General features: G+C 42.6%; 2 protein-coding genes across 2 annotated transcripts; one reads left to right on the top strand and one right to left on the bottom strand.

Annotated features, from left to right (window-relative positions):
• Positions 1-1,502: 1,502 nt before the first annotated feature.
• cckbrb (cholecystokinin B receptor b) lies at positions 1,503-20,018 on the top strand. The gene is made up of 5 exons (XM_037489336.2): positions 1,503-1,965; positions 8,477-8,728; positions 10,793-11,054; positions 11,694-11,821; positions 17,669-20,018. Exons 1-5 carry the CDS (start codon positions 1,806-1,808, stop codon positions 18,202-18,204), a joined length of 1,338 nt encoding a protein of 445 aa, XP_037345233.2. The 5' UTR covers positions 1,503-1,805; the 3' UTR covers positions 18,205-20,018.
• A 22,384-nt stretch (positions 20,019-42,402) lies between these two features.
• On the bottom strand, positions 42,403-127,923 carry LOC119228521 (NALCN channel auxiliary factor 1). Its single transcript, XM_037488173.2, has 3 exons — positions 126,495-127,923; positions 49,431-49,602; positions 42,403-47,615 (listed from the first exon to the last, which is right to left on the bottom strand). The coding sequence occupies exons 1-3, from the start codon at positions 127,224-127,226 to the stop codon at positions 47,314-47,316; spliced, it is 1,206 nt and encodes a 401-aa protein (XP_037344070.1). The 5' UTR covers positions 127,227-127,923; the 3' UTR covers positions 42,403-47,313.
• Between the last annotated feature and the right edge of the window lie 1,217 nt (positions 127,924-129,140).

Raw genomic sequence — 129,140 nt, 5'->3', positions numbered from 1 at the left:
ATCACCGACCTGTCATCAGCACCAGCGGAATCGCAGTAATCAACACAACACGCCAGTTTGTGATTACAGCACTCAAGTACAAGTCTCTCTCCTCACCTTGATTCACATCCTCACATGGCTTGTTTATCCGGGGTAAGTGGCCCCTGCCCATGACCCCGCAGAGTCAGCTAATTAGACCAGGAGGAAGATGAAAGTTGATGACCCCTCTTCTTCTTTTCCTTCCCGGGAGTCATTGGTGAGTCCATGGGATGAGCAGCCGGTCCCTGCTCTCCACACCAATAAGAAAGCAGAATCATGTCAGGCACCCAAATGTGCAGGTGACACGGAGACAGTCCACCCTCATCTCCAGCTGAATGCTGGACTCAAACACATTATCTTTACTAAACCTTCATCAAAGTATTCACAGTGATTTATGTAAAAACAAAAACAATGATTTACATTTTTATTATAATCACATTTAAGCGGTTTAATTTTCACATACAAAACATGAAGTAAAGGGGGATCTTAGGCTAAAAAATGTAGATTTATTTTTTAGGATTATGATGCCATGGGACAAATTTAGGGGATACATCACATCACATTATTTGTTTTCTCAAGATGATGGTTTAATTGTAATTATGATAAACAAGATTTAATGATGAAGATAACCATACTGGGACCTAAGAGAAGAATGGTTCCCCTTTTCATGAATGCTCCTACAAAAGAGAGAAAAGAGTGCAACAAGGTGTCTGATCGTTCACCAAAGTGTCACAGAGTGCACTCACACGCCACATGAGGGCGGCGCTGCACATGTAAAAACACCACAGGCCCCACAGCCATACGCGCTGAAGCAGGTTACCAGGAACCAGGCTGGCACATGGAGACAGACACGTGTCCAGACGCATTCACTCGCCTAAAAAAGCAACTTGGACTAATTAAAATAACCTCCACGCAAAAGCTCTGGTGGTCATTTTTGTGTTTGTTACAGAGACATTTTCTTTGAATTCATCCAGATCTCATTCATTTCAATTGCGCCGATGCAAGGCTTTTGTAGTCATCATTTCTCACTACAATTGCAGATACAGGATGAAAGCTAAGGATGACACATGGCTAAGAGTGGTCGTTGTCACGAAAATATTGGCATTATTATTCACGGTGTGCTTCGAGCTCATTAACATTGCCAATTCCCTTTGTACATTAATTGAGGATTGGTATCCACTCTCCTTAAAATAATATTCTCCCAATTTACATTCCAACTAGGTGGCTTGTTTGACGGAGGAAACAGAATATACATGTTGTTATTTTATTAAGCCTTTATCTTATCAAAATTACAAATAAAACTTCTCCTTAGCCATCGGAAAGGCTGTTTTAAATGACTGTTAAGTGGCTTAATTTGAAATAATTCTCAAAAGTGACGTCGAGTGTCCACAAACTGATCGATGGACGTGTTTTGCTGTCCCGCCCTCACGCACGCACGCACGCACGGACGCACGCACACATGTCAGTCTCCCCCTCCACCCGGCGCTCACGCGCGCTCTCCATGCGGCTCACTTGGCGAGGGCGCAGAAGAGCGCCGCAATCTTCTTGCCTCCTGGAGCGCTCCGATCCTTTACTATAAACCAGTACAAGTGTAAGATATCTCTTAAGGAAAAATTAAACGAATGAAAAGAAAACATTTTTTTGTACAGTTTCTAAAACGAAGACTTGCCTCAAGTGTGAAAAGACTGTAGATGCAGTCTACTTAGACCACTTGAAAGAATCACACGGCGCTTTGCAAACGATCCCAATCGGACTTTTTGTAACCTTGGAGACAAAGGTTACAAAACATGGATTCTTATGTGCGAAATCAGACATTTACGTCTCCCGGGTGTCTCGGAGCGCGGACCGATCCGCTGCAGAACGGAACCGATGGCGGCAGCCTGGGAACAAACATCACGTGCGGGAACGCTTCCACAGACCTCGTACCAAAGCTTGTGAGGAACAAGGGTGAGTTTTTAAAATAACACACGTAGTGTATTTAATTGTTTGTTTCTATACAACATCCTCCAGCACATAGGAGACAAATTAAACAGTGAAATAAAATTCAGAGAGAGAGTGGGAGGGAGGGAAGGATGGAGAGAGGGAGAGAGAGAGAAAGAGAGTGACTTTGAATCTAATCCCAGCCACGATTTATTCATAAAAAAGTCACATGTCTTCTCTATCTGGCTATGGCTCATGGTCGTGCGGCTGCTTCCTGCTGTTAGAGTCATAATTTATGTTATTATTTTGCATGTACAATTGACATTTCCACAGCATGTTATTCAAACTAAGGGTATAGACACACAGTATGTCTGTGTGATGTATGTTGTAGATTTAAAACTGTATTGACTTCATATGAGCTTGTCAACAAGAAAGAAAGTGCGTCATTAATCTTGAAATTTCCTCTCAGTTTGATCTCCACCTGCTCTCTGATTAAACAGCACCTGCTTTTTTCACATGCTCAATAGTTGTTTCACAAGGCTTCCGTGTGTTGATGATGTGTGTGCGTATAAGACTGATATTATTATCAGTCTTGAAAGATCCAGTTCGCAAAAAGAGTTATACGTTTCTTAGTTGCATGATTTCGTGATAAGTTTGATTGTATCTCCACCACGTTCAGTGATTCCCTCGTATCTCCTCTCTCTCTTTCCATCACATTGACCCTGTGTGTGTGTGGAGCAGATGAATTTCACCCTGCAGACCAGCGATAGTGCAGCACATGCCGTGGACCACTATTTAGAAAATACCTTTATAAGGGAAAGTTATTTATGAAAGGTCTTTTTTTTTATATCACTAATGAAAAAAAGGTCATGGGGAAAAATCCAACACAATGTTTATCGATTTCTCTTGCAAACAGTTCAACGTTTAAACACATCATTGCTTTGTGAGATTTTCACCATGGTTACTGGCATCCATCATTGACACATGCTACAAAACAGTCGCAGGCAGAGTCTTCACCCATCGCCGGGAGGAAACATGCCGCTCAATCTCCCCTCTCAACATGTATTCACACGTGATGCAGGTCAGGAGTTAGTTTTGATCTGGAACAAGAGATTCCCTGCACATTTCATGGCATATTACCAGCTAGACATGTTTTTAAGCAAGCCTGTCGCGATATACAGATAAATTATATATTTTTGAATGAGTTATTGCAGCGCAAGTCATCATGCAACATCAGGAGGTCTTTACTTGACCGCAATTATCAGTCACTGGAATAAACAACCATTACCAACCGCTCCAGGCAAATCAGAGTATTCATCAAAAAAGGAATTTAGTAAAAAAAAGTTGATCCCTCCACTTTTAATTTCCCTCTTCACTCTCTCTACTTGTCTCCTGTGCATATTTCAGCATAACCCTAACCATCTGTCGCTCACAACCTCATCTCACGGCCTTAATTCATTCCAGCGCGACGTGCTGAGAAACCAACATGTTGTTTTGCTGTGCGACTACAATGGACAGGGGCTCAGCGGCTCGTGTGTAGTAGTAGTCCGCCAGTGGACAGTAAGTGGTTTTGTTTGGTGCCTCCATCGACCGTTCCGGGGTGCAGTTGGCTTATAGTGAAAAGGCTTAGTTGACATTCACTACGCTGGATTCGCTACAAGCTGTGACATTTACCAATATCTCCTCACAAGGGCACAGCCGGCTTTTCCCTCATTGTTAGAGTGAGACGAAGGCCAACTGGAAGGGATGCACGCTAGATACGAATTAGAAACAGAATATCTGACAAACTGAATAAGAGAAACTGATGAAAATCTAAATATTCGTGAAAGGAATAAACATCCCCATTATTAATTCATTTGCTATTTCGCTACAAATCTACCAATAGACTGCCACTGCGGTCACATTTCCACTTGAATCATTTTAACGTAAATGTCAGCAGTAAATCTGTTCACCAGCCTCTCAGATCCAACATTAGAGCCTTGACGTTGGAACGAAGAGCCGGTGCTCACAGTGCTGCTCGTCTGTAAACAGAGCAGACGGTGCGCCAGAGCCGATGGTCAGACACGATAGATGTGCATCGCACGGACACACTCGTGAAAACGGCTCCACACACCTCGAGCGCGGCAGGGCCTCCCTTCTGTCATTTTGAACTTTTTTTCTGAAAATAAAAATGCAACATGGGCAGCATTTTCTTTAATGTCTGTTTCTCTTGTTGAATTTTAGTAGTGCAGTAGCTGCAGTGTTGAGTCTGTGCATCTCGAGATGTTCCCCAGATAGCACTGGGGGTTTTCTGCCAGTTGTCACACAGGTGGTGAAACACTAAAAACTGGTGGAATATTCATAACACACCCACATCAGGAGCATCACAGGCACCACAGCTGTGCAGATCAGCGTTAATAAGAGAGTCCGAGCTACTGAGGAGAATATCTAGCTCCTTAGCGGCTACACTGTGTTACACAGCTCATAATGTGTCTGCCAATCAATCCCAGTCTCCCCCTTTTGTATGTTAACTCTGTGATTTGCTAATGCAGTTTTGAGAATCACGACTAGGCTGCTTGTTTGATGTTTGGAGGTTTTTTCGTAAAATATCCCTTTACATTAAATTACATGTAAAGCGACTTACAATAAATGCATTTTGACCGTAGAGATACAAACTCAGAAGAACAAGTAACAAGAAAGTACAATTCTCGTTGAATAAGCAGTTTGAAAACATGTTATAGATAAGTGCCATTATAAGTACAATTTAAATGCTACAATTTGTTAGTGCTATAGTTTGTTAGGTACAGTCTAAAGAGGTGTGTCTTGAGTTTTCGGCAGAAGATGTAAAGGCTCTCTGCAGTTCTGATGCCAAAAGAGAGCTCATTCCACTATTTGGGAGATAGGAGAGCAAAGAGTCGCAATCTCGCCGAGTGCTTTTCTCTCAGAGAGGGAGGAACAAGCCGCTTGGCAGATGCAGAGCGGAGTGTGCGGGTTGGGATCTAGGGTTTGACCATATCCTGGATGTAGAGTGGACCCGATCCATTCACAGCATGGTATGTGAGAACCAATGTTTTGAAGTGGGTGCGGGCAGTCACTGGTAACCAGTGAAGAGAGCGGAGAAGTGGAGTAGTGTGGGAGAATTTTGGAAGGTTGAAGACCAGTCGAGCTGCTGCATTCTAGATGAGCTGCAGAGGTCGAATGGCGGTAGCAGGGAGACCTGCCAAGAGAGAGTTAGAATAGTCAAGGTGGGAGATGACAAGAGCCTAAATCAGTACCTGCGCTGCCTTCTGAGTGAGAAGGGGTCGTATTCTCCTGATGTTGTAGAGCGTGTACCTACAGGATCATGTTGTCGCTGTGATGTTGGGAGTCAGGGAGAGTTTGCTGTCATGTGTCACACCAAGGTTCCTAGCAGTCAGAGTGGGTGTTAACACAGAGTTGCGAAAGTTAACAGTCAGGTCCTGGGTCAGAGAGTCTTTTCCGGGGAAGAGAAGTAGTTCAGTTTTGTCAGGGTTGATCAGGTGGTGAGCGGACATCCACGGAGAGATGTCAGTCAGACAGGCAGCGTGTCCGAATGAGGGAAGGAGAGAATTAGTTGGGTGTCATCAGCGTAGCTGTAGTAGGAGAAACCGAGCGAATGACAGAGCCAAGAGAGTTGGTGTAGATTGAGAAGAGGAGGGGACCCAGGTTGAAGCCCTGAGGAACTCCAGTAGTAAGAGGACAAGGTTCCGACACAGATCCTGTCCAAGTTACCCGGTGCGGCCATCAAGGTAAGATGAGAGAAGGGAGACAGCAGAGCCTGTGACACCAAGTTCCTGAAGGGAGGAGATAAGAATCTGGTGGTGCTCGCAGAGTGGCTCTCACGGGATGGGCCAGTTCAGACAACCACGGTGCTCGAAGGGATTTGCCGGCCCGTCGAGTCTCAAGAGGACAGTGAGAGTCAACGGAGGAGGATAAGGATCAGGAGGTGTCAGGAGAGTCTCTGTGGGAACGTCGGGTGTAGTGTGTGAATGGGAAAGAGTCTGTTGAGGGGAGAGCCGATTGAACAGAGGAGGATAGAGAGGAGGGAGAGAGTGAGCGAATGTTGCAGCGAACGGGTACAGAGTCAGTTGATGGGGTGGGGTCGTTAGTTGGGGAGAGCGGAAGAGAGTAGGAGATGAAGTAATCAGAGATGTAAAGTGGAGTTAAAGTGAGGTTAGTGGTAGAGCAGTTTCTAGTGAAGATGTAATCAAGGTGATTGCCAGCTTTGTGAGTAGGAGGAGAGAGATTGAGTGACAGTGCAAAGGAAGAAGTAGGAGTAAAGGTCAGATGACCTCTCTGTCGTCATGTTGAAGTCTCCTCGGAGGATGAGTTGTGGGCCATTTTCAGGATAGTTGGACAGAAGGATGTCTAGTTCTTCCAGGAAATTACCCAGAGATCCTGGTGGATGTTAGAGGACAATTGTGCCGTGTGAGTAACTGTCACAGCGTGGATTTCAAAAGACTGTGGGGTGGAGGATGAAAGAGGGTAAGGAGAAAAGATCCATTTGGGTGAGATGAGTAAACCTGTGCCACCACCCCTGCCAGAGGGTCTGGGTGTGTGGCTGAAGGAGAAGGCAGAGGAGAGAGCAGCTGGGGTGGATGTGTTCTCCGGTGTGATCCAGGTCTCAGTGAGAGCGAGGAAGTCAAGCGACTGCAGGATAGCAAAGCCGGAGATGAAGTCGGCCTTGCGAGTAGCTGACTGGCATTTCCAAAGGCCTCCTGTGATAAGGTGACATGTGTGGAGCGGGTGGGGTAAGTAAGAGAGGAGGATAGAGGAGAAGGAGTAGGACAGAGAGTAGATCTAGTCCGAGGGCAGTAGTTCCTTTCCTCCATTGAAGCAGAGTTTGCTAAACTGAGAGACGAGAGGGAGAGAGAGGTAGACGGACTGAATTCTTCCAACCAATCTGAGCCTGAATCCATCAATAAGCCTGCAAGTTAAACAAATACATTTCACAGCGGGGGGTTGGAGGAAGGAACATTAAATTACATGGCATCATGCGGCCCGCTGCCGGAGTCCAGAACCATCTTTAGATGGTTGATACATCACATCACATATATTGTACATCACGTCTTTATATTTGGGGGATCCACTTTAACCTCCCTCCAGCTTCCTTGATAATTCAGATTTTCACATCTCCCACATCATTGTGTTAATCACACACATTACAGTGTGTGAACTAGCCAAGCTGTGCACGATACATACATTTGCATATGGATGATTATAGATGAATGTGTCTGAATCAACGGAAATGTGTGTATTATGTTTTGTGATAAAAAATATGAATCACCGTGCTGCACAAGCTGAAAAGCTAAAAAGCTGGTCCTTTCTTCAAAGCATTTGACAAAACATTGGCTGGGACATGCTTTGTGTTTCTGTGGAATCCCTCTTTCTATTGAGAGCGGAATAAGAGGGAATGGACCACGAAAAAAAGGAAAGAAAGCAAAACTGAAATGTATAAAGGGTAAAAATCTAGAGGGATGCCTGAAAGATTAAACTTTGCTTTGAAAAGGTATTCAGAGAAATGGAAATCTGGTGGAAAGAAAAGAAGGAGGTACTAATACACACGTTTGGTGTTTTGCAGGGAATAGAGTCAGTCTGCTTTTTAAGGACCCTTGGGAAGTGTTTTGTTGACGGGATTAGGACTAAGTGAGTTTGGTTGCACTTCACCCTACAACTGTGTCCATCATAGTATATAGTTCATGCATGTGATAGATTGTTTTATTCTGCAGATGTGGTGCACATGCGTGCTTCTCATCCTGAGGATACAGAAGGTGACACGTTAAAAACGTGTTGTGTCCTAGCAGAGGGGGAAGATAACTGAGAAGTTGTAAACAATCCGGTGACCGAGGGAACAGACGGGTTTGCGCCGCAGACTTAATTGTTTTTTGAGTAAGAAAATATTAATGTGGTAACCAAATTTGACACACAGCATAGTGCATGGCTGAGGTGGGCGGCTTAGTACTACATGTGCATTAAAAAATGATAATTGAGCTGAATGAATAATCTTTTTCTGTTGATATTTTTTATATATTTTATATATATAATATAATATATTTTTAACACTGCCCATCAACAGTGCCGGGCCGGCCAGCACAATTATTTATGCAACAACCACTATAAAAAACAAGCTGGTGTTTGTCAAATCCATCTGGTGTTCGTAGCTGTTATCGTTATGCGTTTACGATAACAGAGAAAGACAAAGCTACGAACACCAGATGGATTCAACATTATAACTTTTCAAAAATATTTTGCCGTATTTAGCATTGAGGTATAAACATACCAAAAAAATGTAAATACCAGAGCAGGGAGTATGTACCAGTAACATAAGTAGAACTCAATCAAAAGAAAGTATTTTTTTAAGAAGTCTGAGGCATAGAAGCTGGTGTTTTAGAGAAGAAAATGAATAATCTTTTGCTCTATAGCGCCGCTGCAAAAAGTCAGACAATTAGCTTGAGGCTCTCTGGATCGATAAAGACAGCGTCACAAAGGTCTGGCAGTTCACACTTTAACGTGTCCCCCCCCATGTCTTTCTCTGTACAAGATGACGACCACACACTGAGGATCCTGCTCTACTCACTCATCTTCTTTCTGAGTGTGTTCGGCAACCTGCTGATCATCGTGGTGCTGACGGTCAATAAGCGCATGCGTACCGTGACCAACGCTTTCCTGCTGTCGCTCGCCGTCAGTGACCTTATGATGGCGGTCTTCTGCATGCCCTTCACCCTCATCCCGAACATCCTCAAGGACTTCATCTTCGGAGCCGCCATGTGCAAGATAGTGTCCTACCTCATGGGTAAGAAAAGGCGGAGTCGGGAGGCAAATATACGGATGTTCTATCTGTATATTTGCCAACCGTCTCTACATTTTAGTATCCCAATATACCTGTCTCCTAAATCACATCCCTGTTCATTTGTTTACTTTTGCTAATATGCATTTATACGTTCTGTGAGCTGTAAATGGAGATTTTGGATGACTGTTGTTGAAAAAAGTTGCACTATTATTCTTGAATGAAACATTTGCATTGACATTCACATCCATGTCATACAACCACACAAGATGGCAGCTTTACGGTTAATATATTATGGCGAGAAATATACATATACAAGAAAACGTACTTACTTATTTTAATTAGACATTTTTTTATAATTGGCATCTAGCCATTTGACGGAAATAAGACATTGTTAAGAGCCATTTCCCCCATACTGGCATTTCTTTGACTTAAATGTTAGCTTTTTCGATCAACTAATAAACAACAAAGTCAAAATTTGTCGATAAAAACATTGTTAGTTGCATATATATGGAAACTCTATTAAGTACACACAGGAGGCATTGAGTAAATGATTACCTTTTCTCCTCAAACTTATCAATTCATTTTGGTTTATTTGTCAATATTTTGAACAAAGGAACTGTAATATTCTTATGTACCAATTGCATTAACAGTTGGTCAAGATAAAACCTCCAGGTACTCTGAGATATCATGTATTTTTCACAGCTTTAGTGGCTCAAAGTGGTTCTACAATGTTTTCAATTTTAATTACAGCAGTCCCAGTAGACCCACAGCAAACGTGACCTGACCTGAATCACTGTCTACATTTTTCATTTTGTTGTGGGATCTACATGGAAAGAAAATTACATTTTAGGTTTAGGGTTAGATTATCGGGATAATCCCATATTACCTTGAGAAGCAGACTAGCATCCAAATGAAATTGAGGGGGCTATATGGTGGGTTTTCTTAGTATTAATTCTGGTTTGTCAGCTGCTTTCCTAGTTTTTCATGCTATGCTAAGCTAAGCTAACCTGCTGTGGCCTCAAATTTACCTTGCAAACAGGAGAACAGTAATGGTCTTCTAATCTTCTATTCTGAAAATAAATATATTGAAAGACTTTTCATTTGGGTAAAAGTTTTACAAGTGCTACTATTACTATACAATTATCTAAGCAGAATAATCATTCTATATAATATCTATACCTATACATTGTTGCCTTTTTACAGCTGTTTAACACAATTATTAGTTGGACTTTGGGTTTTAGTTGCCAACAGATGCAGCTTAAAAGTAACAAAGTTCAACACTTAAGTTAAAGAACTATTCATTTTTTTAAGTTCTACTTGGTTCAGTAGAGTAGTTTTGAATACTTTACAGTTCTGCTCATCATGAGTTAGTCTTTTTATTCTAAATTTAAAAAAACACACACCCACACAACCTCAAAAACTCATAACCTTCATTGCAAGATGAAGTGTGGGCGTGGACCAAGTAAAACCGAGCGCTACCTCACACCATTCAGGCAGGAACTCTACTGAGACTAATGATGTCATCCATAATGAGGTGGGTCATCTAACTATTTAGAAGTTATGCACCTCATTGTGCACCTAAAAAAAATTAAATTGAAGCATAAACACAAACATGGAGAGGAAAGCAAATAACCAAAAGAATTGATGGGGTCACAGTGAGAAAGAGTGGCAACACACAGTCCGTATTGTGTATTTTCCTGTTGAGGACATGAATAAGAGAGGTAAAGAGTAATTTCCCGTCTTGCCCTGCAAGGAGGGAGATGAAAGATTAAATCAGTGGCCCTGGCTAACAGGATTTCTTTTTCCAAGACTAATAACCATCCCGACCGGCCATCTCGAGCTACACTCATCTGCGAGCCCATCTCATTGGAGCTCCAAGTTTTGTTCTCAGTTATGATTGCAGATATTGTGTTTTTTGTTTCTTTTTATTACCGGCCCCCACTCCATTCTGAGCACGCAGCGATAATAACTTTACATTTATCAAAAGCCAAGATAACTTTTCTACTCAGAAAAAGAGAATATTTGTTTACTTTCATTTTGAAATGACCTTGTTTCGTATTTCTACAGGAATATCAGTGAGCATATCTACGTTCAGCCTGGTTGCCATAGCGATCGAGCGCTATAGCGCAATCTGTAACCCCCTAAAGTCCCGGGCGTGGCAGACCCGTTCCCATGCCTATCGGGTTATTGCTGCTACATGGATGCTGGCCTTCGTCATCATGATCCCGTACCCAATCATCAGCCACTTGGAGTCTTTTCAAGGTCCTGAAAACACAACAGCTCACAAGTGTCGCCACATGTGGCCCATCGCAACGGCAGAGCAGACCTGGTGAGTGACTGTATATATAGATATATTTTTTTTAAATCAAGGGTTAAATACACTTGATTTTCATCAACATTCTTGATTTTTTTTCAAAAGTGTGTAAAGATTGTCCTAAACCCGTATCAAGGTTTACATTGAAGGTTATTTTCACTTGTGATGTGTTCACAGCTCACTTTCTGTTTTTGTGTATTTGAATTATCTACATTTGTTTGACTGTAGACCAGCTTGTGGTTGTGTAAATCTGGGCACGCGCACCAAGTTTGTGTCTCTTGTGTATTACCGTTTGAGAAAATCTATGTTTCATTGTTGAAATACAAAACGTCAATTTTCAACATTTACAGCTGTGATTGAGTCATGGCCACATTCCTCTAATACTAACCAACTGGGTGAAATTCTGCTGATAAAAACTTTTGGTACATTTTAAGCCTTTATTAGAATGCAATAGTAGAGGAGGACTTTTTTCCTTCCAAATCATATTTCTATTGAGGACAAATTTTGCTTCATGGCGTTCTAAGAAAATAAAAACCAGGCTTAGTTGTGTGACTCAAGGTGATATATTAATACGTGAGATATACAAACAGGGTCTAGATGAATGACTTAATTCATAGACAATGGGATCCTTATCTTCTCCTATGTCTCTTTTAGGTACATTTTGCTGCTGCTGGTGCTGTTTGCAATCCCGGGGTTGGTGATGATTGTGGCATATGGATTGATCTCCAGGGAACTTTACAGAGGCATCCAGTTTGAGATGGGCCACAAAAAAGACTCTACGGGTAAGGTCTTACACATCTTGTGGAAAACATACAGAAAATACCAGTGTGAAAATGTTTTCCCCCAGTTTTCATGGTAAGTAGCAAGTCTTCTCGAGTCAAAAGGCTCGAGTCCAAGTTGTCAGAGGGTCGGGCTGGTGCAGGTCGAAGAAGGCAGGACTCAAACGCAGGATTCACGTTTACCGAAGGTGCTCTTTATTCACCAAACAAAATCAAACCGAAGCCAAAGAACGGACGTGCACAAACCAGGACTGACATGGACAATGACGCGACAGGGGACAACAGGCACACGGGGCTTAAATACACGAGGGAGGTGCAGGTGATTGGACACAGGTGGAAACACTCAGGCAATCACAGGACAAGGCAGGAAGTGAAGTTAACCCAGGACCACAAGGAACATGAAACTTCAAACTAAAACAGGAAGAGAGACCAAACCGTGACAGAACCCCCCCCTCAAGGACCGAATTCCAGACGGTCCTAAAGGGGAGCAGAACCGGAGAAAATCAGACAAGGGGAGGGAGGGTGGGGACCCGACGATCCTGGACCGCGCGAGGAACTCCGGGTGATGGCGGCCATGTCGGGTCCTTCGGGGGGGCGGCCGGAACGGCGGCCGGGCCTCAGGGTCTCGGGGGGTCTGGCGGGGCGGCGGCCGGGCCTCAGGGTCTCGGGGGGTCTGGCGGGGCGGCGGCCGGGCGTCGTGCTCTGCGGCGGCATCGTCGAGGCGGGGGGCGCCGAGCTGTGCGGCTCGTGCGTCGTCGTGGCGGGGGGCGCCGAGCTGTGCGGCTCGGGCGTCGTCGAGGCGGGGGGCGCCGAGATGTGCGGCTCGGGCGTCGTCGAGGCGGGGGGCGCCGAGCTGTGCGGCTCGGGCGTCGTCGTGGCGGGGGGCGCCGAGCTGTGCGGCTCCGGCGTCGTCGAGGCGGGGGGCGCCGAGCTGTGCGGCTCCGGCGTCGTCGAGGCGTGGGGCTCCGGCCCAACCCCTGACCCCACCCCCCCTTCAAGGACCGACTTCCAGGCGGTCCCAAGAGGGTGGGAGGGAGGGGTTATGGTCGGGCGCCGCGGGGCCGAGACCGGGGGCGTGGTTCTCAGGGCAGGAACGGGCGCTGACGGGCGTCTCGGGGACGGAACGGGCGCTGACGGGCGTCTCGGGGCCGGAACGGGCGCTGACGGGCATCTCGGGGCCGGAACGGGCGCTGACGGGCGTCTCGGGGCCGGAACGGGCGCTGACGGGCGTCTCGGGGCCGGAACGGGCGCTGACGGGCGTCTGGGGGCCGGAACGGGCGCTGACGGGCGTCTGGGGGCCGGAACTGGCGGAGACGGGGGTCCTGGGACCGGCTCGGGCGGAGACGGGGGTCCTGGGACCGGCTTGGGCGGAGACGGGGGTCCTGGGACCGGCTCGGGCGGAGACGGGGGTCCTGGGGCCGGTTCGGGCGGAGACGGGGGTCTTGGGGCCGGTTCGGGCGGAGACGGGGGTCTTGGGGCCGGTTCGGGCGGAGACGGGGGTCCTGGGGCCGGTTCGGGGGGAGACAGGGGTCCTGGGACGATGGTGTCGTACGTGGCTTGGATGTGGGCGGCCAGCTCCATCATCTGCTCCCAGCGTGCGCTGATAACTTCCCACAACGGGTCTTTAACGTTGAGCCCTGCTGAGTCCTTCGGTGGTCTCGTCATTCTGTCAGAGGGTCGGGCTGGTGCAGGTCGAAGAAGGCAGGACTCAAACGCAGGATTCACGTTTACCGAAGGTGCTCTTCATTCACCAAACAAAATCAAACCGAAGCCAAAGAACGGACGTGCACAAACCAGGACTGACATGGACAATGACGCGACAGGGGACAACAGGCACAAGGGGCTTAAATACACGAGGGAGGTGCAGGTGATTGGACACAGGTGGAAACACTCAGGCAATCACAGGACAAGGCAGGAAGTGAAGTTAACCCAGGACCACAAGGAACATGAAACTTCAAACTAAAACAGGAAGAGAGACCAAACCGTGACACAAGTGAAGTCACGAGTCATCGATGTTAAAGTCCAAGTCGAGTTGCAAGTCTTTGTACGTTTTGTCGAGTCGAGTCTGAAGTCATCAAATTCATGACTTGAGTCTGACTCGACTCCAAGTCACATGACTCGAGTCCACACCTCTGGAAAATACTAAATACTAATAAGTTAATGTCTGGCCCGACAAACAGGCAGGAGCGAGGGGGAAACTGAATTAAAAGTTACATTAGTTCACTCACATGTTCCCAAGCACCGTGACAACAAATGTGAGACAAATTACTCACAGGTCATATGAAAGACACTCTTCCTCAACAACAGTAGGACCACTAACTCAGCTAGCAACATGCTCTGCCACTGTCACGGGTCGTGGATGCGCAATGGATTTACCGTCAGATCAGAGGGGTTTGTTTGCTTAATAGTTAACTACTTACTTTAATGCTTAATTGCTTATTTCACAGGCACTAAATGACTCACATGAGATCCCATTGTGTCAGTATCTGTGTCTCGACTTGTATGTCATCCCAAAATCCAGCCCCAACCAACCAGACTCTAATGTTAACATTTCAATTTATTTTTATTCATGTGAATGATGATGAGGAATTTCAACGATATCGTTAGCGTTACAATCATTCTAATGTGTGCAGGTTAGGTGGAGCGTAACCTTTTGTGGGCATGTGAGAGTGTGTCTAAGACGATAGCAGCAGTAAGGTCATTTGCTCCACTTGAAGCTGGAATTGCTCACAGCTGCGAGCCTTAACATCAACATATGTTTGTTCTCAGAGACAATACGTTGTCCCCCCCCCAAAAAAAACAACACATTTAGAAAAAACTATTTATTTAAAAAAAGTCCAGGATTGGTTTACTACCCGTCCTATTCCTTTCCTCAAAGCTCTTTGACTTTAATTAAAAAGAATCCATAAAAGTAATAGCCCCTGATCAATTATTGCTGTGTCTCAGAAATAGTTGCTATTTACTTTTCTTTCTATCAAGCTGAGCCGCTGCTCTATAGAGAGATACCATTGACTCAAAAATAAACTAGGCAATGGGTGCACGCAGGGCTGGCGCTAGCCATTTGGGTGCCCTAAGCACAAATGCTTGATGGTGCCCCCCCAACCAACGAACCAACGAACCACCACCAAAGGAATAACAACCATTCAGAATTTCTTAGTTAGGTTCTCTTTATTCCCCAAATAACTTCTAAACATAAATAATTTACATAAACAAACATGAAAAGAAATAAATTATATAAAAGATAAAATTATAAATACCAAATACCACCACAATATAGTGTTACTAAAAACACAGATTTGGAACTGAACATTGTAAACGCAGAAAGTATTCAAGTATATAACCGTGTAAGTAATAATGTGCACATCTTCAGTAAACAATATATACATAAGTACAAATAATAATAATAAAGTGCAAACTCCACAGTAGAATTTACTTTACCATCTCTATAAAAGAGACCATTCTGCTATCCGATAGAACTATATTAAACATTTTCACTACCATCAGTTGTCAAAGGCCCTACAGAGGCACACGCCTGCATTTCCTAGCTGCAAAATCAGCTATCAGGTCATATGACAGTTTCTGAGCCACGTCCCCATTGATGCTGATGACAGCCAGACCACTTAAACGTTCCTGCCCCATTGTGTGATGTGGAGAGAGAGGACCCAAAAGCGGAATGCAGAAGAAATAATGATCTTTAATCAGAAGGTGGTACCTGAGGGGTAGCCGCGAAGGCAGGCACAAAAACGACAACTGAAAGTCTCTCGGGTTAAACGAGGCACTAGAGGTCGGTGGCTGGGAAGAGGCGTTCACTGTCCGTCATTCCCGACAAAGTCGGCTGGCCGGGGTGGCGGCTGTTCAGCTCCTCAAACTTGGCGAGGCCGGACGCTGAGTCTGGAAGGTAAAAAACTAAACGCAACAGGACACGACTGAGCATAAGAGACGCAGAAGGTGAGTGTGCCTCCTGCTTGGGTAGCGAAATAATCTGACAGAGAACAGAGGAAAAGGGGGACTAGAAATAGCAGAAATAATTAACAACATAGAGGACAGGTGTGCAACTATTAGTGTGAAAGGGGGGGAGATAATGGGATTCAGCTGATGAGTTGTGGAAGTAATGTATGAGTAACTAAAGACCAGTAGGGGAAGGAAAAGGGACAGGAAGAGCCCAAAACCATGACACATTGATGAGCGCAATTACGTTTTCATTTGTTTGAGCTTTGAAAAGCTTTGCTCAGCAGAGGCAACTGTGACAGGGAGAGTCAGTGCAATACGAAGAGCACTCCACAGATTGGGATATACCTCTTGAAGCAGATTGTTATGCAGAAATGTCATTTCCAAGGCAGATGGTGAAAGCTGAGGAAGGTTGATGATTTCCTGCATCATCTCAGGTCCATCAATTTCATTACGTTGTGAAAGTGTCACTTGTAGCTAGGCTACATTTTCACTACACAATAAGATTTTTTGAACATAATTGATAACAAACGCAAAAAAGCGTCCTGCAGTGCAAAGCAAACTAAGCTAATAGGCTAACGTTACCTGACTATATCTCTGATGGCTATTAGAAATAGCAGGCCCAATTTAAGCATAATCAGAAATACCATTGCTAGCTAGCAACCTAAGGAATGATTGCTAGTCTTATTGCTAGCGGTAACAGAAACGATAACGGTAACATCAATGATAACAAAAACGTAAATGATAACATAAAAAACAAATGATAACAAAAACGGTAACGGTAACAAACTTCGGGCGGCCCGAGGACGAGTACCGAATACGGCCCACCGGCGATCCGTGCGGACATTATGAGCGCGAGTATATGTGGCCAGCCGGCTGCCCGGTAACCACTAGTAACGGTCCTCACAAGACAAAGTTTGGGGACCCCTGATCTAAAACATTGTCTCTTTCTTTTTTCCGCCCCCGACTCTTGATGCCTTTTCAAAGCCATTTCAAAGCTGTCTGCCACATTTAAGATTTGAGGCATAATTGAACAAACCACTGGGAGGTGGGGGGTTCCCCTTTTTCTCGACTAATTTGGTCTAGGCCTATTACTTTTGTATTGCTTTTGCATATTAACATGCTTTAGACAAATTTTATTTGTTATTTATACTAGTAGCCTACTGTGATGATTTTTCACGTCCCAGATTTTTTGATGCCCCCCCCAGGCACTGCGTGATGTGCGTGTTCGGAGCGCCGGCGCTGGGTGCATGTGTTATCACTGTTCTTGTTATGGATTGTCTCTGACCCCAAGTGCACGACACCAGACACAGCTTAGGTTCAGCCGGAAAACGGCGTAGTTTATTTCACAATCAACCAAATACGAGAAACAAACCAAAAAAACGAGAACTGCCTCCTTAATTGGCAGGGGGGAGAAAAAAAAAAAAAAAAGGCAACTCCAAAAACTCTCTAGTCCGTGGGCGCTCTTAGTCCAATCAAAAAGGAAAACTCACACGATACTCACAGGAAAACAAAACTCTGCGTAGGGAATTCCGGAAGGGTCTCCAAGAGGAGCACAGGGGAAGAACAATCAACCTTCTCTGGGGAAACACAGAGCACGAACTCACGGCGAGCCACTGGCAGATCTGATTCTTAACCTCCCTGTGGGATGAGCTGACGAGCTGCAGCTGTGGCGATGAGCAGAGCGGCGTCAGGTGTGCGACTCTCTGGCTGGTCGAGCCCTAACAGTTCTGTGCTGCTTTGGCTTATTTGTTCATTTGAGATTTTCTTGGAATTAATTTGCTGAAGGAAAGCTCAAGGTATCCTTTGTTCAATGCATTTTTAATCCGGTTGGAAGTCATTTTAGAGTTTTGAAAAATATGATAATTTGTAATACTGTTTTTACTCTGCACTCCCTTACAGACGTGAAGAATGGACTCACCTCCAGCGTGTCTGCCGGCGGTGATGACGGAGATGGTTGCTACGTTCACGTTGTTCAGCGGCCACATTCTATGGAGATGTCCACCATGGCTGCATCCAGTAGGGCAACCAAGGCGGAAAGACCACGCAGCAACACGTCCGAGGCCAAGTTGGAGGCAAAGAAGCGGGTCATACGCATGCTGGTGGTCATCGTTGTCCTGTTCTTCCTCTGCTGGATGCCACTGTACGTTGCCAACACCTGGCGGGCTTTCAATGACTCTGCCAAACGGGCCCTCTCTGGGACACCCATCGCTTTCATCCATTTGTTGTGCTACACCTCTGCCTGCGTCAACCCCATTATTTACTGCTTCATGAACACGCGTTTCCGCAAAGCTCTGCTGGCCACGTTCGGGTGCTGTGCTGCCCCTTGCCGCCGCCGTCGTAGCGGGCTGCGGGAAAACGAGGAGGACGCCATGGCAACCGGAGCGTCCATGTCCAAGTTCAGTTACACTACAGTCAGCACCATGGGAAACTGCTGAGGCAATTGGATGAAGGCACAATCCAGATGAGACAGTTACTATGGCAACACAGCAACCCACGTTGTTTGTATTTGGGACAATTTGGTACTCATAGGTACAGTAATTTGGATAAGGAGAAAATGCCAGATATTGTGATAGGGTAGAGGCTTCACCCATGACTGTGAGTAAAGTTATATGTTTTATTGAAACCCAATCTTACCAACTAAGTACCTCCATTGCTATAATTGAAAAAAAGCACAGAAAACCAGATTGTACATTTATCTTGTGACACAATGGGCTGATGCAAATTGGCTGTTGAGGTGTCTGCGATGCGGCGTGTTTTTGGAGGTTGACTTCAAGCTATTTGAAGGAGGCAGTTTAATTACTTAGTAGTCATTATATAGCTTTATAAATAGGACTGTTATGTAACTTTGAAATTGTTTGTGTTAATGATAGCAATGTATTTGCCTTGTGGACTAAGTGCCTGGTTCTAGAATCAATGTAGTAATTCTCTACAGTTGATATATGACACTCATCGGCGGCGCCATTATCGAAGGAAAATTGTAAAATTAAGTTCCTGTATTGAGTTTAAAGACAAAAAACATCTTCTAAACAAACTGGAAATCCTCATGAGATAAGACGGCATTTTTTCCTGGTGGGAGCCGATAAATGAGCAGGTTGTCATTTCTCTGTGACTCCGTGGTCTGAAGTTGGAGACGAGCAGTGCCGATGCCTCGTGTTGTGGTTTTATACGGCAGTGCTGGCCACCTATGTGTTTTTGAGTTATAAAAATATTTGTACTGTCTCATTGCGGGGGACCACAGTAGCATATATGAGCAGGATGACTTGGCATTTGAATTGTTTCTTTCTCATGAATTTGGATGTGGGTTATTTTACAGATTTATATAGATATTATATAGTGTAGCAGAAGGTTCAGTATATTACTACTGTGAAAGCAAGATTACAGTTGACACAAATATGGTATATACTATATGTTAACCATATATTGCAACATGAACGGATGATTTTTATGAACACGTTTACTTCAGCCTTATACAGGGGACATGTTCACTTATTCCAGTGATTGTTCAGTGATTTGCATTCCCAGGGAAATTCACCTTCAGGGCTGCCAAAATGACCGCCAGGTGTCAGAGGTCTCTGTTGATTAGTCCCTTACTCAGCCTCCCCTAATTACTTTACACTGATTGTATTACAACCTCAACCCTGCCGAGCTGAACAGATGAGCATATTTTACTGAGTGCACTAAAGCAGCAGGCTGTCGGCAGCCTGACGTTCTGATGTGCAGCCTGATCCTCAGCGCCTCATCTAACCCTGTCCAGATACCCGCATACCCGGCTTCAACACGTTGCATGTTCATTCACACATTGACTAGTGCTAATGTTTAGTTTCAAATCAAATCTCTCCTGTTACACCAAGCTAAAGAGTGGTTTTATTTTGAATTCTCATAAGCAGGAAGCTGTTTCCATCAATTGTCCAATTTTACGTAGTCAGACTAAGTTAATAACTATTTGGTGAACATATGGAGGAATGCTGCATAAGAAACAACTGGTTGGAGGCCAAAACAGAGTTAAAAGGACAGTAAACATTAGTCTAGAATTTGTTTGGTAACTGCAAAGTTACCTTTGAATGTGTAACGTCTGCTTTATGAATAAATAGGCACCTGTTTTAGCAATAACAACAGAGGATGACAAGTCAAGCATTTTCCACTGAACCAAAGAGGTTTATAAATCATCTTCAGACGCTTAAAGGTTAGTGTTGAATTACAGCATCGGGACAAATAAAATTATCAGCAGAAAGGAAGAGATGCTGTCAAATAGAATAGAATAAAAGTAAATTTTTTGTAGTTGGGTGATAAATGACACCCTCTAAGTTCATGAAAGACAATAAGCTATTTCAATTGGTATGTACTGTATCTGGTATGCAAATACGCAAGACATTGTTAGAGTGATGAAAGTAATAAGTGATCATTGACAGGTATCCTTAATCAATCATGCTCAGTCAAGACAATAAGGTGGCCTTTACAGACTGACAAGTCCTCACAAGTCCTTACTGTGATCATAATGCTTGAGACTACACCACGCCGTTACTGGCTGTGTTGATTCTTCTTTCCCTCCGCCTCCACGGCCCTGACCCCGCTTAGCTTCCATTTACTTTGTTGATAACGACCTCTCACACCTTTGGCATTATGTGTGCCCATATCTGATATGTCGGTTGTGCTCTTTAAGGCTTTATTGTGCTCTCAGCTGAATCTGTCATGCCTGCTGGGATTCCAGAGTCCTTTCATAACTAGTTATGAGAGGGTGGACATGAAAGAGTGGACAGGGTCACTAGCTGGTGAATGATAAGGACACTGTTCACGTGTGCAGCACGGGGAGTCTCTGGGGCTCAGGTGTTGGCAGGCCTGTAATTGTTTTATGTCAGGAAAGCTGATGTTTGACTGGGCTACAAAGCCAGGTGGAGTCATGACAAAATGGTTCAGCAGTGGCAAAATGAAACAAAAAGAGACTTGTTTATTTGATTTGTAAACAAAGCTGCTTCCCAGAATGCCCTGGCAATGTACCTGAACTTTAACAGTTACTATTACAATGATTAATATACATTTCAGGTTGTAATGCCAGAGAAAGTAGATGATTACTAATTACTAATGCCTGTTAAAGTAAAGAAACATATTAGTTTTAATCTTACACTGTCCCTTTTACTGTATACGGTTAGATTAACCCGTCGTGTGGTATTTCCAACCAATGTTCTCAAAAATATTGACAACAATGCAATGTTTATCGGTTGTTTAGGTTTTATTTCCAGTGTAGCAAACTTCTTCGTTTGGGTAAAATTACTTTTAAATTTAGCTTATGGGGGGAAATGGTTTTGTTTAATACAATGTGCGCTAGTGGACATTGTCATGATTGGATGAATACACGTTGAATACACGTTGTTTTGGTGAAATTATCCGAGCTTTTCTTCTTCTTCTCAAAGTCTCAGTGCAAAAACATTCCCTGTGGGCCCCAAATGACCCCCAATTGTTATGTAATGTGTCACAAAGGTCCAATTATTATTTATTATTATATATATAATAATATTTATACTAATAATAATTATTATTACTACTTGCAGCAGGCAAGAATCAATCCTAAAGTAAAATGGCAATTTGTTAAAAAAAACTATTTCATGCGATTGATGATGTGAGTACATTATATCCTGAAATAAAACCACAATTAATGTAAATGTCTACAAGATGGCTACAATGTTACATAATAATAGTAGTTTAATTTCCTACCTTTGTTGATGCTGTACCTTTCAGGTACAAATGGACTCAAGAAATCTAAATTAATCAAGTTTTAAAAGCCACTCCACACTTATGGGACCCTAGAGGTCTGGAGCTAGAGTCGTTTACAGATTTGACTAGTAATCCAACCATGGTCTTTTAATTACTTGTACATATTTACTTATTAAATATGGAGCTAATTTCTGGCCCAACTAGGCTGTATTGTCTCTTGAGAGCACCTGAAAACTCCACAATGTAGCCAATTATAGAAGGATGACAAATCACTGTTGTAGAGTCTGTGACTGATCTCCTGCACAAATGCAGTGGATTGGCTGTGTTATGGTCAAATATAGTCTTCAGTGTTGTATCATAGTGAAGATATATCGGTCATTATAGCCAACGTATCAATATGATCCAAGCAGAGTGAGTATAGAAATAATAAAGTGTATCGTAATAAAGAGGATTGAAAATGTGTCGTCTGGGTATTGTTTCATTAGTGTTGATGTTTACCGTCTTTGAGGTGAATTTTGCATTATTGCTGCAATCTTCCTGTGGATGTCAGTGACCATACAGTATGCAAAGATACACGCCTTCTTCAATAACATGCACATATAAACTGTATCCATACCTGCTCCTGTGTATCATTATTAAGATAACTATTGTATTCTGAATTGTACTGAAATCAAGTGTTAACTATATGAAATATGAATATGACGTATTTGCTTGTATGTGTTGATGTTCTGTCCGGGACGGAGCTAATCTTGTGTTTCTGGGAACTGTAGTGTTGCTCTGTGTTTCTAAGCAGCTTGTTCCGGCCGCAGGCTGGTGGATGGGTTGAAGGGTTGCAGGGGCACATTTAGATTTACTCCAATGGTCACAGTTGCCAGGCCACCGTTGCCTTAAGTGTGTTTTGAGTGTACAATATGTGTATGTCTGTTTGTGCATGTATGTAAAAGGGAACATGTCCCTTGGGAATTTACTGTGTGTATATGTGATTCAATTTTGACTAAGGCAAAATGGGAGTTGGAGATGAAAGCCTTTGGCCGCCATGTTCCCCCACCCATGGTAAATACATGGTGCAGAGCTTTGGGTGACTGTATTGACCTTGGAGAAAAAAACACTCTGTGAAAAAGAGTCAATGGGCTTTTCTTGGCTGCTGTCCACGCTTTTATCCTAACGAGTATGTTCTTGCTGCTATGATGCTATAAGGCCTTACGTGGACTTTTCATTTCTGTTGTATGCTCACAGAAGATCTTCAACAGGTCTACCTCCCTCATGACGGGGTAGATTCATTGCTATTATGATTGTCACTGCAAACCCTATTCATTGTTCCTGACCTAGCAGAGGAGGGATGTGCTATCCGTCAGCATGAGGATCATCTGGATCACATTTTGTGTATGTTAAATATGGAAAGTGTGTGTGTGTGAGTGTGTCAGAGAAAAATCCATATTTATAAGTATAAGTGTGATCTTTAAGATTTTAGCCCAGCTGCTAAATGACAAAACAGCCTGCTGTCCTTGGTCTTTCTGTAATGTTACGTAAATAAAGTCCAATTATACCTCTCCCAGTTTTTTCTTAATCCCCCCCCTCCCGCTGTCCCCTTTTGCTTTGGGTTCTTTTCATGAATTAGAATCTTCTTCACTGACCGTTTAAGTGGAAACAGAAGCAACAACTTTATCTCTCTGTTTCAGCTCCTGTGAGCACTTAAAGCCTTTAAGGCCATGCCTGAAACTCGAGAAGGTAAAGTGCACACGCAGCGCCGCTAACTCATTCTCTTGCTTACTTAGTAGTTTCACTTGGAGTGGTCTTAATGGAATTAAAACAAATAATGTTGGCTCATAGTTACTCTTCAGATACCTCATGTATTGCCTCTCAACACACACTGTACATTCTAAACAAATCGTCATCCTTTACCACCCTAAAATAACCACTCCACACCTTAAAAGACAACACTGCTATAAGAGCATTCCATCACGTGCAGTAATGAAAGACAGCACGCATGAGAACTCAGCAGAGATGTGCTCGTTTAGCTCGACCTCCAAAACAAGATGTAATGGATAACGGCATTAGCATTAAAGGGTTACTCAATGAGAACAAAACTATTTAAAAGTCCAGAAATCAATAAGGATTTTATCGCCTGTCAGTAATGACAGAAATCCTTTCAATTCCAAAAGAATAGAATCACAGTTGTCTTGTGTGCGTCTGTCCTCCAGACACTCAGACACCACTTTTTCTTTTAAAGCAGGCTTTCTATATAGGAGCCGATTTTCTAAAGTAAAAGACATATTTGAAAAAAAACATCAAAAATGCCTTGGTTAGTTCCTGATGCGATAATTGATCTAGAGAGAGGAAATATCCGTGAGCAATTATCAACGTTGGAGATTACCTCCTGCTTCACATCCTCCAGTCATCACCTACGTGCAGTCCTGAGCCTTTTGGGGGGTTGGAGGTGTGTTTCTGTCAATGCACAAGGCCACACAAAATATTCAATTCAATTCAATCCATTTTATTTTATTTTGTATAGCCCAAAATCGCAAATTACAAATTTGCCTCAGAGGGCTTTACAGTCTGTACACATGCAACATCCTCTGTCCCGAAACCCACACATCGGCACAGGAAAAACTCCCCAAAATAGGAAAAAATAGGAAAAAAGGGAAGAAACCTTAGGGAGAACGTCAGAGGAGGGATCCCTCTCCCGGGATGGACAGACTGCAATGGATGTCATGTGTACAGAATCAACAATGTAAAAGATGTACAATGCATTCAATTTCTCTAACAGAAATGATACAAGTAATTGCAAGTAGCAGAACAGGTGTACAGCAGGACCACTGCAGGGACAACCACCATCAGGTCGAACCACCATCCACAGAGGCTTCTGTGGGCAGGGAGAGCAGTAAGATGTTGGTTTATGATGACAGTAATATGAATCATGATTTATCACAATATATATGTTTATGTTACAAGATGCAAAGTACAAGGAAAGCAGAAAGCAGTGTGCAGGGGAGATGAGTTTACGCATTTGACGACAATCACATATTATTTTGATCAGGTCATACAAACATGTTACATTACATACAGTAAATATATTTATATATATATACTGTATGTAATGTAACGTGTATATAAAGGCTATTTGTATAAATTGTCAGTTTTCAAATTGAGATGAATGAATCATATGTATTAGGTTGCAATAATGATTATCTTATTTCAATTACATAGCGTCTGTATTTGAATGAAATGAAACGTTTTGTGGAATTTTATTGGAACTTATTGGAGAATAATTCAGAGATAAAAAAAACGGTTTTGCTAATTTCATGTTCTTAAAAGAGAACTAGTGTATTCTATTTTCTTTGGTTTCATAAATAGTTTGTCTGCTGCATCCAGCTTTATATGTGAAAAATACAACTTCTAACCAACACACGCATCAAGCTGTAAAACACTTTTTCAAAACATTCAGCAATAATCAACACAATGTGCAAAAAAACAACAATGATAAGTTACATTTCTAAACAAGTGCACGCAGCAGTCTTGTCTAAAAATGATGCTTTCTAGTCACTGAGGAACAGGTAACATTGCACTGTCCATTGTTCAGGTGTTAAGCAATGATGTAACTCTCGGACTGACAGAAGTCCTCACACCCTGACCTTGCTTGCACCACGGACATATTGTCAAGTGTGAATTGAATGGGGATTGCACTTTTGCCACCCTATAAAGAGGTGAACCTGAAGTGACACAATAAACTAAATGCTTTTAGTCACCACTGTCTGTGTTCCCTGGACTAACTTTTTTGAAGTAGTTAAGAAGTTAATAATTCCAAACAGCAAACAAAATTGCTACTGTGCAAGTCCACTGTGAAGAGACAGGTCAGAAACAAATACAAGATGATGATCAAATATATGAAATGTTATAAATTATGGTATATTAGTATAATAATGACACCAAATCGGAACTTCATATTAATTCCATGAAAAAGCAGCAAAAGTGGATCCATGAACTTTAGTATTTGTGCATTCACTTTAGTGTGTGTCTAAGCAAGATGCAAGATGTTTGAGTTTTAAAGGAATAGTCGAGTGGAGATGGAGTACTAGAGTTTCAACGACGGGTCAGTTGAGGTATATATGAGACACAGGCAGGCAAGGATTCACAGGGTTCGGGCAGATGAAGGCATCATAGACGTGCTTATGAGCACGGTAAGAAATACATACACAATGATTCAAATCCCTGCAACACAGCAGCCAGCATTTAACAGATAAAGAATAAATAATACAATAGAAACACAAAAGCATTTTGAGGAGCCTTTGTTTCAGCCGAGTTGGTTTCAATTGCACATTTCATCAGTCAATTTTAGTAACTTAGCAACTAACTGTAATACATAGTGAGAGAGGAGATTGGCTGCTTGTGTCACTGGGAGACGAGTATAGAAAATTATTATGCAGCTGAGAGGTGAATTAAAATGTATTTCATTTCGATTGGATTCTGGAGCACTTCTGCTCGTGACAACAGTGTTGGTGGAGTTGGTCTGATCTGGAGAGTTTCTTTACATTTCAAACAGCACCGTACCAGTATGTGGCCCAATTTTAGGTTAAGAAATGGTACGACTAAAAGTAAGACAATTTACATTGTAAAAAGATAGAACCTAATTAGAAGACGTTGGGGCTAATATTAGACCAACCAAAAAAGGACTTCATGGCTGTAAGAGGGAAAAAAGGGGCCATTGTTTAGTGTTACTTTTGTCTCCTCTTTCCTTTGTCACATTAAAAGACAAGATGGAAAAGCTTCAGAGCTTCAGAGAGACGTGTAAATAGAGACAAGAGTGAGTTTTAATGCAACGTACAGCAATCCCATAGACCCGATGGAGCTCATTGTAGAGATTACTTCCCCATGGCTAAAAGCCTACCTAAGAGCACACCCAGCTCTCTTGTTTTCCAAACTACTACTTTGAAATCCATTACGGAGCCATTCCATTTCCTGCCTAGAATATAGAAATACTCCAAAGACATTTGCAAAATGAGTCCGTTGGAGGAATTTGACAACTTCTATTAAAAAAATCAAAGGGACTCTATCATGAGGTGTGATTGGAATCAGAGATCAAGCTCACTCTTGGATGAAGTCAGTGGTTCTCAAACCTTTTCTGTCAGGCCCCACTTTGATGATATAGAAACATCAATCCACATTCATTCATAAATACAAATTAATCAATTAAGTAGAAAGGTTAATTAACCGAAGATGCTTGTTCACATGAACTTGGTGAGTTTCCAAGTGTCCTTAGTGGGCTTTATAATGTCTGCCGCCATTAAGACAACACAATACACATGGGTATGCCTTGTTACATATAGTCTTGCTTTTCCCCTTTGTTGTGCCGTTGTTGTGGTCATGGTAATTTTCTTTCAGAATCAGAACCAGGAGCCATTTATTGTCACATATGTTGCACATAGAGGAATTTGACTTGGTGTAATATAAGAATAAAATATAAGAATGTAATAAGATATAAATATATAAGCAAGAATTAACAATATAAACAGATGAGTACATTTAAACACGTATGTATGTCCATATGTTTTTCATGCTGAGAGAAACTGTGCAAATGTTCCGGGGATGAAATATTTGGGTCAATGGAGGACACGGACTTGGTTTAGGAGACCAAATGCTGGTGGAAAAAAACTGTTTCTGCAGTACCAAATACCCAAACTATTTTTGACAAAGTGTTGTGTTTGTTGCACATGATGTCGGTGAGGATGTTTTTCTCCATTATGACATGCTTTCAATGCATTGAAGTGGATAAAACCCTTACCCGGATATCAGACGACATTTAGACTTGCTCCATAGACAGCTGCCCGAGCCTTGTTGAATCCTCTCTGTATTTAGGCGGGTTGTGCTTTCACGTTCTGGCTTTGTCCCTTTTTTCAAAATATCAGATAAAATGGATCATGTTTTAAGGATACTGGGGATGGCAAATATTTCCTTTTATGTGGAAGAGGGCTAATCAACTTTGCTTAGAGTCTTCATAGCTCAAACAATATTGGGCTGAGAAGATTCATTTGTTATTTAATTTCCTCTTTCAGTGTTAGATCACTTAGGGCAAGGTCCGGCTTCTTATTTAATAAGCCAAACTTCAATGTTGAAAGATGATAAATTCAACTTTGACTCTTCATCTAGATAATTTGATGTAGCAAAAACCAGGCAGTTAAATTGACATATGATTAATTATGGGAATTCTGAAATGGAAATTTAGAAGGGAATTCTTTGTAATTACTGATGTCACCTGTACTGAATATCTTCATAATGACTGATAGTCTGAAATAGGGAATGAAACGAAGAGAAGGAAATGAGAAAGTGCATTCCTGCTGCTGTGTTGAGGATCTTCTCTGTGTGCTGCTAAACGGCAACGACAGAGCAGCATTCTAACATGTTAATTAAAGAGTGGGACCATTTCCACCAGAGGGAAATCAGAAGTTAATTCAGTACAGAGCAACAAATGCTCTACTATAATCAAGCAAGCGCTCAGGAATGCATTTATCCAAACAGAGAACATCTGGAAAGACTCTTACATTTTTCAATACAGTACCTGGTAAAAATGATCCAAACTCAGTTACACAAAAGACATTGCAGCTCTAAATGCAACTTCATCAAAGAGTCTAAAACCTTGTCATTGCATAAATGAGTGACTCATTATGCTTCATGACCATGCCTGATAAATTAACTCTGTCATGGTATCTTGTTTGATTAAAAATGAATATGTATAAATGCTATCATCAACCTTCAATTAACCTCATCCCTCCTCTTTCCTATTGGCCCCGAGAGGTGTGGATGGCCAGGGGCTGCTTTGATAGTAAGGATGATTACTCAGGTAATCAAATATATCTGCGCTAATTGCTGACTGACTCCTCAGGGCCTCTGACTGGAAGCAGAGTCCGTGGCAGACTAAACAAAAAAGCAGCAAGGATGAGTCCCCCAGTAAGGATTAAGGAAGTGTCTGTTTCGCAACTCTTACCAGTTTGACCAATTTGTGTTTTTCTTTACTGGTTAAACATGGATGACTCGGTTGTAAAAAGATGACAATACATTTTGGGGAACCAATCTTTATTAGGTAACATTTTAATGAAAATATGATGAAAAACTAAGTCCAGCTACTTTAGCAATTAAAGTACTGCGACCTGCAAACAAAGGCAAACATCAGTGACACAGTGAACAGCTGGGCTTTAAATGCAGGAGAGGTCTGAAGATCGAACACAAGTAAGGCACAAAACTGATGGGAAACTAGACAAGAAGTCAAAAGTAACAGAAGGTCATTGGTGAATGAAAAAAGTAAAACAGGAAGTGACGTTAACAAGAGGTCATGCAAGTCAACAATCACCAAAGGAACCGTATTAAACTGCTTTATGTCCATTGTTTCCAGTCATTACTTGTTGACAATGAATCCTCTCCAATCTATTTACCTTATAGGCAATATCATTAGAAGTCCATAACATGTAGTTGTTAATTTAATGAATGAATTAATTAATGAGTCTTATCTGTTTATTAGAGGACTCGGTTGTCGTGGAATTCTTGATATTAAACTCATCCTGACTGTTTACTCATTTTGTGTTTTTATGAGGCACGTAATTTGGTCGTTATAGCTTAGCACGCGGTGTGGTGATTAGCACTGTAGCCTCATAGCGAGATAACTCTGGGGTCGAGCCTGATAGCCGGCCCCTCTGTGTGGGTGTTTGGATGTCTCCTATGCATCAGAGCAGATATTATATCATCATTGTATCATTATATTATCCAGGTTCCTTTAGACTTCCTCCCAAAGTCCTTGGACATGTTTGGTTCATTTTTAATTCTTAATTGGACGTGGGAATCTTAGCGTTAAAAGTTTGTCTGTCTGCGTCAAACATGACAGCATGCCGTCCTATTTCTTGTTCTATTTCACATCTTTACTGTATTGTTCAGTTTATTGAATATTGGTTCCACCAACAGTGGATATTTGAGCCTTGTAATTAAAATATCAATGGTTTCAGGCAATTGATCCCATTTTCCTTGTTTTCTGAGTGTCTGCTTATGCTGTATTCTTGGGAGAAATATGTGTATCTATTTCTCATTGATTGCCAACTGTATGATTGTTAGATCTATTCGGGTTACATTTTTTTTTTTTAAATGATGTTGAGTTTACAATGACACGACTATTGGGGGTTTCCCAGGTGATCTAAACATGAGACTGTAACACAACCTCTGCCTTCTGCTGACCACCCATCACACAACAATAGCCTGGCCTTGGGACCTCTCATTCTCCCTGATGGAAAACAATGATGGTAACGCTGCAGACATTGTATGATAAGCACTGGATAAGTGCTAAAGTTTCATCCTTTTGGTCTGAAAGAGCGTTGATATGGACAACGCTCGGCCTTGAGGGGTAAGCGTCCACGCACAGCAGCTTATCTGATTTGATTTCTCCTGTTGACGCACTGATCTGGACGGGCTTAACTGGTGGCTCAATATGGCAAGCAGAAGAAATAGGAACACATCCAGAAGGCTTTACCCACTGTGTCCTTTGGGGAATATTCACAATCACACACAGCAGTGTGCTCTAAAAGGAGCAGAAGGAGACTGACATGAGAGGAAGATGAAAAAGACACAAAAGATTGAGTAATGGGGAGCAAGCGAGGCAGTCAATAGTTGTGTTATAATAAAGGATAATTGAGAAGCTTAAGAGGAATTCCTCAGACAGGATTTTTGACGTTCTTTGATAAGATTCAACTCACTGGCATTAAAGCAACTGCTAGATTCTTTATGTGCTACCTTTTTGGTGCAGAATAGACAGTATCACTTCAAATAAGCACATTGATCATAATAATAATAAATAACCAGTGCAGCTGGTCCATTGAAAGCAATGGGGCCTCTAAATTATATTAAAAATACATTTTACAAATAGTCAATATGTGTCTATTTGTGTTTTTGAGACATGGAATATAATTCATATATTCCATGTTTAATTTAATATATATTATTAAATTAAGTTTAAGGCATCGTCACAATATGTTTAGTTAAGGGTAATGTGAAAATAAATGAATCGGGTAGCATAGATAAGCATTATGTGGAACAGATCCAAATATTGCATTGAAAGAAGCTTTTGATGTTAGCAAATTAGATTATTGCTAAAATATAACTTTTCTTTTCATTTTTAAATGTTCGTGTTCCTTTATTTTTGGGCCATTTTGGCCCCCTCTTTGTAATGCAGTGTAATATCACGAATATACCCATATTCAATATAATCTATTACATGATTAAGACTAGTTACATGATGCTACTTAATTATTACCTTTTTACTATGACTTTTACCTCACTATTTATGTATTATTGTAATGAAAAATTCCACCAAAACATAAAAAACACCTACTTGGGTTGATACATTTTTATTTTTAAATGTATATATTTTAATTGTTTCTTAGTGGGTGGATAAAATAGCACTTGATATAGGTAACAAATAAAAAACATAAATTTCGCAATGGCCTACAAACGGCAAAATTGATGCTACATGTGAAAAACCTTCTGCAGAGGAAAATCGTCAAGAGAATCAAAGGGATATTTAGAAGGTCTGCGGCGGGGAGCCCTGCACTCTGAGCACAGCAAGGGTCAAGCAAATACACATGTTTCTATTTTTACTCACCAAGCCTCTTAAACATATTTCATAACATCAATTCATATTGGTACATTCTAAGCAAAAATCCGTTTTATTTAGTGACTGTCCTTCGATTCAATTAAATTGGTTCTAAAGGTGAACTTCAACTATAGGTTGAAGGGTTGTGTTCTAAATATTTCTCTCTTTAAAATGTTGTCATTATGCAATTATGCAAGTCCGTGTACCCAGGCTACACAAGATTATCTGTGAACATGTTTTAATTGGACTTGTTGAGGACATACCTGGAGAAGATAATACTACAATATGCATATATACATATTTCTGTATTATAATCGGTATTGGCAAGGAACTAATGGGATCAGAACATCTATTTTTGAATGTATGTATCACTGCTTTGATAGTAAAATTCATTGATTTGTCTTTCATACATTTTTGAAAAAGCCATGTTTTGGTCATTACTTGTTGTCTCTTGATTGGCATCACAGAGTTACTAGGTTTTAAAAACCCGATGAGAGGAAATAACCTTAAACATCTTAACCTTTATTCAATCAAGAGCTGAATGACTCCCATTTATTAAAACAAAGTGCAATCAACAACAGAACAAAGAAGCAAGATGATCATGGACTTTGTGTCCATACCGACACAATACTGAAGAAGACCCTTGATCAGGTTATTTGCCATTGCAAACTCACACAGATGTTCTTACATTACATTCTGAACATTTCCATCCTTTCGGATGAAAAAACTGTAGACCTTTTCATTTGCAATTTTGTTCCTAGCAAAACCGCTTTGAGTGAAGCTTACTTCCTGTCAGCTGCATTAACAAACACTGCAACAGGAAACACAGGGAAAGGGCTCATTTAGAATGTTTATGTTGGTAAGTTTGAAAATGTTTATGTAGTAAACTGCTTCTCCATTGAACAACAGATATAAATGAAACTTGCTTTTATATTTCCAATAATGTATATTTTGCCATATTTTGGTATATTTTGTGTGTGTGTGTAGGTGTGTGTGTGTGTGCTTGTGTGTTTGTGTGTACAATGGCTACATGGGCCCGCACAGATACCTACATGATGCAAGTTCTCCACATCAGCTTTCACTGGTGCATGAGGCAATGCCAGTATTAGGATAATAGAAGGTAAACATACCCCCGACCAATGCCGCCTCCCAAGATGACGTAAAGGAATTTAAACAAAGAACCCTGTCAAGCTGATTGAACCCAACATGAGGGGTTTTGTTGATGCTCCTGAATTCAGGGCATCCTTTGCTTTCTCCCTATTAGATTTTCTTTGGATTAAGGAAACTCTAATGCTTCTTTACGATTCCACTTACACTTAGGTAAACAAGTAAAGCAGAATAACTGGGTTTACAGTATCTGTCTGTCTGTTTAATTTCATTTTTTTATGCGGCTAAGCGTCACTCTGCCATTAGTAGAATGACTTTTGGGAGATTTTGTAGTCACCATGTTGTTATTTTTGCAACCAATGAACGGGAGTTACTATAATTAAATGAACTCATGTTTACAATGTTTACTGAGGGAATACATTGATTGGATGGTAGTGTAATTTCCTAAAAACATTTCAATATGATCTGACTTATTTTTGCAACCGCAGGAGCTGCTGCTGGTCAGTAGAGATGATGAAGTTTTAAGACACTTCCACATGGGCTTCCACAAGCTGCTGTTACTATCAACCAGTGGTACGATATTACATCCTGGAATATGGATATGTTTTTTTTAAATATATCTTGGGTTGTCATTCATGACACCAGAAATCCATCATGCCCCGTGTGAGGTGTATTGGCAGGCAGGATAAATATAGGTGATCCATCATAAACTGTGCATTCTAAAGCCCAGTGAGGCCATGCCCTATGGAAGTATCTGGTATTTCTTTATTCAAAGTCCAACTTAACATTCACTTCAAACCGAGTTGTTTACATACATTGTTCCTTCATAAAAGAAAGTTAACAATTCTCCACAGACATTTTCTGCCTTAAAAATGTGACTTTTCTCATTTTGTCTTGTTTTGCTTACAGTGATCAGGGTGTGTTTCACTTTGTTTCATCTGTTCTGAAGATGGTCAATGCTATTGGCCCTGATACTGCCACAGCATCATCAGCATGATATGAACTTGAACATGGTGCATGGCATCACATATTGTGTGTATAAGTCACGCTGCCACTTTTCTCCTCACCTTTCATGACTCAATTCAAGGAGAAGGCTCAACCTAATCAGGATCATCTCCCATGTGATTGGACTGATATTCTGTGATTTTTTTAAAGGTGTTTTACGTTTACTGTATGTGTTTAGGTTGTTAGTGTAGAAGGTTATGCTGAAAGGATGTTATAGACAAATTAGAGATATTGTGAAAGTTCAGGACCGAGCAGCCATTACTTTCAGTTTGTTTGTTTTACATGATGATAACTAACACCCTTGGTGTGTTATTTACAGTGTATGATTCAATGTTTAAACCAGTTCCCCTGAGGTCAGAGTAGCTGATTACTTCTGAGCCAGACGTCCCCGATGTGTGTTGCAGGACTCTCACACATCGTACAGCCTGCACAGTATACTAAAACATCACTGAAAAGGTGTTGATGTAAAGGTAACATGTTTTTTTTCTTCTGCTTGTTTTCTTTATTTTTTATGGAGTTCAGTAAAGTCAAAAGTGCAGAGCATCAAGTCTTCTACTTATTTCTATAATGTAGTCTACTTGGACCTAGAGAAATACATACAGACTAGGATGCCAAGCTCGTTAGATGACACGGCACACAGGTTTATCATATATCATTTACTATTCTGGAGCCTTATCAGATCAACAACCATTCTTTTTTTTCCTCTCATTTAAACAATGGAAATCGCTGACTGACTTTTGCTTTAAATGTCAGGATTTTACTCAAATGATGAGCTTGTGTTTGATCAATATTTCAGGAAAGTTGAACTTTGTTGCCGGGCTACATGTGTTTGATCACACATATTTACTACAGAACCTATTAACATATTTAACATTGGGACGTTTGTCAGGGCTCAGACTTAATTGCTAGATTAATCATATGACCCTGTAATTGATAATTGATCCATTGATTTTCAATTATAATTAAGCAGTTTATTAGAATCAAACCACCGTTCATTTTATTATTAACGGCTGTGTGTTTTCTTTTGACCTGTCAACATTTCTCCAAGTACAATGGCACCTGGAAATCTAATGCCAGTGTACGGATGTACACTGGCATTAGGCCTTTAGAAAGTATTTGTCATGATCACAACCATTTGTTATTTTGTATCTTGACTTTGAACAAAAATAACTAATCTGCTTTTATGTTTTCTTCAATAGGGAAACTATTCTATGCGAGTATTGCCTAAAAGCGTCTAGCCTATTTTTTGTAGACACATTCAGTCCATCATCAGACAGCCGGCTGCCGCAGATGGCATTAGAAACAGATGCCATCAGTCAGGGTTCAGCTCCATTTGGGTCTAATAACTGATGCTCTATGTGCCCTCTGCATGCATGTGCGTGTGGTAATGTGCGCATACATGCGTGTGTGTGTCTAAGAGACAGAGACAGTTGAGTATCTGTATCAGTGAATGTGATTCCCCAGCTGCAATTAAGATGACTAAAAACGGATCACATCGGTATGGGGATGAGTGTCTGACTCTCCGCTCATGGTACGTGTACAGGATTAGATTATTATAGATGCTGTTTTACCCCATTATCCACTAACTCTTAAATCTTTTTTTCCATCCCATCTGCGTGTCATGTGACCTCATCGGCGACTGTGATACAGCGTGCACACTGCCTTAGCTGTAACAGTAATCCCAAAATTAACTGCAGCGGGAGGTCAGTGTGAAAATATCTTGATCCTTGATGAGCAATGAAAAGTAACAAATACCACATCATTTTGTTCAGGGGTCTTACTCTGGGAATTTTCACATGTTTTTCCATTTGTGACCCCATGGTCTTATTAGGGAGAAGTAATTGGTTGCCCGGCGCTCCACCTCTACTATCACACAATGACGTGCAAACCTTTGAAATGGCAGCATTAATACCATGTACATTGTTAGAAGTAATATAAGTATGACAGAAAGAGTTGCCAATGACGAGTGCAATGTATGTACTATTTGTACAGGTTGCACCAATGTTGCAAATTCTGGATATCTGCAATTCACAGGTATTCAATTGATCAGAAAGATGGGTAAGACACTAAATAAGCATATTAAACCATATGTTATATTTGTCTGACAGCAAGATTAATCATGGGATGAAAGAGCTATTAATTGATTCGTTCGATAAATCCAATTGAAAATTGAAAATATTAGCATAAACTAATTAACTGCAGGAGGAAACAGATTAAATATCAAACAGTACTTTCTTCTCCCAAATTATGTTGCAGTTATGGGGTTTATTTCATTTTTGGCTTTCCTTTACTGCATGAAAACTACTACTGCTCATATATTTATACAAAGCCAAAAACACAGAAAAGAAAAGAAACTAGTAGTAGTGTGGGAGAATTTCAGAAGGTTGAAGGACAAGTCAAGCTGCTGCATTCTGGATGAACTGCAGAGGTCGAATGGTGGTAGCAGTTAGACCTGCCAGGAGAGAGTTATAATAGTCAACGCGGGATATGACAAGAGCTTAAATCAGTACCTGAGCTGCCTTCAGAGTGAGAAGGGGTCGTATTCTCCTGATGTTGTAGAGCGTGTACCTACAGGATCGTGTCACACCAAGGTTCCTAGCAAAGGTGCGGACTCGAGTCATGTGACTTGGACTCGAGTCAGACTCGAGTCATGAATTTGATGACTTCAGACTCGACTCGACAAAACGTACAAAGACTTGCAACTCGACTTGGACTTTAACATCGATGACTCGTGACTTCACTTGGACTCGAGCCTTTTGACTCGAGAAGACTTGCTACTTCCCATGAAAACTGGGGGAAAACATTTTCACACGGCCGCGCCGCTCTGTTTATCTGCATCTGTCAAAAAAATGTGCGCCACCTGTATGCAGAGAACGCTGCCTGCACGACATCCAATCACTGCAGTCCCACCTGGTTCTGATTCGACAGCATCTAAACAGGCACATTGCAAGACAACCAATGAAGCGCAACAACGCGCCAGTTGGAAAAATGATACCGAAGATAGTTTCGTTTGGCTATAAGAATTACGAGGTAGTTGACAAAAGTTGCTATTTGCAGAACATGCGGGTCGAAGATTACAGACGGAGCTGCCACAACGTCCAACTTCGACACCTGAAGTTGCACGAAGAAAGGTAAGTTTTGAACGAATGCTGAGCACCTTATCGAAATGTACCGTAACTCACTAGCATTTTACCGTATCAACGAGACAGCCTGTTCATGCTTACAAAAATCTGGATTTTTGAACCCGGATTCAGACTCTGATGGAAATCCTCGCCAAAATTATGTCAACGTCCGTTTTAAAGTACTATAACACAGTCACAGTCGATCCACCATTACCCTTCCCTACGTAGTCTAGGTCTGTGAGGCAGCGCACCATCACCCAGGGTTCCCCGTCCCCACTATAATAAGAGGACTTGAAATGATTTGAAACTAAAATGGTAAGACTTTGGACTCGACTTGAGACTTGTTGGCTTTGACTTTTGACTCGACTTGGGACTTGTCTCATCTTTGACTCGACTTGACTCGGGACTCGAGGGCAACGTCTTGAGACTTACTTGTGACTTGCATAACAATGACTTTGTCCCACCTCTGGTTCCTAGCAGTCAGAGTGGGCGTTACCATGGAGAACGACAGAGCCGAGAGAGTTGGTGTAGATAGAGAAGAGGAGGGGACCCAGGACGGAGCCCTGAGGAACTCCAGGAGTAAAATGACAAGGTTCCAACACAGAGCCTCTCCAGGTTACCCGGTAGGTGCGACCATCAAGGTAAGATGAGAGAAGGGAGAGAGCAGAGCCTGAGACACCAAGTTTCTGAAGGGAGGAGGATCTGGTGGTTTACTGTGTCAAATGCTGCAGAAAGGTCCAGAAGGATGAGGACAGAGGAGAGAGAGGCGGCTCTAGCAGCGTGGAGTTGCTCTGAGACAGCAAGGAGATGTGGTGGAACATTTTGCACAGACAATCGTAAAGTAAGAAACAAAGGCTCTGAGTAAAATATGTCTTTCTCTGTTTATTTCCTTGCAAGGGAAGATAGGTCACAACAGTTACGTGCTCTGCAGACTGTAAAGAACCTCCTTGCCCCCTAACAGAGCGAGGCAGTTCTTATACCTGGCGTCAACAGAAACCTCAACCACCTTGTTGAGTATCTACAGCCAGGATACTGGGGACATCTAATCCATGTAAGACACGTCAGTTCTTTGACCATGGCCTCGGCCCTCCCAACACTTGAAAACAAATCTGGTTATACACATATGACCCAACTAGTTCAGTGCATAGTTCAAACTTCAAAATATTTAAACTAAGTTCACAATTCCAACTAGTTCTGTTCTTTTTTCCATATGTTGCTGCAAGCTATTATTTTTCAAAATTATTGCCACAGCCCATATAGAACCACAGACTGCAATTATCTTTATCAGTTTTAACACTGAAGCTATGCATCAGATTTAATCTTGATATCCAATTTTGAATCCTTATCCAACAAGGGTTCACTTTTGCATTGAGGGGACAGCATTTCCCCATTGATGCTTTAATGCTATGATGCTGTCCATTCACTCCACACTAGCAGCAGCTGCAGCGTTCACCCCTACAGTACATTCTCAAACACATGCTGCTTGAATGGTCTTTTTTAAATAAGGAATTATTAAAAGAAAAACAGGACAGTAATCATTAAGGTGCAAATGTTTGCAAAGAAAGGTCAGATTCCTTCCATCCTCACCGACCTTGTCAGTAACTTCATAAAACTCATTTAAATGATTATACGCTGCCTCTTTGCTACGCATGATGATGCAAGCAGCGGTGCGACACTGGTGGCTGGTGTTGCCAGATTGGGTGTTTTTCACCCGTTCAGTTCACGTTCGCCCAAAATATGAACGAGTTCATGAACTTTCGTTCAATGAACGCGTTCAGGCACAACACTGCAAGCAGGTTGTTATGGTGGAGATAGGAGGAGAGTTGGGTAAAGATAGTATGTTTAATAGTTTTGGACAGAAAGGGAAAAAGAGATACCGGTCTGTAGTTGTTTTCTTCAGAATGTTTGTGAGTGGGTTTCTTCAGGAGTGGGTTAACTCTTGCATCCTTCAGAGAGTTAGGAAAAATAGCCATATAACAGCATTGTTTATGAGACAGGTGAGGAAAGGAAGAAGGTGAGGAGTGATAGATTGTAGAACATGGAATGGATTGGGGTCGAGAGGGCAGGTGGTGGGACGGGCAGAGGTTACTACGGTAAGAACTTGGTTAGGAGACAGGGGGGTGAAAGAGGGAAGCCAGGGCAATAGAGATGAAGTCGGTAGGATACAGGTAGAAGGAGGTGGGTTAGAGAAAGAGGAGCGTATGTCAGCTATTTTTTTTGTTAAAATAGTCTCCTGGAAGAAGGGTGGAGGGGGGAGATGGACTGGGGGGTTTGAGGAGGTTAGTGAAGATAGAAAAGAGGTTTTTAGGGATAGAAAATGAGGACTCAATTCTGGATTGGTAGAAAGATCTTTTGGCAGCAGAGATAGAGGCAGAAAAAGAGGAGAGACTGAAACGCATGCAAGTAGAAAGTTAGAGTAAAAGGTCAGATGGCTTCTCTGTCCGGATGTTGAAGTCTCCTAGGAGGATAATTTGGAGGCCATTTTCAGGACAGTTGGACAGAAGGATGTCCAGTTATACCAGGTAATGACCCAAAGACCCTGGCGGACAGTAGAGGACAACAACTGTCACAGCATGGAATTCAAAGGATAGTGGGGTGGAGGATGAAAGGGTAAGGAGAAAATATCCATTTGGGTGAGATGAGTAAACCTGTGCCACCACCCCTGCCAGAGGGTCTGGCTGTGTGGCTGAAGGAGAAAGCAGAGGAGAGAGCAGCTGGGGTGGATGTGTTCTCCGGTGTGATCCAGGTCTCAGTGAGAGCGAGGAAGTCAAGTAACTGCTGGATAGCAAAGGCGCAGATGATGTCTGCCTTGGGAGTAGCTGACTGACAGTTCCAAAGGCCTCCTGTGTAAGAGAGGAGAGGTTACGATAGAGAGCAGATCTAGTCCGCGGGTGGTAGTATCTTCGGATAGAGATTCGAAAAGGTACAGGGGTGAAACACATCGTTAAGAACGAACATGAAAAGGCGCCGCACTCAGCCGCCCCGAATACTCCACAAAAGACTCCTTTGTCTTTGTCCTTCTCGTCTTGACTCCACGAAAGACTCATTTGTCTTTGTCCTTCTCGTCTTCATGCTGCGAGTCCAGTTAAATACTCGTTGATGCAAGTCGGCTACGGCTGCCCTGACCACACCCCCGTCGTTAGGAAACAACAGGTTGATTGCCCTCAGCCGAAACTCATCCAAATGAGTCCCTGCAGTGGTCCTGCCGTACACTTGTTCTGCTACTTGCAATTACTTGTATCATTTCTGTTAGAGGATTTGAATGTATTGTACATCTTTTACATTGTTGATTCTGTACACATGACATCCATTGCAGTCTGTCCATCTCGGGAGAGGGATCCCTCCTCTGACGTTCTCCCTAAGGTTTCTTCCCTTTTTTCCCCATTGAAGGGTTTTTTCATATTTTGGGGGGGTTTTCCTGTGCCGATGTGAGGGTATAGGGACAGAGGATGTTGCATGTGTACAGACTGTAAAGCCCTCTGAGGCAAATTTGTAATTTGCGATTTTGGGCTATACAAAATAAAATGAATGAAATCAATGATTGTCAAAGTAGCTTCTTAGACTAACCTGTTTGTTGATGCCCCCACAGTCAGCTGCTAGTGGTGGTCTGCTTTGGTGAATCCATGGAGACCTACAGACGATGCAGCTCATCAGTAACTGAGGAACAACAAGAAACAATTAACGTTTAATTGGGCTTATCTGGCTGTCACTGACACAATGTCACTCATGCTATCGTAAACAAGATTGACAATCCAGAGCCCAAAACTCATCTACTCAAACCGTTTAATTGTGTCTATTAAGCATTTAACAATGACCAAAAGGGATGTTGGTGGTGGGTCAGAAACAGTGTAGCACAATCAAAAGCCTCCCCCCGCATGTCAGCAATGGTGTGAATGACACCGCTGTGTCAGATTTGCATGATTTTCCACTGAGGCCAACCGTCTTCTTTAATCACCGAAGCCCTGATGTTGCTTTCCTCGCCTCCCACATCATACACACTCTGCTTCAAAAACAAGTGGAAGGAAACGGGAGGGTACGCCAGAGACTAGACTTAAAAACTGTTACGAGGACTTGTTACATAAGAACTTATGTATTATTAAAGCAGGCTCTTCTCAGCTCTTCTCACGAGCCCACCCAACAAACACATACGTTGATAACGCATCCACAAGACACAAAGTGAAACAAGTGGCAGTGAAAGATTCAGACCTCATCTGAATTGTTTATTAATTCATGTTTTTTCCTCACACTGACAAAGCACCCATCCGAACTGACAAATTGCTGTTCTGAAGGATTATGTGACAACCTATCATTACGAGGCCTGGTGGAAAGAGAGAGAAGGGGGGTCGGCTTAGTGGGTTTAGTGGTTTAGTGCTGCCACTCAGCCCGCTACCTGCCTTTAGATTTAAGGGTTGTAAAAACGCATAATAATAAGGCTTTATAATAGTTATTTTGAATGGATGTTATGTATGGTAGTATGCTGACCCCTTTTGGGAGTATATGTCAGTACATCATTGACAAACTGCGTTCAAGATATTCTGTCATAAAACCTTTTTTCACTAAATATTTCTAATAGGATCTCTTTATTCTACTGTCACTAGTCCATCAGTACTGCATGCTTTTCATTAGCGCAGTCACTCAGTGTCGTCTGAATGACAGAATATTGGATGTTGACTATTGGCGGGTTATCTGAGGATTAGTCAGATGAGCTCATCCTGAAAAACAAGCTGAAATAGAAATGAGGGCTTTAATCCGAGAAAGAAGGGCTACTGCCACAGTGTGAGGTATATATGCACTTTTGTATTGTTCCCCTGTTTTATATCACAATATTACAATAGCACTACGTTTTGAGCGCATGCATATTCAAAACTAGTGGAAAAATAAAGCTAAATCATTTAAATCTTGCAGAGTGACACAGTTAATGCAAGAAGGAACAATTTAAACAATTTGAAACAATATGATGCATTTTCAGGTCTTGTTTGGCAGGTTTTATTCAAATACCTTGATAAAAAATAGTGTGGTGTATATTTAATATAGTAACAGACGAACAGTGTATATTGTATCCTAATCTATATACACTGCTGATGTGAAGATGCACTGAGTTCAGCACTACATTTAGCCACAGAACACCCACACAGCATTCATTCATAATCCCTGTGGTTACTTGTTTCCTTTTTTCCCTTTCCATTCTATTTTTGTACTCACACGGCACACGTTCTAACAGGCGGATACTGCCATTACATGGTTTCAATGGGAACTGCAGGCTGCAATATGTGGGGAAGTTGTTAGGAATCTTATTAAAAAAATCTGATGAAGCTACTTGATTGGTGACCAAGTTTTTAACCAACACCAGAGTTACCAAATTCTCCGCCTTCACTCGTACGGTTTGATGATTCTGTCAATTCCTCTTAAAAATCTGCTGACACAGCCATTTGGGAAAAAGTCTTGCTCACACTCACACATATTTATGTTTTATTTTACTCTTTGAATCTGTTAATATGTTTTGTGCTTTCTTATGAATTAGTGGTCATGTATGGTGACTTTGTGTTTTATCTCGTTTTTTTCTTTTCTAAAACAATGCTCCTGTTTAACACTTATGTCTTAACTGGTGTATAAATACATGTTACTTACTTACTGGATCACCTTTTCTGAGCATCGTTGCCCAAACTGAGACCACAATCTTAGTATAATTTGGTCAAATGCATAAAATATCATATTTGATTAAGAGAACAAATCAAGCTCCACACTTAACATGTAGCTAACTCTTTCTAACTGAGCACTAGAGAATCTATTGCAAATGGTTCTTGTTATGCAAGCTGTTTTGTGGCTCAAGGCTGTTCCATGTATAATATATTAGTAGGATTACAAGGTCTAATCACTTTCAATGTGTTATCAAAAACACTTTGTACGTGACTTTTGTTCATCTTCATTCAAAACGTAAAATCCACGCACTTCTTACACACGGGTACACACACGTCCACACTTCTGTTATTGGTTTATGAAATCCAGTTACATGAAACTACGCAATAAGCATGTCACATATTACAAAAACACAACAGAGGAACAGATTATATGTCTGTATTTATTTTCATCAGAACACAATTGTAATCATTGTAGCATTAGTTTTCATACTTTTCGAAAAGATCATGACTTGTGAGACTGTTTTATAAATAATTTCATCAAAGTTGTTTGTAAAAAAATTAAAGAAGTTACTTGAACTAAAGAATCTATAATATTACAATATACTGGTAGTATAATAGTAATCATAATAATCATAATAGCAATGATACTTCTATATGACTTTGAACCTTTTTCATCTCTATAATCATAAATCTTTCGCTTTCACACACACAGAACCTCAAACTTTCATAATAAGGTTGTGAAGTTGAGGACGGGTCTATTGGTTAAACCTCAGCACATTCTCTTTTAACATCAAGGATTTCAGACGCTCAAAATAAAATCAAAATAATTAGGAGAAGAAGAAAGAAACAGCATGACATCAACTTAAAATACACAAGGGAACCTGGACACAAAGACATACATTGTAAGCCATACTACGGATCGTATTTACAACCAAAAAAGGAATGGGCTTCTGCATAGATCCACCGGATGGAAAACGGAACTATTGTGAAAACACAGAGAGGCTAAACGGGGGTTAAAGAGGGCAATATCTGATTAGGTAGCATTTGGTGAAGGGGGGGGGGGGGGGGTGAGGGGCAACAGGCATACATAGTGTGTTAGTGTAGGGGGGATTACATTAGTTTGTGTAAGTTTGTGTGTTAATGACTATGTCAGATCATTGTAAGGGATAGAGACTGAATCGATAGGACCCCACACAATTTATTCTGGCTTTGTTGTGTGCATTCCTGCATTGCCAGCAAACATCGAATCAATGATTTACACCTGTAAAAATCAAATTCTGTTACAGTCTGGAAGAAACCTTGCACAGAAGATGTGTCAGTGGTGTTGGCGTGTCTGCAGCCGCATGAAGGACAACACACATGCACACCATTCGCACCCATGCAACCTGGTGAGGATGTATCCCTGCACGTGGAGCAGACAAGGTTTGTTGTGAATAACAAAGGGTTACTATGGGGATGGCTGTTACAGTACAGCATGGACTGCTGACATGGAAGGCAGAATGAAATCTTGTTTGTCTTAAAGAGATGCCCTGGACCACCATGTGTTCATCTTGAGGGCTGTGTGAGGCTTATGGGATGAAATCTGTTTGTTGCTGACATGGCACATTTATCCTTCACTGCCGTTCCCTGTTTCCTCCTGTTGCCCAACACGCCCGATCATGAAAATTGAATTGGGTTTATTTTACTCCATGAATGGTATGCTTTGGCACCAATTTTAGGTTGTTGTCCACCTGCATACCTACCTACCGTGCACCACCTCATGTCAGATAGCCTTTGAGGGAATATTTTATCAGGCAAGTGCAAGGAAAAAAATAGATCCACCCCTGCCCTACATTGTTTTGGGTCTTGGGGCTATGGCACAGTTGTTACACATTGTACAGGGCAAAGGTTTTATAGTACAGTCCATGCGGCTATAGGGATGCAGTGAATAATGAGACAACTAAGTAGTAAGTTCCTGTGGGTCTAGAAACAGTGGCCTGTCATACCTGTCCTGCAGGCCCCAAGGTCGTAGCAACACTAATGAGCTCTCCAGAGAACATAGCAAATGAGAAACAGATATGAACACACACACACACACACACACACACACATCTGCACACCTGTGCTCACAGGCCTATAACTTTCTTCCTCAGAGCTCAGCCTTCCTAACTCATCGTTATGGGACAGTCCTTGTATGATAGATCTTCAGCAGCAGTTGCCATTTAAAAGAATGTGAATATCTCTATCTACTGGTGGCCAATAGAACAGCAGCATTTTTCTATTACTGGCTGCAGTGATCCAATATGGGAATGGGTGCACTGTGCAAGTGAATAATTATGTATTTCATGCAGGCAGAAACCTTTATGTCTACAGTGGGGCAGGTACAAAACAGAATATGTGTCAAAATGAGCCAATCCCCTGGTTGGGTTGTATAGACATGGTGTGAAAAGATGCATTTTAAATCCTCATATAAGCTGTATAATAAAAATCTTGACATCAGATATCTTACTGGACATCTCATTTAAGTAATCAACATACTGGAAAGTGGGAAAGAAATTCAATAACATCTGTTAATCTACAAATACCTGATCTCACAGCCTGTTGCATCAAATAGACAAAATACAATGTAGAAACCAAAGAAGAAGTCAGCCCTTAAGGTCACACCATTCTTTTCTCTTCACTGGTCCACAAATAGAAAATAAACATGAGTGTCAGCTGATCAGACAATTATCAGATTAGTGTTAGTGTGTTTACAAACGCTGTGAGGTGATCTTGTCTGTGGATTTGTTTCTCTTACTGAGCCGTGTTTCTAGCCTTAATTGTTGGCTACCCATTTGGATGTGCATGTTGTAAAGTGTGTCTGACTGTGTGGATGATGATGTTTGTACCGTATATCTTAATAAGCCCTTTACTTAATGAGACATTAGTTTGATGTCTTGGGGAGAAAAGTACGAGATGGGGGGGGGCATGCTACAGGAGCTGAATTGGGATCAGTGGAATGTGGAGTGGCGCTGAGGACAATTAACAACAGAGGCTGTCCTGACTTTGAAAGAGCCTCCACATGCAGTAAAGGAAAATTGATTACACATTGATTTAATAGAAACAAACCCACATTAGAACAAATTGTCTCTCTGTTGACGATATGTAGAGGTTCATTCTCGGCGTACCGTGCGGCCAGGGAGCGGTGTCATTGTGTGACCTATTGGTAGGCCGGGGATTCTCCTTCACGCTACTGCAAGGAAGTGCTAACTTTTCTACTAAAAATCCTTAACAGTCCTTAAAGGTAACATCCAGCCATCATGTTTCCTGTGAATAAAAAGGCCTGAGGTTTAAATGACTCTACTGATAAAGATGTCAGTATTGGTTAAGGGGAAACTCTGAATTGATTTTTTTTCTTTTCAAGAAGTGATGACAGTATAAAATGATTTATACTTGAATCGCAAGGAGAGAGAAAAGAACCAAGGTCCTCGAGGCAGAGCAGATAAAGGAACCAATCAAAGTACCTTAATTCTGACTGGATAGTCCCTTTACAATTTAAGATAACAAAAGACTCAAACGAAAAACACATATTGATCCAGTGCAACAATCCTGATGTCAGTTAACTTTGATGAGCAATGCTGCTAAAATGTGGCCACAATCTTAATAGGGTTTCGCCTGAAATATCGTCTTTGGTTAAGACAAGCTTAACACAGTTTCATGTTTTGTTCTATGAGATAAAATGATCTGTGCTTCCCTTAACGTCCTGTGCAGTGATTAACTGAGCTAAATGCTAACGTGTGGCTTGGAGGGGAACAGAAGATTGATTGCAAAATGTCCATGCTACTGCCTGGCAGCGATTCCAGGTATAATATTCTCTTATTATTAGGCAATTAATCAAACATTGGCAACACCAACAAAAGATGCTTTGGCCGTACTTATTCATTCAAAACACAGCTGAATTCAACCTAATTTACAAACCTCCACTAATAGTATGCAAGCAGCCTTGTCCGCAAAGGTAGTTGAGAAATGTTTTTTTTTCAAAATTGAAAATGTTTTACGTGATATGTATCATTATCTCGATAATATTTTCTTCAGCTTACTGAGCTCTACGATAAGTTTTTTCTTAAAGTTAGGCCATTAAATTTTAATAGAGTTTCTTAGTTTTATAGTTTTGGTCATCAGTTTTATTAAGTATGATAACATTTTACCCAAAAAGTGTTTAGATCAGGAAAACAATATATAATATAAGCAGGCTATCATTTTTAACCATCCAGATTATCTAACACAATAAGATAATAATTCTGCATTGCACAGAAAACTGTCAACCTTTCTTGAAATCTGCCTGCTCGACCTGTCTCTTTCCTCCTTTTAGTAAGCGTGCTCAGTGCAGCGCCTTGATAGTGATCACCGTCGAAACTATTACTACTAAGAGGTCCTGAGCTTTAATAAAACTGAAATAGCCATAGTGATATTGGAGGAGCGCTTCCTGTTTGTGTTTCACAGTTTAGCCCAATGAAACCCTTTCATTGATGCTAACTACACAACGTTTTTGATCCTTCAAAACAGGCTTGATAAATTATCTCACAAAACAAAGTGTTGTGAAAACCATAAACCTGTGTTAAACACAGCGCCTATTGTGGATATCAGAACCACATTCAAACCCCAGTGAAGTTCTAATAGGAGTGTGGCCAACATGGCACAGCTAAGTGACATCTTGCTGCACCTGTCGGTTAACTGGACTTTTAAGGTACATGTCAGCAACAGACTCTCATCCTCTCATACACCTACATACACACATGTTTAAAGACACGCATGCAAGCACACGCCCGAGCATGCTCGCACACAAACAGTAAACCTAAAAAAAAAGAGAAAACATCTTGTACACGCACACAAACTCGCAGCAATTATTTTTACACATTATCTGTCTGATTTAGCAAACACATTTTGTTCCTGTATGAGAGAGCTGGAAACAAACACAAAGGATGAACATTAGAAAGAGAATATGATTGTGTCATTCCATAGTCAGCCAGTGCAACAGAAACCATTAATTGGAACACAGTGTAAAAAAGCGTAGTGAGAGAAAATCAGCCATGGGGAAGCCGACCTTTCCACTCAACAAAGGCTGTGGCATTGTCCCCTTTCTATCTAAGGGACTAGTTGAGTCCCTTAGTATGTCTGTTTGTTTACTTATTCATTTGTCTTGATTGATTTATTCCTTCCGTCTCAAAGCGTCCCACATATTCCATTTATGTGTTGCAGAATGTCCGCAGGCACACAGCTCCCGCTGTCGGCAAAAACTGTGGCTGTATTATTCCACATCGGTTGCCATGGTGAGGGAATCCCCCACCCCAACGACCTCACCTCCCCCTGGCAGCTCTATCACTCCTCGTTGGCAGGGCTCTCCTCCAGAGGCGTGATGGCGGGGAGGACCAGTCCTGTTGCATTGTGGGATGCAGTGAGGCTGGCAACAGTATGAAGAAGGACGAGGACCAGCAGGCAGAGTTTGAGCCGGCTGTTACACAGTCTGCAGGCTGCCGAGGAGCTGAGGGAGGTACGGTGCTGGCACGGCGGGTGAGTTCTTTTCAGGGTCCCCCGGGAACGGTTGTCCACTTTCAAGTCCCACCGCACGTCACAGCACTCTGCATCTGGGTCAACACCTGATGGATAGTCCTCCAGCAGCCCTGGGGGTTGTTTAGGGGGAAGAGTGGAGGTGGAGATATAAACAGTGAGCCGATACATTCGCTTTAAGATGTTTTATAAAGCCTGTACTTGCTTTCTGTCTCAAAAAGAGCATTGTTGCTCGTCCAGTATTCCCCAAAAGCGGTGCTATTAAAAGTTATTAAAGTTGCGTTGCGGTTGGGTTGATTCTTACTGTGAAAACCTACGTACTTCCGGTTTAGCAGCTACGCTTCGTATTTTCATTTTAAGGAAAAAAACACACAAAAAATTAACAGAGTAATACTATTAGCATACAGTATTATTATGACTGCTTTAGTGTTATAATGACAGGCTTTATCTATTAGCCTAATAGATAAAGCAGTCATAATAACATATTACATGCTTTGAATTCCTTATATATAGCTATGCAGTGTTCTATATAGCTATACGTGTGGCAACACTTATTATAACCACAAGAGACTTGAGACTTTAATTGGACTCTAGCTCAGAGACTTGAGACTTTAATTGGACTCTAGCTCAGAGACTTGAGACTTGACTTGGACTCTGGCTCAGAGACTTGAGAATTGACTTGGACTCTAGCTCAGAGACTTGAGACTTGACTTGGACTCTAGCTCAGAGACTTGAGACTTGACTTGGACTCTAGCTCAGAGACTTGAGACTTTAATTGGACTCTAGCTCAGAGACTTGAGACTTGACTTGGACTCTAGCTCAGAGACTTGAGAATTGACTTGGACTCTAGCTCAGAGACTTGAGACTTTAATTGGACTCTAGCTCAGAGACTTGAGAATTGACTTGGACTCTAGCTCAGAGACTTGTGAGCATCTCTGCCTCACACAGTGTAGTGAGTCATCTCACAACCAGGAACCAGTAATATGTGAGATGTACATCTACATACCCGTCTCTCCTATTCTGCTCAGCAACTTTCATGTTTTAATTTCATCCATAAAAATTGTCCACAAAAATACATTTTTTTCATTTTAAGCCTTATGCTTCATTTTCAACGAGCCACAAAGCAGCTTTGTTTGGTTTTCCTCATAGACAAACAAACACGATAAATTATTTAAACAAAAAGGTTAAACTTAAAAGAAACACATGCAATGCTTTTAATTGAATTCGCCATACTGTACCGGAAGTTGACATGATGCTCAACATGAACACCAGAGGGCAGCATCAACATGTGATGTGTGTGTCTTTTTTTAAATCATGTTGAAGGAACACAAATCTGCACACAGCAATGCTATCAGTAATACACTAACTCATCTTTTATGTGGAGACATGATTATAATGTTGGACAATTATTTAGGATTCAGATATGTGTGTGTTTGTGTGTGTGTGTGTGTGTGTGTGTGTGTGTGTGTGTGTGTGTGTGTGTAGGTTGGAGAAGCACGTTCACAAACCCTTACACCCTTACACACAACAGAGCGCTGTTAGCTGTTCTGTACCGATACTCATTGTCACTGTCCACCATCGTACAGATGCCTCTGAGTAACTGGCAGAGTGTGTTGTTGTGTTGTGTCACAGTGTTCATCTTGTGATTAAAAAGAACATCCTGTAACTGTAAAGTTAATTGTTTACTGTGTAACCATCAGAGGTCGGCTGCCCTATTAAAGTGTCATTGACCAGGACACTATGGGCGTTCTCTTTCTGGCTGAGAGCATGATCTGCTGTGCATATGTCCTCATCACCAGCAACTCAGTTAGGTTGTTTTGTAGGATGGCTATCTGTATGTACTGTACTGATGCCAATCTTTAAAATAAGGTTATATGGATAATATGCACAAGGGATAAAAACAAACTTGTAGGTTGATTATTTTGTACCTGTACATATAAAACTGGGGCTGCCTCCATGAATGAGATCATCGTTGTCGGGCAGGACGAAGGGGCACCGCTGCTGCACCTCCAGGCAGTACTGACCACAGGGGATTCGCTTGCTGCAGTGCATTTGGGTGGTCTGGAAGTACTGAGAACACAGCCAGGGCTTATAAACCATCTAGGACAGAGGGACAGAGGTGAGGGCAGGGGAGGGAGAGAAGACATTCGGAGGGGGTTCAGAGAGAGGAAATCAATGAGTTAGGGGGGATTGCAACTGGATGAAACGCTTACACACATGCAGACTCGCACATGAACGTGCATCATCGATGACCTCCACAGCTCCCACTGAGCAGATATCATGTTGATCCCGATATCTGCTGTTTAACGGATGTGGCTGTTGCAACGCACAGTTTTACCCAACATCCTCCTTAGAAACAACTGAGCGTCTGCAGATCCGTAAGATAAAAGTCATAATGCAGTCATTCTAAAAAAAATTATATTAGTACCCTCACTACTGTTATTAGATTAGTGTAGGGACTAACATTAGACAATACATAGATAACTCATTAAAAATAGTTGTCTATGAAATGATGTAGGATTTGTTGCAAAATGAGAATGAAACAAACATCTCCATTAAAACTGAGCAATCCGTTTCCACTTAAAGAAACCATAAGAAGCTAGTGGGCCTTCAAGAATCAAAAAGCACAGTCGGATTACCAATCACTACCAAATAGACTGCTAGGTGTATTTAAAGGTAGACAGCAATCTGAATTATTAACAGTATCTGATGCAAACACAGCATTATTTAGAATTATCATCAGTTCACATTGATTTAAAAAAACACTGGTTTTGTCTTAAAACAAATAGCTTATTTTGAATGTGACATCAGTCAAAATATTCAGTGCTGCTTGTTAACCTCAGTTTGCTTGTGTTCATTTGTAAAAATGTTCTCAATATTTTTCCCCGGCTCTAGGAGGGCACAAGTGGGGACAAATAAATTACATAGCACTTAATTTGTCTCCTCTCATATGATAAGCTAGTCGCCTCTTGCAGTATAATCACCTGCAGTAATTTGCTGGTATTTCCTGTGAAACACTCCAGGGACGGAGAAGCGAGCTAGCACCTGCTATGAGCTAATCATCAGGCCTTAAAACAGGGCACCAGACAAGATCGTATTATGTGGTTGTGAGCCGGAGAGAAAAGAACAGAGAAGATCGAATGTATGTATGGGGACATTCATTAATGTACAGTAGGTCACATCGGGATGATACACATGTTTACAAAAACAAAATCCCTGAACAAATTCCAGAGAAAAAGTGCTATGTTACTTTATGATGCTTAGTTGAAGCCCTCTCACATTCTGTCGCAAAAATGTTGCTTGAATGCTCTGTAATGTGGTAAATGCAAAGTAAAAGGACTGTACCTAAAAGACGCTTTTACAGTCTTCCGACCACTCAACGCTTCATGTCATTATTTAGCCATTCACACACTGATGACAGGAGCTGCAACAAACTCCCATTCACACCACTCACACACACTAGTCACAGCTGCTGGTGTGATGTTGGGGTTAAGTGTCTTGCTCAAGGACACAGCGACACGCCGGTTAGCGGGGCCAGGAATTGAACCGCCAATCGTCAGACTGGAGGAGGGCCGTGCTCTCCACTCGCCCACAGTCTCCCAATAACATGACAACAGCCATTCTGGGTCAGATCACACATATCGCTGCAAATAAATGGGACATTTCCAAAGTATTTTGTGATTTAAACAAGAACGAAAATGAATACAATGCATTGAAAACTATTCTTAGAAATGGTCTTATATTTGTCTTTACAAATTATTTGTTTTAGGTCTGTTAACCTGAGATAATAAGAAAAAGAACACTTTACTTTATTGTGAAAATAAATTGCCAAATTATCCCTTTGCGTTACTGAAGGACACACTTTGTGTAGCATCAGAAATGGACTATGCTATTACATCATAATGTACATAATGCTTCAAAATGATAACTGCTGGACCGAATCATCCGTCCTGCTCATTGTAGACCGAGAGACACATGCGTATTACTAAGGACGTGCACACACTGACATTCTGCACACATGCACAGATACTGTACAGTAAATTGCTGTGCGCTAATAATTGGATTTCCTGTTGAAGATAGGGTTGGTTCCCGTGGACATCGCACACACACACACACACACACACACTGCCCTTCTCTCTAATCTACCCTGCATGAATGTTGCAAATGAAAATGTGTCCGCATTACCTAATGTCACAGCGTTAGATAAATACTGCTAAACCACTCGCAAGTTGATGTACGTTTGGACATGCAATACAATTTCTATCTCACGTCCTCCTGATACCAGTGTTTGGACAACTTCTCATCAAGTAACCGTCAGCAAAAGGGACATGAAGACAAACTAGGGGAAATTCACACTGCACCAACAACGTCCCTGACAGTGTTTGTCAAGTAGTGTCTGTTTGGTATTCGTCAGATATTTCCTCCACACAACAGATTATTTGCATTGAGGCTAGGACAGAAATAATAAAAAATCGGAAAATAAGCGGAATAATAGACAACATCACAACTGGAGAGATCTTTAAAAAAGCTCCTGAAGCAGCCTTTGCTAACAGCAGACCAGGTCTCATATACCATTTGCCAACCACATTCCCGTTTGTTTCACATTACAACAGAATTCATGCCGGTGTTGCTTGATGCTAATGCTTATTTACAAGGACATAGAACTAGCGTCCGTAGGTCAAATCAAGGTAACACCTAGACCATGTGATGGGAGCAAATGAGGGGCGGGCGTGTCCTGTGGGGCTGGCAGTCAGCAGAACTTGTGTGAGAAGTGAGCAGATGCGGGACTCTTTTTGGCCCTTTGCCACACAGCCATGTCCTTTTTCCCTCAGCTACTGAAGCTCAATGCTGCTGCATCCGAGATCCCACCACCGCCGGTCTACTGTGGACACGTTACTGGGGGTTTGTCTTCCTGCTGTCTGATCTCAGAGTGGGTGACAGAGGCAGCAAGTGAGAGAGAAAGTGAGAAGAGTGTGATGACAGAGATAGTTGTAGAATGGACTCTTTCTCTCGATTCTGTATTGAGAGTAAAATGCTGCTTTCTCCGACTCACCGAGTCACAGAGTCAGTGAGTTAGAGGTCAGCCAGCTGGCTCTTGAATTTTAATTATACTTTACCTGTCAACCTTGCCCTCCTTTTGATTTTGCTGGCTGAACTCCTGTCATTGTGTCATCTTTCCAATTAAGTATGCAAAGTTGACACAGTATCACAATATTAGCAGGGATTGATGACCTTTAATGATGTTGTACATGGAAAGCCTTGAAGAATGTATTTTCAAACAATGGCCGTGATCTGCAATGTACCATGAGGGTTCACTACTAGAATGCATTAGTTCAGTATGTATTGATCAAGGGTAGCCCATAATAATTTATCAGTGCGCTGAAAATATGCACTATGTATTTCAAATGATCAGCCTGATCTCACAGAATCACATGATGTGATCAGAACCATCAACACCGCATTGTGTTGGGTTGACATGTAAGTCAATTCTAACATTCAACATCCTTTAAATTTAGGATAAGAACACAGCATATCAGTTTCGCTTTGTAACAGAGCTCCTGTTGTCAATCACCCCTACTATGCCATGCATTTATGCCATGCATCATGTCCATGCATTTATGTGTGCTGGAAAATGTATATTTCCGTAGATATAAACATCCGTAAAATAAAGGTATAAAGAAAAAAAACACATGTGAATAGTGTAGATACAAAGATTCTCATGGAGGTAAATAAAATGCTTGAGTTCAGTTGCAATCTCACTGCACAATGCAGAGATGTCAGGCAGCATGAATGCAATCAACGTCAATGGAAAGAAGACAGTGGAGATGAAGGGATGCAGGTGCTCAGAACAGATGCTCAAGCCACTATAGGAGAAAACACATCTGTTAAAGTTGAAAATGACAGTAAGATAAGAAGCTCAGTGATTTCCATAAAGCAAACATCAGTTAGGAAACTAAAAACACTCCTGTGGTAAAACCACGCTTAAAGTTGGATTTTGAAACTTGAAAAATAGGACAATTGGAAAAATGTAGGTTATTCCAAGAGCCAATCTGCAGCTCTACAATGGACATCCTCTTTCAATCACAAAAAAGAATTATTTCGTTACATCCCCCTCCCCTCTCTTCTCTCCACTGGTTTAATTGCCTGTTGTTTATCGGCAGAGTCTCAGCTGTCCTCTAGATTCGATTATTTCATAACGATTAGGCTAATAAGGTTGTAATTGATGGAAGGCCCTATCCTGCCCTGTGGTATTGGTTTTAAGTGGCCTCGGATGACTCTGCCTTGTCAGAGCCTCATCTTTAATGTTGTGGTTCTTGCGAAAATGCTGACAGAAGCTGAGAGAGTCGTTAGCAACACACCAGATTACTGTAACTCTTTTCCCTTCGAAATGCAGCACAGTACACTACAGCAGCGCTACGTCGAGGGGCAAACACATGCAGAGTCTCAGGAGCCTCCTCGTGACTTACAACAAACACAGCCATTCACGGCATTGAGGATATGTGCTGTTAAAGAAATCTTTGGATATTCACTCTGACTATGTTAATGACTACACATGGTTGCATTGAAGAATCATTTTTGATGTGTGATGTTGAAGTGTTTAAATATTCTCAGACGAGGCATTTTGAAATGTAATTTTATAGAATTAAAATGAATTAATGGACCCTATGCACATGCAATTTCCCCATGAGCACATATTACCATTCTGTAAGCTCTTCATAGTGTTGGATGAAATGAGCAGTTCATTCAAGGCAGTCCGAGATGTAAGGGATCAAGTAGATTGCAAAGGTTAAACCCGATAAAATAAAATAAAAACAGCATCCACATTCACATATGTGAACAAGTGCGTGACTAAACACAGTTTATCATTGTAATCAAGGGTGAACTCAAACAGAAAGAAAAGCAAACCACGGGTCACTGCAAGGGAAGTGCAAGTATAATAGATTAAATCTTAGTGCGGAACATTTCATTGCCTGTGATGTTCTTCTTATTCCTTTTATGTACATTTAAAACATGCATGCGTGTATGATGATTAAGGCCCCAGCACCTGGCAAGCATTAAAACAGTGTCAATTGCAGATATAAAGACAAAATGTAACAGAGCTAATGATCCAAGCAAGATGAACAAACAGACAAGTTTAGCCAATGTTAACGTGAGTAAATAAAAGAGCAGGCAGGGCTGCCAGCAGACTGAAGCCACACAAAATGCCTTGACTGGAAGAAAAGTGATGCAGAAAGCCGTTGTGCAACTCCCTCAGAGCTACATATTCAATTACATTCAGGTTATATTTTGAATGACTCCGTGGACACAAGAGGCCTGCTTTCAAATTATGATCCACCTGCTGTTTGTTGCAAAAACATTCATATGCAGCCACAGACACTCACACACACACACAACCGCATATATTTTATTACAGGCAGTTTATTTTGCAATGTTTATGCAATTACTATACACCAAGGTAGGTGTAAATCATTGTGTTGAGTTAGATAATTAAAGGAGCATAGAGGTAAATAAATGGAAGGACAGAGGGGGGCTGTGTGCAAAAGCAGAATAACCTCAGACTCCAGACAGCTCCATGTTCACCTGACTTGTTATGCTGAGAGATTTGACAGGCTGTGTTTCGATCCAGTGAGATTGACAGTAAAAAGGGAAAAATACAACCGGCTTTTTGAGGGCTGAATTGCCAAACAGCAGCGGTACAGAGGTATATGAAAAACTCATGAATGAAGAAAACGGTCATGGCACTATATGAATTAATAATGAAAGAGGTGTTCACTGCCTACAATGGTCAGGCGGTGCAGGTGTCAGCCTTTGAGACGATCTATTTGAGGTCGTATCGTCAGGATGTCACTCCGTCTGGACCAGTAGATTAAGGTATCGGCTCGCTCCCATGACACACATTTATGAATATGAACTGTGTGAGACAAAAATGTTCTGGTCAAACAGTGAAGTACCGGCCATTGTTACTTTATGACGGGGAATAATGTACGGTATAAAAGAAAATAACTAGTGTTGGTTACTATGACGTCGCTCTGCTAACTGTGAGCTCGCTCGCTGTGGATTTCTGATCCAGAAGCCAGAGAAGCACATTGCACACAAAGTATCCTCCTTTCACCCCAAATTAAACACGCTTTACCAGTATTTGTTTGGCTGATATGGCCCTAAAAAACACGAAGAAGAGATGAGTGTCAATCTGATTGGCTTTGCATAAACTCTGGCTACCAGTGAAGCAGCTGACTACTTGGCGTGGAGTGCTATTCCTTTAAGTAGCAGAGCACACACATAAGACGCATGCAAACGGTCACGTTGTGGCTCCTTTTTAAGCTTCTGTAACCACAGTTTGGCAGAAAGTTTACATACACAAGTCAACTATACCGCTCCACTTGATCTAATGCCACACGGGTTTCATGGAGCACTGAACTCACTTTCAGTCAGAATCGTCTCATGTAAATTATTGCAATTGATTTGTTAATGGTTTCAACAAATCAATGTGTTTATTTTCTGTAACGTTATTTTATCCATCATCTTATTTACGTGATTTTGTGAATGAAATAAACCTTTGGAAAAAAACAAACTGTGTGGGATTGTCAAGATAAACCATAGATATGAAACAGTAGATATAACATTACTTACTAGCGAATCACTTCACTTCACAAGTCAAAGGGAGTAAAATATGGATATTTTACATATGGATTAAAAAAACCTAAAGGTGATGTTAAGTAACGTTAAAATGTATTATTGTAACCTCAACATTGTTCAGCAGCCAATTCCATGCACATTTATAGTAAAATAAATGTAATTTCATAATATCTCAAGACACAACCAGAAAGCAACCGTTAAAGTACATAAAAAGTGAATACCGGGCAAACCGTGATGTCAACCACCTCAACAGCATCATGACTGACACCAACCACCAAGACGTTGACACTTTGCCGAGTTGTTTTCTAAATTCTAAGATCTCCTGATAAAGATAGGAGAAAAGTACGACATTGAGAAATTGTGGATGCGAGGATGGTGATGGATGATGAAGAAAGAAGACATTTTCTACAGGGAGCACGTCTATATGAACAAAACATTTGCCCTTATCTGAGGTTATTCATCGGCTCCGTCACCCTGATTGTTCATTTGACAAAGATAATTATCAGACAGATGTACCTACTGTGAGGAAGAGTGATGAATCAACACCCACAGCAGCCAAACAGCCTTCTGCTAGCTTTACTGGGTCATGCTTGTGTGCATGTGCATGCACCTGCAGCACAGTTATCAACTCTTGCTGCCTCCGTGGGGTCCCATTGCTGCATCCTTGCCATGCAAACCTGTTTTAAACTGTAAAAAAAAAAAAAATCAAAGCCACAGCCAACTGTTCACCATATCAGCACAATTTCACAGGACAATCCCTTTCTCTGTGGAACTGTTATCTCTCCTGCTGCTAAACATGACTCCCCCCCCCCCCCCCATCTCACTTCCCCTTCTCTCCCTCTGCAGTGTGTTCTGCAGCACTCAGATGAAGAATGGCCTGGATGGGGGGCCTGTACAGGGTTGCCAGCAGAACATAACAGACATGCACAATCGACCTTCTAGTTTTTCCGTGCTGCATTTGCTTGCAAGCACACACAGCCATGTAGACAAGAGTGGGATAGAGATGACGGCGGTGTCTTTAAAGGTTGTTTATCAGCTTGTCATCAGAGGACTTTTCTTATACAGGTTCAATCGACCCAGCCAGGCCTGCTATGTTAGGCCCTGAAGACCGAATCTCTCAAAACTTTGCACATGTCCAAATCTTTTTCAGGTTAATACCTTTTTGTCTATAGGTACCTAAATCAAATGGGCACTATAGTGTCCCCCCCCAACTTGTTTGCTACTTACTTGTTTAAAAAAGAACACTATTCCAACCAATGTTTATCTGGCATGAAAGAGAAAGTTAAAACAAAATGTGTCAATGAAGTTTAATCTCTGCCTCTGTAATTAATACTCTGAATTTGTGAACGGTTTAAGACTGTTGACTCGTTTCTTCTGGTAAAGATCCTAATGATGCCAAGGTCATACAATAGCTGCTTGCAAATAGCGTCCTATTTGTGTTCCAGTCAGCAAATCATTCCCACCGCTGCCCAGTTTTACATTTAAGATGACATGATACCATTCGTTATAAAAAGTAATATAATCCCGAAAACGTTTTTCCATTTAAATATAGTGGAATATCTACATTCAGTGTGTGCAACAGAGTTAAAATATGGTTCTTTTTGCATAAAATTGTTGTTTATCCTTGTATTGATCCCCATCCTTGAGAAGTCTCCCACTGCCACCTTCTCACCTCCAATCATAAAACTCTCTTAAAAAGAGGAAGTTTACAATGTAAAACATGCTATGAATTAATTTACACTCTGCGTGTGAGTAGTTTATCTGGATTAAATCTAATTCAGGTCAGGGCTTCCTGTATAAAGCTCTGTCAACATGAGGCCCTGGATGAGATACAAAAACAAATACTGTACTCTATGAACGGCCCTTAGTTACTGCACATAGAATCACATACAAACACACACACACACACACACAATCTCTTGGAAAACAAAATCAGCAATAACTGTTTAATTATCAGATGTTCAGCTAACAAAGAAAGTACTGGTAATGGAAGTCTTGTCCAGGCAGGTCCAGCAACAAGCTGACTGTGAAACCAAGACGAGCTGCTGTAGTACAACACACTCACACAAACACACACACACACACACATCAAAGACTCTGAGTAGAGGCCAGCTCCACTGATAATAATTTTGATTCTGAACCATAATAACTCCAAACCGCTCAGAGAATTGAATATTATTTCTGTCATATTCAATGCTGAATGCAATTAAATGGAATACTCAGGTGTTGGACACTATTAAAAACAGTGCGTGCTTTCACAGTGATTAAACCAAATCAACAAATCAGCCGGACATGTATCTCTAGCCGGACATGTATCTCTATCAGAAAGACTTTTAAACCAGTTGCTTTCAGCGTCATCTCATTTTATTTATTTTGAGATCTGTGTCATTCAAACATAAATTGGGTGAAATAAGTATTGAACACGTCAGTAAATATATTTCCAAAGGAGCTATTGACATGACATGTTCACCAGATGTTGGTAACAAACCAAGTAATACATACATACAAATAAACCAAAGAAGTTCAGAAATAAAGTTATGTGTAATAATGTGAAATGACACTGGGAAAAAGGGAGGTGCAAAAAGGTACGGAAAGCCAAGACAACAGCTGAAATCAGTAATTAAAAAGCAATCCAGACCCTTGTCAGTGCAAATTAATATCAGCTGGTTCAGTCCCAACTGATGGCCTACAAAACGGTCTCATTGCCAAGCTGTCACACAAGACACATCCCATGATGGGTAAAGGCAAAGAGCTGTCTCAAGACCTTCACAACCTAATTGTTGCAAAACACAATGATGGTGTTGGATATTGGCACATTTCTAGTCTTCTGAATGTTCCAGTGACTCCTGTTGGGGCCATAATACGGAAGTGGAAAGACAATCATTTCACCATAAATTAGTTTTGACCACGTGCTCCTCGCAAGATTTCTGACAGAGGAGTGAAACGAATAATCAGTAGACTGTTTGTGTGGAAGAATGCACCAAAATCCCACCAGGAGGCCTCATGAAGCTGTCATTACCAACAAAGGCTTTTGTACAAAGTATTGAATAAATATCAGTAAGTGTGTTCAATACTTTTTCCCTGTGTCATTTCACATTATTACACATAACTTTACTTCTTTGTTTTGGTTTCTGAAAATGTATGTCAATAGCTCCTTTGGAAATATATTTACTGAGAAAAATGGTGATGTGTTCAATACCTATTTCACCCGCTGTACATCTTACCACCCTTCAATAGGATGTATCCATGCACTTGATAATACACTAATTATTGAAACGGTCCTCCCAGTCTGCATGGAAGGACATTTGGGAAATGGAATCAATCCCAATTGTTCAGGGTCTCGTTCGAGCCACAGAGTTCAATTGGGCCTGTTTTCCACCTCAAGGATTCAACAACCTGAATCCCAACCCCAAAATTGCTCAACATGTCGAGCATCTCTTCTTCCCTCTAATACCCGTCTTTACTGATTTCTTTGGCTGCAGCGGGGCATCTGCTAAAGGACCACTGATCTCTTCGTAATCACACGTTGCTTCTCATATGAAGCACATTTCGTAAACGTTCGTAAATGTTTTTCTCTCTCTAGCGGAGACACTGCAGCACACAGTTAGCCTCTCTCTGCCGTTGTTACCTCATTGTTGACTCCCTGTCCAAGCTTTCCATCTCCTCATGTTCTCTCTGATCTTACAAGCGGTAAAGGTGGGAAAGGATTGGCCAACGTTTGAAATGCAGGACAAAATTCAGAAAAGCCCTAACCCTAATTGTATAATCCGATGGGGTTCACATTGTCTGAGATTTAGCTGCTTTGCTGCCCCGAATTAGACTAAAAACTACAAGCAGAAAGCTTGAGTCTGATATGTTCAACTGGGCCACAGTCTGCCCCTCTGCTTCTCTATCTGTCAGAGGAAAAAAGAAAGTGTGGTTGCGAGAGAGAAATGGGGAGATGCAAGCATTAGAAGAGGAGGAAGGAGAGACTGGAGATAAATTGGTCAGCCCTTCCCCCAAAACCCCCTCCCTCTGCCTCTCTATCTTGGGACTGGTGTGTGTGAGACTGCAGATAGATTCTGATGTTCTCATTTATGTCTTAATGATTGGGTTAGTATGCAGCTTGTGCTCTGCAATGCTGCGTGCGCTTAGACAGGAAGCCCGATTGCAGGGGCACAAAAGTATACACACATACACTGCAGGGTCAAAGGGTTTGAACAGAGATCTATCGCATGCAGTGTTACAGTAAACATGTTTCAGCGGAACCAGAGATGAAGCTATAAGAAGGGAAAAAAAGGAAAAATGACCCTACATCAGTATTAGTCAATAATGAGTTGGGGTTCTGGAGTACATTGTTCCTTAACACCCCTCCACTGAAGGCCCAAGGTATAGACGTACAGTCGGGGAGTGCAATCATATGCAGAAGGTGGGCTGAGGTAAGAGAGAAGGCGGGAGACAGAGAGGTTGCACTTGTTCTGTGACTCGTCATGTCATCAGGGGTGGCTGGCACTTCAAATTCCATGATGAGTGTCCTTTTAGTTAACAGTCGTATCACTTGACCGTTTCCTTGTGGACAATTACTAGCTTGTTTATTTATTAATCTGATGCTTATTCCGGCAGCTGCTCTGTATCACAGGGAGAGTTGAGTGTTTTTCCGCAGGCAGAGCAGAGGAGAGCAGCCCCCACGCTGCTGGGAAGGCCTACTGTAGGGGGAAGCATCACTTTGACAATGAACTATAATGATAGCTTGGAGAATATTATCATGATCCGTTTAAGCATTTAAAGCCTCGTGCACAACCAGATGCAGACGCAGTGTGAATCCATGACCTCTGTACTGTAGATACAGAGCACAGGCAGCCAGGAACGAAAAAGCCCAACATTTAACAATCACACAAAGTAACCGTTTACTTTAACCGTTTGTCCTCCCACCAAACAACCCGTGTTCAACTGTGACTAGGCTCTGGGTTTCTGACTTAAGGACGATCAGCTGTGTCCTTAGAATGTAAACATTATTACAAGGGTCGTATACACACAGGTACACACATCAGATATGACCTCTGCGTTTAACCGCATTTTCGGAGCAGTGGGCTGCTGTGAAGCACTGAGCCACAGCTGGTTTTAGATTTTTCACACAAATGATACATTCAGTTTTCAAACACAAATGCAACCTTTATGTTGATTGATAAAGTATTTCTGTATCCAGACTTTTTTTTACTTAACAAGCAGCTTCTTTATCTCTATGTTTTGCACATGATGAAGATACCGTTGACATGGGACTGTTTTTACACAGCAATGAGTCAACATAGCAAATTAGGATTCTTTTTCATGCTTCTCATTTCCATAAAGACAAATAGAAAAACGTTTAATTCCCTGAGAGCCAGAGTCTCAAACTTCTTGAGGGTTGTTGTTGGTCTGGCTAGTTTGTGTTTAGTTGTACTGTTGACTTACACTTTAAAACCCGTCTTTGTCTACTTTTGTCCTATAACCAAGAACGTATTATTACCAACATTTGAAAATGTTAAATGCAAAATTTTTAGTGCTAATTTAACAACAGCTTTTACTTACCAACAGTAACTTTAGTGGGCGGGCCTATATGGCCCAGTCATGTTTCAAGGTAAAAACATATGAGAATATAAAAAGAAGAGCAGGACAAGACAATACTTTCTCAAAACAGCAGTCAAGCGTTGATTAACTGTCCCTGCAGATCGTAAGGAAATTCTAAAATTAAAACTAAGACTGTACATGCAATGCCCGGAATGTCTTAGGTGAATGTGAACCTCACATCAAGAAACGACAGGTCCATCAATCTAAGTTATATATCCCATTACAAGAGGCTGTGTAGCAGCATGGCTGCGTCCCAATACCTGCTGTCTCACTGGAGTTCAAGGGCCCACTCCAACCACCTCTCTTTTCATCTCATCTCATAATGTGTAACAGAATACACGTTTTACCCTCTAATTCAGAGAAATAAACTGAGATAATGGCCGAGGATGGAAGAGAATGGTGCGATGTGGTGTTTCAAGGCTCGCCTCGTCACATCAAATATTCATCTTAGACAAGGGCGGCTCTGTAATTCCATTGGGCTGTGTTAACAAAATGAACTATCTTATAGCGTGATTGGCTGGGAGAAGGCGAGCCTTGGGGCCAAGCTCTATGCTGCTTAGGTGAGTTGATGTATGAGAGGATGCGAAGGAAGCAGACAGGAAGAGAGGGGCTTATGGTCAGCAGCAGTTTCCAATAATAGTAACACTACAATACCTGTACTACCCAGGATCACTATGCTGTGTGTACAGTGCACAGAGTTCTACACAAACCGGGTGAGTAGAGCATGTGTTTAGCGTGTGTGTGTGTGTGTGTGTGCAAATTCACATCAGTCAGGCTCTTCATAATCCAGAGATTTTCCACTCTGCTGCCTCTATTGTGAGGAGAAGAGACATTGGAACTCTTGGTGCACTCTGCTCCACTTCCATGTAACAGAGGCTAATACTGCACTTCAGCCTCATCAAGTATATGTGTCCTCTTTAGCACTAATCACCCACTCATAGAGGGCTTGCTTAATGAGGAATGTTCTCACCAACTGTCTGCGGTGATGAAAGTGCACCGATCTTTTCTGTGCACAGCAATAATAGATAACCCATATCTTGCTTCAATAATTGATGGCCCATATGTCCCCGCGGTTCAAGGTCTGCTCAGCTGGACATTGGAGCTCAGGGCCCTCTCACATAAATCTTCCAGGAAAAGTTTGTCACAATCTGAAGGAGAATTACAAGTCAGTTTATGTGACAATTTATTAGAATTAATGGCAATATTCTGTATTTCTATTATGGTTACAAATCCCATTTAAGAAGAAAAAAACATAAATGGCTCGTCCGTATCTCAATGCTTTTTGACTCACTGTGTTTGTGACTGCCAGCCCCAAGCCCATTCATCTCTATTGAATACATGGTGTGTTAAACATGGGCCAGAATACACAGCACACGTTATTTAAACGCAAGTCAATAAAATGTACAATATTTCCAAATGAGACAAGCTAGTTATGGGCAAAGTTATTCCAAAGATATCAAGAAAATCCACATATCTAGTTCATAGTTTTAAAAGGAATGGGTGAGGTCCAAAGAAATTACTGTGATTAAATCAATTATTCATGTAAAGGCTACTTCACCAACTAAGAACGTTAATGAACTTTGTTAAAATGTGCTTTCCTCAATCTACCTAAAGCTAGATAATTCAAAGCACTCTTCAGTAATGGACACCACATTTGGCACCAATTGTAAATCTCTTATTCCAGTGATCTTCCAGTGGTGGATTCACCCACTTCTTTTATTTTTCTTTCTTTCTGACCGTGGCTTTATTCAGCCCTCTATTCACAATCGTTTTTCACCATTTGCCATCTCTTTAATTTTTGCTTATGTGACTTAACTATTTGGTTCTTCAAATTTGTTACTGACTACAAGCCTAAAAAAACATGGGGCATAAGAATCATAGATCATGCGCTGCAGAGTAGTATCTGAGTTGGTTTTGCTTTAAGATGACAATGTGTTTTGTGAAATTAAAGAGTTGAATCATGTTTCTTGTTATCTCCAAAGAGTGCTGTGCAGTGATTATGAATGGACAGTAAACAAAGCTGCACTTGCTGTTGTCCCACAGTGGGCTAACCTTCTTGAGGGCATTCTCTGGCGGCTGCAATGATCCCACCAGGTCTTGCCCTTGAATATCTTTACTGACAACAACCAATGCACTCAGTCCTCTAAACATCCCTCTACAAAACACACCAAGCTCCCTTTCCCCTCCCGTCCTGGTGGCTTTGGACTATTCCAGGAGCTCCCATTTCCAGCATTTGCATTTAAATTGAAAACAGGGTAAGTAATTCCTTAATTCTCTGAGAATCCAAGATCCCAAATGACCCCACTCCACAGTGTCCTCCCACACATATCTACAGGAACGGAACAATATTTTCCTGGATACCACTGTGTACTTGACACCTCTCCTTCCACCCCCTCATGCACAAAAAGAGTGTGCATGCAGGCGCATTCATGTGCATACATGAATAAGGACTGAACGTGTATATACACACCAAGCAGTGTCAGCATCAGAAGGGGGTGTGAGAGGGTTGGTGCCGTCATGAGGGGGTGAACGGTGACTCTTGCACTGCTGTTGAGCTCTTCTTACTTATGAGTCTGTTATGTGGGCATTTGGCTTTGCTCTGAGGACACACTTTGTCTCCCGGGTTCCATCTACCAGAGAAATAATGCTGAGGAGGACACATTTAGTCCACACTGAGAGGATTTTGAATGGATTCAATCACAGAGCGAACACTGCCACGCTTCTGCTTTTAAAAAGGCCCTAAAACATGTCTTTATCCTCATCTGAACTGTTTTTAAGCAGTTTGACACCTGTTTACCGACTGTAAAGTACACAGAAAAAGGATCCAAAGGTAGACTGGAAGCAATACTTTTTTTAGTTTCATATCCATTATGGTGCACAGATTACAAGTGACTGCTGCCACCTGATATTTAAACCTGTTGTATGCAAGAATGAAATAAAGGTCAAGGGTTGGTTAACCTTTGAGTCATATGTGGGGACTAGTTTGACTAGCAGAGATATTGTTCCTGTTTCAGAGGACTCACATGGGACAGATTGTATGTGAATGTAGAACATTTACAGCATCAGCGTGTGGCGACCAAGCTCAGATCTTGTCACTCCTCACGAGGAAATTCAACACTTTCCCAAATGGTCACATCCACACGAGCCAGAACCCGTTGGTGTCACCTAAGCAACGAAACCACTTTGGTAAGTTTAGGCAAATATAGCGGTCTGGTTTGGAAATGACCACATTATGTCATTTTTGACAACCTATGAATGAAACATGAAGCGCAGCAGGGCAGGAAATGTAAAGAATGTAAAGAAGTTGACTTCCCTTTGCGGGAAAAAGATGCACTCAGACCCTTCAGGTGCATGCTGGGGTGGTGATGGGGGATTTCAAATAATGTGTGAAAATTATCAGTGGGTGTATGGCAGCAGGCCTGCAGCGTAAGAGTGAGTAGAGCTCTGGGTTAAGGACACTGACATTAGCAAAAGTGATATATACGTGTGTGCAGTGTCTGCGTGAATTAGCTTGAAGCCGTTGCTATTTTTGAGCATATTATTGTATTTCAGCCACTGCATTACATCTTCTAAATTAATTACACTCAATTTTAAAACCATCGAGTGGTGACACTCGGGTCAAAAGTCTCAGGTTGTTTGTAATTTCAGTCTAAAAACGTGTACATCTGTTACTGAAATGTCTGATATCGGGGGGGCTTTAATGTATATTATATGGTGCTGAATCAGAAAAGAGAGACCACTGCATGCTTTCCCATGTCACATGACTTAAACCTTTGCTGCTCATTGGGACACCAAAAACATTTAGGCTGTTTCAAAACACAACCTAGGGTGCATCATGGCCCTAAATGTTCCTCAGTGCAAAGCAGTTCCACACCAAAGAAAGGCCAGGATGTGTATCGCTGGCCGTCATTGCTGGTCTTTCTAAGTGTGAGCTTGGTGGTATAACAATGGGTTGAGCTATCTACACGGGACCCCCCACCAAGCCCCAAAACAGAGAGGTATCCAAACAGAGGAAACTCAGCTTTACCTTTGTGACAGAACAACACTGATAAGTCAGTTTTTCAATAGCAAGGAGGATGTGAAACTTGAACTTAAAAGGAATGATACACTGCAGGTACAGCACAGTTATTTTCCTTTTCACCGCAGCCTTTTCTTGGGGACTCTTCTGTGAACGATAACAAATAAGTACAATAATAGAGCAAACAAGCTTGTCCCTTGTGGATTCACTCTAATCCACATTATTGACTTTGATATTAGTCCTTTGGTCTGCCAGTTTACAGCCATGTCCTAGAGTCTCCATCATCCAAATGAGGTCCCCTGACACCCCGCTCGTTAAATGTCATCAGTATGTGAATGTGGTAACCACAAACCTCCAGCTAGTGGCTTCTGCGTCGAAGCCTGGAAGGAAAAGAGTTCGCCGTTAGTATGCTAGGTAAAGATCAGCAGCCCAGTGCTGTCGTGGCCTGAATAAATTATGAATAAAAGAGCTAAGAGGTCTACTCCGTGTAGTGCTGATGCTGAATTGCTAAATGTAGTTTAGTGTGTGTGTGTTTGATCGTGTGTTTATGTGTATGTTGAAATGCTAAACGTGTAATCATTGTTTACTTTACAGAGTAAAGGCTTGACCTGTTCTAATGATCATGAAAAAAAGATGATGATGAAGTAGAAGAAGAAGATCATGGTGATGAAGATTACATTCTATAAGAGATGGTGCATACATATCTAGCCATTGTAATTAATTTTTACTGTACATGCAATTTAAACGAAATACATCTTTAGAATTTTAATTTGATTGCCTGTAAAAAAGGAAAGTACATGTGTCGGGCCACGGCTCATAAGGTCCTGTTTTAGGAGGGTTAGTGGGGTTTGGAGCAGCTTGGGTGTACTGATATTCTTCTGTAAATTTTTTTTATTATAATATCGCATTTTTCAATGTGGACAGAAGTGAAGTGAAAAGTATTGTCCACAGCTACGTTGTGTTTTCTCTTTCAAATGTCTTCATGGCACCCATCAACAACTCCATCATAAATAATCATTTTTATTCATGGACTAAATTTGTTTAAATGTTCTCAAACTGCTTGCCCACCCTGCTAGCTTAAACATAAAAAAGCCCCACCTGGAGACAATAGGCAATATAATCTTAAAATATCAAACATGCAAATGTCTTTGAATGACGCTATTAGTGTATCAAAACTTCCAAAAGTAAAAGTAACAGCTCAATCAGCACTTTGGTTCTCACAGTACCATTAAAACAAGTACGTGGTGAGTAAGTAAGTGGCAAAGGAGGAGTGGCCTGAGTTGCTATAGCAATACATTAAATGAACTCAAACAGACCTATTACATTTCTCTTCAACAATAGATGGCAACTTTTGACTACTGTGTGGTGTGACTGAGGATCTGATAAGAATGCAGCATGGTCAAAATCAATGAAGCCATGGGTGTTTTTTGCTGACATGGCGACCTGCTGCATGCCTATAAGACCTCTCTCCCCCAAACATCCTAACACAGATGCAATCTGGCCATTCATCTGCTGCTGGAGTCGTTTGGAAACGTTAGCTGCAGTGGCAGGTTATCGCTCCCTAGGCACATGTAAACAAACCAGCATCACGGGCCAGCGTAAGCTAAATTGTTCTCCTTATTAGAGTAATAAGGTGAAACATCTACGGTGGCTGAGAAGGTTCAGACAAATACAAAAGCTACAACACAACCGCAAATGCCACAACACAACACGAACGCCGCAACACAACATGAACGCTTTTTTTTGTGGTGCGGCGTTCGTTTTGTGTTGTGGCATTTGCGGTTGTGTTGTGTCTTTTGTATTTGTCTGAACCTTCTCGGCCACCGTAAACATCAGAGACTTCATTATTTAAAACGTTGAATAAAATAAAAATAATCTGGCTGACAAAAAATTTTTCAGCTTGCTTGCAGGATGCCTGTTCCACCTTTTTTTCACAAGGTGACAAAATACACAAACGAAGCCCTGCAAAGCAGCAACACATTGTAGCCAGCAAACCCGGGGCTGACCCACGAGTGGAATACAAAATCACAGCCAGCAACTCATTTCTTTCAGATGTGGTCGATGTGTAAGGAAAGTGTAAAAATGAAAGCCAAACCTCTCAAGTGTTTAATGAAACTCATGCAATCTTTTTGCCTCAGCAAACCAATACGAGAAATTCGCAAAAAGTGAATTGCAATTTCCAACTCCCATTCAAGCCCCCTTCACAATGTGTTCACACTAAGACCGACACAGCACCTTTCTCCAAGTCATTCTCAATAGCAACCAGTCACAGGAAGTTACTGAGGCTGCAGCAATGTCAACAATTTCACCAAGAAGAGGGTCAACACGTCCAACTGGCAGATACCGTACCAGAGACATTGGCATCGGCCAATTATCAAATATTAGCATCCTATCAGCTCAACTAAGAGAGGGAACCTCACAGAGCTGCTAGAATGGCCACAGGCTGCCCTTCAACAGTCATTGTGTACTTCTACTACTTGTACTTAGTCGTTGTGTACTTAAAACCACTGAAACCAAGCCATGCGCTCTGCTTTGTTGAAGGAGAAGCTGCGATTGTGATAAAGTGACGTAATAACAAATCAGTCAACTAGTCACATAAATAAGGTCAGTCCAGCGCGTCAGCGCGTCTTTCAAATATTGCCCACATACAATGATCAACGTTTGAATGTGTGCCTGTTGTGATGTATGCCGTTCCCTTGCTGTGCTCCAAATCCGAGTGTGAGCGAGGGTGATGTGTCTTTGTAGAGTGAGAGAGAGACGGAGGCAGAGCGATGGCGGGTCGGCTCTCACAGAACAAGCATGCTATGAGACAAGAATGTCAATATACCCAAAGAGTCTTGCCTGGAATACCTAAACGGGGTGGCAGTAGAAGACACAGTAGGACGGTCTCAGCCTTGAGGTGTGTGTGTGTGCCAGTGTGTGTGCGTGTCAGTATTACAACAGCTAGTAGGCTCTGTGTGTATGTCAACAGCTACCAGCACTGACGGCACTTCCCAGACACACAAAACGACAGAGTGACATCCAACACTCTCCCGGTACCTTGCAAGGTCAACTCACAATTACCATGTCATCAAAAAGCTAATGGATTCAAACTGTAAGACAGCAGTGGGACAAATGACCAGTAAATACAATCAATAGACTGACAAACACGCACCAAAACACACATGTGCAGCACTTGACTGAGTGAGCGAGACAGATGGTGACTCATGCCTCACTTCAGATTGCCAGCACTACATTTCCCATGAGACCACTCGTAACGCCTGCTGTCACAAGCAATGTTCTTCCTGTTTTTTTGTGATTGGAGTTCAGCCTCATGGGAAAAGGTCAGATGTCAGGATGGGACACGGTGACCACAGGCGACACGTCACAGAGGACGATTACAAATAGCATCAATTAGTTATGTTCATGTTCAGCACAGAGGTTCTTCAATTAAGAGGTCTAATTCTTTTTTTTTGCGCGCCTCCAGTAGTTCCCATGCCAGACTTTAATTTCTTTCCCACAATGACTTTCAGTGACCTCTAATACGAAAGGGCCAACTTGTCCCACTTTGCTGCGACAAAGTGACACACTTGCTATCGTTTGAGTGTACATTTCTGTAAATGTACACTGGTTTTATATATATTTTTCATATATATTTTTTGTTAGGTATTGGATTTTTAGATTTACCATATACAGCTTTTTTGTTTCTTTGTGAAGGTCATGGACCTGATTCAAAGAGTCTTGTGGATGGGTTCCCTGTTAGCGTGGAGGCATGAGCATCACTTTTGCTTTTATGATGGCTTTGTCAGATACCTCATGAGCGGAACCAGCTTGTTTAAACAGTAATTTGTTCCTATTCCAGGAACCCATCTGATCAAGCTATAGCTGCGCAACGTGCAACACATGTTCTGGGGTCATCTCGTAGACTTGGTGGCCTGGAATACTCAGGGAAGTACAAATGAATAAAAATGTCTAATATGTTGATAGATTATTGTCATAGACTGTTTTGTAGTCTATGTGGTTCTGTGTTTTGTTTGTTTATAATTTTTTAGGAGTAAATTAATTACATTAACTGATTTACGGATGAATTGACAGCTGTAGGTTCAAACAATAGTCATGTTGATAGTTTACGTTCATCATAATGGGCTTTCATGAGCGACCTTTACTGGAAAATACTTTTTCATCACTAATATGGGTTTTTCTGTTGAATAATTTAAAAGCTGCTATTTTTTCCACTATTACAAAAGATTTTTATTGTATTTTTTGTATCCCTGCTTTGATGACATTTAACTCCTGTACCCAAGTTTATACCCCGAGTTTAAAGGCATTTATCATAATTGACTTTTAACAAAGTTCTATGACAAATGAATGTAATTAAAAATTACAATAGAAATCTTAGGCAATATGTACACGATAAAGCAACACGTTCACCAAAAATAGGATATTGCAATAGTCATACTTTTGTCATATCAACACCTGAACAAGTTGCTACATTGAAGTAAACATAGAAGCCTCATTGCTCAGATGTAGATGAAGATACTTTCCCCATAAAAGTAGCAGCTATACAGTGGTTTGGAACGTGTAGCAGCTGTGGAAAAAGGGTGGGAAACACGATGGGAGGTTTTTAGTGTTGTCGTTTCCCCTCACTACCCTACTTTCTGATGTCACTATACTGTTTTATGCTGTTGAGTTACCAGTTGAAAATAAAGACCAAGAACCGTTTGCTTGTCCCTAATGGATGACAAAGTTAACAGCAGAGGTGGGACAAAGTCATTGTTATGCAAGTCACAAGTAAGTCTCAAGTCGTTGCCCTCGAGTCCCGAGTCAAGTCGAGTCAAAGATGAGGCAAGTCCCAAGTCGAGTCAAAAGTCAAAGCCAACAAGTCTCAAGTCGAGTCCAAAGTCTTACCATTTTAGTTTCGAGTCATTTCAATTCCTCTTATTATAGTGGGGACGGGGAACCCTGGGTGATGGTGCGCTACCTCACAGACCTAGACTACGAAGGGAAGGGTAATGGTGGATCGACTGTGACTGTGTTATAGTACTTTGAATTGGACGTTGACATAATGTTGGCGAGGATTTCCATCGGAGTCTGAATCCGGGTTCAAAAATCCCGATTTTTGTAAGCATGAACGAGCTGTCTCGTTGATTCGGTAAAATGGACTGCAGTGATTGGATGTTGTGCAGGCAGCGCCTGCTCTTTGCATACAGGTGGCGCACATTTTTTTGACAGATGCAGATAAACAGAGCGGCGCGGCCGTGTGAAAATGTTTTCCCCCAGTTTTCATGGGAAATAGCAAGTCTTCTCGAGTCAAAAGGCTCGAGTCCAAGTGAAGTCACGAGTCATCGATGTTAAAGTCCAAGTCGAGTTGCAAGTCTTTGTACGTTTTGTCGAGTCGAGTCTGAAGTCATCAAATTCATGACTCGAGTCTGACTCGAGTCCAAGTCACATGACTCGAGTACACACCTCTGGTTAACAGAGCAGAAGATAAGAACTTTGCAAGTGGTTGAGTGTTAAACTCTATTTTTGAATAGTTTCTTATCATTTTAATGTTAGCTAATGTGTTAGCTAGTGCACCTGCATGTTGGCTATGGAGGAGCTAAAGGCAGGCTGAAAGGTCTTTCTTGCCACCTTGTAATGCCCTGAGGCCATTGCTTAGAACAGTTTGACAAATCCCCGAAAGGAGGAGTAGGATTAATGCACCAGGAGCATGAGAAAAGTGTGTGGGCTTGTTAATGTGTGTGTACGTGTGTCAAATATGTCTGCAGGGACGGACAGATCCTCATCCTTAGAGCTAAGAGCTGACAGCTGCTGGTCAGATGCTGTGAGCACTGAAGACATTTCTCAACCTCCTTAAAGCAATGGGATTCCGCTGAATCTAAAATAAGGTTTTTAAATTGTGTGTGTGTACATTAAACATTTTGCTTTTAGTGGGTGCTGCCAAACCCGCTTCACATTTTACCATTTGGCCTGTGTTGAGATGATTAAGGTGAAATGTCCAAAGGGGGGAGCAAACAGGAAGCAGTTGTACATCACCCGGTATGAATAGAGAGGTTTCCATGGCAACCGGCAGACCTAGTTTCACCAACAGCACTTGTTAGGAAGAGTAGTGAAATCTAAGACCATGTTTGCACATTACTGTAAAGGGGTTTATTTAAACAGTTAACATGGTGCATAGATGGTTCTGTTCGATATTAATGCACTTAATGAACTTTACAATTAAATGTAAAAATGCAATGAGCTGAAGCTTTCATATTCAAATTAAAACACAACACCAAAGAAGAACAATGAAGATTGAGTGTTTACAAGTTCACACAGATTTCATACATCACATTGCACTTTACATTTTTGAATCATTTTCCCAATCAAGCTGACAAAGTCTTTCATTAGACAAGGATCATATCCAAATGCAAAAGATTAAATATAAAATATTTTTTATCCTGTATATTCTAAACACAATGGGGAGTTTGTGACATATTAAAAACACAACATTTGATTGGCCAGATAGTAAATGTGTGTGCAAACACTAAATGGCAGTCAAACCACTGGACCTTCCTGCCTCTGGTTGAAGATTGGAGAGGATTAAGTAAAGAACGAGTTTAGCTTTGCAAAATCCTTAAATCAAACACTTTATTTGCAACTAGAAGATTTTTGAACAGATTGACAGAGTAGAGAGCTGATTGTGATTGGTGCTGTTGACACAAAGTCACAAATGTGCCATGTCTATAGTTTTTTGTTCCACCTCAGCAGGGGATTTTATCAAGAGGTCTAAGTCGAGACGTGAGTTTGACTCAAAGGACTAGCAATAAAACATCCATCTAAGAAGAAAAGATCGATACCAGGCTCTGATTATAATGTTAAATGCCGGTAGAGGAAAAGAAAATGAGCCACGTTTGCCGTACATTTGAGCCCCAAACGTAATAGTGCTTGGTAATGTGGTAAAATGGAAACATTTTATGATTTGTTTTATACAATGCACATATCCTGACTAGCTTTTAGTAAACTAGCTTTTATCTTTAACAATAAACACTGTAAAATATATATTTTACGGCTCCAATCTGGCTTCAAGATGACTAGTTTATAGAGTGCAAATTGAATTACATGATACACTTACATTGTACACAGACCCACATGTGCCTGTACAGCAGCGCGCTCGGCTAATAGGCTCATCTGATAACATGGTTCTTCTGAAATGCAAGTCCACACAGACAACAATGGTCTTTCCAGCAATCACCTCTTAGATCAGTCTTGATTTTTCTGCTGCAGTCTCGTTTAATACCAGTTAATAAACTGAACCAAACAAATGCACCATAGGATTATCTCATTTCCCCTCATTATTGTGAGTATTTCTGTGTGTTTGTGTGTTTGTTTCTTCAGGGGGAAGAGAGTGAGAGTGAGAGCAACACAGCCAGAGCAAAAAAGAAGAAGAAGAAAATAAAATATGTATTTCCATTGCTGCAGTTATGGATTGTGGATTCATCTCTTCTTCTTGGACAAAGGTTTGGGCTCCTTTCTTAAATCCCATATTTTACTTTCAGTTCACTTGCCTTTATTCATAATGTATGCAGCGACCATGTTGTCAAATTCATTTAAAGTAGAGGTCAAATACTTGCCCCCTGTTGCTTTGGAACATGTGGCTTGGCATTACAAATTGTAGAGTTACATGTACCGTATGTGGTAGGTAGGTACCAGGTAAATAATGACTTAACACACACACACAGTCTTTAGCAGGACAAATAAGCCTGATTGCACCCAAGGGATTTCAATGGTTTTATTAAAATAATTATGAATCTTGAAATAGTGTTCTAATTTGATTAAAAGAGATTCCTACTGAGAGGCAACAGTCAAAGCGCCACATCAAGTCATTACAGCAAGCTTGGTGTACATTTTTTCTGTATAAAGTTAGCAACTGACAACAAAGCACATCTAACGGCTCTTGAATTAAAAACTCATCATCTCACGCCACAAGCACAAGATTTTTTAACCTTCTGAGAATAGCTGAATGAATTACCGTTGAAGATGATTAGTTTGTTTAAAACAAAACCACACACACGCTCAGATAAACTGCACAAACGTACACATTGTGATGGCCCAGCTGGCGAGCAGCGCCCCACATGGCTTGGGGTAGCCAGGCAACGGCCACCAAGAGGCGTGGTAGTGGATGGGCGGTACTACAGCAGGTGGCCCTAAGTGCACCTCCCAGGTGTTCTGAATCAGAACCTCAATCAAGAGCCTGTAAAAGGGAGGGTGAGACGACACTGCGGGGGAAGAAGAAAAGAAGCGGAACGACACTAATCCCTCTGCCCTTCTCACTCCAGGACGAGTCCAGCTGAGCTGCCCGATGCCTCCGGCGATCCCGGTGAACCCGGCGTTTTGAGTTTGCTTATGCCCCCTCCCCTCTTCCCCTCAGGTTATAATAAATAAAATTTCTGTTTGACTTCACTGCAATCCTGGGGTCTCGGCTGAACTCTTATTCCCACCTGAAGCCCCAGGCTCCTCTCGGAAGACCGGGCTCCCACATATGGTGGAGAATGCGGGCAATCTGATTCATCGCTACCAGTGGATGCACCGTGGAGTGGCAACAAAAGGTCAGAGATGGAAGAAATTTTGAATGCAATGCTGACCTCGCAAGCCAATCTACAGACAGCGGTAGTAGAGCTGTGTAGAGCATCAGGGAGACCGAAAGAGCGGAAGCCAAAAGAGGTGCTGACGAAACTCACGCCAGATGATGATGTCGAGACCTACATTGCATTGTTTGAAAGGGCAGCAACAAGGGAGAAATGGCCAAGAACCGAATGGGCGAACAACCTCATGCCTTTCCTGACCGGCGAAGCTCAGAAAGCCTGCCGGGACCTTTCAGCGGCAGAGGCTGAAAATTATGATAAGGTAAAGACGGCCATCCTAGCTCAATACGGACTTAGCCTCCCCGCTAAAGCACAGCGAGTACATGACTGGAGTTACGACCCTACCCTCCCTGTCCGGGCACAAGTGATGGGGCTAGTCCGTCACACCAGGAGCTGGCTGGAAGAAGCAGAGGGGCCACCCATAGTGGAGAGAGTGGCAATTGACCGGTGTATACGAGGCCTACCAAATGACGCAAAGAGGTACGTCGCCCAGCAGGGGCCCCTTGGGGTGGACACATTAGTGGCCTTATTGGAAAATCACAGAGTAATGGCTGGTCTGATGCGATCAGAAAATAACAAGCTAACCAATCCTAAAAACAAAGCAGAGAGAGAGATGATAGGCAAAGCTGTCAGTTCCCCGTCACCCCGACCGACGTTTGGAGGGACTGGGCCGGCTGTAAAACGAACCCAGTGGCTTCCTCCAATCCCGCGATGTTTCTCTTGTGGCCGAGAGGGACATCTAGCCAGAGGGTGTCCGGATCGGGATGAGCCAATGCCGACAGCCGGGTCCACCGATCACAAAGGCCTCTCCTGCCACCACCTCACTACCTGCTGGGCACATGAGGGAGCCCCCGCCCCAAAGTTCCCAGTGAAGATTGCTGGGAAGGACAAAGAGGCACTTTTAGACTCCGGAAGTATGGTCTCCCTGGTCCGACCGGAATTCGCCCGTGCCACGGGGGGGGGAGAGATGGCGGTGTCCTGCATCCACGGGGACACACGGAAGTATCCAACGGCCAAAATCCAAGTGGTCACTCCTAAAGGACGATTCTCTCTACAGGTTGGGGTCGTCGAACGCCTGCCAGTTCCAGTGCTTTTCGGTCGGGACAGCCCACTGTTCCCCCGCTACTGGCCAGCAGAGACAAGGGTCCCCAGACGGCGAACCAGGAAGCGACCTGGAAAGAGAGAAACTGTCGCGACTCGCCCTGCTTGGGCTGTAGTGTCCCCTGATGGGAGTCCAGCAGCCACTAGTGATGACGACGGAGGTGAGGTGGTCTGCACCCACACCACAGCGACAGACCCGGAACGGGCAGCGGAGGTTGAGCCCCTGGAAGACGTGCAATCAGACGAGGTGTTCTCGCACTTTCCGGAAGCTGAAATGGAAGGTCACCGGCCAGGACAATTCGGCTCAGCACAGCTGCGGGACCCCAACCTGACTCAAGCCTGGAGAGACGTCCAAGTGATCGAGGGTCAAAAACAGGATGGGGTGAGTCAAGTACCATTTCCACATTTTATGATCCGGGACAAACTGTTATACCGAGTAACTAAGAAGAACGCGGATATATTTGAACAGTTGATTGTCCCCAAAGAATATGTGTCAAAAGTGTTGTATCTAGCCCACTCCCACTTACTAGGAGCCCACCTGGGAAGAGAGAAGACTTATGAACGGGTTCTCAGCCGTTTCTACTGGCCGGGGATCAAGAGGGCCGTCGAGGAATACTGCCGACATTGCGCTGAGTGCCAACTCAACTCCCCAAAGGTAGAATACCGAAATCCCCTGATACCCCTCCCCATTATTGAAACCCCCTTCAGTAGGATTGGCATGGACATAGTGGGGCCCCTACCAAAGTCCGGCCGTGGCCACCGCTATATCTTGGTTATGCTGGATTACGCGACCCGGTACCCGGAGGCAATTCCTCTACGGTCCGCCACAGGGAAGGTGGTTGCCCGGGAGATGTTCCTACTCTTCAGTAGAGTAGGCCTGCCGGAGGGAATCCTGACTGACCAAGGCTCCTGCTTTATGTCCAAGGTGATAGGCTGTCTGTGCCAAAGACTTAAGGTGAGAAAAATCAGAACCTCTGTCTACCACCCACAGACTGATGGCCTGGTAGAACGATTCAACAAAACCCTAAAGCACATGCTGCGCAAGGTAGTCGACGTAGATGGTAAAAACTGGGACCAACTGCTGCCTTATATTCTGTTTGCTATCCGAGAAGTACCCCAGGGATCCACAGGATTTTCACCGTTTGAGCTTCTGTACGGTCGGAGACCCCGGGGATTGCTGGATGTGGCCAAGGAGGCCTGGGAGCAGCAGCCGTCCACCCAGCGCAGTATTGTGGAGCATGTGGAACAGATGCACCACCGAATGACCCAAGTCTGGCCCCTGGTTCGGGAGCACATGCGGCAAGCCCAAGCACAGCAGGCCCAGGTATACAACAGGGGAGCCCAGGTGAGAGAGTTTAAACCAGGAGACAAGGTAATGGTTTTACTCCCAACGAATGATTGCAAGTTTTTGGCCAAGTGGCAAGGGCCTTACGAGATAATGGAACAGGTGGGACCCGTAAACTACCAGGTACGTCAGACAGGCCGTAGGAAAACCCAACAATTGTACCATGTGAACTTGCTAAAGCCATGGCATCAGCCCCTTCCGGTCCCCACTAATGTCCTGGCAGCTAACCTGATTCCCCAGGTCCTCCCGCCGGTGAAAATGGGCGATCAGCTGTCATCCAGACAAGGTCAAGACCTCCGAGAACTGGTTGGCCGGAACGCAGATGTCTTCTCTGAGATCCCAGGTCGAACAACAGCCATCTCCCACGACATCAGAACAGAGCCGGGAAAGACCGTAAGACTACGACCATACAGAATCCCCGAGGCCAGACGGGAGGCCATCAGGGACGAGGTGAGGAAAATGCTTGACCTTGGGGTGGTGGAGGAGTCACACAGTGCCTGGTCCAGTCCTATAGTCCTGGTTGGAAAGCCGGACGGAAGCATTAGGTTCTGCAATGACTACAGAAAATTAAATGAAATTTCTGTTTGACACCTACCCTATGCCCCGGGTAGATGAGCTGGTCGAGAGACTAGGACCGGCCCGGTTCATCTCCACGCTAGACTTAACGAAAGGGTACTGGCAGGTACCGCTCACCCCCCAGGCCATGGAGAAGACTGCCTTCTCAACACCAGACGGCGCCTTCCACTATAAAGTGCTCCCATTTGGCCTTCATGGAGCTCCGGCAACGTTTCAGAGGCTAATGGATAAGATACTGCGGCCCCATCAGGAATATGCCGCGGCATACCTCGACGACATCGTCATCCATAGCACGTCATGGGAGAAGCATCTACAGCACCTAGCCGCAGTCCTCCAGGCCTTGCGAGAGGCGGGACTGACAGCCAACCCTGCAAAGTGCTCCCTCGCCTTGGAGGAGGCGAATTACCTTGGGTACACGGTCGGCCGAGGAAATGTGAAGCCCCAAGTAAAGAAGGTGGAGGCCATAACAACCTGGCCCCAACCCCAGACAAAACGACAGGTGAGAACATTTCTAGGGCTAGTTGGGTATTACAGACAGTTCATCCCTAACTTTGCTTCGGTAGCCGCCCCCTTGCATGAACTGACAGGCAAAAACGCACCCAACGGGGTAAAGTGGACGGAACAGGCCCAGTTGGCCTTCAATGCCTTGAAGACAGCCCTCTGTGAGGAAACCGTACTACACACCCCTGACTTTGGCAAGAGGTTCGTACTACAGACCGATGCATCAGAGGTAGGCCTAGGGGCAGTCCTGTCCCAAGTACATGATGGAAGTGAATACCCCATCACCTTTGTTAGCCGCAAACTACTTCCCCATGAGAAGAATTATGCAACTATTGAAAAGGAGTGCCTAGCAGTTAAATGGGCGATAGGTAAACTAAGGTACCACTTACTAGGCCGAGAGTTTACATTGGTCACAGACCACGCCCCCCTAAAGTGGATGGCCTTCAACAAAGACAAGAATGCCAGAATAACCCGTTGGTTTTTGCACCTACAGGACTTTAAGTTCACAGTGGAGCACAGAGCGGGAAGGCTACATGGGAACGCCGATGCCCTGTCAAGAAGGGACGACTGCCTGTGGACTGCCGCTCCCCTCCGTAGTTCGGAGCGGAGGGGGGGGGTATGTGATGGCCCAGCTGGCGAGCAGCGCCCCACATGGCTTGGGGTAGCCAGGCAACGGCCACCAAGAGGCGTGGTAGTGGATGGGCGGTACTACAGCAGGTGGCCCTAAGTGCACCTCCCAGGTGTTCTGAATCAGAACCTCAATCAAGAGCCTGTAAAAGGGAGGGTGAGACGACACTGCGGGGGAAGAAGAAAAGAAGCGGAACGACACTAATCCCTCTGCCCTTCTCACTCCAGGACGAGTCCAGCTGAGCTGCCCGATGCCTCCGGCGATCCCGGTGAACCCGGCGTTTTGAGTTTGCTTATGCCCCCTCCCCTCTTCCCCTCAGGTTATAATAAATAAAATTTCTGTTTGACTTCACTGCAATCCTGGGGTCTCGGCTGAACTCTTATTCCCACCTGAAGCCCCAGGCTCCTCTCGGAAGACCGGGCTCCCACAACATATTCATCCAAGTGCACACAGGTGCTCTAACCGGTAGCTGATTGAATTTACTGCAGACTAAGCCTGGTGAGTGGAGCCCAGAGAGAATCCATAGCTTGGTTTAGAGGTCCCCCACGACGATTAAATCAGCCCAGAGTAGATCAAGAAGTCATCGCCATAGCGACCGGGACGAGAGGGAGCCTTATTTACAGTCGGCCCACCAAATGCTGTAAACACATCTCACTATCACGATCAGTCACACAATATTATCACACACATGCAGAAAGACAAAAATCCTGGTCTTGCTGCCCCCCCCCCTCTTATCCATCAAATGTTGGGGATAAAGCTGTAAAGGTGTAAAGCTACGTCCTGCTCACTGGTCCAGCTCCTGAAGTAGTAGTGTGACATGGTTCAGTAGCTCAGAAGAGCTCAGCCTGACTCAGCTGCAGCAGAAGCCCTGGAGATTGTTTTATCCAGGTGGCCAAAACTGGACATTGTGGCTTTAATGCTACATGTGGGTCGATGGGTCTCTTACAAAGTATCCTGTATATATAATATCCTGTAACTAGTGCATCCATTAAATCAAAACGTCCTGCATCTGCTCTCCGGCAGATAATCAGTCTCTTCCCATTTTTTCTGATACAGTACAGCATAAAGCGGTGGATAGTTGCTAACAGGAGGAGTTCCATCTTTCATTTGTCCTGAAGAGCCGGCCCACACCTGAGCACACGTGAATGAAGCCCTGCAGTGGGAGAGAGAGAGAGAGAGAGAGAGTTGGAGGCGGGAGGCCTCCAGAGCACAGAATCTGTAGGACAGGAGGAGATGTTAAGTTGGAGGTGAGAAATAACTGGTGCAATGCAGGTGAGTGAAGAAGAGGTTTATGCGGGGTGGGGGGGGGGAGGTGGCTGCGATTAAGGCCTCCGCAGTGCTTTGCTTTGGAGAACATCAATCCAGAGCCCACTTAATTGCCATCTCTGCCATCAGATTCCTATGGGACCACGTATTCAGAGAACAGGGGAGACATGAGCCGGCCCTGCAGCAGTCTACACCATTCAATGTACAGCGTAACATTAGTCACTGTTATTATTGACCCCTTGTGTGCATTGCAGTAAACACAATAATTTGTATTCAGTCCTTTAATTACCCATCAGTTGCATGTAAGCAATATTTACTGGACTGTGAAAAGGGCTGGAAAACAGGTGATGAGGCTCCTTTTTTATCAATATGTCACCATTTCGTTTATACATCATCATGTTTTTTACTTTGTTCTTAAGGTCTATTTACTGTTTTCAACAGTTTCGGCTGCAATGACCCTTTAGATCCTTCCCTACTCCTGAGACCAAGCTGCTGCATTTATATTCTCATTACAATTGATACAGTTCAGCCTCTTCACACTGAATGCTAAAATGTGATACAAAGAAAAGTCCACTCCAGCTGTCCAATGCAGATCATCTGAAACCATCCATCCATTATCAACATAACTCACAAGTCTCCAATCTGTACAACATTGTTCCAACATCAATTTATCTCTGTGCAGTTTGTATATATTCATGTTGCCTTCCCTCTGTGCTGTTTGGTTTGCCTCCCATTAGAGTGTTGACAGACAGCGGATGCTCCATGCTGTGGTGATGCAGAGGGCGTAGGAGTACAGGCCTGCATCTTCACATTTAATCGTCATGGAGAATGCATCTCAGACAATCTATACAGTATCAAGAAAATCCTACATGCATTCAACAATATTTATTTCATAAGTGAGAAAGGCAATTAGTTTCCCTTTTGGTGTATTGTGATTGTATTTGTATTTTCAATAATCTGAATAATAGATTAACTAATCGAATTCATAGAATATGTATGAGAGATTTATTTTACCTTTTTTATGATGGTGAATTATTCAATTGAATGTTTAGTACATACCATCCCAAAGTAGTCTGTTATTTAATATTGCTCTGCTTCAGAATAAATATCTTATTTTCACACTAACCTGCAGTGTATAGTGCATACATTTTGTGCCAAAAATATCAGCCTATTAATGCCTTTCTCAGTTTAGCTTCACACTTGCAGTGCATCTCAACGTTTATCTTCATCTCCCACTCTGCACATTAACTCAGGCTGTTATTCTTAACCTCTCATCCGCTGTCCTTTGCCTCCCTTCTGCTTCTGTTTCCCTTGTCGTCTCTCTAAAAAGGTCTCTTTCTGCTTTTTATCTCATACTTTAACACCACTCTACAATAAGTACAAGGCATCATTATATCTTGCAAGCTTGTCAGGTTCAAATTAATGGTGGCTGTGTCGAGCCTTAGGCCACATTCATACTAATACTTATTCCTTTATAAACAGAGTAGTAAGACACAAACAGTCTCCCTCCACAGACGCTTTTCAGCAGCGTTTTTAAAACGATGTTTGTCCACAATAGCAAACGGGAAAACAAATCTCACAGGACTTTTCACATCCGAATGGGGGTGCCGGTGTTAACAGGAAGTAGATTGCAGGTTGTTTGGTATAGAAAAAGAGTGATATGGTAGAACAAAGGTAGAATAATGAACCGTTGTGCTTAAAAGTTGTCTGTTTCTGAAATCTTCGTCCTAAAACTCACAACAGCCAAATTTGACGTTTTATTTTTCGGCCTTAGTTACATTTTCTTTCACCATACACACAAACACACAAAAAGGTAGTAGAAAATGAACCCTTAATAGATGTGGTGAACCAACATCTCTCCCTTGTTGCTTTACACTTTATGTGTGTGGATTTATGCCTCAATAAATCCACTAAGAAGAAATGAAAAGCCCTCCTTTTTGTGTAAGTCGTCCAAATCAATGCTGCAAGCAGGTGCCTCAGACATCTGCTCCGTAGAGCTGATTACGCATCTGGACACGCAGCTCGCTAATCGGCCCAATATCTGCTGGTAAAGACGACATCGTCAGCAACGCCCGCCATCAGTTGTCCATGTTAACCTGGAAGTCTATCGATAACGCTAAATCTGGTAGCAAACATGGGTGGAAAAAACATAGGTTTCGAGTTTTTAAGAGGAAGAAACATTAGTTAGGCCTCAAGCAGACGCATTCTTGGTGATTAACACTGAAAGTAGACAACTCAGAACCCCTTTAATCAATGACAAGTGTGAGTGACAATCATCACCTGTGCTCACTCATCTAATCAGCGCAGAGATCCTCACTAATGTCCTCCAGAAGAATTACAAAGACAATAACAAATCCGAAACGTATGTATCTTGATCACACTATCGTGCGGTTTATCAAACTAATATCGTTTTCAATGATAATTGACAACATGTTTATTTAACAACTGAAAAAACAGTCATCACATATTTGTGTCAAGGTTTGTATCTGAAATTAGAATACAGTTTGCTTTCCATCTTTCCTGCCTCAGCAGCGTGTTTCAAGACAGCTCATCTAGCTCATGTCATCTTATTCCCACTTCCAAAACATAGGCAGTTTTCCTTCTCCTAACTGGATTATCGGTAATCAATAGTGATTATGCCGTGGAGCTGCTGTGGACTATGGCAGGGGTGTGGGTGCCAGGAGTCAGTAATCAGTACAACACAGGGTTGGAAAGAGCCAGAGTATTGTCTAAGCCAAATAACACAACTGTCAGGTCATCATTATCTACTCCAGCACCAGAAATAATCCCAGTTACTGTTCCCACTGATCCACACACAACACACACACACAGGTAAAAAGATACATGCAAATGGACTTTTGATCAACATATTGTGTGTATTGTAAAGAAACATGTATGCAATAATATTTGCACAAGCACACACATACACTATTACACACATTTAATAGATAACATTATGTACCTCAAAGCAACAATCTGATCACTGCAATAAATCATATATCACTCAAGGTTATTTTCAGGTTTCCCTGAGGCTTCCTTCATGCCATGAAGACAATTACTGGTCCTGAGTCATAACTGGCTAGAATCAGGAGTGTAGGAGTTAAAGCTGCTAAAAACAGCAGCAGCAACACCCTGATCTGAGGGTGAAAGCCACTGTAGAATGCTAATGTCCCATTGTGAAACCCTTTCTGCTCAGTAAACATTACAGGGAGAGACTGCAAACCTGCAAGCCAAGAACGGATAATGGATAAGGGAGCTGCTACGTTTAAAATATTGGAGATGTAATGCATGTGAAAGACTTGCCTCGGCTACTGTAACATGTCTGTGTACGGGTTGCATAATGCACTCAAACTTCTCACAGGAACCATCCCATGCATTTTCTTCGACTGCGGCTACGCTGCAGGGTCACGGCCAATGCATTGAAATCCACAATATGAGAAAATGCCTGCAGGACAGTCGCTTACCCATAAACATAAGCCACGTCACGTTACGTTATTCTGAAAAGTACATGAATTTACAGCTTAATTATTATTATAAATTTACATATTATAGGATGATGTATAATGTATAATGCTTCCTTTAGTATAACTGTTATTTGTCTCAAGAAAATAAGACACTTACAAAAATGTTGCTACCAGTTTATGATTTGTGAAAACAAATTAAGGGGACTTTCTTATTGGTGAAAAAAAATCACAAACCACAGCGAGTTCATACAGACAGAAAAAGTGCCTGGTACTATAAAATCAATTTTGATGATAAACCTCTACATTTTGTAATGATGCCTCATGTGAGTCCTTTTTCTGAGGAGGCCATTTATTTCTACTACATAATACAACGTTGAGCACTTTAGGACTTGGTTCAGATCTCCTGTCTCTGTCGACCTGCTCGCAAGCACCATGAACTCATTATTCCAACAACACACACACACAACCACACACACACACACTCTATCCGGTGTGACAACAATGACTCATCAATGAGACATCTTTTTTGGTGACATCCTTACTGTGGGTGAAGACAGGGAAAACACCTTCTCACCTCTGTTCTAACATTTATTCCTGAAATAACAACAAAACTTATTTAAGAATCGTTCAACAGAAAAGTTCTTTTTAGCAGCCATGTGTCAAAAGCTAAATCTATCCCTCCAATTGTTGCTCCCTGTGTCTGACACACTGTAACTCTGGTCTCTCTCTCTCTCTCAGTGTTGCTCCCCGGGAGCCCAACCCAGTCTCCAAAAAAAGCGTGAAATGGCTACGTTGGTCCACCGTGATAAACGTAGTCATGTTACGTTTTCCCCCAAAATAACGTTACTATGTTACGTTTCTTTTGGCCCATTCATTTACATTGCTTTGCAAATAGGTCACGTGACTATCAAGTTTCCCGTTAGTGAAAAGAAAAACATGGCGGACGGTCAGCATAATCTCGGTGAAAAACACAATATTTTAAGAAAGCATCAGCATTTGTATGCATTTCGATGGCATTTCTAGCGAGAAGTATGCGTTATTCTTTCATAATCTTCTATCAGAGACTGTAGAAGACCTTCCGTTTATTCGTTTCTGCGAAGATTTGAGTGTCCCTTTGGGAAAGCGTGGCTACGCAACGCCTTTAACGGCGCATTATTAAAAAAACACTTCCAGTGGGGGCGTTACCGTAAAGAAGCGTTCAGCCTTAAAGCCACTAATCGCCAAACAAAACAAACTCAAAGCACTCGAATCACATTATGACTTTTTAAACATAAATTCCGTTATTTTTATGAGTTTTCAATGAAAGAATGCATCATTTCCGGGTGTAGGCATGCCCGGGACATCCCGAATTATGGGCAATTTTGATTTGTCCAGCTTTTTGACAGCTCCAGTCCCGACTTCCAATCACAGCCTCCTAAATCAATGACGCGCCTAAAACTCTCGGTTCGAACATTACGTCTTGTTTACATGGGAAAGGGGGGCGGGGCTTCGCCCTCAGAGCGGAGCGTCATTTCTCGCTCCACACGTCTCCTCTTTTTACTGGCCAGGAAAACGGGCGATCTATCCCACGTGGGTCTGGCTCCATTCCATTGGCTCTGACGAATCCATAGAGAGGCGGGACTTATAATTTGCCCGGCAAACGGAGAGATTTGAGCTGCATTGCTTCCACTGTGCGTGAAGTGGCCGTGAGGCCTCCACTAAAGTCTCTCTCTATTTGTTCTGCTTTACTCAATAAAAGTAAAACCTTTACAGATATACTGTCCACACACTAGGCTAACATAATGGAGACTTTCAGGCTTCGTCCTTTATGTTTTATGGGGATAAAGCCCCTGTAAGTAGTTTTTTCCCAAGCAAATCTAAGTTTCTTCTTTTTTTGTGTGTCCCATACAAATATCAAAATATATATACTGATTTTCACATCCAAACACACTCACTTATGTTCCCTTTTATCATGACAACAAGAAATTTCAAGATATACCTTTTGCTTTCATAAATATGACAGTTTTAGTGTGTAAATGCCCAGCAGTGTACGGTCCGGGGGCCCCTATCGGGCCACTTGTTAGATGGTTCGATTAGTCTATCACTACTATACTTTGATCTGACGACTAATTTGCACATCATGCTCGTACCGGCATGGCTTCGCCCTTCCCAGGCATAGTTCATCATCTTCCGGGGTCCTATAGCCAGTGTTGGGAAAGTTTACTTTCTACATTAACTAGTTCAAAGTTTAGTTTACAAATTTTAAAAAGGAACTAGTTCAGTTCATAATTCAAAATATTTGAACTAAGTTCACGGTTCCAAAAAAGGAACTAGTTCAGTTCTTTTTTTCCATACGTTGCTGCGAGCTATTTTTTTTTTAAATTATTGCCACAGCCCAGAACCACAGACAGCAATTATTTTATCAGTTTTAACACTGAAGCGATGCATCAGATTTAATCTTCTTATCCAATTTGAATCCTTATCCAACCAGGGTTTACATTAGCATTGAGGGGACAGCATTTCCCTAATGATTCTTTGATGCTATGTTGCTGTCTATTCACTCCACACTAGCAGCAGTTGCAGAGTTTACCCCTACACTACATTCTCAAACACATGCTGCTTAAATGGTCTTTTTTAAATAAGGAATTATTAAAAGAAAAACAGGACAGTAATCATTAAGGTGCAAATGTTTGCAAAGAAAGGTCAGATTCCTCCCATCCTCACCGACCTTGTCAGTAACTTCATAAACTCTTTAAAATTATTATACGCCGCCTCTTTGCTACACTTATTAATGCGCGTTTATGGTGTGTTTTCTATAGAAATCTGGTACCCCATTGAACGATGTTAAGCTGAATGAACGCGCCGTTCATAGACACCAGAATGAACGAGAACAGTGACGTTCATCGGGCATTAATACAGTACGTTCAGTTCACGTTCGCCCAAAATATCAACAAGTTTATGAACTATCGTTCAATGAACGCGTTCAGGCACAACACTGTCCCAAAAGGGCCGGGATCGCACCTCACCCAGCATGCCTCGGCCTTTTTTCACTACAGAGTTTTGTTGCACCCTGTGACTCTGGCGTTAGACTCCTTCGACTGAGTTTTAAGATGGGTTGGATGGGTTACTGACTAAAATTTATGCCCCCACCCCCTAACTGCCTCAGGGAAACTTGTAAATATAATAAGTCAAATAAGTCAAACAAGCAAGTTGTATCTGGTTTAACCCTTTTATTCCTGTAGGCGTTTTTTAGGTCTCATGCTGGAAATTGCATTTACACACTAAAACTAGGATAACGCATGTCTGATGATAGTGACAGTGAGTCTGTCGATCAAGATGAGGATGGAGACATAGTAGAGGTTGAAAATCCTCCTTGTTGAACACCCCACAATACATTCTGTGCTCCCTCTGGCATAACATTTCTAATGATATCATGTCCCCCCCTTCAGTATTTTAAGACATTCTTCAGGTTATTGTAGGCCAGTTGAATGTGTATGCCATAAAATTTGACACAAACAAGCCAATTTCTTGTTGTCATGATAAAAGGGAACATAAGTGAGTGTGTTTGGATGTGAAAATCAGTATATATATTTTGATATTTGTATGGGACACACAAAAAAAGAAGAAACTCAGATTTGCTTGGGAAAAAACTACTTACAGGGGCTTTATCCCCATAAAACATAAAGGACGAAGCCTGGAAGTCTCCATTATGTTAGCCTAGTGTGTGGACAGTATATCTGTAAAGGTTTTACTTTTATTGAGTAAAGCAGAACAAATAGAGAGAGACTTTAGTGGAGGCCTCACGGCCACTTCACGCACAGTGGAAGCAATGCAGCTCAAATCTCTCCGTTTGCCGGGCAAATTATAAGTCCCGCCTCTCTATGGATTCGTCAGAGCCAATGGAATGGAGCCAGACCCACGTGGGATAGATCGCCCGTTTTCCTGGCCAGTAAAAAGAGGAGACGTGTGGAGCGAGAAATGACGCTCCGCTCTGAGGGCGAAGCCCCGCCCCCCTTTCCCATGTAAACAAGACGTAATGTTCGAACCGAGAGTTTTAGGCGCGTCATTGATTTAGGAGGCTGTGATTGGAAGTCGGGACTGGAGCTGTCAAAAAGCTGGACAAATCAAAATTGCCCATAATTCGGGATGTCCCGGGCATGCCTACCCCCGGAAATGATGCATTCTTTCATTGAAAACTCATAAAAATAACGGAATTTATGTTTAAAAAGTCATAATGTGATTCGAGTGCTTTGAGTTTGTTTTGTTTGGCGATTAGTGGCTTTAAGGCTGAACGCTTCTTTACGGTAACGCCCCCACTGGAAGTGTTTTTTTAATAATGCGCCGTTAAAGGCGTTGCGTAGCCACGCTTTCCCAAAGGGACACTCAAATCTTCGCAGAAACGAATAAACGGAAGGTCTTCTACAGTCTCTGATAGAAGATTATGAAAGAATAACGCATACTTCTCGCTAGAAATGCCATCGAAATGCATACAAATGCTGATGCTTTCTTAAAATATTGTGTTTTTCACCGAGATTATGCTGACCGTCCGCCATGTTTTTCTTTTCACTAACGGGAAACTTGATAGTCACGTGACCTATTTGCAAAGCAATGTAAATGAATGGGCCAAAAGAAACGTAACATAGTAACGTTATTTTGGGGGAAAACGTAACATGACTACGTTTATCACGGTGGACCAACGTAGCCATTTCACGCTTTTTTTGGAGACTGGGTTGGGGAGCCTGAGGTAACTCATGGCATTCCTATGGTTTCTCTCTGGGGAAACCAGTCCTTCCCTAAATGCTTCCCTAAATGCTGGCCACAAAGATCCTAAATCCCCACCTCGGCTAAATATCTACCTGATTGTTTGTTGCATGATAAACTGCTCCTTGATTTCCAAAAACCTTTAACCTAACTTCCTCATCCCCTCGGTCTATGGCACAATAACTACCCAGCTCCCGCTACTGTATTTGTTTTTGAAGTGGCAGCCATCGGAAATGGGCTGGTACAGTAAGTGATGACTGTGCCGGCCACAATGACAGGGAGCCTGGAGCTACAGCCCACTCCCTCACGTAGCACAGTCTCTAATTAACTAATGAAATATTAAGCATCTCTTCATTCTCTTTCCATTCTGTCTGCTCCCTTCTGCACTTTTCTTTCTATTCTTCCCATTACCCATCCTTCTTCCCCCCCATTTATGTTCCATCTTCTAATATACTGATTAGATTTATAAGTTGTTCTTCCAGGTTCCCATTTCCATGATATTGATCTAACATCACAATTGAATTATTTAGATGTATAAATCATGGCTTTTAATGACGAGAGGCAGGAGTATGAACAACTTAACACTTTCCGGATGTTCAAAAGCATTCTCCTTACATGTCATGAAAAGACTTCCCAACAAAGACGAAAAACATAATTAGAGGAAAGTAAATGTGACACAATATAGAGACACATAAAGTAAACGCACACACACACATTGAACAACAGCCACTAGGTCCACGTGCTGCTGTGATATTGACAGCTGGGCCCGGAGCCCATCAATAAAGCTCTGGAACAGGCCAGAGGGCCCGGACCCCACACTGCTCTCCCAGGTGCCTGATCTATATTAAGGTGGGTCTCCAGGCCAGCTGAGCTGGCAGGGGGTGCACAGTGAGGGGGGAATGAGGCTGCTTGAACAGTAGTTGGCTACCTCCTGCCACGACAGTCACAAAGAAAAGCACTTATAAGCCTCCCAGACACAAAAGAGCAAACAGGTTAATACAAGGTCCAGACATTTCACTTCTTGTGACGGGGGTTCGCTCGAGGGAGGCGGAAGCAATTCACACAAAAGCGCTACTTCCGCATCACAAGTTAGGGTGATTATGAGAGAAATTGCAAATCTAGTAGACATGGAATTGAAATTTGTAGTTATTTTTGGCATGTAATGATCATCAACTGAACAGTAAACGTACAGTTTCTTTATTAAATCAACCTAAATATTTTTTTATAGACCAGCTTTGACTGGGATGCAAAAGAAAAACACTGTACATTAAATTAATTATTTATTATTACATTTAGTATTTGGTTGTGGATTTCTAAAAGTGATTTTAAATAGATCTCAATAGAGTATCCCTTATCCAAAATTCAGGCCATACTTTTTGCAAGACTTTAAACATGCAAATAAGCATTTAAAACCCCAAGCTTAGTCAATACAAATACAAATGAGAAGGGAAGAACACATATTTATTATAAAAGATCAATGTTTATTGAGAATGTTTCCAGTACTACAAAATGACACATGGTCTCCCTTACAGCTTACTCATCATATCCTCCCCAGTAAGAAGGCAGTTTCACTAAAATATTCAGCAGACCTAATATACTCAGTGTCCTGAGAGGTAGCAAAGTGCCTGAGTTTTGAGTTGTTCCCACCTGGGGACGCATACGTCACGCTCACTCAGCGTGGATGCAGCAAGATGTGGAAGGACCACGAAAACATGCAGGTCTTGTCGGGGTAAAAAGCAAATGGAAGATGTTACAGAGGAGGAATCATTTGAGGATAAGGACGGTGTGTTCAGCGCAGCCCTGCTTGAACTTACTGATCCCCCCATCGCTCATCAAAAGTTGCTTACAAGACGAGATTATTTTTTTCTTTTAGAGTAGCAGACAACGGGCTGCACACCTCGTAGGGAACTACTCATCAAGATCACCAACTTTATTTACCTAATGTTGTGTTTAAAACTATTCATGCTGGAATCAGATTGTGGTTGTAAATATTGGTGACCAAGTTTATTTTCCTGCACTGATGTATTTTGCTACTATTGTGCTTGTTGTAGTAAATCTATGTATATGTTGAGGTATTAATGGCCATGCAAAGCCATATTAGCCAGCAACTGTACCTTATTGTTTTAATAATGCACCCTCCGTCACTCGCTCTCAACCAATCAGAACGCTGGATTTCATCAACCGAATTAGAAGAAAAGTATATACGCTGTGTTGTATGTGTATCCTTAGTCTTATTAACAACCCTAAGACTGCATTTATATATCTCTTTAAATAAACCAAAGTTCCTGACACCACAAGCAAACCAACTGACCAATTTCCATATTTATTCAAACAATGGAAGGCAGAGGTTACCATACAAGGTTACAACTGCCCATCAGGAGTAATAAACACACAATCTCAAAGTATACTCTTTAGTATCTCTCCCAAGGACTTTTTGAATTGCTCAGGCCAGAAATTGAACTATTGACCATCGCACCACTTTATGTCCTGAGGGATGAAATAGGTTTTGCTTAATATTTTTGTTACACTTAAAATTTGACCTACAACCGAGCCCCCTGAGGTAAAACTTGAATCCTCATTAAACCACCGAGAACTACAGCAAAAAATGAAAAAAATGACTAAAACTAAAAACCCAAAACACAACTTTCGATTGTGTAGCTTGGGTTATCTAAGAAGTTGGCAGACAGGTTTATATTCCACATGTTCCACCAGTCTAATAAGCCAGGCATTTTACAAAATCAAAAGACAGAAAGAAATGCAATTCAGCCAGTTGAGACGACTTTAGTCAGTCTTCAGTCACATGGTGCTTCATTATGTGGGTTAAAGGCACTTGGTCCTGTGTGAGATTAACGTGATGATAATATAGTAGGTCTAAAGGGATTTAAGATTAGCATGAAAAAGCTTAATACAAAGCCAATCGTGAATGTTCAGCTCGCCCTGTGGAGGACTCTCTCTCCTCTCTTCGTGAACCAGGGACACCTGGGAAGCACAAAATCTGCCTTTCATCACCAGAGGTTGATAACATCAGGCTTCAGAGAGACCACGCTGACACAGGACTATAAACATAAACAGGTGCACAGCTGATATTGTCTCTCTCTCTCTCTCTCTCTCTCTCTCTCTATCTGTGAGTTTGCGAAGCAACAAACAGTAAAGAGTAAAAGTACGCACAAACAGACACACTCAGGCACTATGGGCAAACCTCTGACTACTAAGGTGTAGACCTCAAATCAGCTGCAGGAGGGAGTTTCAACCATAAAGCTGCTCTCATATCATCTTTCACAGACGTCTTACATCTGCACTGTTATAGTGTAAACCTTTGATCTAAGTATTTGTAGTTGCTCTGACATATCCTCAGTCAGGTTTAAGTACAATAACAAGATGTACAAAAAGCTTTGTAAGTCTATATGGATAATAGTGTAATTGTATATGGACCATGTCCTATTCTCAGATTACCTGAAATACCAATATCTACAGTGTGTTATTTTTTGAGATGTTTGGCAACATCGTTGCCGGTCAAACGCTTTTCCAATGAAAATAATATCAAGCATGGTATCAGTATATTGAATGCAATACGTATGTAATGTAATTAATTAATTAATTAATCTTCAATCATGACTTCTTTTCTCTAACTTTGACCTGTAGTAAGTTTTCGTTATATTGTTTAAATCACAGCGTTACTCTCAGGACTGAAGTTCATACAATTGTCCTACTTGCATCTGTAAGAATAGAAAGTTTGTGTTCCTTGTGTTTTGAGTATTCTTCTGACAGACACACACTAATTCTTCTGGTTGACAGACGATTGCTCTTCAAGTTTCTACAGGCCACACAGTACCTGATCCCTCTAATAATATAACATCTGTAAATCTACATTTACAAGCACAAACATACAGTACATAATGGAGCAGTGCAGGAAGACTTCTTCAATTCAGAAGAGTAAAATATTAAGATGATCCATGGAAAAAAAATACAGCAATGGTGAAAAGATATGACATGTGCTGTAGTTTTTCAGCCCGGGTGGTCGTTGGTTGATATGTAGGAAAGCCCTTGAACATATGCTCAGTGAGTTTTTTAATTAACCACGAGCTGATACCCAGTGCGATGAGGAAATTAGAATGATAATTATCTTCCTTCCTGAACTTACACTAAAAGCGACATTCATTTAGCGGTTAATTAGGTGCATAGGTAAGCTTCATGAGGGAGTCATGGAAGCAGTGACAATTACTCAAAAAAACATTTGGAAGTTGTCGAATGTAATGAATCATTCTGCGCACAAAATGCCGTAGGGAGTAATGGATAAGATGAGGTAAGCTGTTCATTTGTGCTTGTGCTACATGACTGTGTTTCTGCCAAAGCTATGTTTTCAACTATAATGTTGCAGCTGTTTGTTGCTACTGAACCAGAAACATATCGGTGTTCATACTAAAGGGTAAATTCAGAATCTAGAGAGTAAACGCAGTTCACGTGCTCTCTATGTGCGTGAATTATTATAGTATTAGAGGAAGAAGCAAATGCTTTATTCCCTTGTATAATATGTTTAGTAAAGGCCTGGTCTTCTTTTTCTATATGAAATATTAATGAAACTGATATTAAACATAATGAAAGCGAATGTTTAACCAAATGCCCTTGTATAGCAGGATTAAGTGTTCCGGCATGAATGCATTAACCTTTTTTTAATTAAGCAAAAGTTTTCAGCAGTTCATTTATAGAACCACTCTAAATGGATTAGATTAAAGATGGCTGCTTAAAATTTTAAACAGGCAGTGAAAAAGTATACGTATAATGAACTCTCCAACATTAACTTTACACGGTAAAAACACATCTTTATCTTGAAGTATAACAAGTTCAGAAACAAATATTTTATCATGCAGTAATTGCAGTCTGTTTCTTCTAATCTTTTTAACTCTTTCTCATTTGTCTCGAGCCTCATGACTCAATAGTTAAGTGTCCTCATGATGTTTGCAGCCCTTCTTCTTAGAAGCACCTCTTGTTGTGCATTGCTTGAAGATGTCAGAAATAACGTAATGAATTGGTGTGGGAAAATGTATATATACAGTAGATGACTACCATTTCAAAATGTCACTATCAGAATCTTACATGAGTTATATAACATTTCAGTAAGTGATATTTTAATTAGATACAATGCTTGGATTTATTATGTAAGAACTATAATACAAAAAAGGGGATACACCACCGGAAGATAAAATCCTGATTCTGATTAACAGAATTAACATTTGTTATTTTCCAATGAAGTATATGTTGTGTGCATCGAGTTATTTTACAATGAGTTTATTTTCACTTCTGTTTTTCTTTGTGCTATGAAAGTGGTACGTGAAATCAAAGAAGTATGGGAACAAACAGTGTAAAAGTAAAAGTGAGCTGCTGCATGCTCAAGTAAAACTGTACGCCAGCTGGAGTGGTAATATGCTGCTGTAACAAGACCACCACTCACCAGGTAAGCATAGTAAAAAGAAACACTTTGACTCTCATCAAATTAACTCTGCGTGACTAAGTGTACCTGCTATTTACCCCTCAAGCAGTAGAAGACAACCAATTCATCTTATTATTAAGCTGACTCTTTCCGTTTGATGAATGGAAAAGGCTGTTTTGGTTTTATAGAGAGAGCAGTTGATCTTGTAGCCCAAAATATTAGGAGACATTTTTATTTTTTAATACGTTGAAGTGTAGCTCAGAACTTCACCTCACATTTCCAACAACAGTGTTGTGGCTGAACGCGTTCATTGAACGATAGTTCATGAACTCGTTCATATTTTGGGCGAACGTGAACAGAACGTACTGTAATAATGCCTGATGAACGTTATTATGAACTCATTCTGGTGTCTGTGAACGGCACGTTCTTTCAGGTTAACATCGTTCAAAAGGGTGCCAGATTTCTATAGAAAACACACCGTAAACGCGCCTTAATAAGTAGCGGAAAAAACACCCAATCTGGCAACACCAGCCACCAGTGTCGCACCGCGCATGCGTCATGAAAAAAAAAGAAATGCATGGAGGCGACAGCTGCGTGTAGCAAAGAGGCGGCGTATAATAATTTAAATGAGTTTTATGAAGTTACTGACAAGGTCGTAAAAAAAAACCAACAGCGGCATTAACTGTCTGCTTTGCAGGTGGCACGCTACTCTACTGACTTCATATTGCATGGATAAAATAGAGTAGAACACCTTCATGCACTGACTATTTGCCATTTTATGCCGAGGAAAAGTTCCATGTTTACCACAGCACGGCTTGCTTGGAGCATTCAATGTCGGTTCTAAATATGACGGCAAATCACTGTCAAAATTCAAGAGCGCAAATAAGGTTCATGCGCAAGCGTAAATTAAACGTCCGCAAGTCCCTCTCCAGCGAGACCGACTTTTGCGGTGAATGCATAACTTCAGCCAATCCAAAGACGGGGTTTGTAACAAATTAAATGTAGAGATACCATGGTGACTGGCTCCGCCCCCTTATTGTCAAAAAGAACTACAGCGAGCGCGCAGAAAACATTTCGAGCGCGAGGAGATATTAACCTCGCAAGCAAGGAGGTTCACGTACCGCGAGCGAACAAATATCTCCCTGAGCGAAAGTACATCTCGCGAGCTATGTGAGGTAGCTTTTTTCGACATATCAGGCCCAGATGAAGCTTTTACAGACATATATATGTTGTTAAATATGTTTAAACTTAAAAGAAATAACCTATGCAAGTAGTTCTATCTCGTATCAATTTGTCACTTGTCACTAACATGCCCAATGCGCAACCTATGGAATTCCTCAACGAGGAAAGACTGTGCAGAATCAGCGGCAGTCTGGACGTGACATATGTCTCCTCCGTAGCAACCAGATATTTGAATACTCATTTGTCATTTTTGAGCAATTTTGACAGCCCTACTCGAGTTAGCCGACACTTGGTGTGATACGGCCAAGTTCGCTGGCTACCTGGGTATATGTATATTTAGGTCATTCCTATATAAATAGGTCAAGTTAAGTTAAATGCATCTCATCATCACATCTCATCTTCAGCCGCTTATCTGGGGTCAGGTCGCGGGGGCAACAGCTCCAGCAGGGGGCCGCAGCTCCAGCAGTGGGCCCCAGACTTCCCTTTCCCGGGCCACATCTACCAGTTCTGACTGGGGGATCCCTAGGCATTCCCAGGCCAGTGTAGAGATATAATCTCTCCACCTAGTCCTGGGTCTTCCTCGGGGGCCTCATCCCAGCCGGACGTGCCTGGAACACCTCCCAAGGGAGGCGTCCAGGGGGCATCCATACCAGATGCCCAAACCACCTCAACTGGCCCCTTTCAACGCAAATAAGCAGCAGCTCTACTCCGAGCTCATCGCGAATGGCTGAGCTTCTCAACATATCTCTAAGGGAGACGCCAGCCACTCTCTTGAGGAAACCCATTTTGGCCCCTTGTACCCGTGACCTAGTTCTTTCGGTCATGACCCATCCTTCATGACCATAGGTGAGGGTAGGAATGAAGATTGACCGGTAGATCGAGAGCTTTGCCTTTCGGCTCAGCTCTCTTTTCGTCTAAACGGTGCGGTAAAACGAGTGCAATACCACCCCCGCTGCTCCGATTCTCCGGCCAAGCTCACACTCCATCTTCCCCTCACTCGTGAACAAGACCCTGAGGTACTAATCCTCATCCCAACCGCTTCACACTGCGAACCGTTCCAGTGAGCGTTGGAGGCCGCAGACCGAGGACCACATCGTCTGCAAAAAGCAGCGATGAAATCCGCAGCCTCCCGAATTTTAGACCCTCATCCCCCTGACTATGCCTCGATATCCTGTCAATGAAAACCACAAACAAGATTGGTGATAAGGCGCAGCCCTGGCGAAGGCCAACCCCCACCGGAAACAACTCTGACTTACTGCCGAGCACACAGCTCTCGCTTTGGGCGTACAGGGATTGGACAACCCAGTCTCCAAAAAAAGCGTGAAATGGCTACGTTGGTCCACCGTGATAAACGTAGTCATGTCACGTTTTCCCCCAAAATAACGTTACTATGTTACGTTTCTTTTGGCCCATTCATTTACATTGCTTTGCAAATAGGTCACGTGACTATCAAGTTTCCCGGTAGCAAAAAGAAAAACATGGCGGACGGTCAGCATAATCTCCGTCAAAAACACAATATTTTAAGAAAGCATCAGCATTTGTATGCATTTCGATGGCATTTCTAGCGAGAAGTATGCGTTATTCTTTCATAATCTTCTATCAGAGACTGTAGAAGACCTTCCGTTTATTCGTTTCTGCGAAGATTTGAGTGTCTCTTTGAGAAAGCGTGGCTACGCAACGCCTTTAACGGCGCATTATTAAAAAAACACTTCCAGTGGGGGCGTTACCGTAAAGAAGCGTTCAGCCTTAAAGCCACTAATCGCCAAACAAAACAAACTCAAAGCACACGAATCACATTATGACTTTTTAAACATAAATTCCCTTACTTTTATGAGTTTTCAATGAAAGAATGCATAATTTCCGGGTGTAGGCAAGCCCGGGACATCCCGAATTATGGGCAATTTTGATTTGTCCAGCTTTTTGACAGCTCCAGTCCCGACTTCCAATCACAGCCTCCTAAGTCAATGACGCGCCTTAAACTCTCGGTTGTTGGGTGAGTGCAACTTCCCCCCCCCGAACATTACGTCTTGTTTACATGGAAAAGGGGGGCGGGGCTTCGCCTTCAGAGCGGAGCGTCATTTCTCGCTCCACACGTCTCCTCTTTTTACTGGCCAGGAAAACGGGCGATCTATCCCACGTGGGTCTGGCTCCATTCCATTGGCTCTGACGAATCCACGGAGAGGCGGGACTTATAATTTGCCCGGCAAACGGAGAGATTTGAACTCCATTGCTTGCCCTGTGCGTGAAGTGGCCGTGAGGCCTCCACTAAAGTCTCTCTCTATTTGTTCTGCTTTACTCAATAAAAGTAAAACCTTTACAGATATACTGTACACACACTAGGCTAACATAACGGAGATTCCAGGCTTTGTCCTTTATGTTTTATGGGGATAAAGCCTCTGTAAGTAGTTTTTTCCCAAGCAAATCTGAGTTTCTTCTGTTTTTTGTGTGTCCCATACAAATATCAAAATATATATACTGATTTTCACATCCAAACACACTCACTTATGTTCCCTTTTATCATGACAACAAGAAATTTCAAGATAAACCTTTTGCTTTCATAAATATGACAGTTTTAGTGTGTAAATGCCCAGCAGTGTACGGTCCGAGGGCCCCTATCCGGCCACTTGTTAGATGGGTTTGATGGGTTACTGACTAAAATATATGCCCCCACCCCCTAACTTGATTTAGGTCTGTTGCCTCAGGGCAACTTGTAAATATAATAGGTCAAACAAGCAATGTAAGCATTAAGAAAGTAGTGCATTTTGAGCACATTAACCACAAATGGATTCAAACATAAATTCAAAAATATTAAACAAAGAAATTAAATGACCAACACTGTATGTACAAAATCCACATACAAAACATGTAAACTTAAAGGGCTTTTTTGTGTCAAATTGTATGGCATACACATTCAACTGGCCTACAATAACCTGAAGAATGTCTTAAAATACTGAAGGGGGGGACATGATATCATTAGAAATGTTATGCCAGAGGGAGCACAGAATGTATTGTGGGGTGTTCAACAAGGAGGATTTTCAACCTCTACTATGTCTCCATCCTCATCTTGATCGACAGACTCACTGTCACTATCATCAGACATGCGTTATCCTAGTTTTAGTGTGTAAATGCAATTTCCAGCATGAGGCCTAAAAAACGCCTACAGGAATAAAAGGGTTAAACCAGATACAACTTGCTTGTTTGACTTATTTGACTTATTATATTTACAACTTGCCCTGAGGCAGTTAGGGGGTGGGGGCATACATTTTAGTCAGTAACCCATCCAACCCATCTTGAAACTCAGTCGAAGGAGTCTAACGCCGGAGTCACAGGGTGCAACAAAACTCTGTAGTGAAAAAAGTGAAGGCCGAGGCATGCTGGGTGAAGTGCGATCCCGGCCCTTTCGGGACAGTGTTGTGCCTGAACGCGTTCATTGAACGATAGTTCATGAACTCGTTGATATTTTGGGTGAACGTGAACTGAACGTACTGTATTAATGTCCGATGAACGTTACTGTGAACTCGTTCATTCTGGTTTCTACGGCACGTTCTTTCAGGTTAATGTCGTTCAATGGGGTGCCAGATTTCTATAGAAAACACACCGTAAACGCGCATTGATAAGTGTAGCAGAGGCGGCGTATAATAATTTTAAAGAGTTTTATGAAGTTACTGACAAGGTCGGTAAGGATGGGAGGAATCTGACCTTTCTTTGCAAACATTTGCACCTTAATGATTACTGTCCTGTTTTTCTTTTTATAATACCTTATTTAAAAAAGACCATTCAAGCAGCATGTGTTTGAGAATGTAGTGTAGGGGTGAACTCTGCAACTGCTGCTAGTGTGGAGTGAATGACAGCAACATTAAAGCAACAAAGGGGAAATGCTGTCCCCTCAATGCTAATGTAAACCCTGGTTGGATAAGGATTCAAAATTGGATATGAAGATTAAATCTGATGCATAGCTTCAGTGTTAAAACTGATCAAATAATTGCTGTCTGTGGTTCTGGGCTGTGGCAATAATAAAATAAAAAAAATAGCTCGCAGCAACGTATGGAAAAAAAGAACTAAACTAGTTCATTTTTTGGAACCGTGAACTTATTTCAAATATTTTGAACTATGAACTGAACTAGTTCATTTTTAAAATGTGTGAACTAAACTTTGAACTAGTTAATGTAGAAAGTAAACTTTACCAACACTGGCTATAGGACCCCGGAAGATGATGAACTATGCCTGGGAAGGGCGAAGCCATGCCGGTACGAGCATGATGTGCAAATTAGTCGTCAGATCAAAGTATAGTAGTGATAGACTAATCGAACCATCTAACAAGTGGCCCGATAGGGGCCCCCGGACTGTACACTGCTGGGCATTTACACACTAAAACTGTCATATTTATGAAAGCAAAAGGTTTATCTTGAAATTTCTTGTTGTCATGATAAAAGGGAACATAAGTGAGTGTGTTTGGATGTGAAAATCAGTATATATATTTTGATATTTGTATGGGACACACAAAAAACAGAAGAAACTCAGATTTGCTTGGGAAAAAACTACTTACAGAGGCTTTATCCCCATAAAACATAAAGGACGAAGCCTGGAATCTCCGTTATGTTAGCCTAGTGTGTGTACAGTATATCTGTAAAGGTTTTACTTTTATTGAGTAAAGCAGAACAAATAGAGAGAGACTTTAGTGGAGGCCTCACGGCCACTTCACGCACAGGGCAAGCAATGGAGTTCAAATCTCTCCGTTTGCCGGGCAAATTATAAGTCCCGCCTCTCCGTGGATTCGTCAGAGCCAATGGAATGGAGCCAGACCCACGTGGGATAGATCGCCCGTTTTCCTGGCCAGTAAAAAGAGGAGACGTGTGGAGCGAGAAATGACGCTCCGCTCTGAAGGCGAAGCCCCGCCCCCCTTTTCCATGTAAACAAGACGTATTGTTCGGGGGGGGGAAGTTGCACTCACCCAACAACCGAGAGTTTAAGGCGCGTCATTGACTTAGGAGGCTGTGATTGGAAGTCGGGACTGGAGCTGTCAAAAAGCTGGACAAATCAAAATTGCCCATAATTCGGGATGTCCCGGGCTTGCCTACACCCGGAAATTATGCATTCTTTCATTGAAAACTCATAAAAGTAAGGGAATTTATGTTTAAAAAGTCATAATGTGATTCGTGTGCTTTGAGTTTGTTTTTTTTGGCGATTAGTGGCTTTAAGGCTGAACGCTTCTTTACGGTAACGCCCCCACTGGAAGTGTTTTTTTAATAATGCGCCGTTAAAGGCGTTGCGTAGCCACGCTTTCCCAAAGAGACACTCAAATCTTCGCAGAAACGAATAAACGGAAGGTCTTCTACAGTCTCTGATAGAAGATTATGAAAGAATAACGCATACTTCTCGCTAGAAATGCCATCGAAATGCATACAAATGCTGATGCTTTCTTAAAATATTGTGTTTTTGACGGAGATTATGCTGACCGTCCGCCATGTTTTTCTTTTTGCTACCGGGAAACTTGATAGTCACGTGACCTATTTGCAAAGCAATGTAAATGAATGGGCCAAAAAAAAAACGTAACATAGTAACGTTATTTTGGGGGAAAACGTGACATGACTACGTTTATCACGGTGGACCAACGTAGCCATTTCACGCTTTTTTTGGAGACTGGGTTGTCCAATCCCTGTACGCCCAAAGCGAGAGCTGTGTGCTCGGCAGTAAGTCAGAGTTGTTTCCGGTGGGGGTTGGCCTTCGCCAGGGCTGCGCCTTATCACCAATCTTGTTTGTGGTTTTCATTGACAGGATATCGAGGCATAGTCAGGGGGAGGAGGGTCTAAAATTCGGGAGGCTGCGGATTTCATCGCTGCTTTTTGCAGACGATGTGGTCCTCGGTCTGCGGCCTCCAACGCTCACTGGAACGGTTCGCAGTGTGAAGCGGTTGGGATGAGGATTAGTACCTCAGGGTCTTGTTCACGAGTGAGGGGAAGATGGAGTGTGAGCTTGGCCGGAGAATCGGAGCAGCGGGGGTGGTATTGCACTCGTTTTACCGCACCGTTTAGACGAAAAGAGAGCTGAGCCGAAAGGCAAAGCTCTCGATCTACCGGTCAATCTTCATTCCTACCCTCACCTATGGTCATGAAGGATGGGTCATGACCGAAAGAACTAGGTCACGGGTACAAGGGGCCAAAATGGGTTTCCTCAAGAGAGTGGCTGGCGTCTCCCTTAGAGATATGTTGAGAAGCTCAGCCATTCGCGATGAGCTCGGAGTAGAGCTGCTGCTTATTTGCGTTGAAAGGGGCCAGTTGAGGTGGTTTGGGCATCTGGTATGGATGCCCCCTGGACGCCTCCCTTGGGAGGTGTTCCAGGCACGTCCGGCTGGGATGAGGCCCCCGAGGAAGACCCAGGACTAGGTGGAGAGATTATATCTCTACACTGGCCTGGGAATGCCTAGGGATCCCCCAGTCAGAACTGGTAGATGTGGCCCGGGAAAGGGAAGTCTGGGGCCCACTGCTGGAGCTGCGGCCCCCTGCTGGAGCTGTTGCCCCCGCGACCTGACCCCAGATAAGCGGCTGAAGATGAGATGTGATGATGAGATGCATTTAACTTAACTTGACCTATTTATATAGGAATGACCTAAATATACATATACCCAGGTAGCCAGCGAACTTGGCCGTATCACACCAAGTGTCGGCTAACTCGAGTAGGGCTGTCAAAATTGCTCAAAAATGACAAATGAGTATTCAAATATCTGGTTGCTACGGAGGAGACATATGTCACGTCCAGACTGCCGCTGATTCTGCACAGTCTTTCCTCGTTGAGGAATTCCATAGGTTGCGCATTGGGCATGTTAGTGACAAGTGACAAATTGATACGAGATAGAACTACTTGCATAGGTTATTTCTTTTAAGTTTAAACATATTTAACAACATATATATGTCTGTAAAAGCTTCATCTGGGCCTGATATGTCGAAAAAAGCTACCTCACATAGCTCGCGAGATGTACTTTCGCTCAGGGAGATATTTGTTCGCTCGCGGTACGTGAACCTCCTTGCTTGCGAGGTTAATATCTCCTCGCGCTATGGGCAAAATTGCCCATAATTCGGGATGTCCCGGGCTTGCCTACACCCGGAAATTATGCATTCTTTCATTGAAAACTCATAAAAGTAAGGGAATTTATGTTTAAAAAGTCATAATGTGATTCGTGTGCTTTGAGTTTGTTTTTTTTGGCGATTAGTGGCTTTAAGGCTGAACGCTTCTTTACGGTAACGCCCCCACTGGAAGTGTTTTTTTAATAATGCGCCGTTAAAGGCGTTGCGTAGCCACGCTTTCCCAAAGAGACACTCAAATCTTCGCAGAAACGAATAAACGGAAGGTCTTCTACAGTCTCTGATAGAAGATTATGAAAGAATAACGCATTCTTCTCGCTAGAAATGCCATCGAAATGCATACAAATGCTGATGCTTTCTTAAAATATTGTGTTTTTGACGGAGATTATGCTGACCGTCCGCCATGTTTTTCTTTTTGCTACCGGGAAACTTGATAGTCACGTGACCTATTTGCAAAGCAATGTAAATGAATGGGCCAAAAGAAACGTAACATAGTAACGTTATTTTGGGGGAAAACGTGACATGACTACGTTTATCACGGTGGACCAACGTAGCCATTTCACGCTTTTTTTGGAGACTGGGTTGGATTGGATGGCCCCAAGTAAGGACCCCCTCACCCCGTACTCCCGCAGCACCTCCCTCATTTTCTCTCGGGGGACCCGGTCATACGCCTTCTCCAAATCCACAAAACACATGTAGACTGGATGGGCATACTCCCAGTCCCCCTCCAAGATTCGTGAAAGAGTAAAGAGCTGGTCCGTCATTCCACAACCAGGACGAAATCTGCATTGTTCCTCTTCAATCCTTGGTTCGACTATCGGGCGAACCCTTCTTTCCAGCACCTTGGAGTAGACTTTACCAGGGAGGCTGAGTAGTGTGATACCCCTGTAATTGGCACACACTCTCTGGTCCCCCTTTTTAAAGAGAGGTACCACCACCCCGGTCTGCCACTCTTTTGGCACTGTCTCAGACTTCCACGCAATGTTGAAGAGGCCTGTCATCCAAGACAACCCTTCAACACCCATTGCTTTTAGCATCTCTGGACGAATCTCATCAATCCCCGGGGCATTGCCACTGCGGAGTTGTTTGACTACCTCAGTGACCTCCACCAGGAAAATTGACGAAAATCCCTCCTCCGCCTCCAGCTCCGCCTCTACCAAAGAATTGAATTTAGGAGTTCCTCAAAGTGTTCCTTCCACCGTCCGATAACCTCCTCAGTCGCGGTCAACAGGGTCCCATCCTTACTGTACACAGCTTGAATGGTTCCCCGTTTTCCCCTTCTGAGGTGCCGGATGGTCTTCCAGAAGCACTACGGTGCCAACCGAAAGTCCTTCTCCATTGTTACCCCGAACTCCTCCCACACTCGCTGCTTTGCCTCCATCACGGCAGAGGCTGCTGCCCCTCGAGCCTGTCGGTACACTGCAACTGCCTCCGGAAACCCACCGGATATCATAACCCGGAAGGCCTCCTTCTTCAGTTGGACGGATTCCCTGACCCACGGTGTCCACCACGGGGTTCGCCGGTTGCCGCCCATTGATGCTCCTAAAACCTTGAGGCCACAACTCCCTGCCGCAGCTTCAGCAATGGAGGTTTTGAACATGCACCACTCTGGTTCAATGTCCCCTACCTCCACAGGAATGTGAGCAAAGCTCCGGCGGAGGTGTGAGTTGAAAATCTTTTGGACTGGAGCCTCCTCCAGACTTTCCCAGTTCACCCGCACTACACTCTTGGGTTTACCAGGTCTGTCCTGGTGGTCCTTCACTCTTCTGCTTTTTCATAGGGTGTTTTTGAACCATTCTTAGTCTGGCCCCTCGCCTGAGACCACTTTGCCAAGGGTAAACCTAGCAGGAGCACCAGGCTCCAGACAACACAGCCCTCAGGGTCCTACGGACACGCAAACCTCTCCACCATGATAAGGTGATGGTTCCCAGAGAGGTATTATTATTTATGTGTATATGTGTATGAGTGTGTTATTGATTATGTATAAGTTAGTATCTATGTCTTTGTCTATGTGTGTGTTATTGTTTATGTATAAGTTAATGTGTATGTTATCGTTTAATGTATATGTGTTATTGTTTACGTATAAGTTAATATCTATGTGTTTGTCTATGTGTATGTGTCTGTTATTGTTTATGTATAAGTTAATATATATGTGTTTGTCTATGTGTATTTGTGTAAATATATATATATATATATATATATATATATATATATATATATATATATATATATATATATATATATTTTATATACCTTTTTCAAAAATGTATATATATATATATTTTTTTTTAAAAATAAATAATACATTTGTATACAAACAGGGTCACAGCTTGTGACTGTTTGTATTGTTTTGTTCTTAGGGTCCTTGGAGTCTCTGTAGACTTGCCTTTTTATAATTGGACAACAAGTGTGCAGTATAGAGTATCTTCACTCCATCTGTATACATACAGAGTTAATGTGTATGTGTTTGTCTATGTTAACATTATTGTGTTTTTGTGGGTGATTGACATTAAGTATTTTCACCTTAAAAGGGACATTTCTTTGCTTCTCCAGTGTAGTATTAAGTCTTGTCCCTAAACTAGAGCTGGGCGATATAGACCAAAAGTCATATCCCGGTATATTTTTGCTGGATATCGATATACGGTATACAGTATATCCCGATATTTTCTCCACATTAAAGGGAAGAAAACCTGAACGCAAATGTCAAAGCAAAGTCAAAGCCAAATATAACACGTCATCAGTCGTTTAATTGAAACCAGCTATTTTAGTAAGGAGTTGCAAAATCAAATAAATAAAAATGAATGAATAATAAATTAAATTAAACATTAGCGAGCCGGTCAGCAAGGCTCTGCCTGACTTCAGTATACATTTTTGGCAGTGCTTCTCTTGCAAAGTAGTTGCGACTGGGAAGCTCATATCTCGGGTCAATCGTTTTCAAGAGCATTTTGAATCTGACTTGTTCAATAGTTGCAACAGGGACCATATCTTTAGCAATGTGATAGGACACAGCTTTCGTTATAGTACACCACTTGTCACTTTTCTTTTCATAAGGCACACTGCGGGAAAATGATTGATTAATATATCGATGTATGCGAAATTGTCTAATTCCATATCCCATTAAAAAATATATCGATATAGTCGTTTATACCGATATATCGCCCAGCCCTACCCTGAACCATGAGAAAATGTGGTACCACCTTTTCTTTTCTTGTTGGAGACCCGGCTTTGAAGGTCTTCCAGCTGAAAGATTATGGCAGATTTGGTCTTCTCCTGCTCCGCCTTCTCCTCCTTCATATTCTGGTGGATTTGTTCTATTTGCTGAAGGAGGAAAGACCTCTCTTGCTGCCATGAGAGTTCACTCTCAAGCTCATCTATAGATTTCTTCTTCAGTGTTGCTATGAGGTCTCTGTGGTCTTTCTCCTGCGCCTCAAAAACACAACCCCCATATGGACTGGTCTTCGGGGACAGTGATTGCATGGAAGAGGGAGCAATGCTTTTCCACAACACCGTCTCAAACCATTCCACTACCTGCGCCGAAACCGCTGTCGCCATTGGACTCAGACTACCCGGACCTTTTCAGGGTACCGGCATGTTACCACAATCTTAAGGAGGTATTTAATAAGTCCCGAGCCACCTCTCTGCCTCCACATCGGGAGTCTGATTGCGCCATTGGTCTGCTCCCAGGATCATCTCCTCCTAGAGGGAGAATTTATTCCCTCTCTGCACTGGAGACACAGGCTATGAAGGATTACGTAACCTCCTCGTTGGGGTCGGGTCTGATCAGACCTTCATCATCCCCAACGGGTGCAGGGTTTTTTTTTTGTCAGCAAGAAGGACAAGACTCTGCGCCCCTGTAACGATTACAGGGGATTAAACAACATCACAGTCAAGAACAGGTACGCTCTTCCCTTATTTTGTCAGCATTCGATTTGCTACAAGGGGCCAAGATCTTTACTAAGCTCGACTTAAGAAATGCCTATCTGGTCAGAATTAGGGAGGGGGACGAATGGAAGACTGCTTTCAACACTCCCAGGGGGCATTACGAGAATCTGGTGATGCCTTTCGGACTAACTAATGCCCCAGCTGTTTTTCAGGCTCTGGCGAATGACGTCCTCCAAGACCTACTCAACATCTCTGTGTTCGTATATCTGGATGACATTCTGATTTTTTCCCCCGACGAAGAGACCCACCGGATGCATGTTAGGCAGGTTCTCCAGCGCCTCCTTGACCATCAACTGTTTGTGAAGGCTGAAAAGTGTGAGTTTCACGTATCTACCGTTTCGTTCCTGGGGTTCATTGTGTCGGAGGGCAAGATGCAAATGGAGCCGGGAAAAGTGGCGGCAGTCACAGGCTGGCCCACTCCCAGCGATCGCAAGGCGGTCTAACAATTTTGGGGTTTTGCCAATTTTTATAGGAGGTTCATTAGGAACTTTAGCTCAGTAGCTGCACCGCTGCATGCACTAACATCCTCTGTGGTCAAGTTCCAGTGGAACCCTGACGCCGATGCTGCCTTCCAACACCTCAAGAAGGCATTCACCTCGGCCCCGATACTTATCCTCCCAAACCCTAATTGGCAGTTTGTGGTGGAGGTTGACGCCTCAGACGTGGGAGTGGGAGCAATACTTTCCCAAATATCAGAGAAGGATAACATGCTGCATCTTGTAGGCCTTGCAGGCCCTCCTCAAGAGCTCTGCACGGTTGAAGAGGACGGCGGATCGGCGACGGACCACAGCCCTAACTATCGGGGTCGGCAAGAGAGTGTGGTTATCTATGCGTGACCGGCCCATTCATGTGGAGTCCCGCAAGTTGCCGCCAAGGTTCGTCGGCCCCTTCCCCATCTCTAAGGTTATCAACCCTGTGGCCATGAGGCTTAAACTCCCTAGACCTATGAGAGTGCATCCCACGTTTCATGTAGCCCGGTTAAAGCCAGCCAAGGAGAGCCACTTGGTCCCTGCCACCAAAGCCAATGCGTTTAGTTAGCTACGTTCTAACGCCGTGTCATTTTTTTAATCAACGCAGACAAAATCCAGCACGGACGGATACGGGTTCCGTGTACCTCCAAAACGAGAAAACCGAGGTGGGCAGTCGTTCTTCGTTTCAAACCAAAACACGAGACAGACTGACAACGTTTTACTTCGTTAATCGTTCTTATGGTTTTGCCTATAAAACAAAAATACGAAGCGTAGCCGCTAAACCGGAGGTATGTAGATTTTCACAGTAAGAATCGACGGAACCGTCTGTAATGACAGCGGTTACCAGGGTAACAAGAGGAGAAAAGTTCATTAACGGATATAAATAAATAATCCTGGTCTGACGGAATGTGTTAGCAGCAGTAGTTGACTACACTCGCTGCTCTTGGCTCTGATATTTATTGTCCACGTATTGTTTTGCTTCAGTGAGCAGAGCAGAGACAGTTTAAGGAGATCACAGAGTAAACTGTCCGCCACTGGAGTGCATACGTCCCGACGTCAGCGAACCGTCGTTCGGCACCGCTTGCGCCACTCCCCCCCACAATGCCAAAACTCTGAGCACAACATGACTTGACCGCAGTGATAACTCCGTCAGGCTTGCCGCATCAAGGAAAGTCTACACTGCTACTTAGCTGCTAGTTATATCATATACTGAATATTGTTATTGTTTTATACCACAATACATATATATATATATATATATATATATATATTCAAGAGATTAATATATTGAATTATAAGAGGTCCTTATTATGTTATAAATGATGGAATTATGTTAAATATTTAACTGCTAAGTAATAATAGGTGTTCAATACCGTTTTTGCATTGAATCCAATTGGGATGTTTACTAAAACTGACACTGTTGTTATTGGGTAACAGGGCGGTATTGCACAAAACCAGGATAAAGCCGGGATATTCAGGTTATTCTGAAGGAATTTAGCTTGGACTTGTTTGCACGAAAGCAGGTTGGATTAAACCCGGGCAAGTGACCATGGCAATTTATTCTTTGAAGCTAACCTGCTCCAGACCAGGCTAAGAGCCAGGCTAAAATTAATCCTGCATTCTCATATGTTAAATCAGCTGCCGCTCTGATTCGAAACAAATGTGTTTATCAGTTATTCCGTTGTCTTCTGATTGTGGATATATTTTTAATCACAGACTGCTTTCACGTCAGACAATATTTCCCGGACCTCAAGAAGGTCCAGCGGATAATAAGCACGTCGAAATACCAGGGGGGGGCGGGTGTATTAGTCGCTGCAGGCGGACCGACCGATGGGGCGGGGTTAGGAGGGGGTCCGCTGGTGGGTAAAACTGCACAGTGAGGAGTGAACAATTGTAAACGTGATGAGGGCGATATATGAAGTCCCATTCGCCGGAATTTCTTCCTGCTCCTTGCTGCCCATTTCTGAACCACGTGTTGGATGAAAAAGCACTGATACTGAGACGTGCTTTCAGACGTGAGAGGATGTTTGGGGACAGATCAGACCAGCACGAAACCATCTCACCATCACACAGATGCTCTGTATGGCACTGCGCTTTTTACATGCCAAAACCCTGGCCACAGAAGAATGTGTTACATCAAAGAGGATTTCCACATATGCGTATAAATGGGTGATTGGGTTTGATGTGCACTACTGGAAAATGAAGAGGCCAGTTTATGCATGTGGATCAGAGTCACTAGCTGTCCCACTCTGAATCCCTCCCATCACAGGCCTTCCTTGGTATGAAACAAGGGTTTGAAATGAGGCCTAGTCTTTAAGTTAACATTAATTCCCCCTGCTCACTTTTAAGGCAAAGTAAGCTAAATAATAATACATTTCATATAATGCTTTACATAGTAGGCTACTCAAAGACACTTTACAGTAAAACCAGAGCATTTAGCACATGAACACAGATACAGCAATAAAACACATAAAACAATCGCATTAAAGGCAATTAGAACAGAGTGTACAACTTTCCATATTTTCTAAATCCCTTCCGCATTCAGTAGGTCCGCGATTGTCTGCCAGGCTTTCTTTCTGTTTAATTACAGCCACCGTATTCCTTTTTTTGTGCATTGCATATTATATGCTTCACCCAGGGCCGGGTCTAGACAGGCATGTATGAGGGGGCAGCCACAAATCTTGAGGGGACATTGTGCTTGGGCATTGGGCATTGTGCATTGTGTTTGAGGGGGCACAACATTTATTTGAGGGGGCCAGGGCCCCTCTTGCCCCTGCCTAGACCCGGCCCTGGCTTCACCTCCTCATATATTTCCATGATATTTCTATGATCAGTTGCTGAAAAATATGCTGCGAGCGTATTCTCCATCAGTAGATCTGTGATCGATACCGTGGTCTATTTAAGAAAGTCGTGGACGCGCACATATCCCAGCTATGTAGACCTGAATCGACTCAGCTCCCCGGCTCTGCAAATGTGCAACCGATTCAGCCGCGACGAGCGAGTCACACTAAGTCAAGCGCCGCTTTTTCACTTGTCCTGGATTTCTTTATTCTACTTTTGTGCACTACTCCCCTGGTCCCCGTTCCTCATAAGTAGTTCAACTTAGTCAATTAAATGTCCTATAAGCCAGCTGAAATTAACCCGATGATTGATGCTATGCTATCTCGGTTCCTCAAAGTCTGATCTGCGCTCAAATAATGATATTAATTTGAACCACACCAGGGTCATCAGAATATTTGCGCAGGCGTGTCCTACTTCAAAAACGGGAAGCGTTGATCACTGAAACCATGATTTTCTAACAGTACAACGGAAAAGCCTCTTTTTTTACCCGCTGACGAGCAGGAGATGATCATGAATGCATATGAGGAATTCAAGCCCAAACCAAGGTAGCTAAAATTACCTTGCCCGAATATGGCTTAAGCTCGGCACGCCAGAAGAAACACCTTCGGCCGAGTCCGCTTTTGACTCAGCTGAAACTCGGGATGGATGACGTCCCAGAATAAGCTGGTTGACGATGTCTGAGCCACAACGGTCCCATGTGTGTAACAGCTACATCTGGGCCAGATATGGCAAAAATGAACTGGGCCAAAGCTGGCTCACATTTGACCGCATTCGAGTTAGCCGTCACTTAGCCGCAATGCGGCAGAGTCCACTGGCTACCTGGGAAGGTATGAGTAGAGAGACTGATCCCTGGGAGATGGGAGAAAATAAATGTATAAAGCCGTCCTGCCAGCATCTGAGGCTAGCAGTGGACCTTGTATTGTTGTGGTATCTACTCAACCTGTCTATACCACATCTTTCACTCAAATGTAGCCTGCTTCCTGTTACCATGGCAACCGATCTCTTCCTTCTTCCTAACTGTTCTATCTTTCCACCTCTTCTTTTTCTTATATCACCATAAGCTACATGTGATTGCGTGCATAAAGATAACTTTTAAAATAAAACTTTTTAAATAAAAATGCATTGCAGCAAGAAAGTATTCATCTCCTCCACTAGATCCCATGAAGTTATTCCCCAACTTTTTAATAATGCATGCTAATAAAACTTCTGTACTGTTTAATCACATCTCATGAAATCAACAGCAAACAAGAAAAGAGAATCATACGATATGCTAACAAAGCTTTTACTTTTTCCCTCGCATAAACTTTAACACACACATGTATAGATGTCCATACAAAGAAAAGTGGTGGGTGGTTTGAGCTGCAGTGGATGTTTCATTTGTGTCTTCACAGCAACATTGCTGCTGAGTTACAGTGCTAATGAGAACTTTAATGTCACCCACACAGACTCATGGCAGACGGATTGGAACTGTGATTACACTGAGCCCAAAGAACACAAACACACACGTACACAGAGAGACCCACATTACAAACTTGCATAAATGGGATTGAAGTTTTACAAGCAAAGACTTGTGAAGGCATCCTTAGCTCTACCCACAGTTTAACTCCTCCAGAACCACGTTCAACGAGGACACTTCCGATTTGATCAAGCAGATTACGTAGGTCAAACATCACTACCTAAAGAATTGTTTACCACCACCATTCATTTGGAATGGTATGCTAATGTCCAGAAGGCTTCCACTTCCTGCATGTGCTTCACAAAATGCATTTTGATGTGAAGGGAGGGGTAGGTCTTTTCTATGAAAGCACAAGTGTTGACAAGGACTTTAGCAGTTAGCTTACATTACTGTTGGGACTTCACCATGTGGGTGGAACAACGACACATTTGTCAGCAATTGAATCGACGAGCAAAGTTAAGTTACCTCTTGGACTTTGAGAGGGGCTTTATGTGGCCATCTGCATATTTCCGGGATTGGACATTGGGCAAAAGAACCCCAGGATGCAGTGTGCTACCTCTCCTTCCTCCCTAGGTAACACTTTTAAATCAATAAATTAGAACAGTGTCAAACTGTAAATATACATTCTACAGTACTGGGCATCACGGTAGGAACAATGCTGTATAATGCTGTTTCTGTACAGCACTGTACTGTGTTTTTCTGCAGTATTATGCTGTTGTTGTAATTTACAGTAAGTATGGTGTAGAATTACAGTAAAATACAGGAAATGTGGCTGCCAGTAGATTACTGTAAGTTAACGGGGAAATTTGTTACAGTGTTACAACTTTGTTTGAACGGTCATTTAAATCTCACTTGAGTGTAAGATTTGGTTTTAATCACAGTGTTGGTGCCTCATTGGATGAGCCCCAGAAGCCCCGACAGAAAGATAACATTCCCTTTGCCCCTCCGATTTAAATAGCAGAACCAAGATCACGGAATGGCTTACATGTGGAATAACGTGGAATGGAAAATTATATTTTCAGTGCACACAAATTTGAAGACATAATCCACAGTTTGGTAATTGTTCACTAATTCCATTAATTCATAATATAATCCTATTCATGAATATTTTTTTCATCATGAAATACTCCTTGTTGCTATTTCATATTTCAACCAATTCAATTCAGCCCTAAGATTGGGTTTCAGAACCATCAGCCAGGAGAGTAACTTCATATTGGGTTCAGAATATGTGTGTTGAGTTAAAAAAAAAATACTTTACGTGATGAAGGAAAACCAATCTGAAACCAAATGTCTGTTTCCTATTATGGTGACTCAGCGATTCGAAGCATTTCGATTCCCTCTTATCGCCTCTCAGCTTGTCGATGGCAAGCCAGCTAACGTGCTAACAGAAATAATATTGCAAACTATGTTAAAAGTGCTGAGAGAGCGAAAAGTTTTTACAAAAGGGAAACCGGGTGGTGGGGGCTGAGCTTCCTCTACGATGCTGTCGGTCAGGAACATATCATCAGGTCTGGTAAAAGAAAAAAGAAAAACTGAGCTACACTTACCAAATTGGCTCAATGAAGAGATGTAAAGGGTTGTAATTTCACTGAGGGAAGCCTTTTCTATGTGGACACAGACTACATACCAGCTCTGATCCCCAGCAAAGAACTTCCAACTAATGAAGTTAGCAGCTGTATCGCACACGCCACAAACTCAAAACAAATTTGTGATTGATAGTGTCACTCAACATGAAGTTGTTTATAATTTATTCAAAAGCATAAATCTTACTGCTGAATGCTTTTCGATAGTAAGCATTTAAAAACCCAAGGGTTAGGAACCAACAACATATACGTATTACTGATACACCAATACTGATCTATGCTATTAAGTAACATACTGTATATCCACACTGCAAACCATGTCAGCATCAGCTGCTGGGGATGCTGTCTTTGTAGCCAGGATATGGTCCTACAGCCTCGGTTTGGGGAGGTGAATGATGGACTGATGGAGTCAGAGATGAAAAAGAGAGCCCAAGTCATTCTGTCAGTAAGAGGTGTCCTCTGTTCGGCATATGACCCCCATCGTCCCCTATCAATCACCATAGTTCCCCATCCCTGGGTTGTGCTACGAACATCTGTGTGCCTTCGCTAGAAACATTAATCTTGGATGGGGTTGGGGGGTTGTAAGATCAAGCAATAAACTCCCCATCACCAGCCCTTCCCTCCTTTTACATGTGTGTCCAGCTCACTCCCTCTCCAAGCATCATTAGTATTATTTTGTTGTCAATCTCGAGTCCACCCCCTCTCTTTTCGTCTTTTCTTTCCACCTCGTGTCGTCCTTTCTCCTGATGACTCCACCTCTCGATCAATCCTATCCAAAACATCACCCCTGCCTTTAAATGGGAAATCAATAAGTCAGTTTGTGAAAGTTGCCCGTACTCTCTCTCACTCGCCCTTTTCTCCTTCTCCCTCACATAGTCACACACAGAAACACAAGCACAGTCACATCTATGCTTTTCCTCATATCGCACCAACACTGCTACTTACACACAACAACAAAGGTAATCCTTACAGTAAAGATTTGGAAAATGAAGACAATGTACTGCAGGAAGGCTGTAGGAATGATGGCATGTTGAAGTACTGCAATGTATACCAACAGGCAGGAGGACACAGGAAGAATTTAAGAACATTTAAGAATAAGTCAAATGAAAATAAATACAAAGCACGTAGGCTTTGGTTTCCATGGAAAAGTGAGGCGGTTGGCTGGATGTACAATCTTCCCACACAATCTACCAAATCCTAATCATTGAAGTCCTTTTTGTCTTTAAAGTAAAAACGATTGAAAGTATAAGTTTCAACTTTGTGTGGTTTATCCGATATGCAATTATAGCGTCTTCACCTTGTTGGAGAAGAATATACAGTGAGTGGCATAAAAGAGAGATCTTTTCTTCCTCTCAGAGGTTTTCAAACAGAACTTCTTGCCAGTAAGACTTCTCGGGCCTGGTTCCGCACCTCTGTCCACAGCAGCCTACAGCTGCTTCCCTGAATTTCAGTGGAAACCTTCTTTTCAACGTAAGACTATTTTTAAGTTATGCGATAAATCTTTTCAATTGAATTGAACCCTTTAATGTTGTGTTTTTCAGACAACTTTAAGGTCTTCACAGGGACTTCCTTCCCGAATCGAATTTTTTGCTCTCCAAAGAGCACTGCCCTTTAACAGTGGAAGCTACCATAAGAGTGCTAAAAGGGGGATATGAAGGGGTACTGCTGTAAATCCTGCCATAAAGTGAAAGGATGGAGACAGCTTTATCCAGCTCAGAGCCTGCACGGGAGGATTAGGCCAACGGAGCAAGATAGGCAGTAGGGGTAGCGGTTGTGTGACCTGTAACCACCTTGATAAAAACGGAAAGAGGATGCCCAAAAGCCCAGTTTTATGTCAGGCTTCTCCCTACTGTGTTAATACTCAACAGCTGCTGTCTCAGACACGGGAGTCTGGGCACATGGGTAAGTGGTAATGAAACACAGATGAGAATTTGAGAACAAGAATTACTGTACATGTGTCTATATTACAGGGAGCCCACATTGCAACACCTTAATCTGACCAAATGGTTTCCGTACTTGGGTGAAAAGTCATAAATTGTGGTGTAGCACGTGTGTGTAGATGTTTCAATGACATTCCAATACCCGCAAGGATTGAGCAGAATAAAAATAATTTACCTTGGCAAAGACAGTTTTGAAATACAATAAAGAGGTTGTATTTTCTCACAACAAATGTAAGGTGCAGCCGTGACACAGGGTAGGGGGAGCAACAAAAGTGTTCCAGTCCCTCCTTGGTGCTTTTGAAAAGTCAATGACAGATAAATAATTTAAAGGGGCTGTCAACGCCACTGCAAAGCAAATGTGCAACAGAAGAGAGGAAGCAGGGCAGGACTAAAGTGCCATGAATTCTATACTCGTCGTTCCAAGCAGGAAAAAGGTGTAGGACAAATACTGAAAAAGAAGAATGAAGTCTAAAAGTAAAAGGATGACAAATGAGTGACAACGCTGCAGTTGACAATTGGCAGATAGCTGGGCAGAGGACAAGTAGACAAAAGGGTCTTTGACAAAGGGGGAAACTTCAGAAGGTGGAAAACCACCAACCCCTCCGCCACGCATCTACACCCACACACATGCAAAGAGTTGCAGATAAGACCCTCATCTTCAGGTCAAGCTCTCCTCCATTCCTCTTCTAACATCCTTTGTCCATTTGCCATTCTACCTGTTCCCACCAATAAGCCCTCTCTCTCTATCTCTGCACCTGCACGCTTTGTCCACAATCGAACCACTGCGTGAGGCTGGAGGAGGTGTGGGAGTGAGGAGACTACTTGCTTTTTTTAAATAAAAAATACTACATTTTCTTCTCCCCGGGTGCTGCTGTTCTTTATCAAGTATGATGGTAAATGTAATATCTTAAGGCTTCATAGTTGAATAAAACAAGCAATTTGGATACGTCCCCCCAGGCTCAGGCTAATTATAAAGTTTTCATTCACTTCTGTCATTTTATGGAGATAATTATACATTTGTTTGTCAAAAAGGAACCAGCCAATTATTAGGAAATAATATAACTAGCTAAGCAAAATAAAAAACATAAAAAAGTTCCCATTATGAAGATACATGAAAAAAATGACTTGTTGGCATTTAGGGAAAAAAGATCAATAACACTGCCGGTATAGTAAATATGAAGCTAATGTTAGAAACAGAAATAGCTGGTTAAAACAGTTAGCCTGAATCTGTCCACAGGTATTAAAATAAATCTACCAGCACGTCTAAAGATCTAATTTCGTGCTTGTTACACCAACACAAAAATATGCCATAATACGGAAGTTGCAAGACCATCATTTCACCATAAATCTGTTTCGACCACGTGCTCCTCGCAAGATTTCTGACAGAGGAGTGAAAAGAATAATCAGAAGAGTTGTCCAACAGCCAATGACCACTTCAAAAAGACCTGCAATTAGCAGGTACAAAGAAAACAGTAAGTAATGCACTCCACCGCCATGGCCTGTATGCACGCTCACCACCAAAGACTCCATTGATGAAAAAAACCCATGTTGAAGCTCGTTTAACGTTTGCTGCACAACATTTGGAAAAGCCAGTGAAATACTGGGAGAATGTAGTGTGGTCAGATGAGAGCAAAATTGAACTGTTTGGATGCCATAATGCACACCATGTTTGGAGGAGAAATGGCACTGCACATCACCCTAAAAACACCATACCAACAGTGGAGTTTGGAGGTGGGAACATCATGGTTTGGGGCTGCTTTTTAGCAAATGGTACTTGCAAACTTCACATTATTGAGGGAAGGATGAATGTGCAAATTTACAGACACATTCTTAACAGAAATCTGCTGCCATCTACCAGGATGATGAAGATGAAACGAGGGTGGACATTTCAGCCAGAGAATGATCCCAAACACACAACCAAGGACACTCTCAACTGGTTTCAAAGAAAGAAAATAAAGCTGCTAGAATGGCCCAGCCATTCACCTGACTTAAATCCCATTCAAAGTCTATGGAAAGGACTGAAGATCAATATTCATAGAAGAGGCCCACGGAACCTTCAAGATTTGAAGACTGTTTGTGTGGAAGAATGCGCCAAAATCCCACCAGAGCAATGCATGTGACTAGTTTCTCCATACATGAGGCACCTTGAAGCTGTCATTACCAACAAAGGCTTTTATACAAAGTATTGAATAAATATGAGTAAGTGTGTTCAATACTTTTTCCCTGTGTCATTTCACATTATTACACATAACTTTATTTATGAACTTCTTTGTTTTGGTTTCTTGTATGTATGTACGGTGGCCGAGAAGGTTCAGACAAATACAAAAGCAACAACACAACCGCAAACGCCACAACACAACACGAACGCCGCAACACGAAAATACAAAAGCCACATCACAACCGCAAATGCCACAACGCAACAGGAACGCCGCAACGCAACACGAACGCCGCAACACAACACGAAAGCGAAAACGGAAGTAGCTGCCCACGGGAGCGAGCGTATTTTGGAGGAACGCCCACGGGAGCGAGCGTATTTTGGAGGAACGGAGCTGGAGGATGCCAGATCGTTTAAGAAGTAAGTGAAACATGATTCCTTGCGGCTACAGTTAAAGTAAGGAATCATGTTTCACTTACTTCTTAAACGATCTGGCATCCTCCAGCTCCGTTGTTACGTGCCGACTGGTTTTTGAACCTACTGGTTTGGCTACGCGTGCGTGTTTGTTTTGCCCCGACAGCGGCAGATGTTGTCTGCCTCGGCCACCTGATCCGTCACACATTCGCAAACATATTGCTGAAAATGTTCAAAATGCATCCCATATCCAATGCAGCGATTATGATTGTATAAGTGAGCACTACATCACTGCCACGTATAAAGAAATAAATAAAAGAACATACGTTTATTAAAAGATCGCCACAACCTGGATTCGAACCCGCAGTCGAGCAAAATAGCAAAACTTTATAAGACGGCGGCGCTACGCCGTCGGCCAACCGAGCTGTCAAATGACACTACTGATTTCACTACTTATCATGAAATTGCAAACCATCAGTGGCAAGAACATCTTTTGGTTCAGGGTGAGCCAAGACAACTGGTTTTTGGTGGCGCAGCGTGAAATACATAGTTCTGTCAGGTTTTCTAGCACATTGCCCAAGTAGGATTACTCTCTTAATAACATCTAAACGCGTAGCCAAACCAGTAGGTTCAAAAACCAGTCGGCACGTAACAACGGAGCTGGAGGATGCCAGATCGTTTAAGAAGTAAGTGAAACATGATTCCTTACTTTAACTGTAGCCGCAAGGAATCATGTTTCACTTACTTCTTAAACGATCTGGCATCCTCCAGCTCCGTTCCTCCAAAATACGCTCGCTCCCGTGGGCAGCTACTTCCGTTTTCGCTTTCGTGTTGTGTTGCGCCGTTCGTGTTGCGTTGCGGCGTTCGTGTTGCGTTGTGGCATTTGCGGTTGTGATGTGGCTTTTGTATTTTCGTGTTGCGGCGTTCGTGTTGTGTTGTGGCGTTTGCGGTTGTGTTGTTGCTTTTGTATTTGTCTGAACCTTCTCGGCCACCGTATGTATGTATTACTTGGGTTGTTCCCAACATCTGGTGGAAATTTCATGTCAATAGCTCCTTTGGAAATATATTTACTGAGAAAAATGGTGACGTGTTCAATTCTCATTTCACCCGCTGTATATTAGAATTTCCATTGTCCTAATAGTTGCGTCTCACTGAATTACTTTTATTACAGATTCAAGTAATTCTCGTCTAACTCTCGATCAGAAAGCAAATTTCTCAACTATTCTGTTGAGACTACTCTTAGTTCTTCATACTAAATTAAAAGCAAAAGCCGATGGAAATAACTACATCCCCCAACGCCATGCACTCAAGCATGCAAACATGCGGCGCCCTCACTCAGCAAATTCACTCACACTCATCCATTGACAGAAACACTAGCCTGATTGAAATTGAAAGGATTAGGTAGGACCAGGTGCTCAAATGAATTGTTTGTACAACACACAGAGAGAATACAGTATGTCACAGGATCTGACGGCAGCACATCATGCTGCACACATCGCCGGGTGTTCCCTATTTAACCATTGGTTTGTCAGTCCCTTCTACCCCTTTTTTTGTCACGTGCTTCCCTCCCCATGTGTGCCATGTTGTGGGTTATTCTGCAGTGCGTGTGTGTATGTACAGTATGTGTGAGTGTGTAGCATTAAAAACTCAATGTTCGCGTGTCTATCTTCTCTCGCTCCTCTGCTGTGCTCTCCCTGATTCAGGACACGCTGTGATCGGCTGATGATGCGGATGACTCAGTAATGTGAGAATGTCACCACCAGAGTCTGGGAACTGTTACTGGTTTCTGTCTCTCTGCCAGTGATGCTCGCAATGTACTGAACCTTCCCCCCACAATTCCCTTTTGCTGGTATCAGTTTCTTTTTGATCTTGGTGTTTCTCCATTTCTGTTGTCTTTTAGGCAGGTGGCAGGTGCCAGGGATTTGTTGACATGTAGAAATTTACAGTAGGGATAATACACCTGAAACCCTGTGCTAGAAAATGCAAAAAGGAGAAGGATTTGTCAAGCAGCAATCCAAAAGCTATCCATGAAATCAAACGTTCACAGCTCTTCGTTAGGGGCTGTCACTCACACTTCCTCGCCGATAACAGATCCATGCTCCTTCACCATCACCATCACGTATCATTCAGCTATCGCATCGATCAGGGATCAGACAAATGCCCCAAAACGACCTTAAATGTAGGAAACGCTGGCCTGCTTTCTTCCTGATGCTTTTAACTCAACAGGAACAATTGCAGCTCTTTTCCATGCTATTTCAGTGGCCCTTTACCACAAGGCCCTGTGAGCATATGTTCACAGGCAGCTCAATGACGTAGTTACACTTCAAGGGGGAAAATATGGTGATTTGGTTTTAGATCAATTTGATAGATTATTACTTTTTCAATTTGTGGTGAAAAGGGTGTTTTTTAATGATCTGGGTTACATTTAAATTCTGTAAACTGCATTAGGTGGTTGATGTCAATGTGGACTGTGTTCAGATTGGCTATTCGACTAATTTCCCAACTTAGTCCCAGTCAAGCTGAGGATGTAGGATACGTAAACAGACTGGGAAGAAGAGCTGCTTCAAATGTAGAATCCTCCAGAAAAGAATACCCTGAAAATGTGAGCAGGAAGCGGTTTGGGATTCGATCAGATCGACTTGTTTAAGATTAATCCCTTCTTGCCTGGGAAGGGGGGGGGGGTGTACAAGAGAGGTAAGTTTGCAAAAAGGTAGAGTTAACTTGGGCAGGTCCTTCCAGCATTAACAGTACAGGAAGTCACATACACATTTATTAGATCCCGATTGAAAAAGAAAAACATATATCAACCTAATCTATACAGCTTTTGCTTGTTAAACACAGCGTTGTGGCTAAGATCTACTGACATAGTATTAGATGTTGAGAAAGGCTATCTTGGACAAATTCAGCATTGTACTCCTAGTGTAGCTTGTAGCTCTACTGCAGCGCTAAGTGCTGACAGTTTGTTTGGAGAGCTACATGTTACGCCTCGAGCTGCTGATGTCAAGCCACTCGTTTCAAGCAGAGGTGAGGAATGAGAAACTGGGGTCGCGTGAGGTCATTTTTTTCTTCCTACGACTATTTTTCTGGTAGTCTTGTGACCCCAAACCATTTATCAGATCTGGTCGCTCGCTCTGAAACCTTGAAAGTCTTCATATATTCTACAGGTATGCAGCAATATTTCCCTACACACACACACACACACTGTCTGCATTTCTTTTTTTTCAAGTTCCATGTAAAAACTCAAATGCCTTTAGCTTGATCTGCTTTTCTAGTCCAACATGAGTGATACCATCAAACAGCCCACTGACATTACTCTCAATATTATTGTCGAAATGGCACACTTGCACTCTCTGCTTTAAAAATGAAATGCAGAGCATTTCCCTGAAAGCCAATTTCTCTTTTTCAAATATAGTTTTGTTCAGTTTTTAGATTGATGTCATGCTCATGCAAATAATTGTATTAAAATTTGCATTTCAACAGTGAAGAGAAAATAAATGAAAGGGCTGTCATGGTAGCACGCTGCTACTCTATTTCGTACAAACATTCCGTTAATCAAATCACATCTTAATAATTTTCACAACCCACTAACACTAAAGAGAAAACTTACGTGGCACATCCGGATAATGGGCACAAGTGCAAAAACCTGCTTTTTCTCCTTTAGTTGTGAAGACGCTGACCATTTTATATACTGTAGATGTGGGAGAAGTAAGTTTAATGCATTTGGTATGCACTAAGTTATCAATAGCAGCCATTTCTGTTTTCTTTAGACCCTTCCCTCTTTTCACATGGTCACAATAAATCCAAAATAACACATCACCCACTCATCAAATCATTCAACTAAGCACACTAGAGGAGAAATGAGACGGATTGAAATTGTGTATTGCTTAAAGTAGGAATCTGTTTTTCTGATCTGATTGAATTTGATGCATTAAAGGGAATCATTGCAGAGTTTATCTCATTGAGTACAGCTGATGTACGGCCTACAGAGACTGGCTGGATACGGAGTCACACACACGGAGCACGTACTGCTTTCCCCAACTCTTTCTGCTGTACGCCATGCACCGAGCTAACAGGACAGCTAACTCTACACACTATGACTGGGGGAAAATATTTTTTTCCAGAGTAGTGGACTGCAGGAGAGAGAAAGGAAAACGTATGAGGGGAAAGAAATGGGATGTGTTGATTGGAGCGCAGGCGGAGGGAGAAGTATACGGTTCTTTTGTGCTCCGTCGACGGGGTGTAGAGGAGGACGAGGAGGCGTTTCCATGGAAGTGCTGCTGTGTTCTTCTCGAACAGACGCATTCCCTTATCTCCTGCCTGGGGAGAAACAAACACTGGCAGCTCATATGTAGGGGAGTTTCCCTGGATCTATTTGTGCTGCATGGAGAAGCAACAGAGCCCTAATTGAATTTGAGGGAGAGCAAGAGAAAAGTGCAGGACTTGCAGTAAGGACATACTGTCTGTGCTGATAGCAGGACTATCTGGACGTTATGTGCTGTGTCAAAGCAGGGTTTCATTTAATTAACATGAAAAATGTGTCCACAATATTCATTTGTGTTAACAGGAACATATCACAAAGTTTTCCTTTTGTATTTATCTACCTGTGCCAAACTTTGTAAAATTGTAAAAAAAAGTTTATGTTGAACGCCTCTGTAGATACTACAAAGCTGAAATATCATGGTCCTGGATACTGTGCTACATGTAGCTGACATGTTAACAATGTATTAGTCTACTGGTTGGTCAAGTAGCAAGTATTGATGATGACTGACATTATATTTTGTAAAGATATCTATCTCCAACATGACAATTTTTCTACTGACTCTGCTAATCCCTTGACTTTGTTTTGGTTCAGAGTGGATTTTTGGAAAGTTCTATAATAGTTATTGTGGACATTTCATTCATATCCCCAAAACTGATAGGCTCCTTAAAGGATTTAGAAAAATAGTAATGGAAAAATCTAGACAATCTCCACCTTCGGAGGAAAAACTGATGATTGAATCTGACTACTTTTAATCTTAGCTATCTGAATAACGTACATATTTTTCTCTTAGGATGATTATAATCACTTAGAAGATCCCTTTTCCCCCATCATCAGGTCAATCAATCAATTCTTTGGTTTATACCTACCCGCCAAACCAATAACATGGATAAGCGTATTGCTCTTGCTGACATTTGAAGTTAGTTCAATGCCCCCTTGTGCCTCGGTACACACAGAGCTGCAATTTCTGTAGGCTGCGCATCACTGGCCTGCTTCTTGTGATGCTAGGATGCAACAAATGGCATCTTGTGTTATCTTTTCTTGATTTTGCTTGGACATTCTCTGAATGTGTAAGCAGGGACTTTTGGTAATTGTCTTTTATTTAACGGACAACACAATCATCCTGTCCCCACTGTAGAGTTAAAACAAACAGCTGAATTAAACAGGGGCTTAATTGAATAGTCTTGTGGAAATGGAGAGCGATAGGGCGGAGACGGTGATTGAATAAGCAGGCTGAGTGAGGGAGCACACATTGGGATTTGTGTGGACAGGCCTGTAATTCAAGGGAAGGAAAGGACCTTATCCTAGATCAGTATCTATCACTCCAGGAGGAGAGGAGAGCTCAACACCCACATTTTCTAGGAAGGGGGAGCAAAACCGAGGTCCCTGGAGGGAAGTAAGTCTATGAGGAGGAGGCAGAGAGGGGTGGAAGGTGATGTTGAGATGTGTGATGTTGATTCCTCAGAGCTCTGACACAGATGGGGTAAACACAAAGGATGTGAAAGTAAGAGAGGCACAATAACAGATAGAGGGAGAAAAGAGATCAGCATGATGAGGCAGCGCACTGGAGACACAGCCGCCAGAGGAGCAGAGTGAAAATTAAATTACACCGGAAGGGACAGTCAGGTCTGGATCTGCAGGAAACATTACACATGGGGCTCTTTGTGAGCGTGTGCTTGTATGAACACATCTGTATGGCATAAACAGGTGCACCGAGAGATCAAAAGGTGTAAGTAACACAAGACGAAGAAGTAAAGAAAGAGGTCATCATGTTTTCAATGAGGGGCCTCATTTGCCGTTGCTGAGATTTTCATTCCCGATATGAGAGTCCAAGAGGAAAGAATGTTGTGTGTTGTATAGAAAGGCCAATTTGTGATATTGGGCTCTAAAAAGATTTGAAAATAACAGGAAGTAAAAAGTAGCTACAGTGGGGAAAATAAGTATTTGAACCCCTGCCGATTTCGCAGGTTTGGCCACTTGCAAAGAAATGTGTGATCTATAATTATAATGGTAGGTGTATTTAAACAGTGAGAAACAGAATATCAACAGAAAAAATCCAGAAAACTGCATTTTATAATATTTATGACTTTATTTGCATTTGATGCAGAAAATAAGTACCAGTTATGTTCCCAAGAAGCACACAGATTACTGTAGTCCTCATTAGGCCTAACAAGGTGTACCTGATCTCAATAGGTGATGTGTATAAAAGAAACCTTTCCAAAGAATTGTACTTCACACCTTCAACCTCACCATCTTGGGCAAGACCAAAGAGTTGTTCAAGGACGTCAGAGACAGAATTGTAGACCTGCACAAGAATGGAATGAGTTACAAAAACCATCGGAAAGCACCTTGGTGAGAGCCACTCAACTGTTGGTGCAATTATTTGCAAATGGAATCAAATGGAGCTTGTTGATTATCTCAAGACAGCTGGGACCACAGTCACCAAGCAAACTATTGGAAACACACTGCGCACTAATGATTTGAAGTCCTGCAGTGCGTGCAAGGTCCCCCTGCTCAAGAAGGCGCATGCACAGGGTCGTCTGAAGTTTGCCAATGAACACCTCAATGATTCCAAGGAGGCTTGGAACAACGTGATGTGGTCGAAATCAAGCTCTTTTGGCATAAACTCGACTCGCCGCGTTTGGCGGGGGTAAGCTTGCTGAGTATGACCCTCAAGAACACCATCCCCACCGTCAACTCATGCTTTGGGGCTGTTTCTCTTCTCAAGGTACAGGACGACTCCACCGCATCCTGGGGGCTATGGATGGGGCCACGTATTGTGCAATCTTGCCAAGGCAACAAAGAAGAAGCACATTAAGGTTATGGAGTGGCCTATAGCCAGTCTCTGCGTCATAATTCCATAGAAAATCTGTGGAGGGAGCTGAAGCTTCGCGTTGCCAAGCGACAGCCACACAACCTGAAGGATTTGGAGAGGATCTGTAAAGAGGAGTGGACCAAAAACATGGTGACCAACTACAAGAAACGTCTGTGCTTTCCAACAAGGGTTACTCCACCAAGTATTAAGTAAAGTTTTGCTTGGTGGTTCAAATACTTATTTTCTGCATCAAATGCAAATAAAGTCATAAAGTCATGTTAAAAAATGCAGTTTTCTTATTGTACTTTTTTTTAACTTATTTTCCCCACTGTATACTGTACATCTGCATTCTGAGCCAGCATTATCCCTACCGGGACCCTAAAACCAAAGCATCTGGATGGAATTTTGTATAGACTATCAATTCATTTGTTGACAAATGAACTTGTTTAAGTTTAGTTTGAGGTAGAAGTGGCTAGGATGAGAGACTTGTGATTTAGCAAAGGTGCCTTGATCTGTGCACACACCTCGGAAAGTGGAGTCTGACAGCCACAAGTTGGAACATCTAAAGACCCTCCTGAGTCAAAGGCTGCATCTGGCACTCGGCCGCAAGCCCATTAGTTCCTTCTGAAGTTGTACTTTTTTATTTAAACGGGTAACACATCATTGTATTTTTTTTGAGCAGATTCAACAGAAATAAAGAGTGCATTTGTTGGGGACTATTTTCAGACGTACGTGAATACACATCTGGAGTACTAATGAGTATTTGGGACAACAAGAAGGGGTACGTGCATTGACACTGACTGCCGCCCATTTTCATAGTATTGAAGAAGCCTGTCACCAAATGCAACAGCGTGGCTCACTGATTTGTTTATAATATTTTCATGGGCAACAATGTAGTTCTAGGACCCAAATGGACAAGCTTTATGAGGCTTTAGCTACACAGCTAACACTTATGTGTAGTAGTGTGACAGTAAAAACAAGGAACACCCAGTGAACATCTACAGTGGACAGAAACACCACGAGATGTTTCAGTTTCAATTCATTAACACCATTTGAAGTAGAGCCTTTAGCAGGTGTTTAAAATCGGGACGAGGAGGTGGAAGTGGTTCGAGATGGAGAAACACGAGAGATAAGAGTGAATGGCAATACGTATTGTTTCAAGCTTTCTAATGTATTTTGATTGTCCAGCAGAGTGCTTCTTGAAGGAGCGGTGGTTTGTGATGCAGGCCCGGGGTGCTGTGTTTCCACAAAGGTCACACGAACACTAGAGGGAGATTAGCAATTCAGATTGGGCTAAAGGGCTAAAAGGCTGCTGTAGCTCTGCCTGAGTCTGATTACATTAGCAAAGAGTAGGAGTGCAAATGTACCATAGTGATTAGATGGAATGAAAAGGGAGCAGCTATAAGATGTTCTAAGAAACAGGTTCATGAACATAAAGACAACACATGCATCACATGCGCTCTCTGACAAACAGGCCATGTAACCGACGGCTCACAATAAAACTCCTCACATACACGTTGGATTATGAGCACTCACAGCCCGGCCTCCTGACCATCTGCCCTTGTTCAACATCAATCTTGTGTAAAAGGGGTTTGTTGTGTTGGATCATAATTAAGTGAGGATTTCCTGCTTTCCGAGGCCTGTTCCCTGACCTGTGTTAGATGTCGGGCAGTTGTGGGGATGCCACAACTCACCTGACTTTGGACCTATTTTTATAACAACTGCTATTAGAATTCCTCACAATCTTCATGTTCAGGACAAACATTGTTCAGCTGCTTTGCTCTGAACACCAGAACATGTTACAGCACAGGTGAAAAGTTAATCTGCGGATTATAAATAAAGTTGGACTGTGGATACAGAAGAATGCGTGTGCTGTTCTTCACCAGAGGCACGAGCCAGATGACATCATACATCTCTTTTGCTCTTGTCAGGCCATACTCCCACATCCCTACTGTCATCAACAATATTCCATACTTTTCATAACAGCCATTCTCAATCCTGTTAGTGAAAGATCCCCCCCACGCCCCACTCCGCCTCCACCCCCACACACACTGCATATCTCCCATGCATCAGGTGTGTTCAACCAAACAAGAACTCTGAAACCCACCTGATTAAGCTAATCAGGAACAGGTGGAGGTGGGTAAGTTCGCTTGAGTTTGGTCATGATCATGATTGGATTCATAATTAAAATGATTCATAATCTAAGTACACAGCTCATAAAACAAACATGTCTTCCCAAAAGGCCTTTTGCAGAGCCTTCTTTCTGCAGGATGGACAGTGAGCACAACAAGAAAAAATACCTGCAACAGCCGTAATTCAAGCAGTGAATCCCCACCATGTTACTATCGACCGTTACATTGTCTTTGTTCAGTGCAGGCGAGTGGGCCTGGATGCCTAAAGTAACAAAGTGTGTGTCTGTGTGTGTGTGGGTGATGTGGGCATATGTTGTTCACATGCACAGCGTCTACTCCACAGCCAGAGGTGTGTGTGTGTGTGTGTGTGTCTAAGGTTACCGTGTTATTCGAAACAACAAACAAACGGAGAACAACACAAAGCCCGGATAAGGTGCAGAAATCACTAACATCGCTGAAATGAGCACCACTCGGCAGCCCTTCTCTAGTCACATCTTGCGGCGCAAGCCTGGCCCTCCAAATGTCAAACGCCACTTCCACAGTCACAGGTCACAGGTCAGGTTCAAATTATGAAGACATTCAGCCGACCTGTCCTCTAGTCCCCCGTGCCATTGTCGATGTGGTGCAACAGTGTGTTCGTGCAAACCTCGAGAGGCCAAAGGATGACCAATGACAGAAATGAAAAGCATACCAATACAGCAACGATTATGCCCAACGGTTGCCATGGTGACAACGAACCCACCCCCATCAACGCACTTGTGCGTGTGCGTGTGTGTGTGTGTGTGTGTGTGTGTGTGTGTGTGCACCCGCGAGCCAGCCTCGCTAGACCTACCTTGCATTCCTCCATGCACGTCCTGACCGAGTAGGCGTCCGTCTCGTATTTCTGAACCAGCAGTTCAAACTCCCGGTAGTTGTCCTCCGCCCGCTGGTCGAGAAGCTGATAAGCCCGAACACACTTGCTGCATCCCAGCAGGTCCACCCCCATGGCCATATCCAGGGTGCAATTCAAATCGTCCGGACTCGTAAACCCGTAAAACAAATCCAAAAGTGAGTAGGAATTACAAAAAGAAAGGTACAAATCGCTCAGGTTGACGTACGCCAGCTGCGTCCCCCTGTCCCCTCCGCCGGAGAGGCCCAGGCACACGGTGCGCGCGTCCGTGAAAGTAAAGCAGTCTTTGGACAGGCTGTCTGGATGACAGGTGTCCATTCGCCACAGAGGTTTGGTAGAATTCTCTAGAAAAATAACATCTTGCTTTCTGGCGAGACGGTGGGGGTCTGGTGAGGGTGGGATATGCTGTCGGTGGAGGGAGTTGGGGTACTCGCCCGTGTCCGTAGAAGCAAGCCCCCTGTCCGACCGCTTGTCTCGGGTTCGCGTCAGTTTCGCCTCGGCGCAGAACCACAAGTGATCAGACAGCAGGACGGTGATGAACAGCAGAGAGGCCAGCGACAGACGCCATCTCTGGGCCCGCTCCGACTCGGTGAATGGCTTCTCGTTCTCTCGGGGTGCAAACCAGTATTTTAAGCCCTCATCATGCTGCCGACGCATCCAAGCACCCCTGGTCATATTTTAGGAAAGCGCTGCCCTGGCCGACTCCACCGCGGGGGCTGCTCTGCCACAATACTCATGGACTTGGGGGGAGACGGACTCCGGTTGGTTCTCCTCGGTTGCCGTCGGGGTGCCGTGCCTCTGCCGGTCCAGGGCGCTCCTCTATCGCGCCCGCAGCGGTCGGCGCTATTCCGATCCAATTAGCGCGCCCGCACAGATTAAGCTTCGCGCTGCCGCATCCTGGTTCTCCATGGCTCCTCGGGGGGAAACGGCGTCCTCTTTGACCGCATGCCCCCCTCTCCCGTCCGTCCCTAACCGGGTTTGTTCCGCGTCGTCGGGGGCGGCCACGCAGGGAGACCAGCTGTTGCGAGCCTCTCGGTACTGATGCTGCGCGTCTGCCGCCGTTGGGTCGGCGGATTCGCTTACAGGGGAGCGACGAGTCCGTTGGATGCACGCGCACTGTCCGGTACCTGGGTGGAAAGCCTAGAATCCTTTCTCCCGTTGGCCATTGTCATCTTGGACCGCGGTTAAGTTGCCGCCATGTTCGTCTTGAAACACTTTTTCGGAGAGCTGGGTCGGTTTGCGTCATCTCCATCGTTGCGATAGCTCCATCGTTGCGCAGTGGCGGAGCAGCTTATTACCTATATGCACACACACGCACAAACAGCGACACACACACATCCACAAACACACACACCTACACACGGGGCGGGAGGGAGGAAGCGTGAGAGAGAGGGGGGGAGAGAGGGAGGGGGTATGTTAGGGATGTTTAGGTATATCCTCTGTGCATGAGGACCGAAATAATGCTTTGATAGGGCACAAACAAACTGTTTAGGCGACATCTTGCTTTTGGTGCAGAAGAGACGCAAGGACATCAGTGCAGGTAAGACATCACTCTCCATATTGACATCAAGATGTAACCATCAGGCCCATTTCAAACATACAATGTAAGTATAAATCCTCGCATTGCATCGCTCCTTTTCAACATGACTGAATCATGGCTTTAAGCCTCTAGGCAAGTGGAAAGCAGCTCAACATGCCAGGTTTGAGCTTGTTTGTTTAATAATAGCATGTACCTGTTCCCTGCCAGGGTCCCGTCTTATCGGTTATGTTATGTTTGGCCACTGGGTTTAAAACAAACACGTGAATTACACTATGGCCCTATATGTAACGTCCCTGTGTGTGTGTCTGTGATGGTGACAGGGAAAACGAGGAGGGAGGAAGAGAGGCGGTATTGCTCGTAAGGTGCTGAATGTAAATGACAGTGTTTATGCTGCTTCTTAGAGATACTAATCAGTGTCAGCACGGCCTGGTGTGCTACCAAAGAGAGAGTTACTTAATGTCAATGGACTGTATATGACAAGAGATAATTACCTGATTCATTTGTGCAGCTGTAAAACAGCATATTCTACTGAGAGAGTAGGATGTCATCACCAGTGAGAGCACAGTATTTGCTGCTGTGTGTAAGCTGCAGTTTACTCGGTTTCATTTCACAGTTTTCTTTGTAAAAATGCCCTCGAACACAACAGAAATAGATGTTATTTCCTCTTGTTGATAACATCGCACCACATGCTGAGTGTACTTCACAGCTGTTTAACTCTAAAACTCAGAAATCCCTGTAATGTGGACCACTCATATTATGTTCTGTGTGGAGGTAACAAGTCATGTCAATAATGGGATTTGCTTACTTATCACCAAAGGTCAACGGGTGCTCACACACACAGGGTTCAATTTGATGGCCAATGAAAATCCACCATGCACTGCGTCAATTCCGGAGGGAACGTCCACTGTATTTGAAACAGTGGACGGTGTCATGGCAAACAGCAGTTGTGTGATGTCGGAGGATGATTGAAAGCTCATCATTACTCACTCATTTTTCATATTATGTTAATACAGGATACTGCGGTTATGTGTCGTGGGGATAGATGTCCT

This window comes from Pungitius pungitius, chromosome 10 (assembly GCF_949316345.1).
Source record: "Pungitius pungitius chromosome 10, fPunPun2.1, whole genome shotgun sequence".
Taxonomy (NCBI): Eukaryota; Metazoa; Chordata; class Actinopteri; order Perciformes; family Gasterosteidae; genus Pungitius; species Pungitius pungitius.
Note: the sequence above shows the minus strand (reverse complement) of the source record. Positions and strands in the feature narration are given on the sequence as shown.

What these genes read in the sequence shown, in the direction of transcription:
- cckbrb (XM_037489336.2), top strand. Translation starts at nt 1,806, where the DNA reads ATGGATTCTTATGTGCGAAATCAGACATTTACGTCTCCCGGGTGTCTC. An exon ending in GATAGTGTCCTACCTCATGG is followed by an intron (nt 8,729 to 10,792) that starts GTAAGAAAAGGC and finishes GTATTTCTACAG; the next exon opens with GAATATCAGTGAGCATATCT. An exon ending in GCAACGGCAGAGCAGACCTG is followed by an intron (nt 11,055 to 11,693) that starts GTGAGTGACTGT and finishes TGTCTCTTTTAG; the next exon opens with GTACATTTTGCTGCTGCTGG.
- LOC119228521 (XM_037488173.2), bottom strand. Translation starts at nt 127,226, where the DNA reads ATGACCAGGGGTGCTTGGATGCGTCGGCAGCATGATGAGGGCTTAAAA. An exon ending in CGTGCATGGAGGAATGCAAG is followed by an intron (nt 49,603 to 126,494) that starts GTAGGTCTAGCG and finishes CCTCTGTCCTAG; the next exon opens with ATGGTTTATAAGCCCTGGCT. An exon ending in CCCCAGTTTTATATGTACAG is followed by an intron (nt 47,616 to 49,430) that starts GTACAAAATAAT and finishes AACAACCCCCAG; the next exon opens with GGCTGCTGGAGGACTATCCA.